General features: G+C 35.6%; 3 protein-coding genes across 5 annotated transcripts; 1 reads left to right on the plus strand and 2 right to left on the minus strand.

The window, feature by feature from the left end:
- Positions 1-2808: 2808 nt before the first annotated feature.
- LOC137944639 (protein transport protein SEC23 D-like) lies at positions 2809-79879 on the minus strand. The gene is made up of 5 exons (XM_068790342.1): positions 79349-79879; positions 79085-79239; positions 4781-4904; positions 3873-3957; positions 2809-3199 (listed from the first exon to the last, which is right to left on the minus strand). Exons 1-5 carry the CDS (start codon positions 79724-79726, stop codon positions 2988-2990), a joined length of 954 nt encoding a protein of 317 aa, XP_068646443.1. The 5' UTR covers positions 79727-79879; the 3' UTR covers positions 2809-2987.
- A 35084-nt stretch (positions 79880-114963) lies between these two features.
- Positions 114964-124463, minus strand: LOC137944640 (protein transport protein SEC23 D-like). 3 transcript variants are annotated; one of them, XM_068790345.1, is made up of 6 exons: positions 117606-117686; positions 116878-117009; positions 116315-116357; positions 116160-116232; positions 115400-115459; positions 114964-115180 (listed from the first exon to the last, which is right to left on the minus strand). In XM_068790345.1, the coding sequence occupies exons 1-6, from the start codon at positions 117643-117645 to the stop codon at positions 115112-115114; spliced, it is 417 nt and encodes a 138-aa protein (XP_068646446.1). In that variant the 5' UTR covers positions 117646-117686; the 3' UTR covers positions 114964-115111. The 3 variants fall into 3 exon arrangements, with proteins under 3 accessions (XP_068646446.1, XP_068646444.1, XP_068646445.1); XM_068790343.1 differs by lacking the exons at positions 114964-115180; positions 115400-115459; positions 116160-116232; positions 116315-116357 and adding exons at positions 118589-118712; positions 122167-122262; positions 122352-122467; positions 122570-124462 and having other exon boundaries at positions 116364-117009; positions 117676-117764; XM_068790344.1 differs by lacking the exons at positions 114964-115180; positions 115400-115459; positions 116160-116232; positions 116315-116357; positions 117606-117686 and adding exons at positions 118589-118712; positions 122167-122262; positions 122352-122467; positions 122570-124463 and having other exon boundaries at positions 116364-117009.
- A 7853-nt stretch (positions 124464-132316) lies between these two features.
- Positions 132317-132805, plus strand: LOC137943633 (probable DEAD-box ATP-dependent RNA helicase 48; the record flags this gene model as incomplete). Its single annotated transcript, XM_068789085.1, has 1 exon — positions 132317-132805. A coding segment is annotated over one exon (489 nt), but the record flags the coding sequence as incomplete, so codon positions are not given.
- Positions 132806-144179: the final 11374 nt, after the last annotated feature.

Raw genomic sequence — 144179 nt, forward strand, 5'->3', positions numbered from 1 at the left:
CACACAGGTTCTCGACATTGCATCTACAAGGTCAAGTAATATAAGAAGAAAAGTTTAAATATAAACGTACAACAAATCAATATGCTTGGACAAGATGCAGAACACCAATCAGTAAAATGCAGCTCAACTAATTTGTGGCAAAAAACACAAAAACCAAGGCACAACAAGAATTATTTTTCAATGACAACAAGAAAAAAGAAAGAATTTATTAAGAAATACATGGAACAGCCAGACTATTTGATAGGAGAAAAATGAAAGCAAATGTAGAAAAGGATTATCAAGAATAGATATGATAATATTATGCTTCATTAACATATTCTTGATATAGAATCTTATATGATATAGATCGCGATATAAGATATCACCAAGCACTACGTCAGTACAACAACTCCAAATGACTGGCAACCACAACGGAAGTTCTGAAATTTAAATTTTTTCATCCAATAGCATCACCACCAAAGTTCCTGATAAGTTACTTTAAATAGACCATGTCAGACATTTGGTATTCCACACTACAAAAGAGAGCAGCCTACTTCCAACTACATGATTCTTTAAATTTTTGGTAATAGAAAAATCAATTGAAATTGCACCTATCATGATGGAGATGTCCACTGGTAAGCATGATTATGTTTGGCCCATGTGACAATCAGTATAATCACAGTACCAAGATAAAGTAAGATTATAGATGAAATTGGATGAAATCGTGGATAACCAATGTGTTTAATTAGGGGTGGCATCGAGCCGAGCCGAGCCCGAATCTGCCTATGTTCGAGTCGAGTTTGATTTAAATATTTCGAGCCAAGCTTCGAGCCGAGAGTCGAGCCGAACTCGAGCCTCAACATACATTTTAAAAATTTTCAAAAAATATATATCAAATAAATTATATATAAAATTATACATACATTTTACATAAAATTGGATATGACCTCTACAAAAAATTAGGCATAACCTATTTATATAATACATGTATAAGATTGAGGCATAACCTCTTCTTAAAATTGAGTATAATTTATGTATATAATACCTGTATAAAATTTGGCATAACCTCTCCTTAAAATTGGGCATAATCAATATACATAATACCTGTATAAACACTCCAAAAATACTCCATAAACACTCCATAAACACTCCATAAACATTTCATAAAATTATCTATACATTCCATAAACACTCCATAAAATAGTCTAAACACTTTATACACTGCATAATATTATAAACAATAATCAAACACAACAAAATTAAATGAAATATCACTATCACTTTACAATCACCCAAATAAAAACTATAAATCCATTATAAAATTACAAACTATAATTGTTTCTCTTAATGCTAGAAAATAATATACGTCCTTGCATGAGCAAAATCTCCACCTACGACAAAAACAAAAAAATAAATTTAGTTATTGTCAGATAAAAAAATACTCTTCCATTACTAGTTACTTAATGTCGTTAAAAATATTAAAATTACCATGATGAGAGAAATTTTCTGTCACTCGCCAAAAAGATAAGATAAAAGACAAAATATAAAAAGGCACAACTCAGAAAAATAAAGTGGACATGCATGAAGAAAATAACAGCAAAATAAATTACCTCATTGGAATAAATTCTCGCTTTAGATATAACCTCGTCCTTCAGCAAAGTCTTCAGCACCTGCAAGTATCATGTAAAGCATAAGTTCCAAATTCCCCTCATCACCATAAGAATAATAATAATGATAATAACAACATCAATAATAATAATAAACCACTTGTGGAATACGAGACCAAATTCGCACCACTGGGAAAGGGGACTACACAAAGTACCGGTTCTTCTTCAGTACAAGTTTTACTTTCCCATAATTAGAAGTTGAAGCATAAATGAAATCAATCATTTCTTTAGGGAGCTTAGTATTTGATAGCTTGTTCAAAACAGTAATTATTGTTTCAGTCTCGAACCCAACAGAAACAGCAGCATATAAGGAATGAGGCGTCAAGTTATACTCATGCATAGACTCTGGCCTGCACAACATTTTTCCAACAAAATGAAAATGAGCAACCACAGAGTTTTAAGTAGAAGAAAATAGAAGGACATCTTAAATACCGGCAAACGGGCTCAGCAATTGCAATGAGGAAATCATAGGCTTGCTTATACAACGGTGAGAATGTCTCAAGAAAGATCCGGCCATCAGCGCAAGCCCATAAAGGGCGGTTTGCATGATCAGGCTCTAATTCGAGTTTAGAAAAATCCCTCTTCGTCAGTTCGCTTTCATCTTCATAATCCATATTCTGTACCCATAAATACAATTCAAGCACCTAAAGTGAACTAAAAACAAAAAGCTAAAACAAAACGAAAAAACGAGCAAAAGTAATACCTTCACGACGATCCTCATCAAAATCTTCGGCATAATCAACATCATCATCAACAACATCAATTCGATAATCCTCCTGCCAAGAAAAAACAATCAGGGGAAGAACAGGAGAGCAACCAAATACATAACGAGAGTTGGGGTTTTCAAAATTATAAAACCTTAGTGGAAGTCCTGAGCTTCTTACTAGCCCGACCTTTTTCCCTTGCAAATGAAGAGACATGAAGACATTTCAGCTCGCAGAGAATTGAACCATAGGATTGAATAATTAGGAGAAAGAAAGAAAGTAGTACGATGTCCAGCCATATTTTATGAGTCCCACAGTTCGATGTAGTAACCGTCAAAATGAACGAGTTGCTTCTAAAAAGGGAAGAAATACTTTTCGGTTTCAGTATTCTTGATTCTAATTAGTTCTCTGTCGCTCACTCTAAGGGACACAGATGAGGGACCTATTTTTTTCTTCACTCGAAAGTGATTATAGGGGTGGACGACTCGTTCGTCGCCCCTTCTGACTACCGCCTCTGAAAAGAGCAGAAACTAAAAGACGAGGAAGCAAAATACCAATGCGATATCAAAGGCTGCTCCATGGGTTTTGACACAAAGCATGATTTGGTACTGCAAGAACATTTATCTAGCTAACTCATTTATGCAAGATACTCCGCCACCCGCTGAGTCACTTCATCCAAGAAGGATACAAAGCCTACCACACTTGTTAAACCATTACCATCAACATCCTGCTCTTCTATGAGATAGTTTTCGAACACTGTGGCATCGTCCTGTCCCCCTTGAATAAATGTGAGCTTTGGAGTGATACTTTTGTCTTGTTTCAGTTTGTTAATTGTTGTTCGCAAGAGGCCTGCACCAAATAACATTAGTATTAGTAGGTGAAGCAAAACAATCTAAACACTGTTATTGAAATCGTTAACTAAAAAAGGTCTAGAACCCAAAGGAGAGAGTAGGGTCCATCTGGCTGGTCATTCCAAAAAGATTATGCATATAATCCAAGAAAAATGAGCAATCAGATGATCCTTGATTTCCACTCGGTGGCCCCATCATGTCAGGATTACTTTCCTGTAACCCTGCAGCATTTGAGCTAAATATTTCCAAACCCACCATTAGACTCAACAAACATAATCTATTTAACATGTGATTGCAAGAATATGACCCCAGTTAAGATCACATATCGATCTGTTTCTACACAAGGATGTCACACAACATCCTTATGGGACTTGACAAACAGAATGACTGGATTCTAACCCCCAAATCTTATGTTTAAATTTTAGGGCCTTCTCCTGGTATGATTACTTGATGAACCACAAAAAGGAAACACATTTCTTGTGACAGTGTAGTTGGAATAACTTGGTTAAATATTTATGAGCTCACAATCAAACTTAACAACTAAAGGATTTTTTAAATCCTAACTACAGGCTACAGGTAGGAATCAAATTCCAAAACCTGGAATGTAAACCCAAATTTTATGCCTTCCTCCTAGCATCAGTATTTGAAGAACCAAAAAGGAAATAACTTACAGTCTTGTGGAGGAGGAAAGGGGAGTGCCGGATCTGCTGTTATGCCTCCCTCCCTAATTCCTTGCTCCAAAGAAGCTGAAATTACCTGAAAATTTGTGCCAAACAAGGGCAAATGAGCAGGAAGGATCAATATAAAGTAGATTGTGGTACTCAAGTCTCCAGTCAGGACTGACCTTAATGTTTTTGACTAGTTTAATTGACTCGAAAACACAACAGTTTTCCTTCTTTTTCCCTTCTCCACATGTGATGGAACTTTAAGAAGTATAGTAAACCAGAAGGCATATTTGGCACAGGAAATTTATGATTCAACATCAATGGCAGAGAAATCATGTTCACAAACCATATTACCACAATCAAGTCAAAAAAATACTGCAGATAGCTAAGCATTTGACAAATTCCCTTTTTTTTTTCTGAAATGGTCAATTCCATATTATTAAATGCATACAAAGAAAAAAATGCTAATGAGAAAACAAAACCAAATATATATATCTACACACACACACTCATCAACAGTGACAATTTACAGAATGTATCACACGGAAAAGGCACTAATGCATCAATCTCTAGCTTACCTAAAAGATGTAACACCCCTTTTACCTAGATAATGCTCATGTGTACTTGAGTTCATCCATAGCCCCTGGTCCAATTTTTTAATCCAACAACACTAACTGTTTTGGACCCAAAACGTTTAGATGAGCTTCAGGTATAGATTGTTGCCTTAAACCAAATTTCCTGCCAATGCTCAAAAAGCCATTCAGAATGGTGATGCATATTAGGCCTCTCAAATACAGAAGTGTCTTACTCAACCAAGATATTCCAAACTCTCAATAAAACTAGCTTGTTCTACACTAAGAAACAAATGAAATCTAATAATAAAATACAGCAAAAAAAATTTGATACGAAACAACCTTATGAACAAGGATTGACAACACAACTTCTGGATCAACGCTGTCGTAAAGTTCATTCATATTTGCAGCTGTAGCATATTGAAATGTCCTTATCCTTAAGTGCCGCTTAAGGGAGTATCTGGACCTAAAGAAAGTACATTGTTATGCCATAAAAAATGCAGTGAGAAGAATGTTGACAGTTAGGGGAAGACATTGACAACCACATTTCAACAATGAAAAAGGCCAAAACACTCCTCTTTATGAGTGAAACAATATACGAGAAAGTTTTTCACGGAGTAGTTACCAACAAACATCTTTGAATTAAAAAAAAAAAGAAACAGTTTCAAAATTTTCTTTCCTCGAGTAATTAAATACTAGTACCTATCAATCATCAGTCAAAAGAATCCAATTCCACAAAATATTGTTAACATCAATGTTCATATTTTTTTCTTTCTAAAAGGCAAATAAGATTTTCTTAACAACTGTGGACAGGTGTTTCTTATAATTCAGGGGCATTCCTGTTATTGTGGTTTATGCTTAGAGCATGCTTTTTAAGTTAATGGTAGTTCAGTCCCTCAACTTATTCTGAGTGACAGGTAGGCTTTTACTCACAGGTATTTTAGTCTCATCTTGTAAAAACTCATTAGACAAATTTATTAAGGGATGAAGGTTCGATATATATCCTAATCTCAGATTAACGCAAAGAGAGAATTCCTGTAGTTGGCTATTCTTTACTCCAAAACTTCATCTTTCCTAATTCTGATTATTTTAATGGTATCAAAGCCACATTGTTGTAGTTGTCACTGGGTTTTTATGAAACATTCTCTCCTGATGTCAAATTAAATTTCATCCAATTCTATTACTGTTAATAAAGGGTAGGACATTAAAAATGTCTTTTTGTTATGAAGAGTTTGGTTTGATAAATTCAGTCAAACGATGATAGGCTTGGGGTCTAAAAAGAGCCATTCATACCACTTTATCTTTGTTCTCCAGAGGGACAAAAGTATTGTTATCTTAATAGTCTATGTAGATGACTACACAACAAGAAAGTGAGAATATCAAACAACATTTTCAAACCAAGGATTTAAGACACCTGAATTACTTCCTCAATATTGATGTTGCATGAAACAAGGAGAGAATTATACGAACACAAAGGAAATATACAACTGATATGTAGACTAAGATAAGCTGAGAGAGGTTTATTTGGAGCAAAGTCAACAGAGAGTGATGCAAACAAATGCAAATTTGCATGATGAACAAAACCCAATGTTTAAAGATAAGACCCAGTATAGACAACTTGTTAGCAAACTGAATAACGATCCAATGATTCAACCTAACATTTCCTATGTTGATAATGTCAGACTCCAATACCTAAAGATAAGACCCAATACTACAAGACTTGTTGGTAAGCTGATTTAAGACTCAACCTAATATTTCCTATGTTGATGGTGTTGTCAGTCACTTTATGGAAAACCTGAGGAGTTGAAGTTGTGAAACAGATATTATGGTATTTAAAATGTGGACAGGGATTGTTTCATAAACCACACCATAATCTAGAAATAATGAGGTTTTCAAAATGTTGACAATGTAAAGTCTAAAATCAGTAGAACCTCAGTGAGTGCTAATTGCACATTTATGAACAGTAACCTTGTGACCTAGAAAAAGTACCAAAACAAACTATACTAGCAAGGTCAAGCATATGCCGCTTGTGAAATAATGTGGATTAAGTCTTTAGCGATAGAGTTTGGGTTCTCAATTGAAAACTTATGGCAATATTTTGTGACAATCAGGCTGTTAGTTTTATTGTTAACAATCCAATATTTCATGAGAGAACTAAATACATTGAAGCAAATTGTCATTTCATTCACGATGCAATTATGAGTGGCAAGATTATAACATGGTATGTTTGCTCTGCACATCAACTCGATGACATCTTTATATAGGGGTTGATCAATGTTGACGCAAAGTGAGACTTCCCAGAATTGGCTATTCTTCACTCCAAAACTTCATCTTTCTCATATCTGATTATTTTACAATAACAATGACCAAGATCTTTTTTGTGACTTTAACAAGAGCATTGACCAAAGCAAAGAGTAATTATCAAATGCTGCAGCTGCTGTTTGAGGCTGGCAAAACTCATTTCTTTGCCAACAAAACCCCCTAGAAGATGCTTGAAGAAAGTCAAACAATCCCCTAAAAAAAAGTTTGCATGAATAAGAGAAACAAAGTAATGATGAAAATGGCAGCAAATTTCCAGCATAACAGTGTTGTTTATTGCTCTATGAGGGCTAGAGTTGAATTAGTTGCCAAGATAGTCTTCATCTCAGTATAAGATGTTAGGTCCGGTCAGAGAGAGAAGAATAAGTCCCGATAAGTTTAGCCTTGAAAACAGTAAGGTCTACAGGTTGAGGAGTGGACCTCCCAAATTGACTAATCAACTAAGATTTAGAACTACATAAAATTTTGGTCCAATGAAATTCCTTACCTTTTTCCTCTCCTTGGATCCATTCAGAGAGAAACAGAAAGCTGATTGCCTCACATTTGACTGCTAAGAATGGAGACAATCAAGGAGTAGACACCACCATAGAACAGGTGGTAAAAGCACAATTTTGATCTCAGAGCAATCCTAGCCTAGCTGGTGGATGCAGTGTGACCCATTGAGGTAGAGTTTTTGATCCTCCTCATAGGCCTTAAGAGTGTTTACCAAATCTTTTTTCTAATCCTGCCATCATTGAGGTGATTTGGCTGTTGTTTCCAGCAGGATGTTCAGGGAAGTCCTCACCTTGATGCTTAATTCTGATTTTTGAGAAAATTATCGACCTTTATAGGCATTTGATGGAAGAGTTGGATGCCACTCTATGGGGATGTGAATCATCTAACTGATTTCTTGGAACAACAACTCATTGTGGGAGATTCCCTTCCCATTGCTTAACATTGTAATAGATTGGTTGTGCTATTGTATTTGTTTTCTTTAATGTCCTCTAATAACTGTTCAGTTGTATGCTTTTTAAGTTTGCTTTTAACATCTTGTACCTCTCTCTACTAATAAATTACTATCTCGCTTTTATACAAAAAAAGAAAAAAGAGATAGAGAACAGCTAATAACTATTCAGTTGTATGCTTTTTAAGTTTGCTTTTAACATCTTGTACCTCTCTCTACTAATAAATTACTATCTCGCTTTTATACAAAAAAAGAAAAAAGAGATAGAGAACAGCTTATTACTCCTCTTCCCAAGAAACTCTAATATTAGACCAATTTCTGATCTCTATACACTGCTTCTATAATACTAATTACAATATAATATGAAAAACCAGAGAAATCCTTGTGATGACATAGTACAAGAAACCTAAAATACATATGATTCTGGGTTAAAAAAACTTTGATGTTTACACAACTTTAACTGTAGGTAAGAGCAATTATAAATTTTAGAGTTGATTAAAACACAGAATGACCACAAATGAAAAGACAAGGACTTCCTAGCACATGGCAGCTGGTTATACGTACTTGTTTTCAGCACTTGATCCTGAAACTGAAGATTCCTCAGGTGGCACAATGACAGTATACTGGAAAGCAATTTGTACCACAGGAGGCTCTGTTTGTCTGTACATGATTTAAGACATATTGTTTCATATTTCTAAAATAAAGACCCATCCTTCTCAGTATATGACATCAAGACAGGATCTGAATACCTCGAGAATCCCACAGAATTAGAAAAATCAAAGTCATAACCATAAGTGGCATAAGAGTCGCAACATATAATGTGCTGAACGTTCTCATACTGAGGATCTGCAAAGAAATGACCATACTATAGAAGAAAAAAGTAAATCAGACCACATAAGAGCAGCTCTTAGTTAGATATGAATCAGAAGCAAAACTTAAATGTTTTTGAAGATCTCCAAGACCATACCGAGCGTCCTGGCTGGAAATCAGAGGATGTTCTCAATCTTAGTATGCATCGAAAGGCATATGAACAGCTAAGCATCCGGTATCTGAAACATCAATTATATTTTCAAAAATGAACTTAGATTAAGCTACCCATGAAACTGTCAAAATATAGACAGTAGTGGACTATAGCTTATCCTTGCCCATTATGAGTCATATACTTGTGTTGAGTCATACATGTAATATCGGAATAAAGCTTCACCCTCTTTCAATTAATAAAACAGTCAAACAAACCAGTTTGAGGGTAATCTAGCACTCACTACCAATCAGCTTACTCATAGATGTTTTATTTAAGAATAAAGATAACGCAAAATTTTCATGTAATCAATGGAGAAGGTAGTGACCACACAATCAAAATGTCCATGAAAGCACAGAGCCTCTTTACCATTGTGGCAGGCAGCAAAGGCGGCAAGCCCTTTTTTACATTTTTTGGCACTCCAGACACTAATCTGTTAATTTCCCCTCCTCCCTTCCTCTCCCATAAATTTTTTATGTAATATTAAAGAAATTCAATAGAAAAAACAACAACATAATCTGCCTTTATGTCTTCCACTATGAGAAATCAAGGGCAAAGAGCGGATGCATGCAAAGGCTAAGCAGCTTTCAGCTTCGTACCACCTGCATCCAAGCTCCAAATCACAACCACAAATAACATCATAAGGGTGAAACAAAGACCAATACACCAATTTGGTGCACAAACAGAGCTTCTAAGCCCCTTCCCAAGAAACATTTATAAGAGAACCAACAAAATCTAATGACTGCATCTTCCCCATCACTGCACAGCACTTCCTTTTCCTTCTCTCTGTCATTTTTATTTTTAGATAGTACAGAATAGATACATGAGCTGGCTACTAAAAACATTAGATGACTGCAAGGAGCCCATCATCGCCAGTCCATCTATACGAGGGGAATGCAATCACCCATGATAGGATTGACTGCTGTAGCCACTCCCAACGAAAGAAATATCATGGAGAATTGCTGAGCAAAGGGTGCATACCCAAGAAACAGCAAGAGAACTTTTTTAAAAAAAAACTTGTCATCGATCTCCTTAAACATATGTGAGAGCTTCCAAAATGGAGGGATCTAGCCTATGCCCACTAGGTGACATTTGAAGAGCCTCCTTCAAGTCTAAGCAAGATGAAAAAGCAATCTCTAGACAGCCTCAAACCATGAAGCAGAGGCCACAATGCTTGAACAGTCTCATGGTTTCCTCCACATCCCCTCCCTCACTCTGCATTTAGTGCTATGAAATCCATCTGCAAGCTCGCTCAGTTTTTTTAGTGGATTACGAATTGATGTCCAGAAAGATAACTTCACCAGATGTTTGCTTGATCCTGGGTCAGAGGTCTACATGCATATGCCAAACACACTCAAATTAAGGTCCAAAATTCCCTTCATCACAGTGGTACATTTTGTCCTTGAGACCTTAATGAGAGGCGTGCTTTGACCAACACTGGGATGGATGAGGCAAGAAACCTTCTTAACCACCTTGAGAACAGATACATTCTTAGGACAGGTTGTTGACCTCATGGTTTGGAAAGACAGCACATAGGGTCATTAACTGTCTACTCTCCGACAATAATCATCTGGTTGGCTGACAAGCACGAGCATCTCTCTCTCTCTCTCCACTCTTAATCCTATGGGTCAAATCAGGAGACAAAACAATTTTACCAATTTAAATCTCAAAACAATTGGCCAACAGCTAATTCGTATTGAAGATTTTTTGGATAAAGGTAAAATCCAGAGAAATATTGTCAAAATCCTTATAACTTATCTTCTCGAAAATTACCTTTGTTGATGAACAATAAACCGCTCATCAAACCACCCGTTCCTATTAGGAACCTTAAATGGGATAATAATTCTGAAGTTGTTGATGATTTATTATCTCAGCTTGGAAGATTGAATCTTTCTGAAGATCAACTAAAACAAGCCAAAGAAGCAAACGCTGCGAAGATTCTGAAAAGTATTCAAACATTAGAATCTCACGAAGATCTAAATGAAGATTTTTCATCTCAAAATTCTGAGGATTTAACTCCTTCAGCATATTCTGATTCTGATATTGGTCAAAACTCTAATCTCAAAGATTTAGGTTTAACCAATGTCAATCAGACTGAAGAAATTCTTCAAGACATGATACAAGATCCGCGTATACAAAAATTGGATTATGAGAAAAACTCTACTCGGAAATGGGATCTACCTAACAAACTCTAATACCATAGGCCTACACCTCAAGACCTATTGTATGAAGAGAATGTTTATTTAGATAAAAAATCTTATGATGGCAAATCCATTTATGAATGGAATATAGATGGATTATCTGAATATCAGATATTAGAACATTGTCACCGAATGCTTATGTATTGTATAATCTGTCGGCAACATAAGAATTTCGATCAAGGAATTGCAGAAATGCTTACTGCAGGGTTTTCTGGAACTCTCAAAGGTTGGTGGGATAATATCCTCACCCCTAAACAACATCAGGAAATTTATAATTCAAAGAAGGTTATCAAAACTGAATCTGGCCAAGCCTAACTAGGTGAGGACGCTGCAGTTTATACCTTGATTTCCTGTATTGTTCATCATTTCATTGGAAATCTGACTTCCCAATCAGATAACGGAAGAGAGGTTTTGCAAAATCTTAGGTGTCGAACACTTAGCCAGTTTTGCTGGTATAAAGATGTTTTCCTCACTAAGGTTACGCAAAGACCAGATGCCAATAATGAATATTGGAAAGCAAAATTTATTGATGGTTTACCAACTCTTTTTGCCAGCAAGGTAAGAAAAAGGTTAGGTAATGAGGTAGGAATTATAAACTACCATCAATATACATATGGTCTCGTTACCAGTGCTATCATCCAAGAAGGGCTGACCTTATGTAATGATTTAAAGCTTCAAGCTCAGCTTAAGAAACAAAATCTTACTGGAAAGCGTGAGCTTGGTGAATTCTGTGAACAATTTGCTTGTGACACAGGTCCATCACCTTCCAATCAAAGGAAGGGAAAAGGTAAAGTCTCTCACTCTAAGAGACATGAACCCTATTCACACCAGAGTAGGAGATATCCAAAAAGACAGTCTCATCAAAAGACTCGTCATGAATCTAGGAGACCTCCTCCTCGTCAGAGACCACCTCCTAGAAGAAATCCTCCAGACAAAAAGAAAATTGTCTGTTACAAATGTGGTAAATTAGGCCACTATTCAAATAGATGCAAAACTAAAGAGAAACTTAACAAACTTCAGATTGATGAAGGATTAAGAATTCAGTTGGCCAAAATTCTCTTAAACTCTGATTCTGGGGATGATATTGATTATGCCTCATCCAGCCAATCAGAAGAAGACCAAGATTGTAGCTGTTCTCATCTACAATCTATGGCACAAATGCATAAAATTAATGTTCTTACGAATGAACAACAACTTGTGCTTAAGAACATTGATCAAGAGGAAGATCCTCAAACCCAAAGATATTTAATCAAAGAATATCTCTGTCTGTTTAGATCTGTACCTTCCTCCTCTAACCCGGGGTTAATCCCAAGCACAGAGTAAAAGCATTGCGGTATTCCTTTGATGCTTCACGGTCCATGCGTCCCTTGTTTCTGCCCGTTTATACCCAAGGAGGTTTCAGGGCTTTGTTTTCTTGGGACTAAATGTTGGAGCCCGTGGCAGAAGCTTAATGCTAGGAAATTGCACACCTCTCTGTGTCTTGCGTTTCCCATACCTGAAGGAGTAAGCATAAAGATCTAAACAACTTTGATCTAAAGATAAACCCCTCGAGAATTACACTTCTTACTTATTTTTCGTAATCATCTCCATGCTTGTGCTTTTTATAACTTGAGGTATTGTTCTTATCTGTTTAATCTTCACTGCTTTTATTGTCTGCTAAGTTTTATAGATTGTGTGGCTTGGTGTTTGTTTTTGTGTTTATACATAAGGGTATATTAGGCTGGAAACTGTTGGGTGAGGGCTGACAAATGCCTCTGCCTCTTCGAAGCCAAGCGTTGCTCCCAGAAGCCACAACGCTGCTATACTTTTATGTTTATTTGGTTAGTTAATAAAATATTAAGACAGTTTTTTAGAATAATCTTACCCATATTACCTATATACTATATATATCTAACTCTTTTTTACAACTCCATATATTACGGTAGAAGATTTAAAATATAGGAACTTATACTAGTATCCTGTTTTTATTTATATAGTGGTTGAATTATTTAATTACTTTGTTTCCCTGCCAGAACAATTAGAAAACCTTTTAGTTTCTTACATATTTTTAATTGCTAATATTATAGGTAGAATATTAGATACATGATCTTTGTTTTTATAGTATTAACAATAGTTATTTGTAATCTTTTCATATTTAGTATTATCTGTCTTATATTATCCTTTATTCCTACAGAAGAGTAGTAGAAACCCCTAGGCAAATATTTATACCTAGAAGGCAAGTAATAAGAAAATCTTATAATAATTCACCTTTAAATACTCCAGACTAGATTAAATTAAATTAGTACCCCCTTTAAATTGGTATCAGAATCAACATCTTGTCCCTGTAAACTTCCAGGAAGCTGTAAACAACCCAATAATTCTACAATTCTTGCCCTTGAACAATAGATAGACAACTCCATAGTCAAATTAGATAATAAATTGTTATGCTACGAAGAAATAGATGAAGCCCTAACAGAAGTTCCTATCCAACACTCCCAGACTTTGCCTGAAGCAGTAGTACATACAGGCTTAGTTCAAGTTTCCGTCCAAACAGAACCTTACATCTAGAAAACCTCTTAGTCTCCTATATATTTTTATTTATATTAGTTGTGGAGTTATTTAACTATTTTGTTTTCATACCAGAACAACTAGAAAACCTCTTAGTCTCCTATATATTTTTAATTGCTAATATTATAGGAAGAATCCTAGATACATGATCTTTGTTTTTATAGCATTAACAATAGTTATTTGTAACTTTTTCATATTTAATATTATCTGTTTCACTTTATCCCTCTATTCCTATAGGAGAATAGTAGAAACCCCTAGGCAAGTTTTTATTCCCAAAAGGCAAGTAATAAGAAGATCTCCTAATAATTCTCCTTTAAATACTCCAGACTAAATTAAATTAGTACCCCCTAAATTTGGTATCAGAGCCTTAAGACCTGGAACCTTTTAAAAAAGTAGATTATTTAGACTTAAGAATTTCATCAAGATTTGATATAAAATACATAGGACCTAATTGTCTTAGATGTCATTTTAATAGTGAAGAACACATATTACACGGAAATAATTCACAATTAAATAGTATCGCAGATCTTATTATAAGTTTAGGCAATAATCTACAAAGCAAAGTAATAGAAATAGAATTTACTTTGAACAAACTACAAGACGAATTAAGAACCTTAAGAGTAAAAACAAAAAAACTCTTTGAAAATTTAGATTATCTAAAAAATAGTAAAGGATCGCAACAAAATATTGATAAAGAGATAGATTTAATAACTCAGAAATTAAAAGCTGTCAAAATAGAACCTAGAACTTCATCATCAACAAAACCATGGCACTTTCACAGCGAGGTGAAGGATTTACCTCGGAAAAATTCTTCTAAAAATCTTAATATAATAGATAGAATAACAGGAAGAAGAAGTGTAGACCAAAGAGATATTCAGTTAGACGAAATAATCGACATAGACCAAGATATTACTTTCTTTAGTAATAATCAATTAAATCTCCTTAATCCTAGACAATTATATAGAACAGGACCTTTGAATTTTAATACTGGATTATTCAGACACTATAGGGAAATTCAAGTTAGTTGTGTCGGACAAGATTCCGTCAACATAAACTTAATAGCAGAACAAGCTTTCAAAGAAATTAAGAAATTATATACTTTAATTCATTTAGGTTTAATTGTCATAGGGGTAAAAGGATTAGGACGAAAAAACCGAGGAACCAAAACTCTGCTCAGCATCTATGATGATAGATGGGTCGATCCTAAAAAAGCTATGTTAGGAATCACCGAAGTAGATATGAATCAGAACGGAGGAATATTTTATTGCTCCCCTGATTTCCTCATAGGACTACAAGATTTCAGAAAATATATTAAAATAGGTATTCAGACAAAGGGATATGAATCCTTTGTAGGAAACAATCTTTTATTATGTATTGGATTTTTAGGAAGATGTACTTGCTCCAGTACTACTAGGTTTAAAGTTAAAATAGATGATGTAGTTAATTTAATAGGTAACAAGGGAATTAAATTAATTAAGCCTATCAAATATTCCCCAGATATCTTAGCTGGATTAGAATGGAACCTTAAATTCAGAGAAGAAAAAATAATTAGTCCTGAAGAAAGTATTATGTATACATATACAAAAGGTAATATAAATATTAGATTTAATAGTTATGAACAAAAGAATACAGAGGACACAGAATCAATTTCTAGCGAAAATTACGATTTAGTTCACATAGAAGGAGAATCAGAGACAGATGAAATAATATACCCTAAAGAACTAGAATTAAAATTAACAGAAAAAGAACTTTTTCATTTAGAAGAACACTTAATTAAAAATGGAAATCTCCAAGAGGAAGAAGATCTGTACTATGACCAAGAAACTAACATCAGAATAGGAAAAATGCCTCTAGAGCCAACAAAAGATGAAGAAACTATAAGTATCAAATAATACATGGATGAAGAAAGCTCTAATACTATTCCCCGAAATAGTTATACCACTTATCCACGAACTCCTCCTAGGGAAGTATATTATTCTGGTAATATGCCAAGGATTCCTTATAGTGACCCAGTAACTTTTGATCACAAGATACGTCCCAAAGGAAAAAGAAAAGAAATAGAAAGACCTATAAAGTTTCAAGAAATGGGCAAAGGAAATTTTTTTAATCTTTCAGCCCGTGATCCCCAAGAATGGACAACAGTATTAGACCTTTGGAAAAATCACGTAGTGTCTGACTATATTCAGAACTTTCAGTCTCAAGATGTAGAAGAAATGTACATATACTTGGAGACATTTTTAGGAGAAAGCGTAAAAGCTTTATGGGAAAGTTATGAAAGAGGGAATCCAGAAGAATTTGGCCATCTAATGAGCCTAGGATCCAATCCCTATAATTTTGTTAATAAAGTTTATCAATTAGTAACAGGAGATGACCCTAATCTAGGATTTGTAACATTACAAAAAGATGCAGTAGTTTATTTAGAGCAACTTAGTTTACATAATTATAAATATGTTAAGAAATTTCTCCAAGATTATTATTATACCTGTATTTCAGGAAATTCTTTCAACAAAGACTTAGGCACAAAGTTATTTAGGAAATTAGCAGGAGCACTAGGAAAAGAAATATATGATAAATGGCAAAACGTAGAAACAACAAATCCTACAGCAGTGTATTCAATAGGACAAAGAACCAAGTTTATTATGACCATCCTTCAAGAAAAATGTACAGACATTCAAATACAAAGACAACTTAAAGGAGATGATTATGGGATCTGTAAGCAGATATATACTACCCGAGCTTATGGTCTAAAAGACTCGGGACAGAAACTAAGAAAACATAAAAAATACTTCAAGAAAGGATACTTTATCTGTAGATTCAAAAGTAGGAAACCATATTTAAACAAAGATAGACATGTTAGAAGATTTAACCCAAAAAGAACCTATAAGAATAAACTTTCTTGCTATATTTGCGGCCAAACAGAACACTTAGCCAACACCTATCCCAAAAGACAAAACATTAACTCTAAGAGATCCACCCTTGTAGAAAATGTCCAACAAGATCTCATAGAAGTAGATGAATACATGTCAGATACGGAATCTATTTATAGCATAGTAAGTATCCAAAATGCACCTTTAGATTCTTCAGATCGTCTCCTTCATCAATCTGAACTTTGCAATAACCACTTCGCAAATCCAATTTGGAGAAAACTTGCGCCTCTTTCAACTAATCATAGAGATCTGCAATAAGAGGAAAAAGGTATTTATTCTTTATAGTTACCTTGTTGAGCGCCCTACAATCGATGCATAGTCTCATACTTCCATCCTTCTTAGTTTGAAACAGTATAGGGGCCCCATAAGGTGCTTTGCTTGACCTTATGAACCCAGCGTCCAACAACTCACTGAGTTGTCTTCGCAGTTCATCCAGCTCTCTGGGCGCCATTCGGTATGGTGCTTGTACTGGCTTTCTTGCTCCGGGCTCAAGCTCTATGCAATGGTCCACCCTTCTCCTAGGTGGTAACCTCGCTGGAAGTTGTTCAGGCATGACATCTCTATATTCATGCAGTACGACTTGTATCTCTTTAGGGGTAGGCATGACCTCTACCTGCTCTATAGCACAAATAGAAGCAATGTAAGTAGAGCGGCCCTGCTTAAGACCTTTCTTAAGCTGGAGGGCTGATAGCATTAAGTCCTTTTTTGTTACATCTTTGTTGTCAAGTTCAGAAATAGTACAAGGACTTTGCTCGTCCATAATCCCCACTACGCCAACATGCGGCATTACAAATGCCTTACAAACCGTGAAAAACTCCATTCCCAAAATCGCATTGAAATCATCCATGACAACAATAGTAAAATTCATAAATCCAACCCACTTGCCTATCTCCACCGGGACGTTCTTGGCAATGCCTTAGACTTCACGAGCAGCAGAATTTACAGCTTTCATTTTGCTCCCATCTTTCTCTCCTCGTATATTTAGGCGCCTAGCCTCCTCCGACGAAAGGAAGTTGTGGGTGGTGCCAGTATCCACCACTGCTCTAACAATATGTCCAGCAAGTGTTAGAGAGATAAAAAGATGTTCTCTTAAGGGTCTTACCAGAAGTGGAGCAGCCTTCTCCTCCTTTGAACGGACAACAGCATGGAAAAGTGTTAAGGAGCCCAACCTAGGCTCAATCCTTCCATTGTTCACCTCGATTTGAGCAGCATTGAGGAACCTCTTTCTAAGACAATCCCTCGCATATGAAACAATGGACCTTTTTTTGTTTGTCCCCTCGTTTCTTCTCTTCCAGCCTAGCCTTGGCGTCCTTTGCCCATGACTTCTTTTCCCCTTTCTCCTTCTTCTTAAAATTCGTTTTACCATTGTTATTTTCCTTAGGCACTTTGTTAGCCGAATAATTCTTTCTCTCATATTCGGTTAACTTTTCAGCAGTAGATAAAGCTGAAGCTAATGTCTTTACTTCCCGTCTTCTCAATTCTAGCTCAGCCCACGGGAAGAAAGACATTAGCTTCAGCTTTATCTAATGCTGAAAAGTTAACCGAATATGAGAGAAAGAATGATTCGGCTAACAAAGTGTCTAAGGAAAATAACAATGGTAAAACGAATTTTAAGAAAAAGGAGCAAATCAAGGGATTTGAATGGAGGATCAAATCAAGGAGATTTGATAAGGGAGGATCTCTGCTCTCATTGGACGGAAGCATGAGAGAAGGGAGGGGTTGAAGCCTATAAATACCAAGGCATTCAACCCTTGTAGATTCATTCAGCATAGACGAGAGGGAGAGTTTTTGTAGAGTGCTGGCCTTCCACCTTGGACGGTCACTCCTTGTAATCTTCTCTAGTATTAATACAAGGTTACTTTCTCTTCCTATTCCATTGTCTTTCTATCTTTTCATTGCTCGTGCTTCATTTGAGAGGAAGGAGTTTGCAACGTTGATCTAAGGGGTGAGAGGCTGTACTACCTTTGACGAATTGAAGGTAGGCCATCACGGGAGTTGGAGTTCCGCTAGCCCAAGTGAGTTTAGGCTCATCTGACCTCGTGACAAACTGGGTGGGGGGCCTTGTACCTACCTCGGCGGAGTCACGAAATAGCAGTGGAAGCGGATGCAGGCCCAAAAAGCCAAACAACTCCTAAAGGCCCGTCTTTGCCGTGAGTGCCAGATTTACGAAATGAGGTAGAGGGCGGAACTTAGAGCCGCAGTTTTTGAGCTTGAGCGACCGTGGGAGGTTGTTGAGCGAGCCCCAACTCTCTTTTCCATCAAAGCCGACGAGCAGTTGAAGGCTTTGGCTAACAGGTCTCAATTTTCTGGAGGCTACGATCTGTGGTCGGAGCGGGATGAGACTCAGCTTTTTCATAACCAGGACAGGCTCCCTTCCGCGAGGTTTTTCCCTAAAGGGGTTGTGCACAATGTCAAACCGTATGGTATTATTGACAGTGTTGGGCGCACCAGTTATTCAGAAATGACGGACGTTGAGGAAGATTTGCCCAAGAAGAGGAATGGGACTAAAAGATCGATTCTCTTGTTTCGATGCCCATGAAAAATAAGAGAGAAAAAAAAGAGAAATGTGGTTTCTCTTGTTTGGATGCACAAGGAAAATGGAAAAGAAAAGAAAAGAGAGCATGCATATTACCAACCACTAGTAATATGCATGCTCAGATTTTTAGGGAAGTTTCGTATTTCAGTCCATCCTCAACCTATTTCTGCCATGTTCCATCTTCAGCGCTTTCAATCTCTTCATCGCACAACCGCATTTAGGTATTGCTGACCTGGGCGTTGCAGACGAAAGTCATGGAATATATGTCAGCCACAGGTAAGCTCATTTCTCCCATTTGATTTCCTTCATCCTTATTCTCTCCATGCAATGTAGTACAGAATTTATGCAACACAAATTATTTTGAGATCCTTTATGAGTTATAGAGCTAGTCATATTTCGTTTCTTAATAACTCTGATATGCAAGATTATCTCTATTTGTTTTCCATACTTTTAGGATTCTTTGAACTTAATATTAAACATGTATTTTATGGAAAGTTTTAAATGTAGGTTAAAGTTCAAACCCGACTCGAGCTTGAGCTCAAATTTGGTTAAAATTCTTGGGCTTGAGCTCGATTCCAATTTTAGTCTCAAAGCTAAGCTTGAGCTCGAACTCAAGTTCAAAGTATTCAAATCAAGCAAAGCTCGAACATATACAGGTTCGAGTTTGGCTAGGCTCAAGAGAGTGGGAAATGTATATAAAAGTCACATTTTGTATATAGGTCATGTTTTTATATAAGTCACATTGGCATAATATTATGCAGTGTTTATAAACAATTTTATGCAAAGTTTATAGACAATTTTATGCAGAGTTTATGTACTAAGGTCATGCCCAATTTTAAGTAAAATTTATGCATAATTTTATGCACAGTTTATTTGACTTGTATTTTATGCAAAGTTTTAAATGTAAGTTGGAGCTTGAACCCTGCTCAAGCTCAATTCCAATTTTAAGCTTAAGGCTGGGCTCGGCTCTAGCTTGAGTTCGAAGTATTTAAATCAAACCCAGCTCGAACATATGTAGATTCAAACTCGGCTCGACTCGACTCGATGCCACCCCTAGGCACTGCACGTATAGGCAGGGCACATACGGACTAGTGCCTGAACACCAAGGCATGGAGGCATGTCAGATTAGTGGCAGCCAACTTTTTTTTTAATGATGATAAACTTATTTCAAAGAAAGGGAAGATACATCGAAGGAGACCTCCCCTAACAATAAGAGATTGAAGGGGGGACCTAGGCACACAAATCAGCAACCTAAATGGCTGATCTAAGTATATGAGACGAAGTACAAGAAATGGTGGATACAATATCCAAAATATCAAGAAAAATCTGCCAGTGACGCCACGGGGGGAAGGATGAGGTGGAGCACCATCCGATGACGACCTTCGAGTCTCCCTCCATGATAAGGAGACCACTAAAGCGATCCTTAAAAATACACAAGCTGTGAAGGAGATCAGATAACTCAGCAATGGTCGAGTCAGCAATTCCGAGAGGGCCATAGTAAGAGAGTATGGCAGTGCCGCCCAGATAAAAAATCACCCCGCCAAAACCATCCAAACCCGGGTTCCCAAAGGCGCTACCATCAAAATTCAGCTTATAATGGTTCCTAAACGGTTTCTAGTCACGTGGGCCATGGGGTGTTAGCTGGGGCGGTTGTACATGAGGAGGCATGCGCCAAGAAGCACATGACCATTCGAAGGGGCATGTGGCCAGCAATTCCCCAACAATATATAGGGGGGCTGGATGAGTGCCAATCAATCAGACATTGACATAGAGACTCAAAGGAGCGCTCGAATATCTTGTATGTAGACAAATTTTTGTATATGAGAAAAGATTTATTGTGTGCCAACTATTTGTATGCAAGGGAGGCTGACTAGTGTGGGTTATCCAAGGACGCAACTAGGCCGACACAGGGTTAGATAGTGGTCTCACCAAAATCGATTTAAAAAAATCCCTATTAAAAAATATATTTTCTGAGTAAATAAGAACCTTAAGAGTGGACACTACTTCAGAATGTGTACATACGTGGTCATGGAATACAGGGTTAGATAGTAATCCTTATTTTAAGTGTGCTTGGTATCCTAGCAAAAAACAAAGAGCTAAATGCAATCAGTGTTCCCCAGAAGCTTGCATCCCTTGTCTAAAAGCCCTAGGTATAGAACCTGCAGACCAGACTCTCTCTCTCTCTCTCTCTCTCTCTCTCTCTCTCTATATATATATATATATATATATATATATATATATATATAATTCTTTAGGGTATATTATCTCATCTGTTTCTAATTCTATATTGATTAGGTCATAATTTTCACTCGAGATTGATTCCGTATCTTCTATATTCTTTTGTTCATAGCTATTAAATCTAATATTTATGTTACCTTTAGTATCTGTGTACATGATACTTTCTTCAGGACTGATTATTTTTTCTTCTCTAAATTTAAGGTTCCATTCTAATCCTGCTAAAATGTCTGGAGAATATTTAATAGGCTTAATTAATTTTATTCCTTTGTTTCCTATTAAATTAACTACATCATCTATTTTAACCTTGAACCTAGTAGTACTAGAACAAGTACACCTTCCTAAGAATTCAATACACAATAAAAGATTGTTTCCTACAAAGGATTCATATCCTTTTGTCTGAATACCTATTTTGATATATTTTCTAAAATCTTGTATTCCAATAAGGAAGTCTGGGGAGCAATAAAATATTCCTCCATTTTGATTCATATCTACCTCAGTGATTCCTAACATTGCCTTTTTAGGGTCTGCCCATCTATCATCGTAGATACTAAGTAAGGTTTTAGTTCCTAGATGTTTTCGTCCTAATCCTTTTACCCCTATTACAATCAGACCTAAATGAATCCTTTTACCCCTATTTCTTTAAAGGCTTGTTCTGCTATTAAGTTAATGTTAACAGAATCTTGTCCTACACAACTAATCTGGATTTCTCGGTAATGTCTAAATAATCCGGTATTAAAGTTTAATGGTCCTGTTCTATATAATTGTCTGGGGTTAAGAAGGTTTAATTGATTCTTGCTAAATATAGTAATGTCTTGATCTATATCTATTATTTCGTCTAATTGTATATCTCTTTGGTCTACACTTCTCCTTCCTGTTATTCTGTCTATTATATTAAGGTTTCTAGAAGAACTTACTATTTCCGAGGTAAATCCTTCACCTTGCTGTAAAAGTGCCATGGTTTTTTAGCTAAGGAGGTTCTAGGTTCTATTGTGATACCTTTCAATTTCTGGGATATTAAATCTATTTCTTTATCAATATTTTGTTGCGATCCTTTACTACTTTTTAGATAGTCTAAATTCTCAGAGAGTTTTTCTGTTTTTATTTTTAAAGTCTTAATTTCGTCTTGTATCTTAGTTAAAGTGAATTCTTTTTCAGTTACTTTGTTTGAAGATTATTACCTAGACTTATAATAAGATCTGTGATAGTATTTAATTGGGGATTATTCCCGTGTAAAATATGTTCTTCACTGTTGAAATGACACCTAAGGGAATTAGGTCCTATATATTTTATCTCAAATCTTGATGGAAGTCTAAGGTCTAAATAATCTAATTTTTTGGAGGGTTCCAGGTCTTAGGGCTTTGATACCAATTTGGAGGGGGTACTGATTAATCTGGAGTATTTAAAGCTGAATGATTTGCAGGTCTCCTTACTATTTGTCTTCTAGGTATAAAGATTTGCCTAGGGGTTTCTACGAATCTTCTATAAGAATATAAAGACAAAGTAAAATAGATAAAACTAAAAATAACCAAATTACAGAAAACTATTACTAAGGCTATAAAGACAAAGATCATGTATCTACGATTCTAACTATAATATTAATAATTAAGAATATATAGGAACCTAAAAGATTCTCTATGCTTGTGCTTTTCATAACCTTAGGAATTGTTCTTATCGCTTTGGTACTTACTGCGTTTATTGTTTCCTAAGTTTTATAGATGGTGTGTGTTTAATACATAATACATAAAAGTATATTAGCAACGCTCTAACCCATGTCAAAGGTAAAGAATAAGATCCAGAAAAGCTAGAGCAGTTGGTAAAGAATTGGATCTTTCCTTCATCGAAATAGGTGGTATATGGGTTATAAGTACCATCTACTTGTTGGCTAAGAACTTGTTTAGTTGTTTTCTTGAAAAACTGAGGGGGAACGAGTCTTCTATGGATGATACATTTTGTACAGCCAGAGTCTACTAAGGCATCTAATATTAAGGATTGTTTATTAGGGAAAACAATCTTGGCCCTGACAAGTAAGCTAGAAAAAGATTTGTCTTGGTTGCAGACGTAGAAAGTTTCTGGTTCTTCTATGCCTACTGTAATCCCATCACAGGAGTCTTTTTCGATTGTATCTAATCTATGTTTGAGGAGAGTAATTCACAGTTTTCTATTTTTCTGGCCATAATTTCTAACTTAGTGTTATGTATCCTATTATGGATAGGCTGCTCTCTCTCTCTCTCTCTCTCCCTCCCTCCCTCTCTCTGTCTCTCCCTCTAGATACCAATTCGGAGGGGTACTACTTTAATCTGCTTTAATCTGGAGTATTTAGAGGTGAATTATTTGGGGTTCTTCTAATTACTTGTCTTCTAGGTATAAATATTTGCCGAAGAGTCTCTACAAATCTTCTGTATGAATATAAAGATAAGGTAAAACAGACAAAACTAAAGATAACTAAATTATAGAAGACTATTGTTAAAGCTATAAAGATAAAAATCATGTATCTAAGGTTCTATCTATGATTCTGGCTAAAATAATAACGAATAAGAATATATCAGAGGCTAAAAGATTATCAACTTGTTCTGGGAGAAATATAAAATATCCAAATAATTGTAAAGCTATTATTACCAAGAACAATATGTACCTATAAGTTCCTATGATATTGCACAATAATCTCTTAAGGTATTATATAATACTCCTAAGTATAAGTAATATATAGGTAATATTCGCAAAACAAATCTCAAAAACTGTTTTATTATCTTATTAATTAACCAAATATACATAAAAAGGTACAGCCGCGTTGTGACAACCGAGAGCAACGCTTGGCTCAACTGAGGCTGAGGCGTTTGTAAGGGCTTAGCCCTCACCCAGTAGTTTCCAGCCTTATATACCTTTCTATAATAACGTCTTAAAATAAAGTAGTAAATATGAACAAAAACGAAAATACTCAACACACAATAAAAGCAGTAAGTATTAAGGTAACAAGAACGATGCCTAGTATTATGAAAAGTATAAGCATGAAAGCAATCGTAAGAGAAGGAAAAGATAGTTGTAAAAACTTCCAGAAGGTAGTTCCTAAAACGCTTTTGTCTTTTAATTTTCTGTCAGAACACTTAGCCAGAAGGTAGTTCCTAAAACGCTTCTGTCTTTAATGTTCTGTTAGAACACTTAGCCTCCCTCCCTCCCTCCCTCTAGCTACCAATTCGGAGGGGTACTACTTTAATCTGGAGTATTAAGAGGTGAATTATTTGGGGTTCTTCTAATTACTTGTCTTCTAGGTATAATTATTTGCCTAGGAGTCTCTACAAATCTTCTGTACGAATATAAAGATAAGGTAAAACAGACAAAACTAAAGATAACTAAATTACAGAAGACTATTGTTAAAGCTATAAAGATAAAACTCATGTATCTAAGGTTCTATCTATGATTCTGGCTAAAATATTAAGGAATAAGAACATATCAGAGGCTAAAAGATTATCTACTTGTTCTGGCAGAAATATAAAATATATAAATAATTCTAATGCTATTATTACCAAGAACAATATGTAGCTATAAGTTCCTATGATATTGCACAATAATCTCTTAAGGTATTATATAATAATCCTAAGTATAAGTAATATATAGGTAATATTCGCAAAACAAATATCAAAAACTGTTTTATTATCTTATTAATTAACAAAATATACATAAAAAGGTACGGTGGCGTTGTGACAACCGAGAGCAACGCTTGGCTCAACTGAGGTAGAAGCGTTTGTCAGGGCTTAGCCCTCACCTAGTAGTTTCCAGCCTTATATACCTTTCTGCAATAACGTCTTAAAATAAAATAGCAAATATGAACAAAAACGAAAATACTCAACACACAATAAAAGCAGTAAGTATTAAGGTAACAAGAACGATGCCTAATATTATGAAAAGTATAAGCATGAAAGCAATCGTAAGAGAAGGAAGAGATAGTTGTAAAAACTTCCAGAAGGTAGTTCCTAAAACGCTTTTGTCTTTTAATTATCTGTCAGAACACTTAGCCAGAAGGTAGTTCCTAAAACGCTTCTGTCTTTAATGTGCTGTCAGAACACTTAGCCTCCCTCCCTCCCTCCCTCCCTCTAGATACCAATTCGGAGGGGTACTACATTAATCTGCTTTAATCTGGAGTATTTAGAGGTGAATTATTTGGGGTTCTTCTAATTACTTGTCTTCTAGGTATAAATATTTGCCTAGGAGTCTCTACAAATCTTCTGTATGAATATAAAGATAAGGTAAAACAGACAAAACTAAAGATAACTAAACTACAGTAGACTATTGTTAAGCAATAAAGATAAAAATCATGTATCTAAGGTTCTATCTATGATTCTGGCAAAAATATTAAGGAATAAGAATATATCAGAGGCTAAAAGATTATCTACTTGTTCTGGGAGAAATATAAAACATCCAAATAATTCTAATGCTTTTATTACCAAGAACAATATGTAGCTATAAGTTCCTATAATATTGCACAATAATCTCTTAAGGTATTATATAATAATCCTAAGTATAAGTAATATATAGGTAATATTCGCAAAACAAATCTCAAAAACTGTTTTATTATCTCATTAATTAACCAAATATACATAAAAAGGTACAACGTCGTTGTGACAACCGAGAGCAACGCTAGGCTCAACTGAGGCAGAGGCGTTTGTCAAGGCTTAGCCCTCACCCAGTAGTTTCCAGCCTTATAGACCTTTCTATAATAACGTCTTAAAATAAAGTAGTAAATATGAACAAAAACGAAAATACTCAACAAACAATAAAAGCAGTAAGTATTAACGTAACAAGAACGATACCTAATATTATGAAAAGTATAAGCATGAAAGCAATCATAAGAGAAGGAAAAGATAATTGTAAAAACTTCCAGAAGGTAGTTCCTAAAATGCTTCTGTCTTTTAATGTTCTTTCAGAACACTTAGCCAGAAGGTAGTTCCTAAAACGCTTCTGTCTTTAAATGTTCTGTCAGAACACTTAGCCTCCCTCCCTTCCCTCTAGATACCAATTCGGAGGGGTACTACTTTAATCTGCTTTAATCTGGAGTATTTAGAGGTGAATTATTTGGGGTTCTTCTAATTACTTGTCCTCTAGGTATAAATATTTGCCTAGGAGTCTCTACAAATCTTCTGTATGAATATAAAGATAAGGTAAAACAGACAAAACTAAAGATAACTAAATTACAGAAGACTATTGTTAAAGGTATAAAGATAAAAATCATGTATCTAAGGTTCTATCTATGATTCTGGCTAAAATATTCAGGAATAAGAATATATCAGAGGCTAAAAGATTATCTAAATGTTCTGGGTGAAATATAAAATATCCAAATAATTCTAATGCTATTATTACCAAGAACAATATGTAGCTATAAGTTCCTATGATATTGCACAATAATCTCTTAAGGTATTATATAATACTCCTAAGTATAAGTAATATATAGGTAATATTCGCAAAACAAATCTCAAAAACTGTTTTATTATCTTATTAATTAACCAAATATACATAAAAAGGTACAGCCGCGTTGTGACAACCGAGAGCAACGCTTGGCTCAACTGAGGCTGAGGCGTTTGTAAGGGCTTAGCCCTCACCCAGTAGTTTCCAGCCTTATATACCTTTCTATAATAACGTCTTAAAATAAAGTAGTAAATATGAACAAAAACGAAAATACTCAACACACAATAAAAGCAGTAAGTATTAAGGTAACAAGAACGATGCCTAGTATTATGAAAAGTATAAGCATGAAAGCAATCGTAAGAGAAGGAAAAGATAGTTGTAAAAACTTCCAGAAGGTAGTTCCTAAAACGCTTTTGTCTTTTAATTTTCTGTCAGAACACTTAGCCAGAAGGTAGTTCCTAAAACGCTTCTGTCTTTAATGTTCTGTTAGAACACTTAGCCTCCCTCCCTCCCTCCCTCTAGCTACCAATTCGGAGGGGTACTACTTTAATCTGGAGTATTAAGAGGTGAATTATTTGGGGTTCTTCTAATTACTTGTCTTCTAGGTATAATTATTTGCCTAGGAGTCTCTACAAATCTTCTGTACGAATATAAAGATAAGGTAAAACAGACAAAACTAAAGATAACTAAATTACAGAAGACTGTTGTTAAAGCTATAAAGATAAAACTCATGTATCTAAGGTTCTATCTATGATTCTGGCTAAAATATTAAGGAATAAGAACATATCAGAGGCTAAAAGATTATCTACTTGTTCTGGCAGAAATATAAAATATATAAATAATTCTAATGCTATTATTACCAAGAACAATATGTAGCTATAAGTTCCTATGATATTGCACAATAATCTCTTAAGGTATTATATAATAATCCTAAGTATAAGTAATATATAGGTAATATTCGCAAAACAAATATCAAAAACTGTTTTATTATCTTATTAATTAACAAAATATACATAAAAAGGTACGGTGGCGTTGTGACAACCGAGAGCAACGCTTGGCTCAACTGAGGTAGAAGCGTTTGTCAGGGCTTAGCCCTCACCTAGTAGTTTCCAGCCTTATATACCTTTCTGCAATAACGTCTTAAAATAAAATAGCAAATATGAACAAAAACGAAAATACTCAACACACAATAAAAGCAGTAAGTATTAAGGTAACAAGAACGATGCCTAATATTATGAAAAGTATAAGCATGAAAGCAATCGTAAGAGAAGGAAGAGATAGTTGTAAAAACTTCCAGAAGGTAGTTCCTAAAACGCTTTTGTCTTTTAATTATCTGTCAGAACACTTAGCCAGAAGGTAGTTCCTAAAACGCTTCTGTCTTTAATGTGCTGTCAGAACACTTAGCCTCCCTCCCTCCCTCCCTCCCTCTAGATACCAATTCGGAGGGGTACTACATTAATCTGCTTTAATCTGGAGTATTTAGAGGTGAATTATTTGGGGTTCTTCTAATTACTTGTCTTCTAGGTATAAATATTTGCCTAGGAGTCTCTACAAATCTTCTGTATGAATATAAAGATAAGGTAAAACAGACAAAACTAAAGATAACTAAACTACAGTAGACTATTGTTAAGCAATAAAGATAAAAATCATGTATCTAAGGTTCTATCTATGATTCTGGCAAAAATATTAAGGAATAAGAATATATCAGAGGCTAAAAGATTATCTACTTGTTCTGGGAGAAATATAAAACATCCAAATAATTCTAATGCTTTTATTACCAAGAACAATATGTAGCTATAAGTTCCTATAATATTGCACAATAATCTCTTAAGGTATTATATAATAATCCTAAGTATAAGTAATATATAGGTAATATTCGCAAAACAAATCTCAAAAACTGTTTTATTATCTCATTAATTAACCAAATATACATAAAAAGGTACAACGTCGTTGTGACAACCGAGAGCAACGCTAGGCTCAACTGAGGCAGAGGCGTTTGTCAAGGCTTAGCCCTCACCCAGTAGTTTCCAGCCTTATAGACCTTTCTATAATAACGTCTTAAAATAAAGTAGTAAATATGAACAAAAACGAAAATACTCAACAAACAATAAAAGCAGTAAGTATTAACGTAACAAGAACGATACCTAATATTATGAAAAGTATAAGCATGAAAGCAATCATAAGAGAAGGAAAAGATAATTGTAAAAACTTCCAGAAGGTAGTTCCTAAAATGCTTCTGTCTTTTAATGTTCTTTCAGAACACTTAGCCAGAAGGTAGTTCCTAAAACGCTTCTGTCTTTAAATGTTCTGTCAGAACACTTAGCCTCCCTCCCTTCCCTCTAGATACCAATTCGGAGGGGTACTACTTTAATCTGCTTTAATCTGGAGTATTTAGAGGTGAATTATTTGGGGTTCTTCTAATTACTTGTCCTCTAGGTATAAATATTTGCCTAGGAGTCTCTACAAATCTTCTGTATGAATATAAAGATAAGGTAAAACAGACAAAACTAAAGATAACTAAATTACAGAAGACTATTGTTAAAGGTATAAAGATAAAAATCATGTATCTAAGGTTCTATCTATGATTCTGGCTAAAATATTCAGGAATAAGAATATATCAGAGGCTAAAAGATTATCTAAATGTTCTGGGTGAAATATAAAATATCCAAATAATTCTAATGCTATTATTACCAAGAACAATATGTAGCTATAAGTTCCTATGATATTGCACAATAATCTCTTAAGGTATTATATAATACTCCTAAGTATAAGTAATATATAGGTAATATTCGCAAAACAAATCTCAAAAACTGTTTTATTATCTTATTAATTAACCAAATATACATAAAAAGGTACAGCCGCGTTGTGACAACCGAGAGCAACGCTTGGCTCAACTGAGGCTGAGGCGTTTGTAAGGGCTTAGCCCTCACCCAGTAGTTTCCAGCCTTATATACCTTTCTATAATAACGTCTTAAAATAAAGTAGTAAATATGAACAAAAACGAAAATACTCAACACACAATAAAAGCAGTAAGTATTAAGGTAACAAGAACGATGCCTAGTATTATGAAAAGTATAAGCATGAAAGCAATCGTAAGAGAAGGAAAAGATAGTTGTAAAAACTTCCAGAAGGTAGTTCCTAAAACGCTTTTGTCTTTTAATTTTCTGTCAGAACACTTAGCCAGAAGGTAGTTCCTAAAACGCTTCTGTCTTTAATGTTCTGTTAGAACACTTAGCCTCCCTCCCTCCCTCCCTCTAGCTACCAATTCGGAGGGGTACTACTTTAATCTGGAGTATTAAGAGGTGAATTATTTGGGGTTCTTCTAATTACTTGTCTTCTAGGTATAATTATTTGCCTAGGAGTCTCTACAAATCTTCTGTACGAATATAAAGATAAGGTAAAACAGACAAAACTAAAGATAACTAAATTACAGAAGACTGTTGTTAAAGCTATAAAGATAAAACTCATGTATCTAAGGTTCTATCTATGATTCTGGCTAAAATATTAAGGAATAAGAACATATCAGAGGCTAAAAGATTATCTACTTGTTCTGGCAGAAATATAAAATATATAAATAATTCTAATGCTATTATTACCAAGAACAATATGTAGCTATAAGTTCCTATGATATTGCACAATAATCTCTTAAGGTATTATATAATAATCCTAAGTATAAGTAATATATAGGTAATATTCGCAAAACAAATATCAAAAACTGTTTTATTATCTTATTAATTAACAAAATATACATAAAAAGGTACGGTGGCGTTGTGACAACCGAGAGCAACGCTTGGCTCAACTGAGGTAGAAGCGTTTGTCAGGACTTAGCCCTCACCTAGTAGTTTCCAGCCTTATATACCTTTCTGCAATAACGTCTTAAAATAAAATAGCAAATATGAACAAAAACGAAAATACTCAACACACAATAAAAGCAGTAAGTATTAAGGTAACAAGAACGATGCCTAATATTATGAAAAGTATAAGCATGAAAGCAATCGTAAGAGAAGGAAGAGATAGTTGTAAAAACTTCCAGAAGGTAGTTCCTAAAACGCTTTTGTCTTTTAATTATCTGTCAGAACACTTAGCCAGAAGGTAGTTCCTAAAACGCTTCTGTCTTTAATGTGCTGTCAGAACACTTAGCCTCCCTCCCTCCCTCCCTCCCTCCCTCTAGATACCAATTCGGAGGGGTACTACATTAATCTGCTTTAATCTGGAGTATTTAGAGGTGAATTATTTGGGGTTCTTCTAATTACTTGTCTTCTAGGTATAAATATTTGCCTAGGAGTCTCTACAAATCTTCTGTATGAATATAAAGATAAGGTAAAACAGACAAAACTAAAGATAACTAAACTACAGTAGACTATTGTTAAGCAATAAAGATAAAAATCATGTATCTAAGGTTCTATCTATGATTCTGGCAAAAATATTAAGGAATAAGAATATATCAGAGGCTAAAAGATTATCTACTTGTTCTGGGAGAAATATAAAACATCCAAATAATTCTAATGCTTTTATTACCAAGAACAATATGTAGCTATAAGTTCCTATAATATTGCACAATAATCTCTTAAGGTATTATATAATAATCCTAAGTATAAGTAATATATAGGTAATATTCGCAAAACAAATCTCAAAAACTGTTTTATTATCTCATTAATTAACCAAATATACATAAAAAGGTACAACGTCGTTGTGACAACCGAGAGCAACGCTAGGCTCAACTGAGGCAGAGGCGTTTGTCAAGGCTTAGCCCTCACCCAGTAGTTTCCAGCCTTATAGACCTTTCTATAATAACGTCTTAAAATAAAGTAGTAAATATGAACAAAAACGAAAATACTCAACAAACAATAAAAGCAGTAAGTATTAACGTAACAAGAACGATACCTAATATTATGAAAAGTATAAGCATGAAAGCAATCATAAGAGAAGGAAAAGATAATTGTAAAAACTTCCAGAAGGTAGTTCCTAAAATGCTTCTGTCTTTTAATGTTCTTTCAGAACACTTAGCCAGAAGGTAGTTCCTAAAACGCTTCTGTCTTTAAATGTTCTGTCAGAACACTTAGCCTCCCTCCCTTCCCTCTAGATACCAATTCGGAGGGGTACTACTTTAATCTGCTTTAATCTGGAGTATTTAGAGGTGAATTATTTGGGGTTCTTCTAATTACTTGTCCTCTAGGTATAAATATTTGCCTAGGAGTCTCTACAAATCTTCTGTATGAATATAAAGATAAGGTAAAACAGACAAAACTAAAGATAACTAAATTACAGAAGACTATTGTTAAAGGTATAAAGATAAAAATCATGTATCTAAGGTTCTATCTATGATTCTGGCTAAAATATTCAGGAATAAGAATATATCAGAGGCTAAAAGATTATCTAAATGTTCTGGGTGAAATATAAAATATCCAAATAATTCTAATGCTATTATTACCAAGAACAATATGTAGCTATAAGTTCCTATGATATTGCACAATAATCTCTTAAGGTATTATATAATAATCCTAAGTATAAGTAATATATAGGTAATATTCGCAAAACAAATCTCAAAAACCGTTTTATTATCTTATTAATTAACCAAAAATATATATAAAAAGGTACAGTAGCGTTGTGACAACCGAGAGCAACCCTTGGCTCAACTGAGGCAGAGGCGTTTGTCAGGGCTTAGCCCTCACCGAGTAGTTTCCAGCCTTATTTACCTTTCTATAATAACGTCTTAAAATAAAGTAGTAAATATGAAGAAAAACGAAAATACTCAACACACAATAAAAGCAGTAAGTATTAAGGTAACAAGAATGATGCCTAATATTATGAAAAGTATAAGCATGAAAGCAATCATAAGAGAAGGAAAAGATAGTTGTAAAAACGTCCAGAAGGTAGTTCCTAAAACGCTTCTATCTTTTAATGTTCTGTCAGAACACTTAGCCAGAAGGTAGTTCCTAAAACGCTTCTGTCTTTAATGTTCTGTCAGAACACTTAGCCTCCCTCCCTCCCTCCCTCTAGATACCAATTCGGAGGGGTACTACTTTAATCTGTTTTAATATTGAGTATTTAGAGGTGAATTATTTGGGGTTCTTCTAATTACTTGTCTTCTAGGTATAAATATTTGCCAAGGAGTCTCTACAAATGTTCTGTATGAATATAAAGATAAGGTAAAACAGACAAAACTAAAGATAACTAAATTACAGAAGACTATTGTTAAAGCTATAATGATAAACATCATGTACCTAAGGTTCGATCTATAATTTTGGCTAAAATATTAAGGAATAAAAATATATCAAAGGCTAAAAGATTATCTACTTGTTCTGGGAGAAATATAAAATACCCAAATAATTCTAATGCTATTATTACCAAGAACAATATGTAGCTATAAGTTCCTATGATATTGCACAATAATCTCTTAAGGTATTATATAATAATCCTAAGTATAAGTAATATATAGGTAATATTCGCAAAACAAAGCTCAAAAAATGTTTTATTATCTTATTAATTAACCAAATATACATAAAAAGGTACAGCGGCGTTGTGACAACCGAGAGCAACGCTTGGCTGAACTGAGGCAGAGGCGTTTGTCAGGGCTTAGCCCTCACCCAGTAGTTTCCAGCCCTATATACCTTTCTGTAATAACGTCTTAAAATAAAGTAGTAAATATGAAAAAAAACGAAAATACTCAACACACAATAAAAGCAGTAAGCATTAAGGTAACAAGAACGATGCCAAATATTATGAAAAGTATAAGCATGAAAGCAATCGTAAGAGAAGGAAAAGATAGTTGTAAAAACTTCTATCAGAACACTTAATGTTCTATCAGAACACTTAGCCAGAAGGTAGTTCCTAAAACGCTTCTGTCATTTAATGTTCTATCAGAACACATAGCCAGCACTTAGCCAGAAGGTAGTTCCTAAAACGCTTCTGTCTTTTAATGTTCTATTAGAACACTTAGCCAGAAGGTAGTTCCTAAAACGCTTCTGTCTTTTAATGTTCTGTCAGAACATTTAGCCTCCCTCCCTCCCTCCCTCTCTCCCTCCATCCCTCTAGATACCAATTCAGAGGGGTACTACTTTAATCTGGTTTACTCAAGAGTATTTAGAGGTGAATTATTTGGGGTTCTTCTAATTACTTGTCCTCTAGGTATAAATATTTGCCTAGGAGTCTCTACAAATCTTCTGTATGAAAATAAAGATAAGGTAAAACAGACAAAACTAAAGATAACTAAATTACAGAAGACTATTGTTTAAGCTATAAAGATAAAAATCATGTTGCTAAGGTTCAATCTATGATTCAGGCAAAAATATTAAGGAATAAGAATATATCAGAGGCTAAAAGATTATCTACTTGTTCTGGGAGAAATATAAAATATCCAAATAATTCTAATTCTATTATTACCAAGAACAATATGTAGCTATAAGTTCCTATGATATTGCACAATAATCTCTTAAGGTATTATATAATAATCCTAAGTATAAGTAATATAAAGGTAATATTCGCAAAACAAATCTCAAAAACTGTTTGATTATCTTATTAATTAACCAACTATACATAAAAAGGTACAGCGGCGTTGTGACAACCGAGAGCAACCCTTGGCTCAACTGAGGTAGAGGCGTTTGTCAGGGCTTAGCCCTCACCTAGTAGTTTCCAGCCTTATATACCTTTCTGTAATAATGTCTTAAAATAAAGTATTAAATATGAACAAAATCGAAAATACTCAACAGATAATAAAAGCAGTAAGTATTAAGGTAACAAGAACGATGCCTAATATTATGAAAACTATAAGCATGAAAGCAATCGTAAGAGAAGGAAAAGATAGTTGCAAAAACTTCCAGAAGGTAGTTCCTAAAACGCTTCTGTCTTTTAATGTTCCGTCACACAGAACACTTAGCTTCCCTCCCTCCCTCCAAGGGGTAGTACTTTAATCTGCTTTAATCTGGAGTATTTAGAGGTGAATTATTTGGGGTTCTTCTAATTACTTGTCTTCTAGGTATAAATATTTGCCTAGGAGTCTCTACAAATCTTTTGTATGAATATAAAAATAAGGTAAAACAGACAAAACTAAAGATAACTAAATTACAGAAGACTATTGTTAAAGCTATAAAGATAAAAATAGTGTATCTAAGGTTCTATGTATGATTCAGGCTAAAATATTAAGGAATAATAATATATCAGAGGCTAAAAGATGATCTAATTGTTCTGGGAGAATTATAAAATATCCAAATAATTCTAATGCTATTATTACCAAGAACAATATGTAGCTATAAGTTCCAATGATATTGCACAATAATCTCATAAGGTATTATATAATAATCCTAATTATAAGTAATATATAGGTAATATTCGCAAAACAAATCCCAAAAACTGTTTTATTATCTTATTAATTAACCAAATATACATAAAAAGGTACAGCGGCGTTGTGAAAACCGAGAGCAACGCTTGGCTCAACTGAGGCAGAGGCGTTTGTCAGGGCTTAGCCCTCATCCAGTAGTTTCCAGCCTTATATACCTTTCTGTAAAAACGTCTTAAAATAAGGTAGTAAATATGAACAAAAACGAAAATACTCAACACCCAATAAAGCAGTAAGTATTAGGGTAACAAGAACGATGCCTAATATTATGAAAACTATAAGCATGAAAGCAATCGTGAGAGAAGGAAAAGATAATTGTAAAAACTTCAAGAAGGTAGTTCCTTAAACGCTTTTGTCTTTTAATGTTCTGTCAGAACACTTAGCCAAAAGGTAGTTCCTAAAACGCTTCTGTCTTTAATGCTCTGTCAGAACACTTAGCCACCCTCCCTCTAGATACCAATTCGGAGGGGAACTACTTTAATCTGCTTTAATCTGGAGTATTTAGAGGTGAATTATTTGGGGTTCTTCTAATTACTTGTCTTCTAGGTATAAAGATTGGCCTAGGAGTCTCTACAAATCTTCTGTATGAATATAAAGAGAACGTAAAACAGACAAAACTAAAGATAACTAAATTACAGATGACTATTGTTAAAGCTTTAAAGATAAAAATCATGTATCTAAGGTTATATCTATGATTCTGGCAAAAATATTAAGGAATAAGAATATATCAGAGGCTAAAAGATTATCTACTTGTTCTGGGAGAAATATAAAATATCCAAATAATTCTAATGCTATTATTACCAAGAACAATATGTACCTATAAGTTCCTATGATATGGCACAATAATCTCTTAAGGTATTATATAATAATCCTAAGTATAAGTAATATATAGGTAATATTCGCAAAACAAATCTAAAAAACTGTTTTATTATCTTATTAATTAACCAAATATACGTAAAAAGGTAAAGCGGTGTTGTGACAACCGAGAGCAACGCTTGGCTCAACTGAGGCAGAAGCGTTTGTAAGGGCTTAGCCCTCACCCAGTAGTTTCCAGCCTGATATACCTTTCTGTAATAACGTCTTAAAATAAAGTAGTAAATATGAACAAAAACGAAAATACTCAACACACAATAAAAGCAGTAAGTATTAAGGTAACAAGAACGATGCCTAATATTATGAAAACTATAAGCATGAAAGCAATCGTAAGAGAAGGAAAAGATAGTTGTAAAAACTTCCAGAAGGTAGTTCCTAAAACGCTTTTGTCTTTTAATGTTCTGTCAGAACACTTAGCCAGAAGGTAGTTCCTAAAACGCTTCTGTCTTTAATGCTCTGTCAGAACACTTAGCCTCCCTCCCTCCCCCCCTCCCTCTAGATACCAATTCGGAGTGGTACTACTTTAATTTGCTTTAATCTGGAGTATTTAGAGGTGAATTATTTGGGGTTCTTCTAATTACTTGTCTTCTAGGTATAAATATTTGCCTAGGAGTCTCTACAAATCTTCTTTATGAATATAAAGATAAGGTAAAACAGACAAAACTAAAGATAACTAAATTACAGAAGGCTATTGTTAAAGCAATAAACATAAAAATCATGTATCTAAGGTTCTATTTATGATTCTGGCTAAAATATTAAGGAATAAGAATATATCAGAGGCTAAAAGATTATCTACTTGTTCTAGGAGAAATATAAAATATCCAAATAATTCTAATGCTATTATTACCAAGAGCAATATGTAGCTATAAGTTCCTATGATATTGCACAATAATCTCTTAAGGTATTATATAATAATCCTAAGTATAAGTAATATATAGGTAATATTCGCAAAACAAATCTCAAAAACTGTTTTATTATCTTATTAATTAACCAAATATACATAAAAAGGTACAGCGGCGTTGTTACAACCGAGAGCAACGCTTGGCTCAACTGAGGCAGAGGCGTTTGTCAGGGCTTAGCCCTCACCCAGTAGTTTTCAGCCTTATAAACCTTTTTTTAATAACGTCTTAAAATAAAGTAGTAAAGTTGGACAAAAAAGAGGATTTGCCAAACGGACTGGTTGGCTTAAGCCTATCTCGACTGATTCTGACCAGGACATTCCTCTATTACAATATGCTGATGATACTGTATTTTTTGGAGAAGGTTCACTTTCTCAAGTATCCCACTCGAAAGCTCTATTGAACCTCTTTGAGTTGTCTTCTGGGCAGAAGGTAAGTTGGTCTAAATCTTTCATTCTGGGTTTCAATATTGATCCTTTGGTTCTTAATTCCATGGCAAACTATTTGGGTTGTAAAGTTGCCTCCTCTCCGGGTACGTATTTGGGCCTCTCCCTTTCTCCTTTATTACCCAAAAAATCTTCTTGGCACCCAGTAATTGAACAGCTTGAAGGTAGGCTGGCTTCATGGAGAGGGAAGTTTTTGTCTAAAGCTGGTAAACTCACTCTGATTAAGTCATGTTTACATGGTATTCCATCTTATTTTTTATCATTGTACTGTTGCCCAGCCTCTGTAAGGAAGAGAATAGAGTTTTTAAAAAGAAGATTTTTATGGGGTGGGCAAAATGGTGAAAAAAAATATTGCCTTGTAAAATGGGTTGACATATGTAAACCTTTTGCTGAGGGTGGCCTTGGAATTCGCGACACTGCAACAACAAATTCGGCCCTGCTTTTGAAGTGGATCTGGAAATTCAACATGACCCCATCTTTAGTTTGGCGAAACATGGTGGCGAGTAAAGCAGATAAATTCTTGGGATGGTTGACTGAAGGAGAAAGGTATAACAAATTCTCCTATCTGGAAAAAAATTGCTAAGTTGTTGCCTGTCTTCAAAACCGTTGTCAAGTGTTATATTGGATCTGGAAGTACGACAAGGTTTTGGACGGATTGGTGGATAGGTCAGGCAAGTCTAAACTCTTGCTATGGTCAAATCTACTCTCTCGCCAGAAACAAGGAGGCTTATATTTCTACTGTTGGACAAAATTCTTGTGATTGGAACCTAAATCTCTGTAGAGGGCTCACAGAAGCAGAAACTATTGAAGCCGCCGAACTCATTACGAGTCTTTCTTCGGCCCGTGCCAAAAATGGCCCGGACACCTTGATATGGACACTTTGTCCCAAAGGTACGTTTTCTGTCTCATCTGCCTATAAAGCTCTTCTACCCCCCTCCCGTGCTCAATCCTGTCACCCATCAGCCATTGCGTGGTCCCTACATGTACCCCCGAGAGCAAAAAGTTTTATCTGGACTGCATGTCAAAACAAAATCCTAACATCGGATGTGCTAATTCGTCAGGGAACGCACGTTTTGGATCTTCTTTGCCCGTTCTGCATGTCCTCCACTGAAACTGCGGATCATGTACTTCTGCATTGTAATTATGCGCACTCGGTATGGACAAATCTCATCAACAAAATTGGCTTGCACTATTGCTCATCCCAAAATCCCGTTTCTACAATCCACACGATTACTAAGGTTAATCTCCCTAAAATTGGAAAGTTATTAATCTCCTGCAGCGTCGGTCACATTATCTGGGGCCTTTGGAAAGAACGAAATAACAGAAGGTTTAATAACAAATCCCTTCCTGACTACATTCTCTGTAATCAGATTGTGGGGCAAGTAATCTCTTGGATTCGGATGAGAAAAGAATTCAAAAGTTTTGGAGGGATCATTCTTCGTGAGAATTGGGATCTTATTGCAAAATTGTCCTTCCCCCCCCCCCCCCCCCCCCGCCCTCCGACTATGGAGACTTGGTCTCTTCCTCCAGCTGGAATTTTTAAACTAAACTTTGATGGAAGTACGTTAGGTTGTCTGGGGTTAGCTGAATATGGGGGGGTTATCCATGATGACCAAGGAAAATTACTCCACTCTTTTTGCGGCCCACTCGGCATATCAGACTCAACGACTGCCGAGTTATCTAGGTTGTTCAATTGCCTGAAGCTGTTTCATCAGAGAATGGACGGACCTTTATTTGTCGAAGGCGATTCACAAGTTGTTATCAGTTGGTGTAAGAAGACTTGCAAACCCCCATGGCGGCATTGGAATCTTTTTGATGATATATGCACTTTAATTTCCCAAATACAATGTAAGTGGAATTATATTCCTAGATCCGCAAATCACTTGGCGGATAGTTAGGCTAAAAAAGGTGTTTTTCTCCAACAGCTTGTTGTGGAGGAAGGTCCTGTTTAGTAAGGTTTGCATTATTCTGTCTTAGTAATATATTCACACTTTTTTCAAAAAAAAAAAGAACAAAAACGAAAATACTCAACACACAATAAAAGCAGTAAGTATTAAGGTAACAAGAACGATGCCTAATACTATGAAAAGTATAAGCATGAAAGCAATCGTAAGAGAAGGAAAAGATAGTGGTAAAAACTTCCAGAAGGTAGTTCCTAAAACGCTTCTGTCTTTTAATGTTTTGTCAGACAGAACATTAATTCTAAAGATAGTTGTAAAAAGGACATTGCAAACAAGGAGTAAAGAGAACCATTGTTATGAAGAATAAAATTAAGACCTAAAATAAAGTCTACGTTGAGTTTGAGATAAGATCCAGAAAAAGTTGAACAGTTGGTAAAGAACTGGATTTTGCCTTCATCAAAATAGGTTGTATATGGGTTATAGGTACCATCTACCTGTTGGCTAAACACTTGTTTATTGGTTTTCTTAAGGAACTGAGGAGGAACTAATCTTCTATGGATAATACATTTGGTACAGCCGGAATCTACTAAAGCATCTAACACGAGGGATTGTTTGTTAGGGAAAATAATCTTTGCTCTAACAAGGATACTAGAAAAAGATTTATCTTGGTTACATACGTAGGAAGTTTCTGGTTCTTCTAATCCTACAGTAATACCATCATAAGAATCTTTTTCTATTGTATCTAATCTATGTTTGAGAAGAGTTATTTCTGCCTCACAGTTTTCTATTTTTCTGGCCATAATTTCCAATTTAGTATTGTATACCTTATTATGATTAGGGGATTCTACATGTTCAATACCTAAGAGTTTTAAGCAAGGAATACAAGCTTCTAGGAAACATTGAGTGCATATTGCTCTTTGTTTCTTACTAGGATACCAGGAGCATTTAAAGCAAGGGTTACTGTCTAAACCAGTATTCCAGGACCAGGTATGGGTACATTCTATTACTGTATCCATAAGGTCAAGGTTTTCTTCAATATTAAGGTCTAGGACAAGATCTTCATCAGAGTCTGATGTATCTAAAGGAGCATTGGGTATGCTTACAATACTATAGATGGATTCTGTGTCTGACATATATTCATCTACTTCTATAAGATCTTGTTGTACGTTTTCTACAAGGGTGGATCTTCTAGAATTAATGTTCTGTCTTTTAGGGCAAGTGTTAGCTAAGTGTTCTGTCTGACCACAAATATAACATGATAATTTATTTTTATAAGTTCTTTTTGGGTTGTATCTTCTGACATGTCTATCTTTGTTCAGGTAAGGCTTCCTACTCTTAGATCTTCGGATAAAATATCCTTTCTTAAAATATCTTTTATTTCTAGGTTTTTGTCTTGAATCTTTTAGACCATAAGCTTGAGTAGTATATATCTGTTTGCAGAAGCCAAAGTCATTTCCCTTAAGCTGTCTTTGTATCTAGATATCTGTACATTTTTCTTGGAGAACTGTCATAATGAATTTTGTTCTCTGTCCGATGGAGTATACCGATGTAGGGTTTGCTGATTCTATGTTTTGCCATTGTCATAAATTTCTTTTCCTAAAGCTCCAGGTAGTTTTCTAAATAATTTGATTCCTAAGTCTTTGTTAAAGGCATTACCTGAAATGCAGGTATAATAAAAGTAGTCTTGTAGGAATTTTTTAACATATTTATAATTATGTAAACTAAGTTGTTCTAAGTAAACTACACCATCTTTCTGTAGTGTTATAGAACCTAAATTAGGGTGATCTCCTGTTACTAACTGGTAAACTTTGTTAACAAAATTATAAGGGTTGGATCCTAGGCCCATTAAATGGCCAAATTCTTCTGGATTACTTCTTTTGTAGCTTTCCCATAAAGCTTTAACACTTTCTCCTAGGAGTGTTTCTAAGTACCTATACATTTCTTCTACATCTTGGGATGAAAAGTTCTGGATATAATCTGATACTACTTGGTTTTTCCAAAGGTCTAATACAATTGTCCATTCTTGAGGATCATGGGCTGAAAGATTAAGAATTTTTCCTTTGCCCTTTTCCTGAAAAGTTACAGGTCTTTCTATTTCTTTTATGTTTTCCCTGTGGATGTATTTTTCTATCCAAATTTATGGGTTCACAATAAGGAATCCTAGGCATGTTGCCTGAATAATATACTTCTCTAGGTGGAGGTCTTGGATACGCAGTGTAACTACTTCCGGGAATATTAGTAGAACTTTCTTCATCCATATATTCTTTGATACTAAAGGTTTCATCTTCTTTTGGTTCTAAAGGCATTTTTCCTATTCTAATGTTCATTTCACTGTCGTAATACAAGTATTCTTCTTCTTTTATCCTCTTGTTTTTTATTAGGTCTTCTTCCAGGTGAACAAGTTCTCTTTCTACCAGTTTTAATTCTAGTTCCTTAGGATATATTATTTCATCTGTTTCTAATTCAATATTAACTAAATCATAGTTCTCACTGGAGGCTGATTCAGTGTCCTCTGTATTTTTCTGTTCGTAGCTATTAAATTTAATGTTTATGTTACCCTTTGTGTCTGTATACATGATACTTTCTTCGGGACTAATTATTCTTTTTTCTCTAAATTTAAGATTCCATTCTAGTCCTACCAAAATATCTGGAGAATATTTAATAGGTTTAAGTAATTTGATTCCTTTATTACCTATTACATTTACTACATCATCTACCTTAACTTTAAACCTGGTGGTACTAGAACTAGTCCGTCTTCCTAAGAATCCAATACATAATAATAGATTATTTCCTACAAAGGATTCATATCCTTTTGTTTGGAGACATCTGTATTTGCCTCAAACGGCTTGCTGAAATCAGCAAGGTGCAGCACTGGTTCAGCCACCATGGTGTCCTTTAGCCGTTGGAATGCTCTTTGGCATGAGTCCGTCCATTGCCACTTTTGGTCTTTCTTGAGAAGGTCGGTCAAGGGGGCTGCTATAGCTGAGAAGCCCTTGATAAACCTCCTGTAATAATTTGCAAGACCATGGAAACTCCTAAGCTCAATCACCTTGGAAGGGATCGACCAGTCATGCACAGCCTCCACCTTCTTGCTGTCCATCCATATCCGTCCTCCCCCTATCCAATGTCCAAGAAAGGACACCTCTTGCAACCCAAAGGAGCACTTCTCCTCCTTGACATACAGTTGATTATTTCTCAACGTTTCGAAGGTGTTTCTTGTGCTCGTCCATACTCTTGTTGTACACCACGATGTCATCCAAATAAACAACGACAAACTTGTCCAAGTATTCGAAAAATACCTCGCTCATGAGAGTGAAAAATGTTGCAGGTGCATTGGTTAGGCCAAAGGGCATAACCATGAATTCGTAAGCCCCATATCTGGTTACACAAGTAGTCTTCCCCTCGTCTCCTTCAGCAATCCGGACTTGGTAATAACCACTTCGAAAATCCAATTTGGAGAAAACTTGCGCCTCCTTCAACTGATCAAAGAGATCTACAATAAGAGGAATAGGGTACTTATTCTTTATAGTTACCTTGTTGAGCGCCCTACAATCGATGCACAGTCTCATACTTCCATCCTTCTTAGTATGAAACAGTATAGGGGCCCCATAAGGTGCTTTGCTTGGCCTTATGAACCCAGCATCCAGCAGCTCACTGAGTTGTCTTCGCAGTTCGTCCAGCTCTTTGGGCGCCATTCGGTATGGTGCTTGTGTTGGCTTTCTTGCTCCGAGCTCAAGCTCTATGCGATGGTCCACCCCTCTCCTAGGTGGTAACCTCGCTGGAAGTTGTTCAGGCATGATATCTCTATATTCATGCAGTACGCCTTGTATCTCTTTAGGGGTAGGCATGACCTCTACCAGCACAAATAAAAGCAATGTAAGTAGAGCGGCCCTGCTTAAGACCTTTCTTAAGCTGGAGGGCTGATAGCATTAAGTCCTTTTTTGTTACATCATTGTTGTCAAGTTCAGAAATAGTACAAGGACTTTGCTTGTCTATAATCCCCACTACCCCAACATGCGGCATTACAAATGTTTTACAAACCGTGAAAAACTCCATTCCTAAAATCACATTGAAATCATCCATGACAACAATAGCAAAATTCAGAAATCCAACCCACTTGCCTATCTCCACCGGGACGGTCTTGGCAATGCCTTGGATTTCACGAGCAGCAGAATTTACAGCTTTCATTTTGCTCCCATCTTTCTCTCCTCGTATATTTAGGCGCCTAGCCTCCACCGACGAAAGGAAGTTGTGGGTGGCGCCAGTGTCCACCACTACTCTAACAATACGTCCAGCAAGTGTTAGAGAGATAAAAAGAAGTTCTCTTAAGGGTCTTACCGGAAGTGTAGCAGCCTTCCTCCTTTGAACGGACAACAGCATGGAGAAGTGTTAAGGAGCCCAACCTAGGCTCAATCCCTCCATTGTTCACCTCAGTTTGACCAGCATTGAGGATCCTCTTCCTAAGACAATCCCACGCATATGAAACAACGGACCTTCTTTTTCTGTTTGTCCCCTCGTTTCTTCTCTTCTGGCCAAGCCTTGGCGTCCTTTGCCCATGACTTCTTCTCCTCTTTCTCCTTCTCCTTAAAATTCGTTATACCATGGTTATTTTCCTTAGGCACTTTGTTAGCCGAATAATTCTTTCTCTCATATTCGGTAAACTTCTAAGGAGTAGATAAAGCTGAAGCTAATGTCTTTACTTCCCGTCTTCTCAATTCTTGCTAAGCCCACGGGAAGTAAAGACATTAACTTCAGTTTTATCTACTGCTGAAAAGTTAACCGAATATGAGAGAAAGAATGATTCGGCTAACAAAGTGTCTAAGGAAAATAACAATGGTAAAACGAATTTTAAGAAAAAGGAGCAAATCAAGGGATTTGAATGGAGGATCAAATCAAGGAGATTTTATAAGGGAGGATCTCTGCTCTCATTGGACGGAAGCATGAGAGAAGGGAGGGGTTGAAGCCTATAAATACCAAGGCATTCAACCCTTGTAGATTCATTCAGCATAGACGAGAGGGAGAGTTTTTGTAGAGTGCTGGCCTTCCACCTTGGACAGTCACTCCTTGTAATCTTCTCTAGTATTAATACAAGGTTACTTTCTCTTCCTATTCCATTGTCTTTCTATCTTTTCATTGCTCGTGCTTCATTTGAGAGGAAGGAGTTTGCAACGTTGATCTAAGGGGTGAGAGGTTGTACTACCTTTGACGAATTGAAGGTAGGCCATCACGGGAGTTGGAGTTCCGCTAGCCCAAGTGAGTTTAGGCTCATCTGACCTCGTGACAAACTGGGTGGGGGGCCTTGTACCTACCTCGGCGGAGTCTCAAAATGGCAGTGGAAACGGATGCAGGCCAAAAAAGCCAAACAACTCCTAAAGGCCCGTCTTTGCCGTGAGTGCCAGATTTACGAAATGAGGCAGAGGGCGGAACTTAGAGCCGCAGTTTCTAAGCTTGAGCGACCGTGGGAGGTTGTTGAGCGAGCCCCAACTCTCTTTCCCATCAAAGCCGACGAGCAATTGAAGGCTTTGGCTAACAGGTCTTAATTTTCTGGAGGCTACGATCTGTGGTCGGAGAGGGATTAGACTCAGCTGTTTCATAACCAGGACTGGCTCCCTTCCGCGAGGTTTTTCCCTAAAGGGGTTGTGCACAATGTCAAACCGTATGGTATTATTGACAGTGTTGGGCGCACCAGTTATTCAAAAATGACGGACGTTGAGGAAGATTTACCCAAGAAGAGGAATGGGAGGAATGGGACTAAAAGATCGATTCTCTTGTTTCGATGCCCATGAAAAATAAGAGAGAAAAAAAAAACAAAAAAGTGGTTTCTCTTGTTTGGATGCACAAGGAAAATGGAAAAGAAAAGAAAAGAAAAGAGAGCATGCATATTACCAACCACTAGTAATATGCATGCTCAGATTTTTACGGAAGTTTCGTATTTCAGTCCTTCCTCAACCTATTTCCGCCATGTTCCATCTTCAGCGCTTTCAATCTCTTCATCGCACAACCGCATTTAGACATTGCTGACCTGGGCGTTACAGACAAAAGTCATGGAATATATGTCAGCCACAGGTAAGCTCATTTCTCCCATTTGATCTCCTTCATCCTTATTCTCTCCATGCAATGTAGTACAGAATTTATGCAATACAAATTATTTTGAGATCCTTTATGAGTTATAGATCTAGTCATATTTCGTTTCTTAGTAACTCTGATATGCAAGATTATCTCTATTTGTTTTCCATACTTTTAGGATTCTTTGAACTTAATATTAAACATGTATTTTATGGAAAGTTTTAAATGTAGGTTAAAGTTCAAACCCGACTCGAGCTTGAGCTCAAATTTGGTTAAAATTCTTGGGTTTGAGCTCGATTCCAATTTTAGTCTCAAAGCTAAGCTTGAGCTCGAACTCAAGTTCCAAGTATTCAAATCAAGCAAAACTCGAACATATACAGGTTCGAGTTTGGCTAGGCTCAAGAGAGTGGGAAATGTATATAAAAGTCAGATTTTGTATATAGGTCATGTTTTTATATAAGTCACATTGGCATAATATTATACAGTGTTTATAAACAATTTTATGCAGAGTTTATAGACAATTTTATGCAGAGTTTATGTACAAAGGTCATGCCCAATTTTATGTAAAATTTATGCACAGTTTATTTGACTTGTATTTTATGCAAAGTTTTAAATGTAGGTTGGAGCTTGAACCCTGCTCAAGCTCAATTCCAATTTTAAGCTTAAGGCTGGGCTCGGCTCTAGCTTGAGTTCGAAGTATTTAAATCAAGCCCAGCTTGAACATATGCAGATTCAAACTCGGCTCGACTCGACTCGATGCCACCCCTAGGCACTGCACGTATAGGCTGGGCACATACGGACTAGTGCCTGAACACCAAGGCATGGAGGCAAGTCAGATTAGTGGCAGCCAACTTTTTTTTTAATGATGATAAACTTATTTCAAAGAAAGGGAAGATACATCAAGGGAGACCTCCCCTAACAATAAGAGATTGAAGGGGGGACCTAGGCACACAAATCAGCAACCGAAATGGCTGATCTAAGTATATCAGACGAAGTGCAAGAAATGGTGGATACAATATCCAAAATATCAAGAAAAATCTGCCAGTGACGCCACGGGGTGGAGGATGAGGTGGAGCACCATCCGATGACGACCTTCGAGTCTCCCTCCATGATAAGGAGACCACTAAAGCGATCCTTAAAAATACAGAAGCCGTGAAGGAGACCAGAGAGCTCAGCAATGGTCGAGCCAGCAATTCCGAGGGGGCCTCAGTAAGAGAGTATGGCAGTGCCACCCGGATCAAAAATCACCCCGCCAAAATCATCCAAACCCGGGTTCCCAAAGGCGCTACCATCAAAATTCAGCTTTTAATGGTTCCTAAACGGTTTTTAGTCACGTGGGCCATGGGGTGTTAGCTGGGGCGGTTGTACATGAGGAGGCATGCGCCAAGAAGCACATGACCATTCGAAGGGGCATGTGGCCAACAATTTCCCCAACTACATATAGGGGGGCTGGATGAGTGCTAATCAATCAGACATTGACAAAGAGACTCAAAGGAGCGCTCGAATATCTTGTATGTAGACAGATTTGTGTATATGAGCAAAGGTTTATTGTGAGCCAACTATTTGTATGCAAGGGAGGCTGACTAGTGTGGGTTATCCCGAGGACGCAGACACAGGTAAAAGTAAATTCAACTTTCCACTGCATAACTGAACCCATGCAACACCTAAGCTCTAACATTACAAGCATGATCTTTTCACAGTATGGCACACCATGAATGAATGAGCAGGCCAAATCGTCTCGCCAAAATCGATTTAAAAAAAAATGATCCCTATTAAAAAAATATTTTCTGAGTAATTAAGAACCTTAAGAGTGGACACTACTTCAGAATGTGTACATGCGTGGTCATGGAATACAGGGTTAGATAGTAATCCTCATTTTAATGTGCTTGGTATCCTAGCAAAAAACAAAGAGCTAAAATGCAATCAGTGTTCCCTAGAAGCTTGCATCCCTTGTCTAAAAGCCCTAGGTATAGAAGCTGCAGACCAGACTCTCTCTCTCTCTCTCTCTCTCTCTCTCTCTCTCTCTCTCTCTCTCTCTCTCTCTCCCTCCCTCCCTCCCACCCTCCCTCCCGAGGGGTACTACTTTAATCTGGAGTATTTAGAGGTGAATTATTTGGGGTTCTTCTAATTACTTGTCTTCTAGGTATAAATATTTGCCTTGGAGTCTCTACAAATCTTCTGTATGAATATAAAGATAAGGTAAAACAGACAAAACTAAATATAATTAAATTACAGAAGACTATTGTTAAAGCTATAAAGATAAAAACCATGTATCTAAGAATCTATCTATGATTCTGGCTAAAATATTAAGGAATAAGAATATATAAGAGGCTAAAAGATTATCTACTTGTTCTGGGAGAAATATAAAATATCCAAATAATTCTAATGCTATTATTACCAAAAACAATATGTAGCTATAAGTTCCGATGATATTGCACAATAATCTCTTAAGGTATTATATAATAATCCTAAGTATAAGTAATATCTAGGTAATATTCGCAAAACAAATCTCGAAAACTGTTTTATTATCTTATTAATTAACCAAATATACATAAAAAGGTACAGCGGCGTTGTGACAACCTAGAGAAATGCTTGGCTCAACTGAGGTAGAAGCGTTTGTCAAAGCTTAGCCCTCACCCAGTAGTTTCCAGCCTTATATACCTTTCTGTAATAATGTTTTAAAATAAAGAAGTAAATATGAACAAAAACGAAAATACTCAGCACACAATAAAAGCAGTAAGTATTAAGGTAACAAGAACGATGCCTAATATTATGAAAAGTATAAGCATCAAAGCAATAGTAAGGGAAGGAAAAGATAGTTGTAAAAACATCCAGAAGGTAGTTCCTAAAACGCTTTTGTCTTTTAATGTTCTGTCAGACAGAACACTTAGCCTCCCTCCCGAGGGGCACTACTTTAATCTGCTTTAATCTGGAGTATTTAGAGGTGATTTATTTGGGGTTCTTCTAATTACTTGTCTTCTAGGTATAAATATTGGCCTAGGAGTCTCTACAAATCTTCTGTATGATATAAAGATAAGGTAAAACAACCAAAACTAAAGACAACTAAATTACGGAAGACTATTGTTAAAGCTATCAAGATAAAAATCATGTATCTAAGGATCTATCAATGATTCTGGCTAAAATATTAAGGAATAAGAATATATCAGAGGCTAAAAGATTATCTACTTGTTCTGAGAGAAATATAAAATATCCAAATAATTCTAATGCTATTATTACCAAAAACAATATGTAGCTATATGTTCCTATGATATTGCACAATAATGTATTATATAATAATCCTAAGTATAAGTACTATAAAGGAAATATTCGCAAAAAAAATCTCAAAAACTGTTTTATTATCTTATTAATTAACCAAATATACATAAAAAGGTACAGCGGCGTTGTGACAACCGAGAGCACGCTTGGCTCAACTGAGGCAGAGGCGTTTGTCAGGGCTTAGCCCTCACCCAGTAGTTTCCATCCTTATATACCTTTCTGTAATATCGTCTTAAAATAAAGTAGTAAATATGAACAAAAACGAAAATACTCAACTCACAATAAAAGCAGTAAGTATTAAGGTAACAAGAACGATGCCAAATATTATGAAAAGTATAAACATGAAAGCAATCATAAGAGAAGGAAAAGATAGTTGTAAAAACTTCCAAAAGGTAGTTCCTAAAACGCTTATGTCTTTTAATGTTCTATCAGAACACTTAGCCAGAAGGTAGTTCCTAAAACGCTTCTGTCTTTAATGTTCTGTCAGAACACTTAGCTTCCCTCCCACCCACCCTCTAGATACCAATTCGGAGGGGTACTACTTTAGTCTGCTTTAATCAGGGGTATTTAGAGGTGAATTATTTGGGGTTCTTCTAATTACTTGTCTTCTATGTATAAATATTGGCCTAGGAGTCTCTACAAATCATCTGTATGAATATAAAGATAAGGTAAAACAGCAAAAACTAAAGACAACTAAATTACAGAAGACTATTTTTAAAGCTATCAAAATAAAAATCATGTATCTAAGGATCTATCAATCATTCTGGCTAAAATATAAGGAATAAGAATATATCAGAGGCTAAAAGATTATCTACTTGTTCTGGGAGAAATATAAAATATCCAAATAATTCTAATGCTATTATTACCAAGAACAATATGTAGCTATAAGTTCCTATGATATTGCACAATAATCTCTTAAGGTATTATATGATACTCCTAAGTATAAGTAATATATAGGTAATATTCGCAAAACAAATCTCAAAAACTATTTTATTATCTTATTAATTAACCAAATATACATAAAAAGGTACAGCAGTGTTGTGACAACCGAGAGCAACGCTTGGCTCAACTGAGGTAGAGGTGTTTGTCAGGGCTTAGCCCTCACCCAGTAGTTTCCAGCCTTATATATTTTCTGTAAAAACGACTTAAAATAAAGTAGTAAATATGAAAAAAAACGAAAATACGCAACACACAATGAAAGCATTGAGTATTAGGGTAACAAAAAGATGCCTAATATTATGAAAAGTATAAGCAAGAAAGCAATCGTAAGAGAAGGAAAAGATAGTTGTAAAAACATCGAGAAGGTAGTTCCTAAAACGCTTCTGTCTTTTAATGTTCTGTCAGAACACTTAGCCAGAAGGAAGTTGCTAAAACGCTTCTATCTTTAATGTTCTGTCAGAACACTTAGCCTCCCTCCCTCCCTCTAGATACCAATTCGGAGGGGTACTACTTTAATTTGCTTTAATCTGGAGTATTTAGAGGTGAATTATTTGGGGTTCTTCTAATTACTTGTCTTCTAGGTATAAATATTTGCCAAGGAGTCTCTACAAATCTTCTGTACGAATATAAAGATAAGGTAAAACAGACAAAACTAAAGATAACTAAATTACAAAAAACAATTGTTAAAGCTATAAAGATAAAAATCATGTATCTAAGGTTCTATCTATGATTCTGGCTAAAATATTATGGAATAAGAATATATCAGAGGTTAAAAGATTATCTACTTGTTCTGGGAGAAATATAAAATATCCAAATAATTCTAATGTTATTATTACCAAAAACAATATGTAGCTATAAGTTCCTATGATATTGCACAATAATCTCTTAAGGTATTATATAATAATCCTAAGTATAAGTAATATAAAGGTAATATTCGCAAAACAAATCTCAAAAACTGTTTTATTATCTTATTAATTAACCAAATATACATAAAAAGGTACAGCGGCGTTGTGACAACCGAGAGCAACGCTTGTCTCAACTGAGGCACAGGCGTTTGTCAGGGCTTAGCCCTCACCCAGTAGTTTCCAACCTTATATACCTTTCTGTAATATCGTCTTAAAATAAAGTAGTAAATATGAACAAAAACGAAAATACTCAACACACAATAAAAGCAGTAAGTAATAAGGAAACAAGAACGATGCCTAATATTATGAAAAGTATAAACATGAAAGCAATCATAAGAGAAGGAAAAGATAGTTGTAAAAACTTCGAGAAGGTAGTTCCTAAAACGCTTCTGTCTTTTAATGTTCTGTCAGAACACTTAGCCAGAAGGTAGTACCTAAAACGCTTTTGTCTTTAATGTTCTGTCAGAACACTTAGCCGCCCTCCCTCCCTTTCTCTAGATACCAATTCAGAGGGGTACTACTTTAGTCTGTTTTAATCTGGAGTATTTAGAGGTGAATTATTTGGGGTTCTTCTAATTACTTGTCTTCTAGGTATAAACCCTAGGAGTCTCTACAAATCTTCTGTATGAATAAAAAGATAAGGTCAAACAGACAAAACTAAAGATAACTAAATTACAGAAGACTATTGTTAAAGGTTTAAAGATAAAAATGATGTATCTAAGGTTCTATCTATGATTCAAGCTAAAATATTAAGGAATAAGAATATATCAGAGGCTAAAAGATTATCTAATTGTTCTGGGAGAATTATAAAATATCCAAATAATTTTAATGCTATTATTACCAAGAACAATATCTAGCTATAAGTTCCTATGATATTGCACAATAATCTCTTAAGGTATTATATAATAATCCAAAGTATAAGTAATATATAGGTAATATTCGCAAACCAAATCTCACAAACTGTTTTATTATCTTATTAATTAACCAAATATACATAAAAAGGTATAGTGGCGTTGTGATAACCGAGAGCAACGCTTGGCTCAACTGAGGCAGAGGCGATTGTCAGGGCTTAGCCCTCACCCAGTAGTTTCCAACCTTATATACCTTTCTGTAATAACGACACGAAATAAAGTAGTAAATTTGAACAAAAACGAAAATACTCAACACACAATAAAACCAGTAAGTATTAAGGTAACAAGAACGATGCCTAATATTTTGAAAAGTATAAGCATGAAAGCCATCGTAAGAGAAGGAAAAGATAGTTGTAAAAACTTCGAGAAGGTAGTTCCTAAAACGCTTCTGTCTTTTAATGTTCTGTCAGAACAATTAGCCAGAAGGTAGTTCCTAAAACGCTTCTGACTTTTCATGTTCTGTCAGAACACTTAACCTCCCTCCCTCCCTCCCTCCCCTCCCTCCCTCTTGATACCAATTCGGAGGGGTACTACTTTAATCTACTTTAATCTAGAGTATTTAGAGGTGAATTATTTTGGGTTCTTCTAATTACTTGTCTTGTAGGTATAAATATTTGCCTAGGAGTCTCTACAAATCTTCTGTATGAATATAAAGATAAGGTAAAACAGACAAAACTAAAGATAACTAAATTACAGAAGACTATTGTTAAAGCTATAAAGATAAAAATCATGTATCTATGGTTCTATCTATGATTCTGGCTAAAATATTAAGGAATAAGAATATATCAGAGGCTAAAAGATTATCTACTTGTTCTGGGAGAAATATAAAATATCCAAATAATTCTAATGCTATTATTACCAAGAACAATATGTACCTATAAGTTCCTATGATATTGCACAATAATCTCTTAAGGTATGATATAATAATCCTAAGTATAAGTAATATATTGGTAATATTCGCAAAACAAATCTCAAAAACAGTTTTATTATCTTATTAATTAACCAAATATACATAAAAAGGTACAGCGGCGTTGTGACAACCGAGAGCAACGCTTGGCTCAACTGAGGCAAAGGCGATTGTCAGGGCTTAGCCCTCACCCAGTAGTTTCCAGCCTTATATACCTTTCTGTAATAACGTCTCAAAATAAAGCAGTAAGTATTAAGGTAACAAGAACGATGCCTAATATTATGAAAAGTATAAGCATGAAAGCAATCGTAAGAGAAGGAAAATATAGTTGTAAAACCTTCCAGAAGGTAGTTCCTAAAACGCTTCTGTCTTTTAATGTTCTGTCAGAACACTTAGCCTCCCTCCCTCCCTCCCTCCCTCTAGCTACCAATTCGGAAGGGTACTACTTTAATCTGCTTTAATATGGAATATTTAGGGGTGAATTATTTGGGGTTCTTCTAATTACTTGTCTTCTAGGTATAAATATTTGCCTAGGAGTCTCTACAAATCTTTTGTATGAATATTAAGATAAGGTAAAACAGACAAAACTAAAGATAACTAAATTACAAAAGACTATTGTTAAAGTTATAAACATAAAAATCATGTATCTAAGGTTCTATCTATGATTCTGGCTAAAATATTAAGGATTAAGAATATATCAGAGGCTAAAAGATTATCTACTTGTTCTAGGAGAAATATAAAATATCCAAATAATTCTAATGCTATTATTACCAAGAACAATATGTAGCTATAAGTTCCTATGATATTGCACAATAATCTCTTAAGGTATTATATAATAATCCTAAGTATAAGTAATATATAGGTAATATTCGCAAAAGAAATCTTAAAAACTGTTTTATTAACTTATTAATTAACCAAATATGCATAAAAAGGTACAGCAGTGTTGTTAAAACCGAGAGCAACGCTTGGCTCAACTGAGGCAGAGGCGTTTGTCAGGGCTTAGCCCTCACCCAATAGTTTCCAACCTTATATACCTTTCTGTAATAACCCCTTAAAATAAAGTAGTAAATATGAACAAAAACGAAAATACTCAACTCACAATAAAAGCAGTAAGTATTAAGGTAACAAGAACGATGCCTAATATTATGAAAAGTATAAGCACGAAAGCAATCGGAAGAGAAGGAAAAGATAGTTGTAAAAACTTCCAGAAGGTAGTTCCTAAAACGCTTCTGTCTTTTAATGTTCTGTCAGAACACTTAGCCAGAAGGTAGTTCCTAAAACGCTTCTGTCGTTTAAATGTTCTGTCAGAACACTTAGCCTCCCTCCCTCCCTCCTTGTAGATACTAATTCGGAGGGGTACTACTATAATCTATCTTTTAATGTTCTGTCAGACAGAACACTTGCCCTAAAAGACAGAACATTAATTCTAAAGAGAGTTGTAAAAAGGAAATTGCAAACAAGGAGTAAAGAGAACCTTTGTCATCATAATAGGTTGTTTATGGGTTATAGGTACCATCTACCTGTTGGCTAAACACTTGTTTATTGGTTTTCTTAAGGAACTGAGGAGGAACTAATCTTCTATGGATAATACATTTGGTACAGCCGGAATCTACTAAAGCATCTAACACGAGGGATTGTTTGTTAGGGAAAATAATCTTTGCTCTAACAAGGATACTGGAAAAAGATTTATCTTGGTTACATACGTAGGAAGTTTCTGGTTCTTCTAATCCTACAGTGACACCATCATAAGAATCTTTTTCTATTGTATCTAATCTAGGTTTGAGAAGAGTTATTTCTGCCTCACAGTTTTCTATTTTTCTAGCCTTAATTTCCAATTTAGTATTGTATACCTTATTATGATTAGGGGATTCTACATGTTCAATACCTAAGAGTTTTAAGCAAGGAATACAAGCTTCTAGGAAACATTGAGTGCATATTGCTCTTTGTTTCTTACTAGGATACCAGGAGCATTTAAAGCAGGGGTTACTGTCTAAACCAGTATTCCAGGACCAGGTATGGGTACATTCTATTACTGTATCCATAAGGTCAAGGTTTTCTTCAATATTAAGGTCTAGGACAAGATCTTCATCAAAGTCTGATGTATCTAAAGGAGCATTGGGTATGCTTACAATACTATAGATGGATTCTGTGTCTGACATATATTCATCTACTTCTATAAGATCTTGTTGTACGTTTTCTACAAGGGTGGATCTTCTAGAATTAATGTTCTGTCTTTTAGGGCAAGTGTTGGCTAAGTGTTCTGTCTGACCACAAATATAACATGATAATTTATTTTTATAAGTTCTTTTTGGGTTGTATCTTCTGACATGTCTATCTTTGTTCAGGTAAGGCTTTCTACTCTTAGATCTTCGGATAAAATATCCTTTCTTAAAATATCTTTTATTTCTAGGATTTTGTCTTGAATCTTTTAGACCATAAGCTTGAGTAGTATATATCTGTTTGCAAAAGCCAAAGTCATTTCCCATAAGTTGTCTTTGTATCTAGATATTTGTACATTTTTCTTGGAGAACAGTCATAATGAATTTTGTTCTCTGTCCGATGGAGTATACCGATGTAGGGTTTGCTGATTCTATGTTTTGCCATTGTCATAAATTTCTTTTCCTAAAGCTCCAGGTAGTTTTCTAAATAATTTGATTCCTAAGTCTTTGTTAAAGGCATTACCTGAAATGCAGGTATAATAAAAGTAGTCTTGTAGGAATTTTTTAACATATTTATAATTATGTAAACTAAGTTGTTCTAAGTAAACTACAGCATCTTTCTGTAGTGTTATAGAACCTAAATTAGGGTCATCTTCTGTTACTAACTGGTAAACGTTTTTAACAAAATTATAAGGGTTGGATCCTAGGCCCATTAAATGACCAAATTCTTCTGGATTACTTCTTTTGTAGCTTTCCCATAAAGCTTTAACGCTTTCCCCTAGGAGTGTTTCTAAGTACCTATACATTTCTTCTACATCTTGGGATGAAAAATTCTGTATATAATCTGATACTACTTGGTTTTTCCAAAGGTCTAATACAGTTGTCCATTCTTGAGGATCATGGGCTGAAAGATTAAGAATTTTTCCTTTGCCCATTTCCTGAAAAGTTATAGGTCTTTCTATTTCTTTTATGTTTTCCCTTTGGATGTATTTTTCTATCCAAATTTATGGGTTCACTATAAGGAATCCTAGGCATGTTGCCTGAATAATATACTTCTCTAGGTGGAGGTCTTGGATACGTAGTGTAACTACTTCCGGGAATATTAGTAGAACTTTCTTCATCCATATATTCTTTGATACTAAAGGTTTCATCTTCTTTTGGTTCTAAACGCAATTTTCCTATTCTAATGTTTCATTTCACTGTCGTAATACAAGTATTCTTCTACTTTTATCCTCTTGTTTTTTATCAGATCTTTTTCCAGGTGAAGAAGTTCTCTTTCTACCAGTTTTAATTCTAGTTCCTTAGGATATATTATTTCATCTGTTTCTAATTCAATATTAACTAAATCATAGTTCTCACAGGAGGCTGATTCAGTGTCCTCTGTATTTTTCTGTTCGTAGCTATTAAATCTAATGTTTATGTTACCCTTTGTGTCTGTATACATGATACTTTCTTCGGGACTAATTATTTTTTTTTCTCTAAATTTAAGATTCCATTCTAGTCCTACCAAAATATCTGGAGAATACTTAATAGGTTTAAGTAATTTGATTCCTTTATTACCTATTACATTTACTACATCATCTACCTTAACTTTAAACCTGGTGGTACTAGAACTAGTCCATCTTCCTAAGAATCCAAGACATAATAATAGAGTATTTCCTACAAAGGATTCATATCCTTTTGTTTGGAGGCATCTGTATTTACCACAAACGGCTCGCTGAAATCAGCAAGGTGCAGCACAGGTTCAGCCACCATGGTGTCCTTTAGCCGTTGGAGCTCTTTGGCATGAGTCCGTCCATTGCCACTTTTGGTCTTTCTTGAGAAGGTCGGTCAAGGGGGCTGCTATAGCTGAGAAGCCCTTGATAAACCTCCTGTAATAATTTGCAAGACCATGGAAACTCCTAAGCTCAATCACCTTGGAAGGGATCGACCAGTCATGCACAGCCTCCACCTTCTTGCTGTCCATCCATATCCGTCCTCCCCCTATCCAATGTCCAAGAAAGGACACCTCTTGCAACCCAAAGGAGCACTTCTCCTCCTTGACATACAGCTGATTATTTCTCAACATTTCGCAGGTGTTTCTTGTGCTTGTCCATACTCTTGTTATATACCACGATGTCATCCAAATAAACAACGACAAACTTGTCCAAGTATTCGGAAAATACCTCGCTCATGAGAGTGAAAAATGTTGCAGGTGCATTGGTTAGGCCAAAGGGCATAACCATGAATTCGTAAGCCCCATATCTGGTTACACAAGTAGTCTTCCCCTCGTCTCCTTCAGCAATCCGGACTTGGTAATAACCACTTTGAAAATCCAATTTGGAGAAAACTTGCGCTTCTTTCAACTGATCAAAGAGATTTGCAATGAGAGAAATAGGGTACTTATTCTTTATAGTTACCTTGTTGAGCGCCCTACAATCGATGCACAGTCTCATACTTCCATCCTTCTTAGTCTGAAACAGTATAGGGGCCCCATAAGGTGCTTTGCTTTGCCTTATGAACCCAGCGTCCAGCAGCTCACTGAGTTGTCTTCGCAGTTCGTCCAGCTCTTTGGGCGCCATTTGGTATGGTGCTTGTGCTGGCTTTCTTGCTCCGAGCTCAAGCTCTATGCGATGGTCTACCCCTCTCCTAGGTGGTAACCTCGCTGGAAGTTGTTCAGGCATGACATCTCTATATTCATGCAGTACGCCTTGTATCTCTTTAGGGGTAGGCATGACCTTTACCAGCACAAATAAAAGCAATGTAAGTAGAGCGGCCCTGCTTAAGACCTTTCTTAAGCTGGAGGGCTGATAGCATTAAGTCCTTTTTTGTTACATCATTGTTGTCAAGTTCAGAAATAGTACAAAGACTTTTCTCGTCCATAATCCCCACTACCCCAACATGCGGCATTACAAATGCCTTACAAACCGTGAAAAACTTCATTCCCAAAATCACATTGAAATCATTCATGACAACAATAGTAAAATTCAGAAATCCAACCCACTTGCCTATCTCCACCGGGACGTTCTTGGGAATGCCTTGGACTTCACGAGCAGCAGAATTTACAGCTTTCATTTTGCTCCCATCTTTCTCTCCTCGTATATTTAGGCGCCTAGCCTCCACCGACGAAAGGAAGTTGTGGGTGGCGCCAATGTCTACCACTACTCTAACAGTACGTCCAGCAAGTGTTAGAGAGATAAAAAGAAGTTCTCTTAAGGGTCTTACCGGAAGTGGAGTAGCCTTCTTCCTTTGAACAGACAACAGCATGGAGAAGTGTAAAGGAGCCCAACCTAGGCTCAATCCCTCCATTGTTCACCTCAGTTTGAGCAGCATTGAGGAACCTCTTTCTAAGACAATCCCTCGCATATGAAACAACGGACCTTCTTTTTCTGTTTGTCCCCTCGTTTCTTCTCTTCCGGCTTAGCCTTGGCGTCCTTTGCCCATGACTTCTTCTCCCCTTTCTCCTTCTTCTTAAAATTCGTTATACCATTGTTATTTTCCTTAGGCACTTTGTTAGCCGAATAATTCTTTCTCTCATATTCGGTTAACTTTTCAACAGTAGATAAAGCTGAAGCTAATGTCTTTACTTCATGTCTTCTCAATTCTTGCTAAGCCCACGGGAAGTAAAAACATTAGCTTCAGCTTTATCTACTGCTGAAAAGTTAACCGAATATGAGAGAAAAAATGATTCGGCTAACAAAGTGTCTAAGGAAAATAACAATGGTAAAACGAATTTTAAGAAAAAGGAGCAAATCAAGGGATTTGAATGGAGGATCAAATCAAGGAGATTTGATAAGGGAGGATCTCTGCTCTCATTGGACGGAAGCATGAGAGAAGGGAGGGGTTGAAGCCTATAAATACCAAGGCATTCAACCCTTGTAGATTCATTCAGCATAGACGAGAGGGAGAGTTTTTGTAGAGTGCTGGCCTTCCACCTTGGACGGTCACTCCTTGTAATCTTCTCTAGTATTAATACAAGGTTACTTTCTCTTCCTATTCCATTGTCTTTCTATCTTTCATTGCTCGTACTTCATTTGAGAGGAAGGAGTTTGCAACGTTGATCTAAGGGGTGAGAGGCTGTACTACCTTTGATGAATTGAAGGAAGGCCATCACGGGAGTTGGAGTTCCGCTAGCCCAAGTGAGTTTAGGCTCATCTGACCTCGTGACAAACGGGGTGGGGGGCCTTGTACCTACCTCGGCGGAGTCTCGAAATGGCAGTGGAAACGGATGCAGGCCAAAAAAACAAACAGCTCCTAAAGGCCCGTCTTTGCCGTGAGTGCCAGATTTACGAAATGCGGCAGAGGGTGGAACTTAGAGCCGCAGTTTCTGAGCTTGAGCGACCGTGGGAGGTTGTTGAGCGAACCCCAACTCTCTTTTCCATCAAAGCCGACGAGCAATTGAAGGCTTTGGCTAACAGGTCTTAATTTTCTGGAGGCTACGATCTGTGGTCGGAGAGGGATGAGACTCAGCTGTTTCATAACCAGGACTGGCTCCCTTCCGCGATGTTTTTCACTAGAGGGGTTGTGCACAATGTCAAACCGTATGGTATTATTGACAGTGTTGGGACGTTGAGGAAGATTTACCCAAGAAGAGGAATGGGACTAAAAGATCGATTATCTTGTTTCGATGCCCATGAAATGTGGTTTCTCTTGTTTGGATGCACAAGGAAAATGGAAAAGAAAAGAAAAGAGAGCATGCATATTACCAACCACTAGTAATATGCATGCTCAGATTTTTACGGAAGTTTCGTATTTCAGTCCTTCCTCAACCTATTTCCGCCATGTTCCATCTTCAGCGCTTTCAATCTCTTCATCGCACAACCGCATTTAGACATTGCTGACCTGGGCGTTGCAGACGAAAGTCACGGAATATATGTGAGCCACAGGTAAGCTCATTTCTCCCATTTGATCTCCTTCATCCTTATTCTCTCCATGCAATGTAGTACAGAATTTATGCAATACAAATTATTTTTAGATCCTTTATGAGTTATAGATCTAGTCATATTTCGTTTCTTAATAACTCTGATATGCAAGATTATCTCTATTTGTTTTCCATACTTTTTAGGATTCTTTGAACTTAATATTAAACATGTATTTTATGGAAAGTTTTAAATGTAGGTTAAAGTTCAAACCCGACTCGAGCTTGAGCTCAAATTTGGTTAAAATTCTTGGGCTTGAGCTCGATTCCAATTTTAGTCTCAAAGCTAAGCTTGAGCTCGAACTCAAGTTCAAAGTATTCAAATCAAGCAAAGCTCGAACATATACAGGTTCGAGTTTGGCTAGGCTCAAGAGAGTGGGAAATGTATATAAAAGTCACATTTTGTATATAGGTCATGTTTTTATATAAGTCACATTGGGATAATATTATGCAGTGTTTATAAACAATTTTATGCAGAGTTTATAGACAATTTTATGCAAAGTTTATGTACAAAGGTCATGCCCAATTTTATGTAAAATTTATGCATAATTTTATGCACAATTTATTTGACTTGTATTTTATGCAAAGTTTTAAATGTAGGTTGGAGCTTGAACCCTGCTCAAGCTCAATTCCAATTTTAAGCTTAAGGCTGGGCTCGGCTCTAGCTTGAGTTCGACGTATTTAAATCAAGCCCAACTTGAACATATGCAGATTCAAACTCGGCTCGACTCGACTTGATGCCACCCCTAGGCACTGCACGTATAGGCAGGGCACATACGGACTAGTGCCTGAACACCAAGGCATGGAGGCAAGTCAGATTAGTGGCAGCCAACTTTTTTTTTAATGACGATAAACTTATTTCAAAGAAAGGGAAGATACATCAAGGGAGACCTCCCCTAACAATAAGAGATTGAAGGGGGGACCTAGGCACACAAATCAGCAACCGAAATGGCTGATCTAAGTATACGAGACGAAGTACAAGAAATGGTGGATATAATATCCAAAATATCAAGAAAAATCTGCCAGTGACGCCACGGGGGGAAGGATGAGGTGGAGCACCATCCGATGACGACCTTGGAGTCTCCCTCCATGATAAGGAGACCACTAAAGCGATCCTTAAAAGTACACAAGCCGTGAAGGAGACCAAAGAGCTCAGCAGTGGTCGAGTCAACAATTCCGAGGGGGCCACAGTAAGAGAGTATGGCAGTGCCACCCGGATCAAAAGTCACCCCACCAAAATAATCCAAACCCCGGGTTCCCAAAGGCGCTACCATCAAAATTCAGCTTATAATGGTTCCTAAACGGTTTCTAGTCACGTGGGTCATGGGGTGTTAGCTGGGGCAGTTGTACATGAGGAGGCATGCGCCAAGAAGCACATGACCATTCGAAGGGGCATGTGGCCAGCAATTTCCCCAACTACATATAGGGGGGCTGGATGAGTGCTAATCAATCAGACATTGACAAAGAGACTCAAAGGAGCGCTCGAATATCTTGTATGTAGACAGATTTGTGTATATGAGAAAAGGTTTATTGTGTGCCAACTATTTGTATGCAAGGGAGGCTGACTAGTGTGGGTTATCCCGAGGACGCAGACACAGGTAAAAGTAAATTCAACTTTCCACTGCATAACTGAACCCATGCAACACCTAAGCTCTAACATTACAAGCATGATCTTTTCACAGTATGGCACCCCATGAATGAATGAGCATGCCAAATCGTCTCATAAAAATCGATTTAAAAAAAAAATGATCCCTATTAAAAAAATATTTTCTGAGTAATTAAGAACCTTAAGAGTGGACACTACTTCAGAATGTGTACATGCGTGGTCATGGAATACAGGGTTAGATAGTAATCCTCTTTTTAATGTGCTTGGTATCCTAGCAAAAAACAAAGAGCTAAAATGCAATCAGTGTTCCCTAGAAGCTTGCATCCCTTGTCTAAAAGCCCTAGGTATAGAAGCTGCAGACCAGACTCTCTCTCTCTCTCTCTCTCTCTCTCTCTCTCTATATATATATATATATATATATATATGTATATATAATTCTTTAGGGTATATTATCTCATCTGTTTCTAATTCTATATTGACTAGGTCATAATTTTCACTAGAGATTGATTATGTATCTTCTATATTCTTTTGTTCATAGCTATTAAATCTAATATTTCTGTTACCTTTAGTATCTGTGTACATGATACTTTCTTCAGGACTGATTATTTTTTCTTCTCTAAATTTAAGGTTCCATTCTAATCCTGCTAAAATGTCTGGAGAATATTTAATAGGCTTAATTAATTTTATTCCATTGTTTCCTATTAAATTAACTACATCATCTATTTTAACCTTGAACCTAGTAGTGCTAGAACAAGTACACCTTCCTTAGAATTCAATACACAATAAAAGATTGTTTCCTACAAAGGATTCATATCCTTTTGTCTGAATACCTATTTTGATATATTTTCTAAAATCTTGTAGTCCAATAAGGAAGTCTGGGGAGCAATAAAATATTCCTCCATTTTGATTCATATCTACCTCAGTGATTCCTAACATTGCCTTTTTAGGGTCTGCCCATCTATCATCGTGGATACTAAGTAAGGTTTTAGTTCCTAGATGTTTTCGTTCTAATCCTTTTACCCCTATTACAATCAGACCTAAATGAATCCTTTTACCCCTATTTCTTTAAAGGCTTGTTCTGCTATTAAGTTAATGTTAACAGAATCTTGTCCTACACAACTAATCTGGATTTCTCGGTAATGTCTAAATCCGGTATTAAAGTTTAATGGTCTTGTTCTATATAATTGTCTGGGGTTAAGAAGGTTTAATTGATTCTTGCTAAATATAGCAATGTCTTGATCTATATCTATTTGTCTAATTGTATATCTCTTTGGTCTACACTTCTCCTTCCTGTTATTTTGTCTACTATATTAAGATTTCTAGAAGAACTACCTATTTCCGAGGTAAATCCTTCACCTTGTATCTAATCCTATTTCTGTAATAACGTCTTAAAATAAAGCAGAAATATGAACAAAAACGAAAAATTCTCAACACACAACAAAAGCAGTAAGTATTAAGGTAACAAAAACGATGCCTAATATTATGAAAAGTATAAGCATGAAAGCAATCGTAATAGAAGGAAAAGATAGTTGTAAAAATTTCCAGAAGGTAGTTCCTAAAACGCTTCTGTCTTTTAATGTTCTGTCAGAACACTTAGCCAGAAGGTAGTTCCTAAAACGCTTCTGTCTTTAATATTCTGTCAGAACACTTAGCCTCCCTCCCTCCCTCCCTCTACATACCAATTCGGAGAGGTACTACTTTAATCTACTTTAATATGGAGTATTTAGAGGTTAATTATTTGGGGTTCTTCTAATTACTTGTCTTCTAGGTATAAATATTTGCCTAGGAGTCTCTACAAATTTTCTGTATGAATATAAAGATAAGGTAAAACAGACAAAACTAAAGATAACTAAATTACAGAAGACTATTGTTAAAGCTATAAAGATAAAAATCATGTATCTAAGGATCTATCTATGATTCTGGCTAAAATATTAAGGAATAAGAATATATCAAAGGCTAAAAGATTATCTACTTGTTCTGGGAGAAATATAAAATATCCAAATAATTCTAATGCTATTAATACCAAGAACAATATGTAGCTATAAGTTACTATGATATTGCACAATAATCTCTTAAGGTATTATATAATAATCCTAACTATAAGTAATATATAGGTAATATTCGCAAACCAAATCTCAAAAACTGTTTTATTATCTTATTAATTAACCAAATATAGATAAAAAGGTACAGCGGCGTTGTGACAACTGAGAGCAATGCTTGGCTCAACTGAGGCAAAGGCGTTTGTCAGGGCTTAGCCCTCACCCAGTAGTTTCCAGCCTTATATACCATTCTTTAATAACGACTTAAAATAAAGTAGTAAATATGAACAAAAACGAAAATACTCAACACAAAATAAAAGCAGTAAGTATTAAGGTAACAAGAACGATGCCTAATATTATCAAAAGTATAACCACGAAAGCAATCGTAAGAGAAGGAAAAGATAGTTGTAAAAACTTCAAGAAGGTAGTTCCTAAAACGCTTCTGTCTTTTAATGTTCTGTCAGACAGAACACTTAGCCTCCCTCCCTTCCTCCCTCCCCAGGTGTACTACTTTAATCTGCTTTAATCTGGAGTATTTAGAGGTGAATTATTTGGGGTTCTTCTAATTACTTGTCTTCTAGGTATAAATATTTGCATTGGAGTCTCTACAAATCTTCTGTATGAATATAAAGATAAGGTAAAACAGACAAAACTAAATATAACTAAATTACAGAAGACTATTGTTAAAGCTATAAAGATAAAAATCATGTATCTAAGGTTCTATCTATGATTCAGGCTAAAATATTAAGGAATAAGAATATATCAGAGGCTAAAAGATTATCTAATTGTTCTGGGAGAAATATAAAATATCCAAATAATTCTAATGCTATTATTACCAAGAACAATATGTAGCTATAAGTTCCTATGATATTGCACAATAATCTCTTAAGGTATTATATAATAATCCTACGTATAAGTAATATATAGGTAATATTCGAAAAATAAATATCAAAAACTGTTTTATTATCTTATTAATTAACCAAATATACATAAAAAGGTACAGCGGCATTGTGACAACCGAGAGCAACGCTTGGCTCAACTGAGGCAGAGGCGTTTGTCAGGGCTTAGCCCTCACCCAGTAGTTTCCAGCCTTATATACCTTTCTGTAATAACGTCTTAAAATAAAGTAGTAAATATGAACAAAAACAAAAATACTCAACACACAATAAAAGCAGTAAGTATTAAGGTAACAAGAACGATGTCTAATATTATGAAAAGTATAAGCATGAAAGCAATCGGAAGAGAAGGAAAAGATAGTTGTAAAAACATCCAGAAGGTAGTTCCTAAAACACTTCTGTCTTTTAACGTTCTGTCAGAACACTTAACCAGAAGGTAGTTCCTAAAAAGCTTCTGTCTTTTAATGTTCTGTCAGAACACTTAGCCTCCCTCCCTCCCTCTAGATACCAATTCGGAGGGGTACTACTTTAATCTGCTTTAATCTGGAGTATTTCGAGGTGAATTATTCGGGGTTCTTCTAATTACTTGTCCTCTAGGTATAAATATTTGCCTTGGAATCTCTACAAATCTTCTGTATGAATATATAAAGATAAGGTAAAACAGACAAAACTAAATATAACTAAATTACAGCAGACTATTGTTAAAGCTATAAAGATAAATATCATGTATCTAAGGTTCTATCTATGATTCTGGCAAAAATATTAAGGAAAAAGAATATATCAGAGGCTAAAAGATTATCTATTTGTTCTGGGAGAAATATAAAATATCGAAATAATTCTAATGCTATTATAACCAAGAACAATATGTAGCTATAAGTTCCTTTGATATTGCACAATAATCTCTTAAGGTATTATATAATAATCTTAAGTATAAGTAATATATAGGTAATATTCGCAAAACACATATCAAAAACTGTTTTATTATCTTAGTAATTAACCAAATATACATAAAATGGTACAGCGGTGTTGTGACAACCGACAGCAACGCTTGGCTCAACTGAGGCAGAGGCGTTTGTCAGGGCTTAGCCCTCACCCAGTAGTACCCAGCCTTATATACCTTTTTGTAATAACGTCTTAAAATAAAGTAGTAAATATGAACAAAAACGAAAATACTCAACACACAATAAAAGCAGTAAGTATTAAGGTAACAAGAACGATGCGTAATATTATGAAAAGTATAAGCATGAAAGCAATCGGAAGAGAAGGAAAAGATAGTTGTAAAAACTTCCTGAAGGTAGTTCCTAAAATGCTTTTGTCTTTTAATGTTCTATCAGAACACTTAGCAAGAAGGTAGTTCCTAAAACGCTTCAGTGTTTTAATGTTCTGTCAGAACACATAGCCTCCCTCCCTCCCTCCTTGTAGATACCAATTCGGAGGGGTACTACTATAATCTGCTTTAATCTGGAGTATTTAGAGGTGAATTATTTGGGGTTCTTCTAATTACTTGTCTTCTAGGTATAAATATTTGCTTAGGAGTCTCTACAAAACTTCTGTATGGATATAAAGATAAGGTAAAACAGACAAAACTAAAGATAACTAAATTACTAAAGACTATTGTTAAAGCTATAAAGATAAAAATCATGTATCTAAGGTACTATCTATGATTCTAGTTAAAATATTAAGGAATAAGAATATATCAGAGGCTAAAAGATTATCTAATTGTTATGGGATAAATATAAAATATCCAAATAATTCTAATGCTACTATTACCAAGAACAATATGTAGCTATAAGTTCCTATGATATTGCACAATAATCTCTTAAGGTATTATATAATAATCCTAAGTATAAGTAATATAAAGGTAATATTCGCAAAACAAATCTCAAAAACTGTTATATTATCTTATTAATTAACAAAATATACATAAAAAGGTACAGCGGCGTTGGGACAACCGAGAGCAATGCTTGGCTCAACTGAGGCAGAGGCATTTGTCAGGGTTTAGCCCTCACCCAGTAGTTTCCAGCCTTATATACCTTTCTGTAATAACGTCTGAAAATAAAGTATTAAATATGAACAAAAACGAAAATACTCAACACACAATAAAAGCAGTAAGTATTAAGGTAACAAGAACGATGCCTAATATTATGAATAGTATAAGCATGAAAGCAATCGTAAGAGAAAGAAAAGATAGTTGTAAAAACTTCCAGAAGGTAGTTCCTAAAACGCTTCTGTCTTTTAATGTTCTGTCCGAACTCTTAGCCAGAAGGTAGTTCCTAAAACGCTTTTGTCTTTAATGTTCTGTCAGAACACTTAGCCTCCCTCCCTCCCTTCCTGTAGATACCAATTTGGAGGGGTACTACAATAATCTGCTTTAATCTGGAGTATTTAGAGGTGAATTATTTGGGGTTCTTCTAATTACTTGTCTTCTTGGTATAAATATTTGCCTAGGAGTCTCTACAAATCTTCTATATGGATATAAAGATAAGGTAAAACAGACAAACCTAAAGATAACTAAATTGCAAAAGACTATTGTTAAAGCCATAAAAATAAAAATCATGTATCTAAGGTTCTATCTATGATTCTGGCTAAAATATTAAGGAATAAGAATATATCAGAGGCTAAAAGATTATCTAATTGTTCAGGGAGAAATATAAAATATCCAAATAATTCTATTGCTATTATTACCAAGAATAATATGTAGCTATAAGTTCCTATGATATTGCACAATAATCTCTTAAGTTATTATATAAATTCCTAGGTATAAGTAATATATAGGTAATATTCGCAAAACAAATCTCAAAAACTGTTTTATTATCTTATTAATTAACAAAATATACATAAAAAGGTACAGCGGTCTTGTGACAACCGAGAGCAACGCTTGGCTCAACTGAGGCAGAGGCATTTGTCAGGGCTTAGCCCTCACCCAGTAGTTTCCAGCCTTATATACCTTTCTGTAATAACGTCTTAAAATAAAGTAGTAAATATGAACAAAAATGAAAATACTCAACATACAATAAAAGCAGTAAGTATTAAGGTAACAAGAACAATGCCTAATATTATGAAAAGTATAAGCATGAAAGCAATCGTAAGAGAAGGAAAAGATAGTTGTAAAAACTTCCAGAAGTTAGTTCCTAAAACGCTTCTGTCTTTTAATGTTCTGTCAAACAGAACACTTAGCCAACACTTGCCCTAAAAGACAGAACATTAATTCTAAAGATAGTTGTTAAAAGGACATTGCAAACAAGGAGTAAAGAGAACCATTGTTATGAAGAATAAAATTAAGACCTAAAATAAAGTCTACTTTGAGTTTGAGATCTCTAACCCATGTTAAAGGTCAAGGATAAGATCCAGAAAAAGTTGAACAGTTGGTCAAGAACTAGATTTTGCCTTCATCAAAATAGGTTGTATATGGGTTATAGGTTCCTTCTACCTGTTGGTTAAACACTTATTTATTGGTTTTTTTAAGGAACTGAGGAGGAACTAATCTTCTATGGATAATACATTTGGTACAGCCGGAATCTACTAAAGCATCTAACACGAGGGATTGTTTGTTAGGGAAAATAATCTTTGCTCTAACAAGGATACTGGAAAAAGATTTATCTTGGTTACATACGTAGGAAGTTTCTGGTTCTTCTAATCCTACAGTGATACCATCATAAGAATCTTTTTCTATTTTATCTAATCTATGTTTGAGAAGAGTTATTTCTGCCTCACAGTTTTCTATTTTTCTGGCCATAATTTCCAATTTAGTATTGTATACCTCTTTCTAAGACAATCCCTCGCATATGAAACAATGGACCTTCTTTTTCTGTTTGTCCCCTCGTTTCTTCTCTTCCGGCCAAGCCTTGGCGTCCTTTGCCCATGACTTCTTCTCCCCTTTCTCCTTCTTCTTAAAATTCGTTATACCATTGTTATTTTTCTTTGGCACTTTGTTAGCCGAATAATTCTTTCTCTCATATTCGGTTAACTTTTCAGCAGTAGATAAAGCTGAAGCTAATGTCTTTACTTCCCGTGGGCTGAGCAAGAATTGAGAAGACGGGAAGTAAAGACATTAGCTTCAGTTTTATCTACTGCTGAAAAGTTAACCGAATATGAGAGAAAAAATGATTCGGCTAACAAAGTGTCTAAGGAAAATAACAATGGTAAAACAAATTTTAAGAAAAAGGAGCAAATCAAAGGATTTGAATGGAGGATCAAATCAAGGAGATTTGATAAGGGAGTATCTCTGCTCTCATAAGACGGAAGCATGAGAGAAGGGAGGGGTTGAAGCCTATAAATACCAAGGCATTCAACCCTTGTAGATTCATTCAACATAGACGAGAGGGAGAGATTTTGTAGAGTGCTGGCCTTCCACCTTGGACGGCCACTCCTTGTAATCTTCTCTAGTATTAATACAAGGTTACTTTCTCTTCCTATTCCATTGTCTTTCTATCTTTTCATTGCTCGTGCTTCATTTGAGAGGAAGGAGTTTGCAACGTTGATCTAAGGGGTGAGAGGTTGTACTACCTTTGACGAATTGAAGGTAGGCCATCACGGGAGTTGGAGTTTCGCTAGCCTAAATGAGTTTAGGCTCATCTGACCTCGTGACAAACTGGGTGGGGGGCCTTGTACCTACCTCGGTGGAGTCTCGAAATGACAGTGGAAGCGGATGCAGGCCACAAAAGCCAAACAACTCCTAAAGGCCCGTCTTTGCCGTGAGTGCCAGATTTACGAAATGAGGCAGAGGGCGGAACTTAGAGCCGCAGTTTCTGAGCTTGAGCGAGCCCCAACTCTCTTTTCCATCAAAGCCGACGAGCAGTTGAAGGCTTTGGCTAACAGGTCTCAGTTTTCTGGAGGCTACGATCTGTGGTCGGAGCGGGATGAGACTCAGCTTTTTCATAACCAGGACTGGCTCCCTTCTGCAAGGTTTTTCCCTAAAGGGGTTGTGCACAATGTCAAACCGTATGGTATTATTGACAGTGTTGGGCGCACCAGTTATTCAAAAATGACGTTGAGGAAAATTTACCCAAGAAGAGGAATGGCACTAAAAGATCGATTCTCTTGTTTGGATGCCCATGAAAAATAAGAGAGAAAAAAAAACAAAAAAGTGGTTTCTCTTGTTTGGATGCACAAGGAAAATGGAAAAGAAAAGAAAAGAGAGCATGCATATTACCAACCACTAGTAATATGCATGCTCAGATTTTTACGGAAGTTTCGTATTTCAGTCCTTCCTCAACCTATTTCCGCCATGTTCCATCTTCAGCGCTTTCAATCTCTTCATCGCACAACCGCATTTAGACATTGCTGACCTGGGCATTACAGACAAAAGTCACGGAATATATGTCAGCCACAGGTAAGCTCATTTCTCCCATTTGATCTCCTTCATCCTTATTCTCTCCATGCAATGTAGTACAGAATTTATGCAATACAAATTATTTTGAGATCCTTTATGAGTTATAGATCTAGTCATATTTCGTTTCTTAATAACTCTGATATGCAAGATTATCTCTATTTGTTTTCCATACTTTTAGGATTCTTTGAACTTAATATTAAATATGTATTTTATGGAAAGTTTTAAATGTAGATTAAAGTTCAAACCCGACTCGAGCTTGAGCTCAAATTTGGTTAAAATTCTTGGGATTGAGCTCGATTCCAATTTTAGTCTCAAAGCTAAGCTTGAGCTCGAACTCAAGTTCAAAGTATTCAAATCAAGCAAAGCACGAAAAATAAAGTAGTAAATATGAACAAAAACGAAAAATTCTCAACACACAATAAAAGCAGTAAGTATTATGGTAACAAAAACGATGCCTAATATTATGAAAAGTATAAGCATGAAAGCATTCGTAAGAGAAGGAAAAGATAGTTGTAAAAACTTCCAGAAGGTAGTTCCTAAAACGCTTCTGTCTTTTAATGTTCTGTCAGAACACTTAGCCAGAAGGTAGTTCCTAAAACGCTACTGTCTTTTAATGTTCAGTCAGAACACTTAGCCTCCCTCCCTCCCTCCCTCCCTCCCTCTAGATACCAATTCGGAGGGGTACAACTTTAATCTGCTTTAATATGGAGTATTTAGAGGTGAATTATTTGGGGTTCTTCTAATTACTTGTCTTCTAGGTATAAATATTTCCCTAGGAGTCTCTACAAATCTTCTGTATGAATATAAAGATAAGATAAAACAGACAAAACTAAAGATAACTAAATTACAGAAGACTATTGTTAAAGCTATAAAGATAAAAATCATGTATCTAAGGAACTATCTATGATTCTGGCTAAAATATTAAGGAATAAGAATATATCAGATGCTAAAAGATTATCTACTTGTTCTGGGAGAAATATAAAATATCCAAATAATTCTAATGCTATTATTACCAAGAACAATATGTACCTATAAGTTCCTATGATATTACACAATAATCTCTTAAGGTATTATATAATAATCCTAAGTATAAGTAATATATAGGTAATATTCGAAAAACAAATCGCAAAAACTGTTTTATTATCTAATTAATTAACCAAATATACATAAAAAGGTACAGCGGCGTTGTGACAACCGAGAGCAACGCTTGGCTCAAGTGAGGTAGAGGCGTTTGCCAGGGCTTAGCCCTCACCTGAAAGTTTCCAGCCATATATACCTTTTTGTAATAACGTTTTAAAATAAAGTAGTAAATATGAACAAAAACGAAAATAATCAACACAAAATAAAAGCAGTAAGTATCAAGGTAACAAGAACGATGCCTAATATTATTAAAAGTATAAGCATGAAAGCAATCGTAAGAGAAGGAAAAGATAGTTGTAAAAACTTCCGGAAGGTAGTTCCTAAAACGCTTCTGTCTTTTAATGTTCTGTCCCTAATATTATGAAAAGTATAAGCATGAAAGCAATCGTAAGAGAAGGAAAAGATAGTTGTAAAAACTTCTAGAAGGTAGTTCCTAAAACGCTTCTGTCTTTTAATGTTCTGTCAAACAGAACACTTAGCCTCCCTCCCTCCCTCCCTCCCAAGGGTACTACTTTAATCTGCTTTAATCTGAAGTATTTAGAGGTGAATTATTTGGGGTTCTTCTAATTACTTGTCCTCTAGGTATAAATATTTGCCTTGGAGTCTCTACAAATCTTCTGTATGAATATAAAGATAAGGTAAAACAGACAAAACTAAAGATAACAAAACTACAGAAGACTATTGTTAAAGCTATAAAGATAAAAATTATGTATCTAAGGTTCTATCTATGATTTTGGCTAAAATATTAAGGAATAAGAATATATCAGAGGCTAAAAGATTATCTAATTGTTCTGGGAGAAATATAAAATACCCAAATACTTCTAATGCTATTATTACCAAGAACAATATGTAGCTATAAGTTCCTATGATATTGCACAATAATCTCTTAAGGTATTATATAATAATCCTACGTATAAGTAATATATACGTAATATTCGCAAAACAAATATCAAAAACTGTTTTATTATCTTATTAATTAACCAAATATACATAAAAAGGTACAGCGGCGTTGTGACAACCGAGAGCAACGCTTGGCTCAACTGAAGCAGAGGCGTTTGTCAAGGTTTAGCCCTCACCCAGTAGCTTTCAGCCTTATATACCTTTCTGTAATAACGTCTTAAAATAAAGTAGTAAATATGAACAAAAACGAAAAATTCTCAACACACAATAAAAGCAGTAAGTATTAAGGTAACAAGAACGATGCCTAATATTATGAAAAGTATAAGCATGAAAGCAATCGGAAGAGAAGGAAAAGATAGTTGTAAAAACTTAGCCAGAAGGTAGTTCCTAAAACGCTTCTGTCTTTTAATGTTCTGTCAGAACACTTAGCCTCCCTCCCTCCCTCTAGATACCAATTCGGAGGGTACTACTTTAATCTTCTTTAATCTGGAGTATTTAAAGGTGAATTATTTGGGGTTCTACTAATTACTTGTCCTCTAGGTATATATATTTGCCTTGGAGTCTCTACAAATCTTCTGTATGAATATATAAAGATAAGGTAAAACAGACAAAACTAAAGATAACTAAATTACAAAAGACTATTGTTAAAGCTATAAAGATAAATATCATGTATCTAAGGTTCTATCTATGATTCTGGCTAAAATATTAAGGAATATATATATCAGAGGCTAAAAGATTATCTAATTGTCCTGGGAGAAATATAAAATATCCAAATAATTCTATTGCTATTATTACCAAGAATAATATGTAGCTATAAGTTCCTATGATATTGCACAATAATCTCTTAAGGTATTATATAATGATCCTAAGTATAAGTAATATATAGGTAATATTCGCAAAACAAATCTCAAAAACTGTTTTATTATCTTATTAATTAACCAAATATACATAAAAAGGTACAGCGGCGTTGTGACAACCGAGAGTAACGCTTGGCTCAACTGAGGCAGAGGCGTTTGTGAGGGCTTAGCCCTCACCCAGTAGTTTCCTGCCTTATATACCTTTCTGTAATAACATCTTAAAATAAAGTAGTAAATATGAACAAAAACGAAAAATACTCCACACACAATAAAAGCAGTAAGTATTAAGGTAAGAAGAACGATGTCTAATATTATGAAAAGTATAAGCAAGAAAGCAATCGTAAGAGAAAGAAAAGATAGTTGTAAAAACTTCCAAAAGGTAGTTCCTAAAACGCTTTTGTCTTTTTTAATGTTCTGTCAGACAGAACACTTAGCCTCCCTTCCTCCCTCCCTCCCGCGGGGTACTACTTTAATCGGCTTTAATCTGGAGTATTTAGAGGTGATTTATTTGGGGCTCTTCTAATTAGATGTCTTCTAGGTATAAATATTTGCCTAGGAGTCTTTACAAATCTTCTGTATGAATATAAAGATAAGGTAAAACAGATAAAACTAAAGATAACTAAATTACAAAAGACTACTGTTAAAGCTATAATGATAAAAATCATGTATCTAAGGTTCTATCTATGATTCAGGCCAAAATATTAAGGAATAAAAATATATCAGAGGCTAAAAGATTATCTACTTGTTCTGGGAGAAATATAAAATATCCAAATAATTCTAATGCTATTATTACCAAGAACAATATGTAGCTATAAGTTCCTATGATATTGCACAATAATCTCTTGAGGTATTATATAATAATCCTAAGTATAAGTAATATATAGGTAATATTCGCAAAACAAATCTCAAAAACTGTTTTATTATCTTATTAATTAACAAAATATACATAAAAAGGTACAGCAGCGTTGTGACAACCGAGAGCAACGCTTGGCTCAACTGAGGCAGAGGCATTTGTCAGGGATTAGCCCTCACCCAGTAGTTTCCAGCCTTATATACCTTTCTGAAATAACGTCTTAAAATAAAGTAGTAAATATGAACAAAAACGAAAATACTCAACACACAATAAAAGCAATAAGTATTAAGGTAACAAGAACGATGCGTAATATTATGAAAAGTATAAGCATGAAAGCAATCAGAAGAGAAGGAAAAGATAGTTGTAAAAACTCCAGAAGGTAGTTCCTAAAACACTTCTGTCTTTTAAAGTTCCGTCAGAACACTTAGCCAGAAGGTAGTTCCTAAAACGCTTCTGTCTTTTAATGTTCTGTCAAAACACTTAGCCTCCCTCCCTCCCTCCTTGTAGATACCAATTCGGAGGGGTACTACTATAATCTGCTTTAATCTGGAGTATTTTGAGGTGAATTATTTGGGGTTCTTCTAATTACTTGTCTTCTAGGTATAAATATTGGCCTAGGAGTCTCTAAAAATCTTCTGTATGAATATAAAGATAAGGTAAAACAGACAAAACTAAAGATAACTAAATTACAAAAGACTATTGTTAAAGCTATAAAGATAAAAATCATGTATCTAAGGTATTATCTATGATTCTGGCTAAAATATTAAGGAATAAGAATATATCAGAGGCTAAAAGATTATCTACTTGTTCTGGGAGAAATATAAAATATCCAAATAATTCTAATGCTATTATTACCAAGAACAATATGTAGCTATAAGTTCCTATGATATTGCACAACAATCTCTTGAGGTATTATATAATAATCCTAAGTATAAGTAATATATAGGTAATATTCGCAAAACAAATCTCAAAAACTGTTTTATTATCTTATTAATTAACAAAATATACATAAAAAGGTACAGCGGCGTTGTGACAACCGAGAGCAACGCTTGGCTCAACTGAGGCAGAGGCATTTGTTAGTTTCCAGCCTTATATCCCTTTCTGTAATAACGTCTGAATATAAAGTATTAAATATGAACAAAAACGAAAATACTCAACACACAATAAAAGCAGTAAGTATTAAGGTAACAAGAACGATACCTAATATTATGAATAGTATAAGCATGAAAGCAATCGTAAGAGAAAGAAAAGATAGTTGTAAAAACTTCAAGAAGGTAGTTCCTAAAACGCTTTTGTCTTTTAATGTTCTGTCAGAACACTTAGCCAGAAGGTAGTTCCTAAAACGCTTTTGTCTTTAATGTTCTGTCAAAACACTTAGCCTCCCTCCCTCCCATCCTATAGATACCAATTCGGAGGGGTACTACTATAATCTGCTTTAATTTGGAGTATTTAGAGGTGAATTATTTGGGGTTCTTCTAATTACTTGTCTTCTAGGTATAAATATTTGCCTAGGAGTCTCTACAAATCTTCTGTATGAATATAAAAATAAGGTAAATCAGACAAAACTAAAGATAACTAAATTACAAAAGACTATTGTTAAAGCTACAAAGATAAAAATCATGTATCTAAGGTACTATCTATGATTCTGGCTAAAATATTAAGGAATAAGAATATATCAGAGGCTAAAAGATTATCTACTTGTTATGGGAGAAATATAAAATATCCAAATAATTCTAATGCTATTATTACCAAGAACAATATGTTGCTATAAGTTCCTATGATATTGCACAATAATCTCTTAAGGTATTATATAATAATCCTAAGTATAAGTAATATATAGGTAATATTCGCAAAACAAATCTCAAAAACTGTTTTATTATCTTATTAATTAACCAAATATACATAAAAAGGTACAGCGGTGTTGTGACAACCGAGAGCAACGCTTGGCTCAACTGAGACAGAGGCGTTTGTCAGGGCTTAGCCCTCACCCAGTAGTTTCCAGCCTTATATACCTTTCTGTAATGACGTCTTAAAATAAAGTAGTAAATATGAACAAAAACAAAAATACTCAACACACAATAAAAGCAGTAAGTATTAAGGTAACAAGAACAATGCGTAATATTATGAAAAGTATAAGCATGAAAGCAATCGTAAGAGAAGGAAAAGATAGTTGTAAAAACTTCCAGAAAGAAGTTCCAAAAACACTTCTATCTTTTAATGTTCTGTCAGACAGAACACTTAGCCAACACTTGCCCTAAAAGACAGAACATTAATTATAAAGATAGTTGTAAAAAGGACATTGCAAACAAGGAGTAAAGAGAACCATTGTTATGAAGAATAAAATTAAGACCTAAAATAAAGTCTACTTTGAGTTTGAGATCTCTAACCCATGTTAAAGGTCAAGGATAAGATCCAGAAAAAGTTGAACAGTTGGTAAAGAACTGGATTTTGCCTTCATCAAAATAGGTTGTATATGGGTTATAGATACCTTCTACCTATTGGTTAAACACTTATTTATTGGTTTTCTTAAGGAACTGAGGAGGAACTAATCTTCTATGGATAATACATTTGGTACAGCCGGAATCTACTAAAGCATCTAACACGAGGGATTGTTTGTTCGGGAAAATAATCTTTGCTCTAACAAGGATACTAGAAAAAAATTTATCTTGGTTACATACGTAGGAAGTTTCTGGTTCTTCTAATCCTACAGTGATACCATCATAAGAATCTTTTTCTATTGTATCTAATCTATGTTTGAGAAGAGTTATTCCTGCCTCACAGTTTTCTATTTTTCTGGCCATAATTTCCAATTTAGTATTGTATACCTCTTTCTAAGACAATCCCTCGCATATGAAACAATGGACCTTCTTTTTCTGTTTGTCCCCTCGTTTCTTCTCTTCCGGCCTAGCCTTGGCGTCCTTTGCCCATGACTTCTTCTCCCCTTTCTCCTTCTTCTTAAAATTCGTTATACCATTGTTATTTTTCTTAGGCACTTTGTTAGCCAAATAATTCTTTCTCTCATATTCGGTTAACTTTTCAGCAGTAGATAAAGCTGAAGCTAATGTCTTTACTTCTCGTGGGCTGAGCAAGAATTGAGAAGACGGGAAGTAAAGACATTAGCTTCAGTTTTATCTACTGCTGAAAAGTTAACCGAATATGAGAGAAAGAATGATTCGGCTAACAAAGTGTCTAAGGAAAATAACAATGGTAAAACGAATTTTAAGAAAAAGGAGCAAATCAAGGATTTGAATGGAGGATCAAATCAAGGAGATTTGATAAGGGAGGATCTCTGCTCTCATTGGACGGAAGCATGAGAGAAGGGAGGGGTTGAAGCCTATAAATACCAAGGCATTCAACCCTTGTAGATTCATTCAGCATAGACGAGAGGGAGAGTTTTTGTAGAGTGCTGGCCTTCCACCTTGGACGGCCACTCCTTGTAATCTTCCCTAGTATTAATACAAGGTTACTTTCTCTTCCTATTCCATTGTCTTTCTATCTTTTCATTGCTCGTGTTTCATTTGAGAGGAAGGAGTTTGCAACGTTGATCTAAGGGGTGAGAGGTTGTACTACCATTGACGAATTGAAGGTAGGCCATCACGGGAGTTGGAGTTCCACTAGCCTAAGTGAGTTTAGGCTCATCTGACCTCGTGACAAACTGGGTGGGGGGCCTTGTACCTACCTCGGCGGAGTCTCGAAATGACAGTGGAAGCGGATGCAGGCCACAAAAGCCAAACAACTCCTAAAGGCCCGTCTTTGCCGTGAGTGCCAGATTTACGAAATGAGGCAGAGGGCAGAACTTAGAGCCGCAGTTTCTGAGCTTTAGCGAGCCCCAACTCTCTTTTCCATCAAAGCCGACGAGCAATTGAAGGCTTTGGCTAACAGGTCTCAATTTTCTGGAGGCAACGATCTGTGGTCGGAGCGGGATGAGACTCAGCTTTTTCATAACCAAGACTGGCTCCCTTCCGCGAGGTTTTTCCCTAAAGGGGCTGTGCACAATGTCAAACCGTATGGTATTATTGACAGTGTTGGGCGCACCAGTTATTCAAAAATGACGGACGTTGAGGAAGATTTACCCAAGAAGAGGAATGGGACTAAAAGATCGATTCTCTTGTTTGGATGCCCATGAAAAATAAGAGAGAAAAAAAAGAAAAATGTGGTTTCTCTTGTTTGGATGCACAAGGAAAATGGAAAAGAAAAGAAAAGAGAGCATGCATATTACCAACCACTAGTAATATGCATGCTCAGATTTTTACGGAAGTTTCGTATTTCAGTCCTTCCTCAACCTATTTCCGCCATGTTCCATCTGCAGCGCTATCAATCTCTTCATCGCACAACCGCATTTAGACATTGCTGACCTGGGCGTTGCAGACGAAAGTCACAGAATATATGTCAGCCACAGGTAAGCTCATTTCTCCCATTTGATCTCCTTCATCCTTATTCTCCATGCAATGTAGTACAGAATTTATGCAATACAAATTATTTTGAGATCCTTTATGAGTTATAGATCTAGTCATATTTTGTTTCTTAATAACTCTGATATGCAAGATTATCTCTATTTGTTTTCCATACTTTTAGGATTCTTTGAACTTAATATTAAATATGTATTTTATGGAAAGTTTTAAATGTAGGTTAAAGTTCAAACCCGACTCGAGCTTGAGCTCAAATTTGGTTAAAATTCTTGGGCTTGAGCTCGATTCCAATTTTAGTCTCAAAGCTAAGCTTGAGCTCGAACTCAAGTTCAAAGTATTCAAATCAAGCAAAGCTCGAACATATACAGGTTCGAGTTTGGCTAGGCTCAAGAGAGTGGGAAATGTATATGAAAGTCACATTTTGTATATAGGTCATGTTTTTATATTAGTCACATTGGCATAATATTATGCAGTGTTTATAAACAATTTTATGCAAAATTTATAGACAATTTTATGCAGAGTTTATGTACAAAGGTCATGCCCAATTTTAAGTAAAATTTATGCATAATTTTATGCACAGTTTATTTGACTTGTATTTTATGCAAAGTTTTAAATGTAGGTTGGAGCTTGAACCCTGCTCAAGCTCAATTCCAATTTTAAGCTTAAGGCTGGGCTCGGCTCTAGCTTGAGTTCGAAGTATTTAAATCAAGCCCAACTTGAACATATGCAGATTCAAACTCGGCTCGACTCGACTCGATGCCACCCCTAGGCACTGCACGTATAGGCTGGGCACATACGGACTAGTGCCTGAACACCAAGGCATGGAGGCAAGTCAGATTAGTGGCAGCCAACTTTTTTTTTAATGATGATAAACTTATTTCAAAGAAAGGGAAGATACATCAAGGGAGACCTCCCCTAACAATAAGATATTAAAGGGGGGACCTAGGCACACAAATCAGCAACCGAAATGGCTGATCTAAGTATATGAGACAAAGTACAAGAAATGGTGGATACAATATCCAAAATATCAAAAAAAATCTGCCAGTGACGCCACGGGGGAAGGATGAGGTGGAGCACCATCCGATGACGACCTTGGAGTCTCCCTCCATGATAAGGAGACCACTAAAGCGATCCTTAAAAATACACAAGCCGTGAAGGAGACCAGAGAGCTCAGCAATGGTCGAGTCAGCAATTCCGAGAGGGCCACAGTAAGAGAGTATGGCAGTGCCGCCCCGGATCAAAAATCACCCCACCAAAATCATCCAAACCCGGGTTCCCAAAGGCGCTACCATCAAAATTCAGCTTATAATGGTTCCTAAACGGTTTCTAGTCACGTGGGTCATGGGGTGTTAGCTGGGGCAGTTGTACATGAGGAGGCATGCGCCAAGAAGCACATGACCATTCGAAGGGGCATGTGGCCAGCAATTTCCCCAACTACATATAGGGGGGCTGGATGAGTGCTAATCAATCAGACATTGACAAAGAGACTCAAAGGAGCACTCGAATATCTTGTATGTAGACAGATTTGTGTATATGAGAAAAGGTTTATCGTGTGCCAACTATTTGTATGCAAGGGAGGCTGACTAGTGTGGGTTATCCCGAGGACGCAACTAGGCCGACACAGGTAAAAGTAAATTCAACTTTCCACTGCATAACTGAACCCATGCAACACCTACGCTCTAACATTACAAGCATGATCTTTTCACAGTATGGCACCCCATGAATGAATGAGCAGGCCAAATCGTCTCACCAAAATCGATTTAAAAAAAAATGATCCCTATTAAAAAAATATTTTCTGAGTAATTAAGAGTGAATTTTACTCTTCAATGCAGATGAACAGTTAATGTCATTCTACATCATTTCAAAAAAAATGTCATTCTTCAATCATTCAAAAAAAGTGATTCCACGTTCATTCACAACAAAAAAAAAAAAGTATGATTTCTCAAAATGATGGATATAAGCAAATCAACTTACATGTCCTGAGGAAGTGTAGAGTCATCAGTATTAGAGTACAGAAACAGTGAGCCGCCACTCTCGATGCTAAGGAATTTTAATGAAGCTAAGTCTGTATATTCATTGGTAACAGCAAATATGTCCACACAAACCCCCGATTGAACAGCAACAGCTGCCTGTGCAAAGTCATCATGGGTTATTTTTCCAAAGGTCTGTAGATTCTACAAAACTCAACCATTTCAGCACTTGGTTGTATATAGAGGCATAAGGCATAAGGCAATTTACCAGTTCTTTGTAGAAGGGTGTCTGCTCAGGAAGCAGTGCACAGTCTGCATCCTCTCCTTTACTGGCATATTGCTCACCATAACGCCTTGTATCTAATTGACTGGCTCCATAATCAGGAGGACCAGACAAAAATGTAAAAACCCTAGCTGCAATCAATTTTTGACCCACATAAATATCTAATAAACAAATGCTGATAATCACTAATGCAGTCGATTTTGGAGCCACATAACCAATAAACGAATGTTTATAAATACTAATACAATTAGTACAGTCAATTTTAAGAAAACAAAATTCAGAAAGGTAAATTGAGACAAGATATTCTTCCAGGCCCCTATTGTCGCCCTTGAGAGGAAACACTTCACCCAAGGAAAAGAACATGTTATTACCTGGTAAGAGGAAGTATCCAAAAAAATTGTGACCAGTGCTTTTCCAGGAAACTGATAATCAACCATTGAAAAACCAATTCTTTCAATTGGCAACATTTAGCTCATTTCCAGCCATTATGGTTTCACAAGACATAATTAATAGAATTAACATATACTTTTCATAGTGAGGGATAAAGACAATCCTAGATTCAAAGCAGAAATCTTCAAAAATACGAATAGAAAAACAAGGAATGACTCTCCAGATTTATCCCTCACAATAAGTTGCATGCATATGACTAATGAACATCAATGGGAAAAGAACAATGAAAACACTCAACTTTTTTAAAGAGAGAGCATCCAGCAATAAGGGGTACAGGCCATTTTTTCAATAATGAAAAAGATTTTATTAGAAAAAAGTTAATGATAGATTTTAGTTGAAAGAATAAGTCTACCCATAAGGAAAACAGAACCAGATATATCTTGTGCATGGAAAAGAGGAAGACATCAAACATGGATGACACACTTTGGTGGCAGTAACTGCAAGAATGTTTGATGATCTAAATCTGGTGCCACTAGATGTCAATAAGTTGAAAGATTAACCGAAATTTCCTCATAGCACTGCTCCATCCTCAATGGGAATCAGAAGCCTTTTCTCATCCGAGGATGGAGGCTTTGCAATTCAAGACCACTTCCTAAGAAACAAAATGTCATTCTGTAAATCCATTTACAGGTAATATGCATTTACTTGATTTTCAACAAACATCACTAAATAGTTAGAACAAAGATGACTATAAAAGAAACATATGTTAATTTATTTTGGTCCATGATAATGTAAAAGAAGCACAGGGAAGTAAGAATTGGACTTTACCATACCCAGTGCAAATGTATTTCCGTATTCTGATCCAAGGTAGTTAATTAGAGCCTCCATTGCAGCTCCAAAACCTCTGCCACCTAATAATATACCATCAAGTCCTTGTCCAGCAGCTATAGTTCTTTCCCATGAAGTTGTAGGTTTCAGTGTTTCCAAGGCTGCAGCTATTCGGTCTTTGGAAGTATCTACCTGTTGGAGAATGAACCAAACCTTCGCTAAAATCCATTTTCCAATTGATTGTAGTGTTGGTAGAGATTCTTTTTTTTTAACAATTTGAAGTCAAGGGTATGTTGACATTGTCCATCATAAACATACAGGAGCCAAGAAAGAAAACAATGGCATGGCATCTTCAAGCTCAAAGGGCAATGAAGCATCTGTAACTGGGGGGAATAAAGACATTTTTGACAACTGGTATGGGTCCTTGCACATCGTATAAGCCTATCTTATGACTGAATGTAACAAGCCCAAACAGAGAACCCGGCCCAAGTGCTGCAAATGTAAAAGGTAATTGGTATTAAAACATTATCATAACAAGAATAATAATTACCAATGCAACCACAAATGTGTGAAAAGCTGAGGGTGATCTTCTAAAATATTGATCACCTTATGAAGGCCAATACTGAGATAAACAATTGCCCACCTTCTAAAGCAGCCAGTAGCGCACTTTTGATCAACTCCAAAAACTCCTCAGATGCTGCATTTATGTTAAGAAGTACAACAAAAAACTAGGAAGAGCACAAGTCCAAGCCCATTGTTCAAGCTCGCAGTAGGAATTGAAATACGCCCAGCAATTATCGCAGCGAGGAACAAGGTTACCGTTGGACCCGGAAACAGGGGGGTTACCAAGCTCGTCAACTGGAGAAAATGGGGAAACGGTGACTCCCCAAGGAAGGCCGGAGGCTTCCTGTGCATCGGGATCGGTCGGGAAACGAGATACTGTCGCCCTAATCGCAGCGAGGAACAAGGTTACCGTTGGACCCGGAAATAGGGGGGTTACCAAGCTCGTCAACTGGAGAAAATGGGGAAACGGTGACTCCCCAAGGAAGGCAGGAGGCTTCCTGTGCATCGGGATCGGTCGGGAAACGAGATACTGTCGCCCTAATCGCAGCTAGGAACAAGGTTACCGTTGGACCCGGAAACAGGGGGGTTACCAAGCTCGTCAACTGGAGAAAATGGGGAAACGGTGACTCCCCAAGGAAGGCCGGAGGCTTCCTGTGCATCGGGATCGGTCGGGAAACGAGATACTGTCGCCCTAACCGCCATCGACGAGAAGACAGCAGCAGAGTTGCAGAGTCGCGAGGTCGATAAAAACCCAAATAATGAGGGAGAAAAAAAACACACAGACTTCGTACCCTGCTTGCCTCGATTCGTATAAACCAGCGATATAATAAACGCCGTTTGAGCTAGTCCGGCCAAAGAAAAAACGGGTTAATTCAGAGGCGAAAGCATGGGTCGGGTTTTGAGAACCCGAACCCCAACTCAGAAACCCGAACGGTTTAGAAATCAAACATTATCCATTGTCTCATTCCCAAATCAACCTAGTAATTCTCCAATTAAAATATTTTTTAAATATAAAAATAGTTAAAGAATACAATGCATAAAATTATTATACAATGTCAAAATATAAATAATAAAAAATAAAAAAATAGATAAGTTTTATATATATGTTATTTTAATTTTAAAAAAATATCAATAAGGTATTTCCATCAAGTTTAGGCCAAATTTGGGAAAACCCAAGCCTACCTCCAACTTCGGTTTCTTTCCCTCCATCCCTTCTCCTCCCAACGGAGTGAATTTAAGTTTTTTTTTTTTTTTGCCCACTCCTAACTTTGATTATGTGTTGGACCTCGAGTCCCAAACTTGACCTGAACTTAGGGTTTTCTCCTTCTATCCCTTCTCCACCCAACGGAGTGAATTTAAGTTTTTTTTTTTTCGCACACTCCTAGTTTTGATTATGTGTTGGACCTGAGTCTTTGATGAGGACAATGTAACCTCAGGTTTGTGGAGGTCATGAGAAACATGATTGAAAAATAACAAGGTATACCCTAGCTAGCACATATTTTACTTATGTTATGGAGATTACATGTAACGAGTCATAAAAAATTTAAGGGTGTGTATATGCCGATAGAACATTATAAGAAAAATAAATAGAGGAATTTTTTTTTGAATTTTTTTCTAATATTTGCACTATTTAATGAATAGAAAAAGTTTTCTTTTTGATCTTCTTGTCTTTTAAAAAAATAACTATGTTTCTTATTGTTTAATCTGATATCATGGGAAAAGTAAGCCAAGAAGATTTTTGTTGATTGCTCATTTTCTATATTTAATTTCTTATTTTGTTCCAATTGTAAACACTACAGCCACATAATTATTATTTTATTTTATTTTCAATGGCATCACAAATGCAAGAAAATTTTCTAAGAGAATTTGTCAATAAAAACATCATCCAATGAGAAAATTAGTAAAAGAAAAAATAATTTTCTCACCGTTTGATTTTCCTAAGTCGACACAAATGATCGTTAAGCGTTGATGTTAATGTCTTATGCAACTATCAAAACTAACTAAATCATCTCTTACAACAGCTGAATTGCCATCAATTGTGCATTAAATAGGAAATTGAAGTGAAGAAAAGTATTGATGTTGTTAGATACATACCCTTTATTACACACTCTAGTGGTCTATGGTATGAGTTGGAGTGAGAAAATAGAAGATTTAAGTTGTTGAGTCAATACCCCAAAGGAAAAATTGAAAGAAAACTATTATGAAGATGGCAAGTAAAGTGGAAGACCTTAAAGATCGTAAAAGTCAAATTTTATATAAAGTTATAAAACGTAGTTCATATGGATTAAACCATGGAATTTAATAATAATTCAAGTCCATCCAAGAAAAAAAATGTATTATTGATCCATTCAGTGTTTTTCATGGGTTACCCTAGATTTGAGAAAGGGTATATAGATGTTATGACCCTCAAAGTAGAACTTGGTATGTTTCGACATATGTTTCCTTCTTTTAAGATAATCCTTAACTACCGGCCCAACATGTTCAAATATCATTCTCATGGGGAAATACTTATTGTCCTACCAATGAATGCATTGGAAGATACAGATAATGGCAGAGTTGAGAATTGTGATGCGCCTCTTCAAGGCTCCCTGTAGTCATTTCTTCCGAAGGAGAGTCCTCCTCTTCCTTATTTCCTAATTTGCATTTGCTTGTTGTTATTAGGAAGGGAGTTAGACAATGTACTTGATTTCCCATCTCAAAGTTTTTGTCATCATTTGATTGATTCTCTTCTTGCTATAAGGTTTGTTTTGTCTACTCTTGATGTTTCATGTGTTCCCATTAGTTGTGTCGAAGCTTTTTAGAGTCCTCATTGAAAATCTAGAATTGAAGAGGAAAGTGTTCCTCTTGTGTCTTAGAGTACTTGGTATCTCTTTATATTCCTCCCCTAAATGCCAAAAATGTAGATTGCATATGGGTCTTTACCATTCAAGTCAAAGCTCAATTGGTAACTAAATCACATACAAACTTACGGCATTGACTATCGTGTGAGATTTTTCCTAGTTGCTAAATTAAATTCAAACCAATTTGATATCTATGGTTGTGAAAAAGGGATGCTCACTTCAACAATTGGATGACATTTTTTATACAGTGATCTCAATGCAAAAGTCTATATAGAACAACCACCTAGTTTTGTTGCTTAGGGAGAGTTAAGTAAAGCATGCAAATTGCATAAAGCCATTTATGGGTTGAAACAAACCCTTCGATCATAGTTTGAGCAATTCAATCGTGTTGTTCTAGGGTTTCAATTTCATAGAAGTAACTATGATCAATCTATATTTATTTTGGAAAGAGTAACAAGTTGTGTGATATTGATAGTACTTTATGTAGATGATAAAATTTTGTCTGGAGATGACAAAGGTGGACTTGTTAAGATTAATGCCTATCTTCAAAAGCATTTTCAAATTAAAGACTTTGGGATTCTTAAATACTTTTTTTGGAAATAGATGTGGCAAGAAACAAATCATGTATTATTTTGTCTCAAAGGAAATCTATAATTTATCTTCTAAGTGAAATTGGATTATTGGGAGCTAAACTAGTTGATACACCACTAGAACCTAATCATGATTTATTTTATGCTAGTTCTCCTCCTTTAAAAGATCTAACTTCTTATATATGCTTAGTTGGAAAGCTCATGTATGTTATTGGTGATGAGGCCGATATATTGTATGTTGTGGGACTAGTTAGTAGGTTTATGGAAAAACATAGAAAAGTTCATGCAAAGGCTGTTCAATGAATACTTTAGCATCTAAAAGGAGGACTAGGGAGAAAATATTTTGTAAGTATTAGCATCAGATAAAAGTGATGGACTACTATGCTAGAGACTATGTTGGATAAAAGGTGACATGAAGTCAAGCACTGGTTATTGTACCTTTGTTGGGAACATTTGGAGCATTGAAAAGTAAATGAACAAGAAGTAATAGCAAGATCAAGTACAGAGGCTGAATGCAAATCTATGGCACCTATCACTTGTGAAATGATCCAGATACAATCTCTTTTGTCAAAATTTGGTGTGGAGGTAAATTTGATTGATAGTTATCAAGTGATGATCAGACCTTTATCTTTATAGCCAATAATTTGTTTTTTATGAACCAACGAAGTTCATCAAATTATATGGTCATTTCACCAAAGATTAAGTGTACTAAGTGGAAGAATCATAACCCCTCATATGAGAATTGAACATCAATTGACAAATATATTTACTAAGGCATTGCATGGAGCATAGTGTGATACCTCGTGCTCCAAACTGGTATTATTTGATGCATATTTCTTAGCTTGAGGAGGAGTGTTAAAAGTTAATTAAAATATGTACGAGTGTAGTTTATTAAGAACCTTGGGGGTAATTTTGCAATCATGTAATCACTCTTATACTTAAGTAAATGCAATGCATGAGTGAGGTGTAGTCGAATTTTTCAAGTTTGCCCTCTTTAAATGTTTCTCTTTTCTTTCTTCTTCTTCCTTCGTCTTCTACTACTTTACTTCTTTCTTTTTCCTTATCTTCATCTCTCTTACTTCATTTTTTTTATGTTCTTAATTAACAAAAGATCATAACTTTATTTTGTCAGCTGAATTTTTCCAAATATAATGTCCATTAACAAGCCATGCCTCAATTAGCCCAGTGTCAGCAAAATTAACAGCAGAAAACCAATTAAAAAAAAATCTTTCCAAGAATAGAGCCTTTTAAGTTAGTACCACATGAGATTCACCTCCTTGGGACCCTCAGGTGCCTCGAACAGCCCCTCCTACCCACATTAGAAAGTCCAATCTCTTGCAATGATTGGGTTCTCCTCACTGACATTTTAACTTGCATGAATTTAAAACAAATATAGTCAGGAAAAAGAGAGAGAGAGAGAGAGAAAATGTCTCCTTCTCCAAACCCCAAAAGCTCAAAATTTGATAAAAATGTCCTACTATTTGGCTTTCATATCTACTGGTTGAACTCCAAAAACACATTTAAATAAGGCCCCGAGTTTGTTCACACTTCAAATTGAGTAAGGGCATCCTGAGAGCACATGCTAACATTCCTTACTCCCATCAGGGCTTTTAAAATAAAATTCAGGAGAATCCCATTGAAGAAACTCCAGAATAGCTATTGTTTCTAAAAGCTTAGAAACCCTCAAAATTCTCACAGAGAGTAAAAAAACTCTCCAGCTTTAACTTACCTCGTTCTCATTATATGCTTTGCTTGAGATTCTTCTTATACTGTCCTTGAGCTCCATGCGTTTTAGATATCAAGAAATCCTGTCTTCCTTGACCATTCTTGTTTTGGCTTTTTATCTCGACTTGATACAGATGCCAATCTCTACAGTGTGAATAACCCACGTTAGAAAACAACATCTCTGTCCTTTGTCGTCCTCCTTGACTTGGATCTTCATGGAAAGAACTGTAAACCCTCCTTTTTTTCATCAGACAGATCATTTGGGTCTCCCAGTAATTTTGTTGGGACCACTCTCTCTCTGAACAGCTGTTTGATAGTGGAAGACAGTCTCACATGTGAATTTTGTTGAGCAGCCACTCAAAAGAAGGAAAATGTAATCTCCATGGAAATGGAATCAAGACCCCTTTTTTTCTCTTTCTTGTAATGGTGAAATGCCAACAGAGGTGTCTATGTACCTACTGCAGCAGAGCAAGGAACGATGCTGTTTCAGGCATCCATTGTAAGAACTGGTCAAGAATGGAATAGTAGCAATAACTCTACTGCCTACAAATGGAGGTAGAGGGGAACTGAAAATAGCTGGAAACAACCCCATCGTGAAAGCAGAATCGTCGACATGGACATGGCATGCCAGAACCGAACCCCTCACGGGAGTCGGAGCTAGCAATGCATCTGGGTTTGTTGATCAGTATATGCTGCTTCTGCATGTGTTTGTTATATTGACTACGTCAATTCCCATGGTTTACCATATCCATGCAGACATAGATGTACCCACTGAGAGCTCAAATATGGATTTACTGAACTTAAAACAACTGAAGATGGAGTGTCTAATTCGTTCTAAGTGCAGCTGAAACGAAGAACTGTGAGAAGACATGGACATGCCCTTTGGCGCACACATGGCCAGGCATGCAAGCACTGGTTGGCGATGGTGGCTGATATCGACAAGAAGATGTCAGTCTGGGCCCAGGACTCAGTCGCAGATGATATCGAAGATGACGATGATGATGGGAATGATGATCTGAGGATCAAAGCATGGAAATCGAAACTAGGGTTTTTGTGTTTGGTGGGGGGTGGGGGAGGGACTGAGTAGTCTATTATGAACCTGGAACAAAAGGGATCCTACATAGAGATGGCCAACAGTTCCTTTTTCTATCTGGTGCAGATTCTCATTGTGAGACTCCTAACTTTGGGGTTGGGATTTTAATAGATGTGAAATTTAGAAAAAAAACTGAGTTGGAGATAAAAGGCCACAATATGTTATATGCTCTCACATGCTTTGTATATATTAGGCATAGTTTGTAAGGTTGGCAAGGAACAAATTTAGAAGGGTGGTGAATAAGTTTGTTAACTTTTGCTTTTAATTTTAAATGGTTTTGCTTAATTCCTATGTATGTATTTGTTTCTTCAATTAATCCAATGTGTAAAACTAAATATATAGTTTAAAACCAATTTCACAGTTTACATTTATGCATAGTGATCAACGGCAACGGCGCCAAAAACTTGATGTAGAATTTAGTTACATCGGCTTTAATACCTCGCAAGCGTACGAATCGTTCATGTAATTTAGCGGGAACCGAGGGTCATATCCACAGGGAGGACTGAATTTTGTGTATTCTTCAGTCAACTAGCCTAACCAAATATGATGAATTAATATTAACTAAACACTAATTATATCCTAAATTATCAAACAATCATCTGGTTAACTACTTGCACAACAGGAAACGTCAACTCTGGATTTTACGGTGATTCGTGCCTCTCTCGAGCGCCACGTAACCACGGATCCGATTTCTCAATCCTTGCGTCTAGCCCCTCTCGGGCGCATAGAGTGAAAGACAGAAATTGGATTAAAATACCAAAATCCAACCTCAATTATAATCCTACCCTAATTAGCTAATTTAATCAAATATCTGGAAAACAAATATTCAATAAGCATTAATTATCAAATCAGATTCAATAAACATTCAAAACCTAAGTTCAAACTATATAAAAAATTAAATTAAAAAATGACAAATTACTCCCCTTCTCCTTCCTCTCGCTCGGGCAGCAACTCGTTCTCACGGGTGCTGCAATTTCCCAAAATTGATGGCTTCGGGTAGCAAGAGTGAGTGGCCGGAGGTAGAGACGACGCCGACGACGAAGGATAGAAGCCGACGGACGGAGTTGACGTCCGGCGAAGAACGAAACAGAGCTGAAGTCCTCTAACCGGCTCTCTCGAGTCTCGGTCGGAGTCGGAATAGCTCCGGGAATGGTCGGAAATATGTAATAGACGTCGGAGGATGGTCAGAATGCGGAATTGGCACCGGAGAAGCCCTCTCGGATCACCTCTCGGCCTGGCGAGCGAAAACTAGCATTGTCGAACTCACCTCGACGGAGACTCTCTCGAGCTCTCCTCGGGTTTGTTCTCGGTTGCTGGACGGCGGTGGACGGCGGTGGACGACGGTGGCGCGGCGAAAGACAGTGGCGCGGCGAACGACGGTGGGAAACTCCTCTCGGGTCTTCCCTTGTTTCCGGTCCAAGGTCCTCTGTTTTGGTCGATGCCCCCTGTTTTCTCTTGACGCTCTCCTCTCGCCTTCGACGCTCCTCTTTTCCTTTAATACCATCTTATTTTTTTTAAAACGATTTGCCCTAGAAATCACCTCCATTTCACTAAGGGCATTTTGGTAAATATCTCCTTCTCCACCAAAATTCTCCTGAAATTTCATAATTGAATCTATAAAAAGCATTTCAGGAAGAAATAAACCTTAAAAACAATGAAATATAATTCAGGAGAGAAAAATATGCAATATCGACAGTGATTAATGCCAAATTCAATAAATACTCATTTCATTTGAAAACCGATAAATAACCACCTATAACACAATTATAAAGGTTATTCTATTATAATTAACCTAGTTCTCATGTCAGAATATGACATCTATCAGGTGGTGAATAAGTTTGTTAACTTTTGCTTTTAATTTTAAATGGTTTTGCTTAATTCCAATGTGTAAAACTAAATATATAGTTTAAAACCAATTTCACAGTTTACATTTATGCATAGTGATCAAGGTACAAGCCGGAGTAATCACATAGAAAGTACACATATACAATATTTTTAGGTGGTTCATAATTCTTTCACAAATTGCTAGTCCCCCTCCCAAGATGTTTTGGCACCTTGAAACTCCGTTAAGTTGGGGTTGGCCTATGATATTTACAATAAATTGTCTTTAAGGCCAATTATAATACTAGCCATGCAAGGACTTACAACAATTCACTAAGCTCACTAGCCTAACCGGCAAAACGTTTTTCCAATAGCTAACTAGGGTGGTCTAGCCTAGACTTTTCCACAAATTTGCAACAACTCACTAGGCACATCAACTTAAACCTACAAAAAGATTTTCAACACCGCCTACCTACAAGGTCTTATGCCTCACACAACAACAAACACAACTTTCCAACTTCTATTCTCAACCACGATAATTTTTCTCAAATAATTTTGGAATTAGGACGATTTTACCTATTCAAAGTTTGACCCAATTGCAAATGATTACTTGCTTAGAATATAGTCCAATGTAAATTACATGTTAATAGATAGATTTAACAATCTAAACACAAGCAAATAAGTACACCAACTCTAAGTACTTACCCATGTAATTAGCAACTTAAAATATCCATTAATGACAGATTTAAAAATATAATCAAGTCAATATAATCTTCAATGACTTGATTAAAAAGTGTAGTCTTCATGTAAATTCGAGATTGGTTTTAATTGCAAACTGGGTAATGCACATACAACTACTTAATGTAATGATTGAAATATCTCAAAGTATATGCATGTCAAATACTTAGATTTGATCCACATTTTAATACTTAAGAAAGGCCCTTTCAAATACCCCACTAAAACAACATACAAACATGTATTGATATTATTGATGCTCCAAAATTGATTTCAAATGGTTGTCAACCGCACAGCTATTCACAATGTTATGATTGATTCAAATATGAACTTAAAATTACTTGGCACACATTTAAAAGGCTGAAATATAAGCATTCGATAAGGATTTAAATGATCAAGTAAAAAAATACATAGGTCAATGAAAAAAATTATCGAGTTTGGCTTCCTTTCAAGCTTTAGAGGAGGTAAAAAACTCCTTGAATCATGCGGGAGGGCTTAGGAGGTTTGGTTTTCACTGTGATGAGAGAGAAAGTTTGTTCGGGGTGTGTTTGGGTTAAATAGCACGAGTTCCAACATTTAAAAAATTAGTTATTATGGCTAGAAAATGACTTTTTTTGTATTTTAGAAATAATGGGTTAACAAAGGTTAAGTCCTACCTCCTTCTCTATTTCATGTAAGTCCTACATGTGGTCTTGATTGTTTCAATATCAATTATTTATGCACAAAGTTGATTTTTTACAACATGACATTTTAAGAGGGTTGAATTGTATATTTAGATAAATAAATTTCATCTACATATGATTAGTCAATAATAAAAATTGAATCAAGCTAGGGGAGGCTGATTTCTCTATTGATACCTAAACGAGCTTAAAGATGGAAGACTCCAAAATGGTGGAATAAACTCCATCCAGCCCCAAAAGCGGCGGAACCCTAAGAGTCTTAAAAGTAATTACAAATGATTTGCTCATGATATGGCCTGGCCCGTGAGCTAAACAGACTTCCAATCCCCTTCTTCCCTTTCATTACAAGACAAAATCCAACACCCATGTCAGGATAATTGCAAGGCCGGCCACCTCACTTGCCACCAAAACCAGAAACAAAACCAGACTCCTCCTCTGTAATCTTCTGCAGTCTCTTCAATCCTATATCTTCCCCTCTTCTGCAGCCTCTCCGTCCTATATCTTCTCCTCTTCTCCTTGTTTTTTTTTTCTTCTTCTTCTTCTTCGGCCGAGAGGGTGAGAACAAGAGCGAGAGGAGACTTTGATGGATTATCTGTTACCCGCCCCCTGCTCTGAGAGTTAAAATCTTCTGCAACTGAAAAGTTGAGACGACTCTGGGCTTTACTTCGCATAATTTGACTGGAGAGTGAGTTTTTGGGATGTGGGTTTTATTTTTGGTTTTCATCGGAAGAACTAAAAATCCCTAAAAGCTGAATTGTCGATTTTCTTGATCCAGTTGCAGAATTCACCCGAAATATGCAGAGCTAGCTTCTGTGATGGCTCTTTTCCCTAGGCTTTCAGTGATGGGGGACTTGTCTCTTTCTTCTTCTACCCCACCTCTACCGTCTGCTCCCTTTTGAAATTCCTTTCTTTCTCTCTCTCTCTCTCTCTCTCTCTCTTTCTCTCTCATAGCATACTCAGTAAGTGCAAAAAGATTATCAGCAAACACAATGATCTTATCACCGCGCTGTTGTTCATGAAACCGGATAAGAAACTCACATGCCCTGAATTTATTTGGGTTCATTATATATAAAGCCTGAAAGAATAAAGACCGTTGCAAAGAAATAAATAAGACCACAATTTTATTCAAAAAATAAAATATAAGAACAGTTAAGTAGGAAAGAAGAGTAACTAATAGAAATACTCTTTGGGTGAAGCAGACTGTTAACATCCTAAAAATAAGAGCATGATGACATAAACACAGTATCAATGTATTTTTTAATAACAATCCAATTAGTTTATGACGGTGCATTTCCATGATTTCAGTGTGAAATTCCCCAGTACAAGAAATAAAACTGCAAAGATTGTACTTGTTCAATACCAAAATCATGGCATACTCATCTGAAGGGTGAACTTCTACATATGCTGACTCCTACCAAAAGAGAGATCTAAGTTGGTTGAAGTCAAAATCAAGTTACTTCAACACTATGGGCAATTCATTAACGAAGTCAGCTTCATGCAGATTAAATTAATAAACCCATCCACTTGAAAAAATAAAGTACATTTAGATAGTCTTTTTAAAATGTAAATTCACTTAAATTAGTCTAGGAACAGGACTATTAACACCTCGAAATTGTTGGAAAATTGTAATGTCACTAAAAATTGCATTGTCAATTGATATACACTTAAAGGTGTAAAATTACTATATGCTAAAAGGCACAAGCTCTCACAATGCATAACAGCTGTCAATAAGAAATATAGGACATAACATATTTCATATTTAAGGCAATCAAAATCAGAAACTGTTTTTTTACATAACCAAATTTATGAATAATCTAGAAAGGTGAAAATACAAACGAGTGCAGAGAGCATATGTAACTAACCTATTTTTTTTTAGAATTTTCTTTCTTCAAATATTCTAAAAAAAACTCTTTTGTCATTGGACACCATACTTCAGCACACTAGACATTTGCAATGAACCCTCCTTTTACAAGATCCAGCCAGTTTGATTCATATAATTTAGGGCCAATAAGGAAGTTCAAATCTGTGATACGTTCATCCTCTCTCACGAGGGCTGTGGTATGAAGTTCGAAAGTCAGTTCCTAGCAAATATGAAGAGTGAAGACAACATTCTTTAAGAAGGGCAGATCCAAAATCCATCAAATACCAATACTGACCAGTTAGCCCAAGTTTACAATGAGATTTAGTGATACTAATGACCTTCTGAAACATATGTGCAGGGACAACATGCACCTGAAAACACCGTTTGAAACCCAAATAAAAGGAAACAGTAAGAAAAATTCAATTAGAAAGCACAGGAAGCAGGTAGATAATCTCCGAAGTAAAAAATGTGTAAATCAACAGTGTGAAAGAGTTTAAATTTAGTGAAATCTTTATTTAAGAGCACCAAGATCATATATCCATGTCAGGAACTGCTTAACCTCACAAGGCTAGTGTGCAATCCACATCCAATAGTGACAACACACAATTCGCTAACCAAAATGATCAAGAAATGATGCTGCATAAATGCACTTTGTATATACAACAAACAACTTAGCTACGCTGAAGCAGTTGCTCCGAAAATCATCCACTTAAGAACCTATACTCAGCAAGAGGGTCTAGGTCATAGTTCAAAATAGTTTTCCCTCATGGTCTAACAACTAAAATTATCTAATAGGTGAGAGTTTTGGATCGTAGCCCATACTCTATTTCATATTTTATGTCGCTTTTTGCCATTGACATCAATTTTTCCTTTCTTCCATTAAACACCTACTATAAGTCCAAAGCATACACACATAACTAAAATATAGCTTTACACAAGAAATGTACCTCATCCATGAGAAGCAAACCCCATTCTCGATTTCTTATCTCCTCAATTATCTTCTCAGACTCTTCAGACCTTTTCTCGCCAAAAGCAACCATGTTATAAGTTGTACAACCACACCAGCATTACCATGAAATCTCTCATTACTATCAAAAGTGAAACGACATATCTGATCATCTCGAATAGTAGACCACAACTTGAATTGGAAGGCCCACTGGTCTACAGAAACAACATTTGTTGCTAAACAGAGGCAACTCTTTCGTATTCGACAGGCTGCAGAGACACCAACAAGAGACTTCCCGGCCCCACAAGGAAGAACTATAATTCCTGATCTTGCTCTTCCTACAATTTACTACAAGTTCACCCTCATGCTGAAAAATCTATAATCGAAACAGAAAAGACCAAGCTACACAGAGAAGTAAACAAAATAATCAAATCTCAACTTTAAGACACAAATGTTTAAAGAAAGGTGTGAACCTAGCATCGTATTTAAGAGATCATTTCTTAAATGAAAGCCTCTGGGTATACACATCCAAGGTGGTCTTCTTCAAAACCAACATTATTTCTAACAAGTGACTGACAATCGACAGCTTGCACCCACCAATTGAGGGCTCATACCATGAAGAGGCTCGCTCATGTTAGAGCAAATTGACAGCCTCATCATTGCCACATTATTCAATCCTCTACATAGGACAAACTCCTACATAACTCAGCAGCATGATGTCTTTGCAAGTGCAAGCATGTGGTAGCATTGACCAACCAACTCTAGGCCACCTCTTGGGTGGTACATCCAAAGCTGGCACCCTCAAAATAGCAAATAATCGAACACAAGTTCTCGACATTACATCTACAAGGTCAAGTAATATAAGAAGAAAAGTTCAAATATAAACGTACAACAAATCAATATGCTTGGACAAGATGCAGAACACCAATCAGTAAAATGTAGTTCAACTAATTTGTGGCAGAAAACACAAAAACCAAGGCACAACAAGAATTTTTTTTCAACGACAACAAGTAAAAAGAAAGAATTTATTAAGAAATATATGGAACAGCCAGACTATTTGATAGGAGAAAATGAAAGCAAATGTAGAAAAGGATTATCAAGAATGGATATGATAATATTATGCTTCATTAACATATTCTTGATATAGAATCTTATATGATATAGATCGCGATATAAGATATCACAAGGCACTATGTCAGTACAACAACTCCAAATGACTGGCAACCACAACGGAAGTTCTGAAATTTAAATGTTTTCATCCAATAGCATCACCACCAAAGTTCCTGATAAGTTACTTTAAATAGACCATGTCAGACATTTGGTATTCCACACTACAAAAGAGAGCAGCCTACTTCCAACTGCATGATTCTTTAAATTTTTGGTAATAGAAAAATCAGTTGAAATTGCACCTATCATGATGGAGATGTCCACTGGTAAGCATGATTATGTTTGGCCTATGTGACAATCAGTACCGAGATGAAGTAAGATTATACATGAAATTGGAAGAAATCATGGATAACCAATGTGTGTAATATCCAGTTCTAGTGCACTAGCCAATGTAGCCTCTCTGAGAATTCTACACAATGTCTTCAACAGTCTCAACTATTTTGCTGGAGAGTTATATTGACATGAAAAATATTGTCTTACAATAGGCCTCACCATTTCCAAACATTTTACTGAGACTCTTTTCCTGGTATGGGCGTGGCTAAGCCTGAGGCTTCAATTACATGTTTAAGTCAGGGTTCACCTGCAGTTAGCAACATCAAGTCAACAACATACCCATGATGTGTGACAAGGAACAAAACTGGCAGAACATCAAGCATTTGTGAGAAATAAAGCTTACTGTATCATTTTTGAAGTCATACTCCTGCAACATGGGATAATTTAATGCATTTGGTAAGCACCTTTGCTTGACACTTTCAACCTGTAAATGTTTAAGTTAGGTCAAAAAAATTATAACCACTAATCACTTAAATATACATCATCATTCATAGACCACCCTACCTGAGCAGGATCTATTTCAAAAGAATGGGTTTCTTTCTCTTCAGCTACTGCTGCCACATCAGCTCCAGTGAACAACTTCTGATGACCACCACCATCCATTTCACTAAAAGCTTTGCTAACTGTAAATACATCACTTCCTTGTGAACCCTAAACAGTAGATCAAGAGTTTGCATCACCATCAGAATTGTGTCAAAGTTCTCATGATCTATCATAGAAATTCAACCATTTATCTGAAGGTTTAGCCATAGTGACAAATAATCTATCCATGCTGCAGTGTGATAGTGGCTTTGGAGATGATAGTTTTGATTCACTATGCAGACAAAAAATGATTAAATTATTTAACAACACAATTTTTTTTTTTTTCAAAAGAGATGTTCAAACTCCACTTCCCTTCTATGAAAAAGAACAAGAGCAGAAGTTATTTTCTTCCACTGTAACAAGCAAACAACTTCATGATGTAAATGGTAAATTCAACCATTTTGAATAATAGTAAAATACGTAAAGAATAGGCATATAGATGAATCCATAGAAACTCCTATGTAAATTTTACGTCACTCGCCAAAAAGATAAGAGAAAAGACTAAAAATAAAAAGGCACAACTCAGAATAACACCTCAGAAAAATATAGTGGACATGCATGAAGAAAATAATAGCAAACTAAATTACCTCATTGGAATAAATTCTCTCTTTAGATATAACCTCGTCCTTCAGCAAAGTCTTCAGCACCTGCAAGTATCATTTAAAGCATAAGTTCCAAATTCCCCTCATCACCATAAGAATAATAATAATGATAATAACAACATCAATAATAATAATAAACCACTTGTGCTAGAATACGAGACCAAATTCGCACCTCCGGGAAAGGGGACTCCATAAAGTACCGGTTCTTCTTAAGTACAAGTTTTACTTTCCCATAATTAGAAGTTGAAGCATAAATGAAATCAATCATTTCTTTAGGGAGCTTAGTCTTTGATAGCTTGTTCAAAACAGTAATTATAGTTTCAGTCTCGAGCCCAACAGAAACAGCACCATACAAGGAATGAGGCGCCAAGTTATACTCATGCATAGACTCTGGCCTGCACAACATTTTTCCAACAAAATGAAAATGAGCAACCACACAGAGTTTTATGTAGAAGAAAATAGAAGGACATCTTAAATACTGGCAAACGAGCTTAGCAATTGCAATGAGGAAATCATTGGCTTGCTTATACAACGGTGATCCGGCCATCAGCGCAAGCCCATAAAGGGCGGTTTGCATGATCAGGCTTTAATTCAAGTTTAGAACATCCCCTCTTCGTCAGTTCGCTTTCATCTTCATAATCCATATTCCGTACCCATAAACACAATTCAAGCACCTAAAGTAAACTAAAAACAAAAAGCTAAAACAAAACAAAAAAATGAATAAAAGTAATACCTTCACGACGATCCTCATCAAAATCTTCGGCATAATCAACATCATCATCAACAACAGCAATTCGATAATCCTCCTGCCAAGAAAAAACAATCAGGGGAAGAGCAGGAGAGCAACCAAATACAGAACGAGAGTTGGGGTTTTCAAAATTATAAAACCTTAGAGGAAGTCCTGAGCTTCTTACTAGGCTGACCTTTTTCCCCTGCAAATGAAGAGACATGAAGACATTTTAGCTCGCAGAGAATTGAACCATAGGATTGAATAATTAGGAGAAAGAAAGAACTACATAAAAATTAAAACTTTTCTTTTTCTAAGAAAAATATTCTGAAAGCCCATTTATGCTGGCTAAGAAATACTTCTGATCTTTTGGAATTCTTTGATAAGAAAGCCATAAATTGTCTAGTAAACATTGTTCTTCTTTTGTTACCGAAATGCTTGGTAAAGTTTTAAAAGTAATATTAGATTTAGGAAAAACTACTAATTTCTGGCTACCAAAATTAAGAAATTCTTGACCATAATTATTAAATCTAGATGAAGTTGGTCTGGAGGATGGTCTGGAAAATCCATCTGTTCAATTAACCATAATTTTTTAGTCAAAAAATCTCCTACTAAGAGTATCAGCGAGACTATTATTCTTACCCTTAATGTGTTCAAATTCAATCTTATACCCATTTCCTGTAATAATATCTACTAGATTTAGCCATCTTCTTCTGCTTATTTTATTTCCTTTACTTCTTTGAAAATATTTAACTATAGCTTCGCAATCTGTTCTTAAAGTGAATTCTTGTTTGTTAATAATAAATAATCTAAATGATTCTAAAGAATAAATTATTGCTAGGATTTCTGAGTCTATGCTACTCATATTTCCTTTCTCTTTAAATTTCCAGCTAGCATAACTACAATTTTTTGTTTGCTCTTTCTCGCTATACTTATGGGGTTTAGCTATAAGAACACCACCCCATCCTAAATTACTTCCGTCAGTTTCTATTATAAGGTAATCGGAGTCTAAAGACATTTGTAATTTGGACAACTTTTGGATTTTTTCTTTAACCTTTTTGACCAAAATTTTATCTTCTTGATGAAAGAATTTTTGGCCTGTTGGAGAGGTTTTTCCATACAAAGGGCCAATGATTTTTCCTATGTCTTTAATAAAGGGTCTAGCATAATTGACATCTCCTAAAAATCTTCGAAGTTGTTTTGTATCTGATAGATCATCTGGCATTTCTAAAATTTTCTTGGAAATATGTTCTTGTAATTCTATCTGTCTTTGTCCTATATTTACTCCTAAGAATTTTATATATTCTTTAAATAATTCAATTTTTGTTTTGCTAATAATGATTCTTTCTTGCATAAAAGTGGCTAATACTAATTGTAAATGACCTATATGTTCTTCAATAGTTTTGCTAAAAACTAGAATGTCTTCTATGTAAACTAGAACAAAAGTGTCATATTTTTTAAATATATTATCCATCTTTCTTTGGAAAATTGCAGGTGCATTCTTTAAACCAAAAGGCATTACTAACCATTCAAAATGTCCTTCTGGACATGTGAATGCCATCCATTCTATACTATCAGGGTGCATTTTTACCTGCCAAAACCCTGACTTGCAGTCAAACTTACCAAATATATTTTTATCTTGAATTTTATTAATTAGTTGAGACTTATCTGGTATGTTATAGCTATCTGTAACAGTGTTATCGTTTAATCTTTTATAGTTAATAACCATTCTAGATTTTCCGCTTTTCTGTTCACTGTGTTTTCTTACTATACAGGCTGCGGATCTATGGGGGCTAATAGATTTTCTAATGGTTCCTAAATTTAGTAGTTCTGTGATATGAAGTTTAAAATCTTCCCTATCTAGGTTAGTAGCTTCTATATTGGTTGTTTTAACTATATAATTGGGATTTAATAATTCTAATCTACACTGTATATGATTATTATCCCAATGTTTTAGGGGATTCTCTCCAAAATATTCTAATTGGTCTAATTTGTCTATGATCTGTTGTAAGTGATGTTTATCTTTATGATGAACGTTAATTATTTCTAAATATAGTTTTTCTGTGTCTAAGAAAGTATAATCTAAATCTATCAATCTTTCTATCCAATCATCCATATCTTCATCTTCACCCATTACCTCTTCTGGATAATCTTGAGGACTTGGTAATTGTTGGATGTAGGTCTCGGGTTGAACTGACACTGGGACTAAGCCTGTATGAACTACGGCTTCAGGAAAAGTCTGAAATTGTTGAATAAGGACTTCGGTTAAAGCTTCATCTATTTCTTCATAACATAATATTTTATTTTATTTTTAAAAAAAGGTGTGAATATATTACTAAGAGAGAAAAAATACAAACCATACTAAACAGGACCTTCCTCCACAACAAGCTGTTGGAAAAAAACACCCGTTTTAGCCCGACTATCCGCCAAGTGATTTGCGGATCTAGGAATATAATTCCACTTGCTCATAACATAATAGTTTATTATCTAATTTAACTATATTGTTGTCTATTTGTTGTTCTAATGCGAGAATAGTAGGGTTATTGAGTTGTTTACAACTACCTGGAATTTGACATTGACAACTAGTTTTTAATTTGGATTCTGATTCTTTTAATTCTCTAGTTTTTAATTCGGATTTTGATTCTGAATCTAGGGGACCACCACGCTCCGTGGAAGAGGTGGTTCGGATAGTATGTGGTTCGGACAGGAATTGTACTGGTGTCCGTATGGAATTGAAGATAATCTCTGGAAATAGTAAGGGAGCCATTATTATGAAAGATAAAATTAAGGCCTAAAATAAAGTCGACTTTTAGTTTAAGGTCTCTAACCCATGTTAATGGTAAAGGATAAGATCCAGAAAAGGTGGAGCAATTTGTATAAAATTGGATCTTGTCTTCATCAAAGTAAGTGGTGTATGGGTTATATGTGCCATTGACTTGTTGACTAAAGACTTGTTTAGTAGTTTTCTTAAGAAATTGGAGAGGAACTAGTCTCCTATGGATAATACATTTAGTACATCCAGAGTCTACTAAGGCATCTAAAGTTAAAGATTGTTTATTGGGGAAAATAATCTTGGCTCTAACTAAGATACTAGAAACGGTTTTGTCTTGGTTACAAACAGAAGAGGTTTCTAGTTCATCTAATCCTACAATAATCCCACCATAGGAATCTTTTTCTAATGTATCTAGTCTGTGTTTTAGGATACTGATTTCTGCTTCACAATTTTCTATTTTTCTAGCCAAGATATCTAGCTTAGTGTTATGTAATCTGTTGTGGATAATATTGTCTACAGGTTCTATACCAAGTATTTTGAGACAAGGGATGCATGCTTCTAAGAAGCACTGATTACATTTAGCTCTTTGTTTCTTACTGGGATACCAAGCACATTTAAAACAAGGATTGCTGTCCAGCCCAGTATACCAAGACCATATATGTGTACATTCGGAAGTTGTGTCCATTAGGTCAAGGTTTTCTTCGGTATCTACGACTAAGTCTTCATCTGATTCTGAAGAGTCTAGAGGAGCATTTGGTATACTAATTATGCTATAAATGGATTCTGTATCTGACATCATCTACTTCTATAAGATCTTGTTGGACATTTTCTAATAGAATAGATCTTCTAGAGTTAATGTTTTGTCTTTTGGGACAGGTATTGGCTAAACGTTCTATTTGCCCACAAATATAAAAAGAGAGTTTATACTTATAAGTTATTTTTGGGTTAAATCTTTTGACATGTCTATCTTTGTTTAGATAAGGTTTTCTACTTTTTGACCTACGGATAAAGTATCCTTTTTTGAAATATTTCTTATGTCTCCTAGGTTTATGTCCTGAGTCTTTTAAACCGTAAGCTTGAGTAGTGTATATCTGTTTGCAAAACCCAAAGTCATCTCCTTTGAGTTGTCTTTGTATTTGGATGTCAGTACATTTTTCTTGAAGAATGGTCATAATGAATTTAGTTCTTTGCCCTATAGAGTAAACTGCTGTTGGGTTTGCTGTTTCTAGATTTTGCCATTTATCATAAATTTCTTTTCCTAAGGCTCCTGGTAATTTCCTGAATAACTTTGTACCTAAATCTTTATTAAATGCATTCCTTGATATGCATGCATAATAAAAGTAATCTTGGAGGAATTTCTTAACATATTTGTAATTATGGAGACTAAGTTGTTCTAAGTAAACTACTGCATCTTTTTGTAATGTAATGAATCCTAAGTTGGGATCATCTCTTGTTACTAACTGATAAACTTTATTAACAAAATTCTATGGATTGGATCCAAGACTCATTAAATGACCAAATTCTTCTAGATTTCCTCTTTTGTAGCTTTCCCATAAGTCTTTTACACTTTCTCCTAAAAATGTTTCTAAGTATCTATACTTTTCTTCTAAATCTTGGGATTGAAAGTTTTGGATATAGTCTGAGACTACTTGGTTTTTCCAAAGATCTAATATTGTTGTCCATTCTTGAGGATCATGGGCTGAAAGATTAAGAATTTTTCCTTTGTCCATTTCTTGAAACTTTATAGGTCTTTCTGTCTCCTTTCTTTTTCCTTTAGGACATATCCTATGATCGAAGTTTACTGGATCACTATAAGGAATCCTTGGCATATTTCTTGAGTAATATACTTCTCTAGGAGGAGTTCTTGGGTAAGTGGTATAGCTATTACGACGAATAGAATTAGAGCTTTCTTCATCCATATATTCTTTGATACTTAAGAGTTTCTTCTGTTTCTATTTTTTCATCTTCTTTAGGTTCCAATGGCATTTTTCCTATTCTGATGTTGGCTTCTTGGTCATAATAGAGATATTCTTCTTCTTGGATTTTTCCATTTTTTATTAAGTCTTCTTCTAGATGAAGAAATTCTCTTTCTGTCAGTTTTAATTCAAATTCTTTAGGGTATATTATTTCATATGTTTCTAATTCTATATCAACTAAGTCATAATTTTCACTAGAAATTGACTTTGTATCTTCTGTACTCTTTTGTTCATAACTATTAAGTCTAATATTTATATTACCTTTTGTATCAGTGTACATAATACTTTTTTCAGGACTAATTATTTTTTCTTCTCTAAATTTCAGATTCCATTCTAATCCTGCTAAGACATCTGGGGAATATTTGATGGACTTAATTAGTTTAATTCCCTTGCCTATTAGATTTACTACATCGTCTATCTTGACTTTAAACCTAGTAGTACTAGAACAAGTGCATCTCCCTAAAAATCCAATGCATAATAAAAGATTGTTTCCTATAAAGGATTCATATCCTTTTGTCTGAATACCTATTTTAATATATTTCCTAAAATCTTGTAATCCTATAAGAAAATCAGGGGAGCAATAAAATATTCCTCCGTTCTGGTTCATGTCTACTTCGGTAATCCCTAACATAGCCTTTTTAGGATCTGCCCATCTATCATCATAGATGCTAAAAAGAGTTTTAGTTCCTAAATGTTTTCTCCCTAATCCTTTAACTCCTATGACCATTAAACCTAAATGAATCAAAGTATATAATTTCTTAATTTCTTTGAAGTCTTGTTCTACTATTAAATTTATGTTTACTGAATCTTTTCCTACACAGCTAATTTGAATTTCTCTATAATGTCTAAATAATCCAGTGTTGAAATTTAAAGGTCCTGTTCTATATAGTTGTCTAGGATTAAGAAGGTTAACTTGATTGTTACTGAATAAAGTAATATCTTGATGTATATCTATTATTTCATCTAATTGTATGTCTCGTTGATCTACACTTCCTCTTCCTGTTATCTTATCTATTATATTAAGGTTTCTAGAGGAACTTCCTATTTTTGAGGTGATTCCTTCACCTCGCTGTGAAAGTGCCATGATTTTGTAGTTGCTGATATTCTAGGTTCTATTTTGACAACTTTTAATTTTTGGGTAATTAAATCTATTTCTTTATCTATGTTTTGTTGGGATCCTTTACTCGTTTTAAGATAATCTAGGTTTTCTGCTAATTTGTCTGTTCTTATTCTTACGTTTCTTGTTTATTCTTGTATTTTGTTTAAATTGTACTTTGTAGATTATTTCCTAGACTTATAATAAGGTCTATGATGCTATTGAGCTGAGGGTTATTTCCGTGTAGAATATGTTCTTCACTATTAAAATGACACCTAAGAGTATTAGGTCCTATATATTTTGTATCAAATCTTGTAGGAAGTCTAAGGTCTAAATAATCTATTTTTCTGAAAGGTTCCAGGTCTTATAGACTCTGATACCAAATTGAAGGGGGTACTCTATTTAAATTAATCAGGAGTATTTAAATCTGGAGTATTTGAAGGTCTTTGTCTTTGAAGTCTTTGTCTTCTGGGTGTAAAAACTTGTCTAGGGGTTTCTACGAACCTTCTATAGGAATATAAAGATAAAGTAAAACAGATACAATTAAAAATGAAAAGATTACAGATAACTATCACTAAAGCTATTAGAACAAATATCATGCGTCTAAAATTCTGACTATAATATTAGCAATTAAAAATATATAAGATTCTAGAATATTTTCTAATTTTTCTGGCAGAAAGACAAAATATCCAAATAACTCTATTACTATGATTCCTAAGAACAGGATGCTAGAATAAGTTCCTATAGTTTAAATCTTTTACCGTAATGTAAAGCTTTGTAAAACAGGGCTAAGTATAAGTAAAAGATACATAGGAAGAGTAAAATTATTCTAGAAAACTGTTTGATTAAATTATAAACTAGCCAAAAAAAGATAAACGGTACGACGACGTTGTGACTTCTGAGAGCGACGCTTGGCTCAAAAGAGGCAGAGGCGTCTGTCACGGCGTAGCCCTCACCCAGTAGTTTTCAGCCTAATATACCTTTTATGTATAGACACACAATATATATAGATATTCTTAACAGACAATAAAAGCAGTATGGATTAAACATGTAAGAACAATTCCTAGGATAATCAAAAGCACAAGCATAGAAAGGATTTTTGAAATCAAATAGGATGTGTAATTCCCGAGAGGCATACTTTAGATCAAAGCTGTTTAAATCTTTATTCTCACTCCTTCAGGTATAGGGAACCCAAGACACTGAGAGGTGTGCAATTTCCTAGCACTGTAATGCTTCTGCCACGGGCTCCAGCATTTAGTCCCAAGATAAACAAAGCCCTCAAACCTCCTTGGGTATAAACGCATGGACCGTGAAACATCAGAGGAATACAACAATATTTTTACTCTGTGCTTGGGATTGACCCTGGATTAGAGGAGAGAGGTACAGACTTAAACAGACAAAGATGTAAAGTTTCCCCTTAGGGAAGTTCTGAAGGCTGAAAGAAAATAATTGGGATGCACACTTACTTTGGAAGCAGGAGTTGGTCGTAGGTGAACTCAGAAAGAAAAGAAAAGGAAGCTCATGGGTGGAAGATCAAGGAGGAAACAAACTGCACTCTTTCATTCATATCTTGTGAAACATACATAAGGCTATTTATAGCCAAGGGTTGCTGACACTTGGAGACAAAAGGAATCACCCAGGTGCTCATTGGGCCCCATCGTCAGTGAGTTTTCTCTTACTGCTTTCCAGGTGTGCGGTTACAAAAAATAAACTGTACAAAAAGTACACAAAGTCAAAAGGTACAATAATGGAATCTCTCTGTCTCTCTCTCTCTCTCTCTCTTTTACTAAATATCTTCTTATCTTGAATCCTATTAATTAACTGTGATTTGTCTGGTATGTTATAACTGTCAGTAATAGTATTATCATTTAATCTTTATAATTTATAACCATTCTAGAATTGCCTCTTTTTTCTTCACTATGTTTTTTTACTATAAAAGCAGCAGATCTATGAGGGCATTTACATGCCCTGAAGGACATTTTGAATGGTTAATCATACCATTTTATTTAAAGAATGCACCTGCTATTTTCCAAAGGAAAATGGATGACATATTTAGTAAATATGATACTTTTGTTTTAGTTTATATAGACAACATTTTAGTCTTCAAAAAAACCATTGAAGAACATATAGGACACTTACAATTAGTACTAGCCACATTCATGCAAGAAGGAATCATTATTAGTAAAACAAAAATAGAATTATTTAAAAATTTGAATGCACCTTTGTAAGCTCCATCTATATAAGGAGCATTGTTTTACTGTAGAAGGCATCACCTGGAAAATAATCTTCTCTGTCTCCCAGGTTGCTTAGCAATGTGTTTGTGTTTTACAGTTTAAATTATAAGTTTGATTTCCTTCTTTTCTTGTTGTTTTTAAAGTTGAATTTCCTTCGCTTTTCGTGTATGATATCAGAGTCATGATTGGCTAAATAAGAATGTTTCTATATGACTCTATGATGTTCTAGGTTTCTTATATCATAATTAGTAATGTGTTTATTCAAGCTTGTTGCTTAAACATCGTTTCTTCTGCTCACCATCTTCCTGAGAAAGTATGGGATGTCACCCAAGTCGAGTTGAGTTAGGCTGTGTTGCCAGAAAGGCGTTGAAAGCCGTGCATACTCTTAAATCATTGATAGACATGTACTGTATAATGAACAGTAGAATAGAAGTTTAATTTGCTATGCTTTGATTAACACACTTCCTCTTATTTTATAATTTTCATAAAACATCAATAGTCATATAGAACATTCATTTCAATTTAGTTCCAATGGCTTCTAGTAGTAGAAGATCTGTGAAGAATTCACAATTAGTTGAATATCGAATTCAACAAAAAATGAATACACAGAAAGCGAAGGAAATTCAACTTTAAAAACAACAAGAAAAGAAGGAAAACAAACTTACAATTTAAACTGCAAAAAACAAGCACACTGCTAAGCAACCTTGGAGACAGAGAAAATTATTTTCCAAGTGATACCTTCTACAATAAAACAACGCTCCTTATATAGATGGAGCTTGCAAAGGTGGATACAACTTTTTTACAAGTCCACCAATAAAAATGTAACATGATGCCTCCATTATTGAGGCGGCCGAAGTATGCCTCCATTATTGAGGTTGTAGGTTCTCTAAGTGGGCCTTGCCATTATTATATATCTAGCTGTCTTTGGTACTGCTGGAGGGCCAATTGCTTTGAACCAGCTGTCTTCCATTATTATGGCGGCAAGCGGCCAAATCTCATGTGTTGTTGGAAATATAAAAAGATTTTCCAAATAGAGTGATAGTGACATTCTTTTGTCGACATACATGTCAACTGCCTCTCTATAAAAGCCAACACGGGTTCCCTTACCCCCGCATTTCAAAATGATTAAGATGAAGTTCGGGAGGCAGCAGGTACTATGGATCCACTGACTCCCAATCGGGTTGCCAAACTGGGTCTTGCAGGTGTTGCCGGTAGGTCGTGATGTGCCTCGAGATGGCCGTCTCCTGTCCCACTGCCGGTGGGGAATCCGCTCCCGGGTCGTCGCTCTGCTGCATCTGGCCCGTCCTCTAGGCACCTTTGGAAAGCAGGGAGTGTGACAACTACCACACTTCCTCGGTCCTTCTCATCGCGCCTCTTCATGTTCTGATGCTACTGCACCACCCGTGAAGCAAGTGCCGCTTGCTGCGGTATGTGGGGTTGCAGCCGCTCGAAAGCAAGGTGCCGCACGCGTTTCCTCCTTAGTCGCGCACACGCATGTTGCTCCAGTTTGCTGCACCGTGTGCGTCTGTGCCCTTGCCAGCGGCTGCTGCACCCTTTTCATTTGCACCTGGTTGCCGCGCAAGTTGGAAGGGTTGCTGCGTGCGCCAAGACTGCACTTGCTGGTGCTAGTTGCACCTTGTGCGCCAAGCTCAGGCTAGTCTCTTCCTCGTAAGAGTTAGGTGCGTCCACCATCCTGCTCAGTGCGTCTGTAGCACCATTGGCCTTCCCTGCTTTATACATCATCTGAAAGTCAAACTCGGCCAAGAAATCTTGCCACCGAGCCTGTTTTGGATTGAGCTTTTTCTGCGTAAGAAAGTAGCTAGATACGACGTTGTCAGTTTTTACAGTAAATTTGGAGCCTAAAAGATAGTGCCTCCAAAGACGTAAACAATGTACTACAGTCGTCATCTCTCTCTCTCTTGTACAATACAGCGTTGCTCAGTTTCATTCAGCTTCCTACTCTCATAAGCGATTGGGTGTCTGTCTTGTTCTAGTACACATCCAATGGCAAAGTTCGAGGCATCTGTATTTACCTCAAACGGCTTGCTGAAATCAGCAAGGTGCAGCACTGGTTCAGCCACCATGGTGTCCTTTAGCCGTTGGAATGCTCTTCGGCATGAGTCCGTCCATCGTCACTTTTGGTCTTTCTTGAAAAGGTCAGTCAAGGGGGCTGCTATAGCTGAGAAGCCCTTGATAACCTCCTATAATAATTTGCAAGACCAAGGAAACTCCTAAGCTCACGCACCTTGGAAGGGATCGACCAGTCATGCACAACCTCCACCTTCTTGCTGTCCATCCATATCCATCCTCTCCCTATCCAATGTCCAAGAAAGGATACCTCTTGCAACCCATAGGAGCACTTCTCCTCCTTGACATATAGCTGATTATTTCTCAACGTTTCGAACACCTTTCGAAGGTGTTTCTTGTGCTCGTCTATATTCTTGTTGTACACCACGATGTCATCCAAATAAACAACGACAAACTTGTCCAAGTATTCGAAAAAATGGGAGAGTGAGTTTTGGATCTGAAAAAAAATTGAACATCCAAAATGGAAATGCACAAATGCTAAGAGAGATAATTCCAAAAAGTATCTGTGATTTTTATGGATAGGCAAAAAGTGGGTTGTTTGGCTCTGGTAAATATCCAACCACTTGAGAATTTGATTTTTTCTACTCCTTGAAATTTTTGGATCATTAGGTCACTTGCATCCTCAACACGTTTCTGGCATGCATGTCCACAACATTTAAAGCATGTTAGGATCAGTTAGAAGTCCCTTTCCTATAAAATTCCACAAAGCTTATTATTAGGGGTTGTACTAGTAGAATTTCCCAAACATGGATAACAAAATATTGGAGTTCATTTTTAGTACGTTCACTTACATTTATTATAGTTTTCAAATTTTTTTTCACACATGAACTCTTAAATTTTCATTTTGTTATGCCTCATATCTTTTTTGTTTACGAGAAAATGGGAGAGTGAGTTTTGGATCTGAAAAAAAATTTGAACATCCAAAATGGAAATGCACAAATGCTGAGAGAGATAATCCCAAAATGTATCTGTGATTTTTAAGGATAGGCAAAAAGTGGGTTGTTTGGCTCTGGTAAATATCCAACCACTTGAGAATTTGATTTTTTCTACTCCTTGAAATTTTTGGATCATTAGGTCAGTTGCATCCTCAACATGTTTCTGGCATGCATGTCCACCACATTTAAAGCATGTTTGGATCGGTTAGAGGTCCTTTCCTATAAAATTCCACCAAGCTTATTATTAGGGGTTGTACTTGTCGAATTTCCCAAACATGGATAACAAAACCTTGGAGTTCATTTTTAGTGCGTTCTCTTACATTTATTATAATTTTCAGATTTTTTTGCATAAAATTTTCATTTTGTTATGCCTCATATCTTTTTTGTTTACGAGAAAAATAGGAGAGTGAGTTTTGGATGTGAAAAAAAATTTGAACATCCAAAATGAAAATGCACTAATGCTGAGAAAGATAATTCCAAAAAGTATTTGTGATTTTTAAGGATAGGCAAAAAGTGGGTTGTTTAGCTCTGGTGAATATCCAACCACTTGAGAATTTGAGTTTTTCTACTTGAAATTTTTGGATCATTAGGTCATTTGCATCCGCAACATGTTTCTGGCATGCATGTCCACCACATTTAAAGCATGTTAGGATCAGTTAGAAGTCCATTTCCTATAAATCTTGCCACCGAGCCTACTTTGGATTGAACTTTTTCTGCGTAAGAAAGTAGCTAGATGCGACATTGTCAGTTTTTACAGTAAATTTGGAGCCTAAAAGATAGTGCCTCCAAAGACGTAAACAATGTACTATAGTCGTCATCTCTCTCTCTTGTACAATACAGCGTTGCTCAGTTTCATTCAGCTTCCTACTCTCATAAGCGATTGGGTGTCTGTCTTGTTCTAGTACACCTCCAATGGCATAGTTCGAGGCATCTATATTTACCTCAAACGGCTTGCTGAAATCAGCAAGGTGGAGCACTGGTTCAGCCACCATGGTGTCCTTTAGCCGTTGGAATGCTCTTCGGCATGAGTCCGTCCATCGTCACTTTTGGTCTTTCTTGAAAAGGTCAGTAAAAGGGGCTGCTATAGCTGAGAAGCCCTTGATAAACCTCCTGTAATAATTTGCAAGACCAAGGAAACTCCTAAGCTCACGCACCTTGGAAGGGATCGACCAGTCACGCACAACCTCCACCTTCTTGCTGTCCATCCATATCCGTCATCCCCCTATCCAATGTCCAAGAAAGGACATCTCTTGCAACCCATAGTAGCACTTCTCCTCTTGACATACAGTTGATTATTTCTCAACGTTTTGAACACCTTTCGAAGGAGTTTCTTGTGCTCGTCCATACTCTTGTTGTACACCACGATGTCATCCAAATAAACAATGACAAACTTGTCCAAGTATTCGGAAAATACCTCGCTCATGAGAGTGCAAAATATTGCAGGTGCATTGGTTAGGCCAAAGGGCATAACCATGAATTCGTAAGCCCCATATCTGGTTACACAAGTAGTCTTCCCCTCGTTTCCTTCAGCAATCCGGACTTGGTAATAACCACTTCGCAAATCCAATTTGGAGAAAACTTGCGCCTCTTTCAACTGATCAAAGAGATCTGCAATAAGAGGAATAGGGTACTTATTCTTTATAGTTACCTAGTTGAGCACCCTACAATCGGTGCACAGTCTCATACTTCCATCCTTCTTAGTCTGAAACAGTATAGGGGCCCCATAAGGTGCTTTGCTTGGCCTTATGAACCCAGCGTCCAACAGCTCACTGAGTTGTCTTCGCAGTTCGTCCAACTCATTGGGTGCCATTCGGTATGGTGTTTGTGCTGGCTTTCTTGCTCCGGGCTCAAGCTCTATGCGATGGTCCACCCCTCTCCTAGGTGGTAACCGCGCTGGAAGTTGTTCAGGCATGACATCTCTATATTCATGCAGTATGGCTTGTATCTCTTTAGGGGTAGGCATGACCTCTACCTGCTCTATAGCACAAATAGAAGTAATGTAAGTAGAGCGGCCCTGCTTAAGACCTTTCTTAAGCTGGAGGGTTGATAACATTAAGTCCTTTTTTGTTACATCTTTGTTGTCAAGTTCAGAAATAGTACAAGGACTTTACTCGTCCATAATCCCCACTACCCCAACATGCGGCATTACAAATGCCTTACAAACCGTGAAAAACTCCATTCCCAAAATCACATTGAAATCATCCATGACAATAATAGTAAAATTCAGAAATCCAACCCACTTGCCTATCTCCACCGGGACGTTCTTGGCAATGCCTTGGACTTCACGAGCAGCAGAATTTACAGCTTTCATTTTGCTCCCATCTTTCTCTCCTCGTATATTTAGGCGCTTAGCCTCCTCCTCCGAAAGGAAGTTGTGGGTGGCGCCAGTGTCCACCACTGCTCTAACAGTACGTCCAGCAAGTGTTAGAGAGATAAAAAGAAGTTCTCTTAAGGGTCTTACCGAAAGTGGAGCAACCTTCTCCTCCTTTGAACGAACAATAGCATGGAGAAGTGTTAAGGAGCCCAACCTAGGCTCAATCCCTCCATTGTTCACCTCAGTTTGAGCAGCATTGAGGAACCTCTTTCTAAGACAATCCCTCGCATATGAAACAATGGACCTTCTTTTTCTGTTTGTCCCCTCGTTTCTTCTCTTCCGACCTAGCCTTGGCGTCCTTTGCCCATGACTTCTTCTCCCCTTTCTCCTTCTTAAAATTCGTTTTACCATTGTTATTTTTCTTAGACACTTTATTAGCCGAATAATTCTTTCTCTCATATTCGGTTAACTTTTCAGCAGTAGATAAAGCTGAAGCTAATATCTTTACTTTCCGTGGGCTAAGTAAGAATTGAGAAGAAATCCAAGCCCATTGTTCAAGCTCGCAGTAGGAATTGAAATAAGCCCAGCAATTATCGCAGCGAGGAACAAGGTTACCATCGGACCCGGAAACAGGGGGGTTACCAAGCTCGTCAACTGGAGAAAATGGGGTAACGGTGACTCCCCAAGGAAGGCCGGAGGCTTCCAGTGCATTGGGATCGGTCGGGAAATGAGATATTGTCGGCCTAACTGCCATCGACGAGAAGACAACAGCAGAGTTGCAAAGTCGCGAGGTTGATAAAAACCCAAATAATGAGGAAGCAAAAAAAACACAAACTTCTTTCCCTGCTCGGCTTGATTAGTCTAAACCAGCGATCTTGTAAACGCCGTTTGAGGTGGTTCGGCCAAAGAAAAAGTGGGTTAATTCAGAGGCGAAAGCATGGGTTTGTTTTGAGAACCCGAACCCCAACTCGGAAACCCGAACGGTTTAGAAATCAAACATTATCCATTGTCTCATTCCCAAGTCAACCTAGTAATTCTTCGATTAAAATATTTTTTAAATATAAAAATAATTAAAGAATACAATGCATAAAATTATTATACAATGTCAAAATATAAATAATAAAAAATAAAAAATAGATAAGTTTTATTTATATGTTATTTTAATTTTTAAAAAATATCAATAAGGTATTTCCATCAAGTTTAGGCCAAATTTGGGAAAACCCAAGCCTATCTCCAACTTAGGGTTCTTTCCCTCCATCCCTTCTCCTACCAACGGAGTGAATTTAAGTTTTTTATTTTCGCCCACTCCTAACTTTGATTATGTGTTGGACCTCGAGTCCCAAACTTGACCTGAACTTAGGGTTATTTCCTTCTATCCCTTCTCTACCCAACGGAGTGAATTTAAGTTTTTTTTTTTTTCTCACACTCCTAGTTTTGATTATGTGTTTGACCTGAGTCTTTGATGAGGACAATGCAACCTTAGGTTTGTGGAGGTCATGAGAAACATGATTGAAAAGTAACAAGGTATACCCTAGCTAGCACATATTTTACTTATGTAATGGAGATTACATGTAACGAGTCATAAAAAATTTAAGGGTGTGTATATGCCGATAGAACATTATAAGAAAAATATATAGAGGAATTTTTTTTTTAATTTTCTTCTAATATTTGCACTATTTAATGAATAGAAAAAGTTTTCTTTTTTATCTTCTTGTCCTTAAAAAAAAATAAGTATGTTTCTTATTGCTGAATCTGATATCATGGGAAAAGTAAGCCAAGAAGATTTATGTTGATTGCTCATTTTCTATATTTAATTTCTTATTTTGTTCCAATTGTAAACACTACAACTACGTAATTATTATTTTATTTTATTTTCAATGGCATCACAAATGCAAGAAAATTTTCTAAGAGAATTTGTCAATAAAAACATCATCCAATGAGAAAATTAGTAAAAAAAATAATAATTTTCTCACCGTTTTATTTTCCTAAGTCGACACAAATGATCCTTAAGCGTTGATGTTAATGTCTTATGCAACTATCAAAATTAACTAAATCATCTCTTACAACAGCTGAATTGCCATCAATTGTGCATTAAATTGGAAATTGAAGTGAAGAAAAGTATTGATGTTGTTAGATACATACCTTTTATTACACACTCTAGTGGTCTATGGTATGAGTTGGAGTGAGAAAATAGAAGATTGTAAAAGTCAAATTTTATATAAAAGTTATAAAACCTAGTTCATATGGATTAAACCATGGAATTTAACAATAATTCAAGTCCATCCAAGAAAAGAAATGTATTATTGATCCATTCAGTGTTTTTCATGGGTTACCCTAGATTTGAGAAAGGGTATATAGATGTTATGACCCTCAAAGTAGAACTTGGTATGTTTCGACATATGTTTCCTTCTTTTAAGATAATCCTTAACTACCGGCCCAACATGTTCAAATATCATTCTCATGGGGAAGTACTTATTGTCCTACCAATGAATGCATTGGAAGATACAGATAATGGCAGAGTTGAGAATTGTGATGCTCCTCTTCAAGGCTCCCTGTAGTCATTTCTTCCGAAGGAGAGTCCTGTTCCTTATTTCCTAATCTGCATTTGCTTCTTGTTATTAGGAAGGGAGTTAGACAATGAACGAACGAGTTGCTTCTAAAAAGGGAAGAAATACTTTTCGGTTTCAGTATTCTCGATTCTAATTAGTTCTCTGTCGCTCACTGTAAGGGACACAGAAGAGGGACCTATTTCTTTCTTCACTCGAAAGTGATTACAGGGGTGGACGACTCGTTCGTCGCCCCTTCTGACCACCGCCTCTGGAAAGAGCAGAAACTAAAAGACGAGGAAGCAGAATACCAATGCGATATCAAAGGTTGCTGCTCCATGGGTTTTGACACAAAGCATGATTTGGTACTGCAAGAATATTTATCTATCTATCTATCTATCTATCAAGCCATAATTGATGCTTTGTTTTACCCTTAATAGAGAAGAACTGATCATCATTAAGCACATATCCAAAGAGGGTTTTTTTCTTTTAAAATAGAAGAAAATAAATATTTATTTGATAAATACCAATATAATATTTAAAAAAATCATATATATGGTTGTCATTGTAGAAAACTGACTTTTAACATGGACTCATACATCTTATGTAGGTGTGAACCTAGCATCTTATTTAAAGATCATTTCTTAAATGAAATCCTCAAGGTATACACATCCAAGGTGGTCTTCTTCAAAACCAACATTATTTCTAACAAGTGACTGACAATCGACAGCTTGCACCCACCAATGGAGGGCTCATACCATGAAGAGGCTCGCTCATGTTAGAGCAAATTGACAGCTTCATCATTGCCACATTATTCAATCCTCTACATAGGACAAACTCCTACATAACTCAGTAGCATGATGTCTTTGCAAGTGCAAACATGTGGTAGCATTGACCAACCAACTCTAGGCCACCTCTCGGGTGGTACATCCAAAACTGGCACCCTCAAAATAGCAAATAATCGAGCCACACAGGTTCTCGACATTGCATCTACAAGGTCAAGTAATATAAGAAGAAAAATTCAAATATAAACATACAACAAATCAATATGCTTGGACAAGATGCAGAACACCAATCAGTAAAATGCAGCTCAACTAATTTGTGGCAGAAAACACAAAAACCAAGGCACAACAAGAATTTTTTTTCAATGACAACAAGAAAAAAGAAAGAATTTATTAAGAAATACATGGAACAGCCAGACTATTTGATAGGAGAAAAATGAAAGCAAATGTAGAAAAGGATTATCAAGAATAGATATGATAATATTATGCTTCATTAACATATTCTTGATATAGAATCTTATATGATATAGATCGCGATATAAGATATCACCAAGCACTACGTGAGTACAACTCCTCCAAATGACTGGCAACCACAACGGAAGTTCTGAAATTTAAATTTTTTCATCCAATAGCATCACCACCAAAGTTCCTGATAAGTTACTTTAAATAGACCATGTCAGACATTTGGTATTCCACACTACAAAAGAGAGCAGCCTACTTCCAACTACATGATTCTTTAAATTTTTGGTAATAGAAAAATCAGTTGAAATTGCACCTATCATGATGGAGATGTCCACTGGTAAGCATGATTATGTTTGGCCCATGTGACAATCAGTATAATCACAGTACCAAGATGAAGTAAGATTATAGATGAAATTGGATGAAATCGTGGATAACCAATGTGTGTAATTAGGGGTGGCATCGAGCCGAGCCGAGCCGAGCCCGAACCTGCCTATGTTCGAGTCGAGCTTGATTTAAATATTTCGAGCCAAGCTTCGAGCCGAGCCTAAAATTGTTATCGAGCTCGAGCCCAAAAATTTTAACCGAGCTCGAGCCGAACTCGAGCCTCAACATACATTTAAAAATTTTCAAAAAATATATATCAAATAAATTATATATAAAATTATACATACATTTTACATAAATTGGATATGACCTCTACAAAAAATTAGGCATAACCTATTTATATAATACATGTATAAGATTGAGGCATAACCTCTTCTTAAAATTGAATATAATTTATGTATATAATACCTGTATAAAATTCGGCATGACCTCTACTTAAAATTGGGCATAATTAATATACATAATACCTGTATAAACACTCCAAAAATACTCCATAAACACTCCATAAACACTTCATAAAATTATCTATACATTCCATAAACACTCCATAAAATAGTCTAAACACTTTATACACTGCATAATATTATAAACAATAATCAAACACAACAAAATTAAATGAAATATCACTATCACTTTACAATCACCCAAATAAAAACTATAAATCCATTATAAAATTACAAACTATAATTGTTTCTCTTAATGCTAGAAAATAATATACGTCCTTGCATGAGCAAAATCTCCACCTACGACAAAAACAAAAAAATAAAATTAGTTATTGTCAGATAAAAAAATACTCTTCCATTACTAGTTACTTGATGTCGTTAAAAATATTAAAATTACCATGATGAGAGAAATTTTCTATTACTCGCCAAAAAGATAAGATAAAAGACAAAATATAAAAAGGCACAACTCAGAAAAATAAAGTGGACATGCATGAAGAAAATAACAGCAAAATAAATTACCTCATTGGAATAAATTCTCGCTTTAGATATAACCTCGTCCTTCAGCAAAGTCTTCAGCACCTGCAAGTATCATGTAAAGCATAAGTTCCAAATTCCCCTCATCACCATAAGAATAATAATAATGATAATAACAACATCAATAATAATAATAAACCACTTGTGGAATACGAGACCAAATTCGCACCACTGGGAAAGGGGACTACACAAAGTACCGGTTCTTCTTTAGTACAAGTTTTACTTTCCCATAATTAGAAGTTGAAGCATAAATGAAATCAATCATTTCTTTAGGGAGCTTAGTATTTGATAGCTTGTTCAAAACAGAAATTATTGTTTCAGTCTCGAACCCAACAGAAACAGCAGCATATAAGGAATGAGGCGTCAAGTTATACTCATGCATAGACTCTGGCCTGCACAACATTTTTCCAACAAAATGATAATGAGCAACCACAGAGTTTTAAGTAGAAGAAAATAGAAGGACATCTTAAATACCGGCAAACGGGCTCAGCAATTGCAATGAGGAAATCATAGGCTTGCTTATACAACGGTGAGAATGTCTCAAGAAAGATCCGGCCATCAGCGCAAGCCCATAAAGGGCGGTTTGCATGATCAGGCTCTAACTCGAGTTTAGAAAAATCCCTCTTCGTCAGTTCGCTTTCATCTTCATAATCCATATTCCGTACCCATAAATACAATTGAAGCACCTAAAGTGAACTAAAAACAAAAAGCTAAAACAAAACGAAAAAACGAGCAAAAGTAATACCTTCACGATGATCCTCATCAAAATCTTCGGCATAATCAACATCATCATCAACAACATCAATTCGATAAACCTCCTGCCAAGAAAAAACAATCAAGGGAAGAACAGGAGAGCAACCAAATACATAACGAGAGTTGGGGTTTTCAAAATTATAAAACCTTAGTGGAAGTCCTGAGCTTCTTACTAGGCCGACCTTTTTCCCTTGCAAATGAAGAGACATGAAGACATTTCAGCTCGCAGAGAATTGAACCATAGGATTGAATAATTAGGAGAAAGAAAGAAAGTAGTACGATGTCCAGCCATATTTTATGAGTCCCACAGTTCGATGTAGTAACCGTCAAAATGAACGAGTTGCTTCTAAAAAGGGAAGAAATACTTTTCGGTTTCAGTATTCTCGATTCTAATTAGTTCTCTGTCGCTCACTCTAAGGGACACAGATGAGGGACCTATTTCTTTCTTCACTCGAAAGTGATTATAGGGGTGGACGACTCGTTCGTCGCCCCTTCTGACTACCGCCTCTGAAAAGAGCAGAAACTAAAAGACGAGGAAGCAAAATACCAATGCGATATCAAAGGCTGCTCCATGGGTTTTGACACAAAGCATGATTTGGTACTGCAAGAACATTTATCTAGCTAACTCATTTATGCAAGATACTCCGCCACCCGCTGAGTCACTTCATCCAAGAAGGATACAAAGCCTACCACACTTGTTAAACCATTACCATCAACATCCTGCTCTTCTATGAGATAGTTTTCGAACACAGTGGCATCGTCCTGTCCCCCTTGAATAAATGTGAGCTTTGGAGTGATACTTCTGTCTTGTTTCAGTTTGTTAATTGTTGTTCGCAAGAGGCCTGCACCAAATAACATTAGTATTAGTAGGTGAAGCAAAACAATCTAAATACTGTTATTGAAATCGTTAACTAAAAAAGGTCTAGAACCCAAAGGAGAGAGTAGGGTCCATCTGGCTGGTCATTCCAAAAAGATTATGCATATAATCCAAGAAAAATGAGCAATCAGATGATCCTTGATTTCCACTCGGTGGCCCCATCATGTCAGGATTACTTTCCTGTAACCCTGCAGCATTTGAGCTAAATATTTCCAAACCCACCATTAGACTCAACAAACATAATCTATTTAACATGTGATTGCAAGAATATGACCCCAGTTAAGATCACATATCGATCTGTTTCTGCACAAGGATGTCACATAACATCCTTATGGGACTTGACAAACAGAATGACTGGATTCTAACCCCCAAATCTTATGTTTAAATTTTAGGGCCTTCTGGTATGATTACTTGATGAACCACAAAAAGGAAACACATTTCTTGTGACAGTGCAGTTGGAATAACTTGGTTAAATATTTATGAGCTCACAATCAAACTTAACAACTAAAGGATTTTTTAAATCCTAACTACAGGCTACAGGTAGGAATCAAATTCCAAAACCTGGAATGTAAACCCAAATTTTATGCCTTCCTCCTAGCATCAGTATTTGAAGAACCAAAAAGGAAATAACTTAGAGTCTTGTGGAGGAGGAAAGGGGAGTGCCGGATCTGCTGTTATGCCTCCCTCCCTAATTCCTTGCTCCAAAGAAGCTGAAATTACCTGAAAATTTGTGCCAAACAAGGGCAAATGAGCAGGAAGGATCAATATAAAGTAGATTGTGGTACTCAAGTCTCCAGTCAGGACTGACCTTAATGTTTTTGACTAGTTTAATTGACTCGAAAACACAACAGTTTTCCTTCTTTTTCCCTTCTCCACATGTGATGGAACTTTAAGTAGTATAGTAAACCAGAAGGCATATTTGGCACAGGAAATTTATGATTCAACATCAATGGCAGAGAAATCATGTTCACAAACCATATTACCACAATCAAGTCAAAAAAATACTGCAGATAGCTAAGCATTTGACAAATTCCCCTTTTTTTTTTCTGAAATGGTCAATTCCATATTATTAAATGCATACAAAGAAAAAAATGCTAATGAGAAAACAAAACCAAATATATATATCTACACACACACACTCATCAACAGTGACAATTTACAGAATGTATCACACGGAAAAGGCACTAATGCATCAATCTCTAGCTTACCTAAAAGATGTAACACCCCTTTTACCTAGATAATGCTCATGTGTACTTGAGTTCATCCATAGCCCCTGGTCCAATTTTTTAATCCAACAACACTAACTGTTTTGGACCCAAAACGTTTAGATGAGCTTCAGGTATAGATTGTTGCCTTAAACCAAATTTCCCGCCAATGCTCAAAAAGCCATTCAGAATGGTGATGCATATTAGGCCTCTCAAATACAGAAGTGTCTTACTCAACCAAGATATTCCAAACTCTCAATAAAACTAGCTTGTTCTACACTAAGAAACAAATGAAATCTAATAATAAAATACAGCAAAAAAAATTTGATACGAAACAACCTTATGAACAAGGATTGACAACACAACTTCAGGATCAACGCTGTCGTAAAGTTCATTCATATTTGCAGCTGTAGCATATTGAAATGTCCTTATCCTTAAGTGCCGCTTAAGGGAGTATCTGGACCTAAAGAAAGTACATTGTTATGCCATAAAAAATGCAGTGAGAAGAATGTTGACAGTTAGGGGAAGACATTGACAACCACATTTCAACAATGAAAAAGGCCAAAACAGAAACAATATACGAGAAAGTTTTTCACGGAGTAGTTACCAACAAACATCTTTGAATTAAAAAAAAAAAGAAACAGTTTCAAAATTTTCTTTCCTCGAGTAATTAAATACTAGTACCTATCAATCATCAGTCAAAAGAATCCAATTCCACAAAATATTGTTAACATCAATGTTCATATTTTTTTCTTTCTAAAAGGCAAATAAGATTTTCTTAACAACTGTGGACAGGTGTTTCTTATAATTCAGGGGCATTCCTGTTATTGTGGTTTATGCTTAGAGCTTGCTTTTTAAGTTAATGGTAGTTCAGTCCCTCAACTTATTCTGAGTGACAGGTAGGCTTTTACTCACAGGTATTTTAGTCTCATCTTGTAAAAACTCATTAGACAAATTTATTAAGGGATGAAGGTTCGATATATATCCTAATCTCAGATTAACGCAAAGAGAGAATTCCTGTAGTTGGCTATTCTTTACTCCAAAACTTCATCTTTCCTAATTCTGATTATTTTAATGGTATCAGAGCCACATTGTTGTAGTTGTCACTGGGTTTTTATGAAACATTTTCTCCTGATGTCAAATTAAATTTCATCCAATTCTATTACTGTTAATAAAGGGTAGGACATTAAAAATGTCTTTTTGTTATGAAGATATTATTGTAAAGGCCTATATCAAGCAATATCCTAGATATGTTGCTCAAGGGGAGAAATATAGGGCTCGTAGATTGGAAAGGCAATATATGGTCTAAAACCGAGCCAAGAGTTTGGTTTGATAAATTCAGTCAAACGATGATAGGCTTGGGGTCTAAAAAGAGCCATTCATACCACTTTATCTTTGTTCTCCAGAGGGACAAAAGTATTGTTATCTTAATAGTCTATGTAGATGACTACACAACAAGAAAGTGAGAATATCAAACAACATTTTCAAACCAAGGATTTAAGACACCTGAATTACTTCCTCAATATTGATGTTGCATGAAACAAGGAGAGAATTATACGAACACAAAGGAAATATACAACTGATATGTAGACTAAGATAAGCTGAGAGAGGTTTATTTGGAGCAAAGTCAACAGAGAGTGATGCAAACAAATGCAAATTTGCATGATGAACAAAACCCAATGTTTAAAGATAAGACCCAATATAGACAACTTGTTAGCAAACTGAATAACGATCCAATGATTCAACCTAACATTTCCTATGTTGATAATGTCAGACTCCAATACCTAAAGATAAGACCCAATACTACAAGACTTGTTGGTAAGCTGATTTAAGACTCAACCTAATATTTCCTATGTTGATGGTGTTGTCAGTCAGTTTATGGAAAACCTGAGGAGTTGAAGTTGTGAAACAGATATTATGGTATTTAAAATGTGGACAGGGATTGTTTCATAAACCACACCATAATCTAGAAATAATGAGGTTTTCAAAATGTTGACAATGTAAAGTCTAAAATCAGTAGAACCTCAGTGAGTGCTTATTGCACATTTATGAGCAGTAACCTTGTGACCTAGAAAAAGTACCAAAACAAACTATACTAGCAAGGTCAAGCGTATGCCGCTTGTGAAATAATGTGGATTAAGTCTTTAGCGATAGAGTTTGGGTTCTCAATTGAAAACTTATGGCAATATTTTGTGACAATCAGGCTGTTAGTTTTATTGTTAACAATCCAATATTTCACGAGAGAACTAAATACATTGAAGCAAATTGTCATTTCATTCACGATGCAATTATGAGTGGCAAGATTATAACATGGTATGTTTGCTCTGCACATCAACTCGATGACATCTTTATATAGGGGTTGATCAATGTTGACGCAAAGTGAGACTTCCCAGAATTGGCTATTCTTCACTCCAAAACTTCATCTTTCTCATATCTGATTATTTTACAATAACAATGACCAAGATCTTTTTTGTGACATTAACAAGAGCATTGACCAAAGCAAAGAGTAATTATCAAATGCTGCAGCTGCTGTTTGAGGCTGGCAAAACTCATTTCTTTGCCAACAAAACCCCCTAGAAGATGCTTGAAGAAAGTCAAACAATCCCCTAAAAAAAAGTTTGCATGAATAAGAGAAACAAAGTAATGATGAAAATGGCAGCAAATTTCCAGCATAACAGTGTTGTTTATTGCTCTATGAGGGCTAGAGTTGAATAAGTTGCCAAGATAGTCTTCATCTCAGTATAAGATGTTAGGTCCGGTCAGAGAGAGAAGAATAAGTCCCGATAAGTTTAGCCTTGAAAACAGTAAGGTCTACAGGTTGAGGAGTGGACCTCCCAAATTGACTAATCAACTAAGATTTAGAACTACATAAAATTTTGGTCCAATGAAATTCCTTACCTTTTTCCTCTCCTTGGATCCATTCAGAGAGAAACAGAAAGCTGATTGCCTCACATTTGACTGCTAGAATGGAGACAATCAAGGAGTAGACACCACCATAGAACAGGTGGTAAAAGCACAATTTTGATCTCAGAGCAATCCTAGCCTAGCTGGTGGATGCAGTGTGACCCATTGAGGTAGAGTTTTTGATCCTCCTCATAGGCCTTAAGAGTGTTTACCAAATCTTTTTTCTAATCCTGTCATCATTGAGGTGATTTGGCTGTTGTTTCCAGCAGGATGTTCAGGGAAGTCCTCACCTTGATGCTTAATTCTGATTTTTGAGAAAATTATCGACCTTTATAGGCATTTGATGGAAGAGTTGGATGCCACTCTATGGGGATGTGAATCATCTAACTGATTTCTTGGAACAACAACTCATTGTGGGAGATTCCCTTCCCATTGCTTAACATTGTAATAGATTGGTTGTGCTATTGTATTTGTTTTCTTTAATGTCCTCTAATAACTATTCAGTTGTATGCTTTTTAAGTTTGCTTTTAACATCTTGTACCTCTCTCTACTAATAAATTACTATCTCGCTTTTATACAAAAAAAGAAAAAAGAGATAGAGAACAGCTAATAACTATTCAGTTGTATGCTTTTTAAGTTTGCTTTTAACATCTTGTACCTCTCTCTACTAATAAATTACTATCTCGCTTTTATACAAAAAAAGAAAAAAGAGATAGAGAACAGCTTATTACTCCTCTTCCCAAGAAACTCTAATATTAGACCAATTTCTGATCTCCATACACTGCTTCTATAATACTAATTACAATATAATATGAAAAACCAGAGAAATCCTTGTGATGACATAGTACAAGAAACCTAAAATACATATGATTCTGGGTTAAAAAAACTTTGATGTTTACACAACTTTAACTGTAGGTAAGAGCAATTATAAATTTTAGAGTTGATTAAAACACAGAATGACCACAAATGAAAAGACAAGGACTTCCTAGCACATGGCAGCTGGTTATACGTACTTGTTTTCAGCACTTGATCCTGAAACTGAAGATTCCTCAGGTGGCACAATGACAGTATACTGGAAAGCAATTTGTACCACAGGAGGCTCTGTCTGTCTGTACATGATTTAAGACATATTGTTTCATATTTCTAAAATAAAGACCCATCCTTCTCAGTATATGACATCAAGACAGGATCTGAATACCTCGAGAATCCCACAGAATTAGAAAAATCAAAGTCATAACCATAAGTGGCATAAGAGTCGCAACATATAATGTGCTGAACGTTCTCATACTGAGGATCTGCAAAGAAATGACCATACTATAGAAGAAAAAAGTAAATCAGACCACATAAGAGCAGCTCTTAGTTAGATATGAATCAGAAGCAAAACTTAAATGTTTTTGAAGATCTCCAAGACCATACCGAGCGTCCTGGCTGGAAATCAGAGGATGTTCTCAATCTTAGTATGCATCGAAAGGCATATGAACGGCTAAGCATCCGGTATCTGAAACATCAATTATATTTTCAAAAATGAACTTAGATTAAGCTACCCATGAAACTGTCAAAATATAGACAGTAGTGGACTATAGCTTATCCTTGCCCATTATGAGTCATATACTTGTGTTGAGTCATACATGTAATATCGGAATAAAGCTTCACCCTCTTTCAATTAATAAAACAGTCAAACAAACCAGTTTGAGGGTAATCTAGCACTCACTACCAATCAGCTTACTCATAGATGTTTTATTTAAGAATAAAGATAACGCAAAATTTTCATGTAATCAATGGAGAAGGTAGTGACCACACAATCAAAATGTCCATGAAAGCACAGAGCCTCATTACCATTGTGGCAGGCAGCAAAGACGGCAAGCCCTTTTTTACATTTTTTGGCACTCCAGACACTAATCTGTTAATTTCCCCTCCTCCCTTCCTCTCCCATAAATTTTTTTATGTAATATTAAAGAAATTCAATAGAAAAAACAACAACATAATCTGCCTTTATGTCTTCCACTATGAGAAATCAAGGGCAAAGAGCGGATGCATGCAAAGGCTAAGCAGCTTTCAGCTTCGTACCACCTGCATCCAAGCTCCAAATCACAACCACAAATAACATCATAAGGGTGAAACAAAGACCAATACACCAATTTGGTGCACAAACAGAGCTTCTAAGCCCCTTCCCAAGAAACATTTATAAGAGAACCAACAAAATCTAATGACTGCATCTTCCCCATCACTGCACAGCACTTCCTTTTCCTTCTCTCTGTCATTTTTATTTTTAGATAGTACAGAATAGATACATGAGCTGGCTACTAAAAACATTAGATGACTGCAAGGAGCCCATCATCGCCAGTCCATCTATACGAGGGGAATGCAATCACCCATGATAGGATTGACTGCTGTAGCCACTCCCAACGAAAGAAATATCATGGAGAATTGCTGAGCAAAGGGTGCATACCCAAGAAACAGCAAGAGAACTTTTTAAAAAAAAAACTTGTCATCGATCTCCTTAAACATATGTGAGAGCTTCCAAAATGGAGGGATCTAGCCTAAGCCCACTAGGTGACATTTGAAGAGGCTCCTTCAAGTCTAAGCAAGATGAAAAAGCAATCTCTAGACAGCCTCAAACCATGAAGCAGAGGCCACAATGCTTGAACAGTCTCATGGTTTCCTCCACATCCCCTCCCTCACTCTGCATTTAGTGCTATGAAATCCATCTGCAAGCTCACTCAGTTTTTTTAGTGGATTACGAATTGATGTCCAGAAAGATAACTTCACCAGATGTTTGCTTGATCCTGGGTCAGAGGTCTACATGCATATGCCAAACACACTCAAATTAAGGTCCAAAATTCCCTTCATCACAGTGGTACATTTTGTCCTTGAGACCTTAATCAGAGGCGTGCTTTGACCAACACTGGGATGGATGAGGCAAGAAACCTTCTTAACCACCTTGAGAACAGATACATTCTTAGGACAGGTTGTTGACCTCATGGTTTGGAAAGACAGCACATAGGGTCATTAACTGTCTACTCTCCGACAATAATCATCTGGTTGGCTGACAAGCACGAGCATCTCTCTCTCTCTCTCCACTCTTAATCCTATGGGTCAAATCAGGAGACAAAACAATTTTACCAATTTAAATCTCAAAACAATTGGCCAACAGCTAATTCGTATTGAAGATTTTTTGGATAAAGGTAAAATCCAGAGAAATATTGTCAGAATCCTTATAACTTATCTTCTCGAAAATTACCTTTGTTGATGAACAATAAACCGCTCATCAAACCACCCGCTCCTATTAGGAACTTTAAATGGGATAATAATTCTGAAGTTGTTGATGAATTATTATCTCAGCTTGGAAGATTGAATCTTTCTGAAGATCAACTAAAACAAGCCAAAGAAGCAAAAGCTGCGAAGATTCTGAAAAGTATTCAAACATTAGAATCTCACTAAATGAAGGTTTTTCATCTCAAAATTCTGAGGATTTAACTCCTTCAGCATATTCTGATTCTGATATTGGTCAAAACTCTAATCTCAAAGATTTAGGTTTAACCAATGTCAATCAGACTGAAGAAATTCTTCAAGACATGATACAAGATCCGCGTATCCAAAAATTGGATTATGAGAAAAACTCTACTCGGAAATGGGATCTACCTAACAAACTCTATTACCATAGGCCTACACCTCAAGACCTATTGTATGAGGAGAATGTTTATTTAGATAAAAAATCTTATGATGGCAAATCCATTTATGAATGGAATATAGATGGATTATCTGAATATCAGATATTAGAACATTGTCACCGAATGCTTATGTATTGTACAATCTGTCGGCAACATAAGAATTTCGATCAAGGAATTGCAGAAATGCTTACTGCAGGGGTGGGATAATATCCTCACCCCTAAACAACATCAGGAAATTTATAATTCAAAGAAGGTTATCAAAACTGAATCTGGCCAAGCCTAACTAGGTGAGGACGATGCAGTTTATACCTTGATTTCCTGTATTGTTCATCATTTCATTGGAAATCTGACTTCCCAATCAGATAAGGGAAGAGAGGTTTTGCAAAATCTTAGGTGTCGAACACTTAGCCAGTTTTGCTGGTATAAAGATGTTTTCCTCACTAAGGTTACACAAAGACCAGATGCCAATAATGAATATTGGAAAGCAAAATTTATTGATGGTTTACCAACTCTTTTTGCCAGCAAGGTAAGAAAAAGGTTAGGTAATGAGGTAGGAATTATAAACTACCATCAATATACATATGGTCTCCTTACCAGTGCTATCATCCAAGAAGGGCTGACCTTATGTAATGATTTAAAGCTTCAAGCTCAGCTTAAGAAACAAAATCTTACTGGAAAGCGTGAGCTTGGTGAATTCTGTGAACAATTTGCTTGTGACACAGGTCCATCACCTTCCAATCAAAGGAAGGGAAAAGGTAAAGTCTCTCACTCTAAGAGACATGAACCCTATTCACACCAGAGTAGGAGATATCCAAAAAGACAGTCTCATCAAAAGACTCGTCATGAATCTAGGAGACCTCCTCCTCGTCAGAGACCACCTCCTAGAAGAAATCCTCCAGACAAAAAGAAAATTGTCTGTTACAAATGCGGTAAATTAGGCCACTATTCAAATAGATGCAAAACTAAAGAGAAACTTAACAAACTTCAGATTGATGAAGGATTAAGAATTCAGTTGGCCAAAATTCTCTTAAACTCTGATTCTGGGGATGATATTGATTATGCCTCATCCAGCCAATCAGAAGAAGACCAAGATTGTAGCTGTTCTCATCTACAATCTATGGCACAAATGCATAAAATTAATGTTCTTACGAATGAACAACAACTTGTGCTTAAGAACATTGATCAAGAGGAAGATCCTCAAACCCAAAGATATTTAATCAAAGAATATCTCTGTCTGTTTAGATCTGTACCTTCCTCCTCTAACCCGGGGTTAATCCCAAGCACAGAGTAAAAGCATTGCGGTATTCCTTTGATGCTTCACGGTCCATGCGTCCCTTGTTTCTGCCCGTTTATACCCAAGGAGGTTTCAGGGCTTTGTTTTCTTGGGACTAAATGTTGGAGCCCGTGGCAGAAGCTTAATGCTAGGAAATTGCACACCTCTCTGTGTCTTGCGTTTCCCATACCTGAAGGAGTAACCATAAAGATCTAAACAGCTTTGATCTAAAGATAAACCCCTCGAGAATTACACTTCTTACTTATTTTTCGTAATCATCTCCATGCTTGTGCTTTTTATAACTTTAGGTATTGTTCTTATCTGTTTAATCTTCACTGCTTTTATTGTCTGCTAAGTTTTATAGATTGTGTGGCTTGGTGTTTGTTTTTGTGTTTATACATAAGGGTATATTAGGCTGGAAACTGCTGGGTGAGGGCTGACAAACGCCTCTACCTCTTCGAAGCCAAGCGTTGCTCCCAGAAGCCACAACGCTGCTATACTTTTATGTTTATTTGGTTAGTTAATAAAATATTAAGACAGTTTTTTAGAATAATCTTACCCATATTACCTATATACTATATATATCTAACTCTTTTTTACAACTCCATATATTACGGTAGAAGATTTAAAATATAGGAACTTATACTAGTATCCTGTTTTTATTTATATAGTGGTTGAATTATTTAATTACTTTGTTTCCCTGCCAGAACAATTAGAAAACCTTTTAGTTTCTTACATATTTTTAATTGCTAATATTATAGGTAGAATATTAGATACATGATCTTTGTTTTTATAGCATTAACAATAGTTATTTGTAATCTTTTCATATTTAGTATTATCTGTCTTATATTATCCTTTATTCCTACAGAAGAGTAGTAGAAACCCCTAGGCAAATATTTATACCTAGAAGGCAAGTAATAAGAAAATCTCATAATAATTCACCTTTAAATACTCCAGACTAGATTAAATTAAATTAGTACCCCCTTTAAATTGGTATCAGAATCAACATCTTGTCCCTGTAAACTTCCAGGAAGCTGTAAACAACCCAATAATTCTACAATTCTTGCCCTTGAACAATAGATAGACAACTCCATAGTCAAATTAGATAATAAATTGTTATGCTACGAAGAAATAGATGAAGCCCTAACAAAAGTTCCTATCCAACACTCCCAGACTTTGCCTGAAGCAGTAGTACATACAGGCTTAGTTCAAGTTTCCGTCCAAACAGAACCTTACATCTAGAAAACCTCTTAGTCTCCTATATATTTTTATTTATATTAGTTGTGGAGTTATTTAACTATTTTGTTTTCATACCAGAACAACTAGAAAACCTCTTAGTCTCCTATATATTTTTAATTGCTAATATTATAGGAAGAATCCTAGATACATGATCTTTGTTTTTATAGCATTAACAATAGTTATTTGTAACTTTTTCATATTTAGTATTATCTGTTTCACTTTATCCCTCTATTCCTATAGGAGAATAGTAGAAACCCCTAGGCAAGTTTTTATTCCCAAAAGGCAAGTAATAAGAAGATCTCCTAATAATTCTCCTTTAAATACTCCAGACTAAATTAAATTAGTACCCCCTAAATTTGGTATCAGAGCCTTAAGACCTGGAACCTTTTAAAAAAGTAGATTATTTAGACTTAAGAATTTCATCAAGATTTGATATAAAATACATAGGACCTAATTGTCTTAGATGTCATTTTAATAGTGAAGAACACATATTACACGGAAATAATTCACAATTAAATAGTATCGCAGATCTTATTATAAGTTTAGGCAATAATCTACAAAGCAAAGTAATAGAAATAGAATTTACTTTGAACAAACTACAAGACGAATTAAGAACCTTAAGAGTAAAAACAGAAAAACTCTTTGAAAATTTAGATTATCTAAAAACTAGTAAAGGATCGCAACAAAATATTGATAAAGAGATAGATTTAATAACTCAGAAATTAAAAGCTGTCAAAATAGAACCTAGAACTTCATCATCAACAAAACCATGGCACTTTCACAGCGAGGTGAAGGATTTACCTCGGAAAAATTCTTCTAGAAATCTTAACATAATAGATAGAATAACAGGAAGAAGAAGTGTAGACCAAAGAGATATTCAGTTAGACGAAATAATCGACATAGACCAAGATATTACTTTCTTTAGTAATAATCAATTAAATCTCCTTAATCCTAGACAGTTATATAGAACAGGACCTTTGAATTTTAATACTGGATTATTCAGACATTATAGGGAAATTCAAGTTAGTTGTGTAGGACAGGATTCCGTCAACATAAACTTAATAGCAGAACAAGCTTTCAAAGAAATTAAGAAATTATATACTTTAATTCATTTTGGTTTAATTGTCATAGGGGTAAAAGGATTAGGACGAAAAAACCTAGGAACCAAAACTCTGCTCAGCATCTATGATGATAGATGGGTCGATCCTAAAAAAGCTATGTTAGGAATCACCGAAGTAGATATGAATCAGAACGGAGGAATATTTTATTGCTCCCCTGATTTCCTCCTAGGACTACAAGATTTCAGAAAATATATTAAAATAGGTATTCAGACAAAAGGATATGAATCCTTTGTAGGAAACAATCTTTTATTATGTATTGGATTTTTAGGAAGATGTACTTGCTCCAGTACTACTAGGTTTAAAGTTAAAATAGATAATGTACTTAATTTAATAGGTAACAAGGGAATTAAATTAATTAAGCCTATCAAATATTCCCCAGATATCTTAGCTGGATTAGAATGGAACCTTAAATTCAGAGAAGAAAAAAAAATTAGTCCTGAAGAAAGTATTATGTATACATATACAAAAGGTAATATAAATATTAGATTTAATAGTTATGAACAAAAGAATACAGAGGACACAGAATCAATTTCTAGCGAAAATTACGATTTAGTTCACATAGAAGGAGAATCAGAGACAGATGAAATAATATACCCTAAAGAACTAGAATTAAAATTAACAGAAAAAAAACTTTTTCATTTAGAAGAACACTTAATTAAAAATGGAAATCTCCAAGAGGAAGAAGATCTGTACTATGACCAAGAAACTAACATCAGAATAGGAAAAATGCCTCTAGAGCCAACAAAAGATGAAGAAACTATAAGTATCAAATAATACATGGATGAAGAAAGCTCTAATACTATTCCCCGAAATAGTTATACCACTTATCCACGAACTCCTCCTAGGGAAGTATATTATTCTGGTAATATGCCAAGGATTCCTTATAGTGACCCAGTAACTTTTGATCACAAGATACGTCCCAAAGGAAAAAGAAAAGAAATAGAAAGACCTATAAAGTTTCAAGAAATGGGCAAAGGAAATTTTTTTAATCTTTCAGCCCATGATCCCCAAGAATGGACAACAGTATTAGACCTTTGGAAAAATCAGGTAGTGTCAGACTATATTCAGAACTTTCAGTCTCAAGATGTAGAAGAAATGTACATATACTTGGAGACATTTTTAGGAGAAAGCGTAAAAGCTTTATGGGAAAGTTATGAAAGAGGGAATCCATAAGAATTTGGCCATCTAATGAGCCTAGGATCCAATCCCTATAATTTTGTTAATAAAGTTTATCAATTAGTAACAGGAGATGACCCTAATCTAGGATTTGTAACATTACAAAAAGATGCAGTAGTTTATTTAGAGCAACTTAGTTTACATAATTATAAATATGATAAGAAATTTCTCCAAGATTATTATTATACCTGTATTTCAGGAAATTCTTTCAACAAAGACTTAGGCACAAAGTTATTTAGGAAATTAGCAGGAGCACTAGGAAAAGAAATATATGATAAATGGCAAAACGTAGAAACAACAAATCCTACAGCAGTGTATTCAATAGGACAAAGAACCAAGTTTATTATGACCATCCTTCAAGAAAAATGTACAGACATTCAAATACAAAGACAACTTAAAGGAGATGATTATGGGATCTGTAAGCAGATATATACTACCCAAGCTTATGGTCTAAAAGACTCGGGACAGAAACTAAGAAAACATAAAAAATACTTCAAGAAAGGATACTTTATCCGTAGATTCAAAAGTAGGAAACCATATTTAAACAAAGATAGACATGTTAGAAGATTTAACCCAAAAAGAACCTATAAGAATAAACTTTCTTGCTATATTTGCGGCCAAACAGAACACTTAGCCAACACCTATCCCAAAAGACAAAACATTAACCCTAAGAGATCCACCCTTGTAGAAAATGTCCAACAAGATCTCATAGAAGTAGATGAATACATGTCAGATACGGAATCTATTTATAGCATAGTAAGTATCCAAAATGCACCTTTAGATTCTTCAGATCGTCTCCTTCAGCAATCTGAACTTTGCAATAACCACTTCGCAAATCCAATTTGGAGAAAACTTGCGCCTCTTTCAACTAATCATAGAGATCTGCAATAAGAGGAAAAAGGTACTTATTCTTTATAGTTACCTTGTTGAGCGCCCTATAATCGATGCATAGTCTCATACTTCCATCCTTCTTAGTCTGAAACAGTATAGGGGCCCCATAAGGTGCTTTGCTTGACCTTATGAACCCAGTGTCCAACAACTCACTGAGTTGTCTTCGCAGTTCATCCAGCTCTTTGGGCGCCATTCGGTATGGTGCTTGTACTGGCTTTCTTGCTCCGGGCTCAAGCTCTATGCAATGGTCCACCCTTCTCCTAGGTGGTAACCTCGCTGGAAGTTGTTCAGGCATGACATCTCTATATGCATGCAGTACGACTTGTATCTCTTTAGGGGTAGGCATGACCTCTACCTGCTCTATAGCACAAATAGAAGCAATGTAAGTAGAGCGGCCCTGCTTAAGACCTTTCTTAAGCTGGAGGGCTGATAGCATTAAGTCCTTTTTTGTTACATCTTTGTTGTCAAGTTCAGAAATAGTACAAGGACTTTGCTCGTCCATAATCCCCACTACGCCAACATGCGGCATTACAAATGCCTTACAAACCGTGAAAAACTCCATTCCCAAAATCGCATTGAAATCATCCATGACAACAATAGTAAAATTCAGAAATCCAACCCACTTGCCTATCTCCACCGGGACGTTCTTGGCAATGCCTTAGACTTCACGAGCAGCAGAATTTACAGCTTTCATTTTGCTCCCATCTTTCTCTCCTCGTATATTTAGGCGCCTAGCCTCCTCCGACGAAAGGAAGTTGTGGGTGGCGCCAGTATCCACCACTGCTCTAACAATACGTCCAGCAAGTGTTAGAGAGATAAAAAGATGTTCTCTTAAGGGTCTTACCAGAAGTGGAGCAGCCTTCTCCTCCTTTGAACGGACAACAGCATGGAAAAGTGTTAAGGAGCCCAACCTAGGCTCAATCCTTCCATTGTTCACCTCGATTTGAGCAGCATTGAGGAACCTCTTTCTAAGACAATCCCTCGCATATGAAACAATGGACCTTTTTTTGTTTGTCCCCTCGTTTCTTCTCTTCCAGCCTAGCCTTGGCGTCCTTTGCCCATGACTTCTTTTCCCCTTTCTCCTTCTTCTTAAAATTCGTTTTACCATTGTTATTTTCCTTAGGCACTTTGTTAGCCGAATAATTCTTTCTCTCATATTCGGTTAACTTTTCAGCAGTAGATAAAGCTGAAGCTAATGTCTTTACTTCCCGTCTTCTCAATTCTTGCTCAGCCCACGGGAAGAAAGACATTAGCTTCAGCTTTATCTAATGCTGAAAAGTTAACCGAATATGAGAGAAAGAATGATTCGGCTAACAAAGTGTCTAAGGAAAATAACAATGGTAAAACGAATTTTAAGAAAAAGGAGCAAATCAAGGGATTTGAATGGAGGATCAAATCAAGGAGATTTGATAAGGGAGGATCTCTGCTCTCATTGGACGGAAGCATGAGAGAAGGGAGGGGTTGAAGCCTATAAATACCAAGGCATTCAACCCTTGTAGATTCATTCAGCATAGACGAGAGGGAGAGTTTTTGTAGAGTGCTGGCCTTCCACCTTGGACGGTCACTCCTTGTAATCTTCTCTAGTATTAATACAAGGTTACTTTCTCTTCCTATTCCATTGTCTTTCTATCTTTTCATTGCTCGTGCTTCATTTGAGAGGAAGGAGTTTGCAACGTTGATCTAAGGGGTGAGAGGCTGTACTACCTTTGACGAATTGAAGGTAGGCCATCACGGGAGTTGGAGTTCCGCTAGCCCAAGTGAGTTTAGGCTCATCTGACCTCGTGACAAACTGGGTGGGGGGCCTTGTACCTACCTCGGCGGAGTCTCGAAATGGCAGTGGAAGCGGATGCAGGCCCAAAAAGCCAAACAGCTCCTAAAGGCCCGTCTTTGCCGTGAGTGCCAGATTTACGAAATGAGGCAGAGGGCGGAACTTAGAGCCGCAGTTTTTGAGCTTGAGCGACCGTGGGAGGTTGTTGAGCGAGCCCCAACTCTCTTTTCCATCAAAGCCGACGAGCAGTTGAAGGCTTTGGCTAACAGGTCTCAATTTTCTGGAGGCTACGATCTGTGGTCGGAGCGGGATGAGACTCAGCTTTTTCATAACCAGGACAGGCTCCCTTCCGCGAGGTTTTTCCCTAAAGGGGTTGTGCACAATGTCAAACCGTATGGTATTATTGACAGTGTTGGGCGCACTAGTTATTCAGAAATGACGTACGTTGAGGAAGATTTACCCAAGAAGAGGAATGGGACTAAAAGATCGATTCTCTTGTTTCGATGCCCATGAAAAATAAGAAAGAAAAAAAAGAGAAATGTGGTTTCTCTTGTTTGGATGCACAAGGAAAATGGAAAAGAAAAGAAAAGAGAGCATGCATATTACCAACCACTAGTAATATGCATGGTCAGATTTTTAGGGAAGTTTCGTATTTCAGTCCTTCCTCAACCTATTTCTGCCATGTTCCATCTTCAGCGCTTTCAATCTCTTGATTGCACAACCGCATTTAGGTATTGCTGACCTGGGCGTTGCAGACGAAAGTCATGGAATATATGTCAGCCACAGGTAAGCTCATTTCTCCCATTTGATTTCCTTCATCCTTATTCTCTCCATGCAATGTAGTACAGAATTTATGCAACACAAATTATTTTGAGATCCTTTATGAGTTATAGAGCTAGTCATATTTCGTTTCTTAATAACTCTGATATGCAAGATTATCTCTATTTGTTTTCCATACTTTTAGGATTCTTTGAACTTAATATTAAACATGTATTTTATGGAAAGTTTTAAATGTAGGTTAAAGTTCAAACCCGACTCGAGCTTGAGCTCAAATTTGGTTAAAATTCTTGGGCTTGAGCTCGATTCCAATTTTAGTCTCAAAGCTAAGCTTGAGCTCGAACTCAAGTTCAAAGTATTCAAATCAAGCAAAGCTCGAACATATACAGGTTCGAGTTTGGCTAGGCTCAAGAGAGTGGGAAATGTATATAAAAGTCACATTTTGTATATAGGTCATGTTTTTATATAAGTCACATTGGCATAATATTATGCAGTGTTTATAAACAATTTTATGCAAAGTTTATAGACAATTTTATGCAGAGTTTATGTACTAAGGTCATGCCCAATTTTAAGTAAAATTTATGCATAATTTTATGCACAGTTTATTTGACTTGTATTTTATGCAAAGTTTTAAATGTAAGTTGGAGCTTGAACCCTGCTCAAGCTCAATTCCAATTTTAAGCTTAAGGCTGGGCTCGGCTCTAGCTTGAGTTTGAAGTATTTAAATCAAACCCAGCTCGAACATATGCAGATTCAAACTCGGCTCGACTCGACTCGATGCCACCCCTAGGCACTGCACGTATAGGCAGGGCACATACGGACTAGTGCCTGAACACCAAGGCATGGAGGCATGGAGGCATGTTAGATTAGTGGCAGCCAACTTTTTTTTTAATGATGATAAACTTATTTCAAATAAAGGGAAGATGCATCGAAGGAGACCTCCCCTAACAATAAGAGATTGAAGGGGGGACCTAGGCACACAAATCAGCAACCTAAATGGCTGATCCAAGTATATGAGACGAAGTACAAGAAATGGTGGATACAATATCCAAAATACCAAGAAAAATCTGCCAGTGACGCCACGGGGGGAAGGATGAGGTGGAGCACCATCCGATGACGACCTTGGAGTCTCCCTCCATGATAAGGATACCACTAAAGCGATCCTTAAAAATACACAAGCTGTGAAGGAGATCAGATAACTCAGCAATGGTTGAGTCAGCAATTCCGAGAGGGCCATAGTAAGAGAGTATGGCAGTGCCGCCCAGATAAAAAATCACCCCGCCAAAACCATCCAAACCCGGGTTCCCAAAGGCGCTACCATCAAAATTCAGCTTATAATTGTTCCTAAACGGTTTCTAGTCACGTGGGCCATGGGGTGTTAGCTGGGGCGGTTGTACATGAGGAGGCATGCGCCAAGAAGCACATGACCATTCGAAGGGGCATGTGGCCAGCAATTCCCCAACAATATATAGGGGGGCTGGATGAGTGCCAATCAATCAGACATTGACATAGAGACTCAAAGGAGCGCTCGAATATCTTGTATGTAGACAAATTTGTGTATATGAGAAAAGATTTATTGTGTGCCAACTATTTGTATGCAAGGGAGGCTGACTAGTGTGGGTTATCCAAGGACGCAACTAGGCCGACACAGGGTTAGATAGTGGTCTCACCAAAATCGATTTAAAAAAAAATGATCCCTATTAAAAAATATATTTTCTGAGTAAATAAGAACCTTAAGAGTGGACACTACTTCAGAATGTGTACATACGTGGTCATGGAATACAGGGTTAGATAGTAATCCTTATTTTAAGTGTGCTTGGTATCCTAGCAAAAAACAAAGAGCTAAATGCAATCAGTGTTCCCCAGAAGCTTGCATCCCTTGTCTAAAAGCCCTAGGTATAGAACCTGCAGACCAGACTCTCTCTCTCTCTCTCTCTCTCTCTCTCTCTCTCTCTCTCTCTCTCTCTCTCTCTCTCTATATATATATATATATATATATATATATATATATATATATATAATTCTTTAGGGTATATTATCTCATCTGTTTCTAATTCTATATTGATTAGGTCATAATTTTCACTAGAGATTGATTCCGTATCTTCTATATTCTTTTGTTCATAGCTATTAAATCTAATATTTATGTTACCTTTAGTATCTGTGTACATGATACTTTCTTCAGGACTGATTATTTTTTCTTCTCTAAATTTAAGGTTCCATTCTAATCCTGCTAAAATGTCTGGAGAATATTTAATAGGCTTAATTAATTTTATTCCTTTGTTTCCTATTAAATTAACTACATCATCTATTTTAACCTTGAACCTAGTAGTGCTAGAACAAGTACACCTTCCTAAGAATTCAATACACAATAAAAGATTGTTTCCTACAAAGGATTCATATCCTTTTGTCTGAATACCTATTTTGATATATTTTCTAAAATCTTGTATTCCAATAAGGAAGTCTGGGGAGCAATAAAATATTCCTCCATTTTGATTCATATCTACCTCAGTGATTCCTAACATTGCCTTTTTAGGGTCTGCCCATCTATCATCGTAGATACTAAGTAAGGTTTTAGTTCCTAGATGTTTTCGTCCTAATCCTTTTACCCCTATTACAATCAGACCTAAATGAATCCTTTTACCCCTATTTCTTTAAAGGCTTGTTCTGCTATTAAGTTAATGTTAACAGAATCTTGTCCTACACAACTAATCTGGATTTCTCGGTAATGTCTAAATAATCCGGTATTAAAGTTTAATGGTCCTGTTCTATATAATTGTCTGGGGTTAAGAAGGTTTAATTGATTCTTGCTAAATATAGTAATGTCTTGATCTATATCTATTATTTCGTCTAATTGTATATCTCTTTGGTCTACACTTCTCCTTCCTGTTATTCTGTCTATTATATTAAGGTTTCTAGAAGAACTTACTATTTCCGAGGTAAATCCTTCACCTTGCTGTAAAAGTGCCATGGTTTTTTAGCTAAGGAGGTTCTAGGTTCTATTGTGATACCTTTCAATTTCTGGGATATTAAATCTATTTCTTTATCAATATTTTGTTGCGATTCTTTACTACTTTTTAGATAGTCTAAATTCTCAGAGAGTTTTTCTGTTTTTATTTTTAAAGTCTTAATTTCGTCTTGTATCTTAGTTAAAGTGAATTCTTTTTCAGTTACTTTGTTTGAAGATTATTACCTAGACTTATAATAAGATCTGTGATAGTATTTAATTGGGGATTATTCCCGTGTAAAATATGTTCTTCACTGTTGAAATGACACCTAAGGGAATTAGGTCCTATATATTTTATCTCAAATCTTGATGGAAGTCTAAGGTCTAAATAATCTAATTTTTTGGAGGGTTCCAGGTCTTAGGGCTTTGATACCAATTTGGAGGGGGTACTGATTAATCTGGAGTATTTAAAGCTAAATGATTTGCAGGTCTCCTTACTATTTGTCTTCTAGGTATAAAGATTTGCCTAGGGGTTTCTACGAATCTTCTATAAGAATATAAAGACAAAGTAAAATAGATAAAACTAAAAATAACCAAATTACAGAAAACTATTACTAAGGCTATAAAGACAAAGATCATGTATCTACGATTCTAACTATAATATTAATAATTAAGAATATATAGGAACCTAAAAGATTCTCTATGCTTGTGCTTTTCATAACCTTAGGAATTGTTCTTATCGCTTTGGTACTTACTGCGTTTATTGTTTCCTAAGTTTTATAGATGGTGTGTGTTTAATACATAATACATAAAAGTATATTAGCAACGCTCTAACCCATGTCAAAGGTAAAGAATAAGATCCAGAAAAGCTAGAGCAGTTGGTAAAGAATTGGATCTTTCCTTCATCGAAATAGGTGGTATATGGGTTATAAGTACCATCTACTTGTTGGCTAAAAACTTGTTTAGTTGTTTTCTTGAAAAACTGAGGGGGAACGAGTCTTCTATGGATGATACATTTTGTACAGCCAGAGTCTACTAAGGCATCTAATATTAAGGATTGTTTATTAGGGAAAACAATCTTGGCCCTGACAAGTAAGCTAGAAAAAGATTTGTCTTGGTTGCAGACGTAGAAAGTTTCTGGTTCTTCTATGCCTACTGTAATCCCATCACAGGAGTCTTTTTCGATTGTATCTAATCTATGTTTGAGGAGAGTAATTCACAGTTTTCTATTTTTCTGGCCATAATTTCTAACTTAGTGTTATGTATCCTATTATGGATAGGCTGCTCTCTCTCTCTCTCTCTCTCCATCTCTCTCTCTCCCTCCCTCCCTCCCTCCCTCTCTCTGTCTCTCCCTCTAGATACCAATTCGGAGGGGTACTACTTTAATCTGCTTTAATCTGGAGTATTTAGAGGTGAATTATTTGGGGTTCTTCTAATTACTTGTCTTCTAGGTATAAATATTTGCCGAAGAGTCTCTACAAATCTTCTGTATGAATATAAAGATAAGGTAAAACAGACAAAACTAAAGATAACTAAATTATAGAAGACTATTGTTAAAGCTATAAAGATAAAAATCATGTATCTAAGGTTCTATCTATGATTCTGGCTAAAATATTAACGAATAAGAATATATCAGAGGCTAAAAGATTATCAACTTGTTCTGGGAGAAATATAAAATATCCAAATAATTGTAAAGCTATTATTACCAAGAACAATATGTACCTATAAGTTCCTATGATATTGCACAATAATCTCTTAAGGTATTATATAATACTCCTAAGTATAAGTAATATATAGGTAATATTCGCAAAACAAATCTCAAAAACTGTTTTATTATCTTATTAATTAACCAAATATACATAAAAAGGTACAGCCGCGTTGTGACAACCGAGAGCAACGCTTGGCTCAACTGAGGCTGAGGCGTTTGTAAGGGCTTAGCCCTCACCCAGTAGTTTCCAGCCTTATATACCTTTCTATAATAACGTCTTAAAATAAAGTAGTAAATATGAACAAAAACGAAAATACTCAACACACAATAAAAGCAGTAAGTATTAAGGTAACAAGAACGATGCCTAGTATTATGAAAAGTATAAGCATGAAAGCAATCGTAAGAGAAGGAAAAGATAGTTGTAAAAACTTCCAGAAGGTAGTTCCTAAAACGCTTTTGTCTTTTAATTTTCTGTCAGAACACTTAGCCAGAAGGTAGTTCCTAAAACGCTTCTGTCTTTAATGTTCTGTCAGAACACTTAGCCTCCCTCCCTCCCTCCCTCCCTCTAGCTACCAATTCGGAGGGGTACTACTTTAATCTGCTTTAATCTGGAGTATTAAGAGGTGAATTATTTGGGGTTCTTCTAATTACTTGTCTTCTAGGTATAATTATTTGCCTAGGAGTCTCTACAAATCTTCTGTACGAATATAAAGATAAGGTAAAACAGACAAAACTAAAGATAACTATATTACAGAAGACTATTGTTAAAGCCATAAAGATAAAACTCATGTATCTAAGGTTCTATCTATGATTCTGGCTAAAATATTAACGAATAAGAACATATCAGAGGCTAAAAGATTATCTACTTGTTCTGGCAGAAATATAAAATATATAAATAATTCTAATGCTATTATTACCAAGAACAATATGTAGCTATAAGTTCCTATGATATTGCACAATAATCTCTTAAGGTATTATATAATAATCCTAAGTATAAGTAATATATAGGTAATATTCGCAAAACAAATATCAAAAACTGTTTTATTATCTTATTAATTAACAAAATATACATAAAAAAGTACAGTGGCGTTGTGACAACCGAGAGCAACGCTTGGCTCAACTGAGGCAGAAGCGTTTGTCAGGGCTTAGCCCTCACCCAGTAGTTTCCAGCCTTATATACCTTTCTGCAATAACGTCTTAAAATAAAATAGCAAATATGAACAAAAACGAAAATACTCAACACACAATAAAAGCAGTAAGTATTAAGGTAACAAGAACGATGCCTAATATTATGAAAAGTATAAGCATGAAAGCAATCGTAAGAGAAGGAAGAGATAGTTGTAAAAACTTCCAGAAGGTAGTTCCTAAAACGCTTCTGTCTTTTAATCATCTATCAGAACACTTAGCCAGAAGGTAGTTCCTAAAACGCTTCTGTCTTTAATGTGCTGTCAGAACACTTAGCCTCCCTCCCTCCCTCCCTCCCTCCCTCTAGATACCAATTCGGAGGGTACTACATTAATCTGCTTTAATCTGGAGTATTTAGAGGTGAATTATTTGGGGTTCTTCTAATTACTTGTCTTCTAGGTATAAATATTTGCCTAGGAGTCTCTACAAATCTTCTGTATGAATATAAAGATAAGGTAAAACAGACAAAACTAAAGATAACTAAACTACAGTAGACTATTGTTAAGCAATAAAGATAAAAATCATGTATCTAAGGTTCTATCTATGATTCTGGCAAAAATATTAAGGAATAAGAATATATCAGAGGCTAAAAGATTATCTACTTGTTCTGGGAGAAATATAAAACATCCAAATAATTCTAATGCTTTTATTACCAAGAACAATACGTAGCTATAAGTTCCTATAATATTGCACAATAATCTCTTAAGGTATTATATAATAATCCTAAGTATAAGTAATATATAGGTAATATTCGCAAAACAAATCTCAAAAACTGTTTTATTATCTTATTAATTAACCAAATATACATAAAAAGGTACAACGTCGTTGTGACAACCGAGAGCAACGCTAGGCTCAACTGAGGTAGAGGCGTTTGTCAAGGCTTAGCCCTCACCCAGTAGTTTCCAGCCTTATAGACCTTTCTATAATAACGTCTTAAAATAAAGTAGTAAATATGAACAAAAACGAAAATACTCAACAAACAATAAAAGCAGTAAGTATTAACGTAACAAGAACGATACCTAATATTATGAAAAGTATAAGCATGAAAGCAATCATAAGAGAAGGAAAAGATAATTGTAAAAACTTCCAGAAGGTAGTTCCTAAAACGCTTCTATCTTTTAATGTTCTGTCAGAACACTTAGCCAGAAGGTAGTTCCTAAAACGCTTCTGTCTTTTAATGTTCTGTCAGAACACTTAGCCTCCCTCCCTTCCCTCTAGATACCAATTCGGAGGGGTACTACTTTAATCTGCTTTAATCTGGAGTATTTAGAGGTGAATTATTTGGGGGTTCTTCTAATTACTTGTCCTCTAGGTATAAATATTTGCCTAGGAGTCTCTACAAATCTTCTGTATGAATATAAAGATAAGGTAAAACAGACAAAACTAAAGATAACTAAATTACAGAAGACTATTGTTAAAGGTATAAAGATAAAAATCATGTATCTAAGGTTCTATCTATGATTCTGGCTAAAATATTAAGGAATAAGAATATATCAGAGGCTAAAAGATTATCTAAATGTTCTGGGTGAAATATAAAATATCCAAATAATTCTAATGCTATTATTACCAAGAACAATATGTAGCTATAAGTTCCTATGATATTGCACAATAATCTCTTAAGGTATTATATAATAATCCTAAGTATAAGTAATATATAGGTAATATTCGCAAAACAAATCTCAAAAACCGTTTTATTATCTTATTAATTAACCAAAAATATATATAAAAAGGTACAGTGGCGTTGTGACAACCGAGAGCAACCCTTGGCTCAACTGAGGCAGAGGCGTTTGTCAGGGCTTAGCCCTCACCCAGTAGTTTCCAGCCTTATTTACCTTTCTATAATAACGTCTTAAAATAAAGTAGTAAATATGAAGAAAAACGAAAATACTCAACACACAATAAAAGCAGTAAGTATTAAGGTAACAAGAATGATGCCTAATATTATGAAAAGTATAAGCATGAAAGCAATCATAAGAGAAGGAAAAGATAGTTGTAAAAACGTCCAGAAGGTAGTTCCTAAAACGCTTCTATCTTTTAATGTTCTGTCAGAACACTTAGCCAGAAGGTAGTTCCTAAAACGCTTCTGTCTTTAATGTTCTGTCAGAACACTTAGCCTCCCTCCCTCCCTCCCTCCCTCTAGATACCAATTCGGAGGGGTACTACTTTAATCTGTTTTAATATTGAGTATTTAGAGGTGAATTATTTGGGGTTCTTCTAATTACTTGTCTTCTAGGTATAAATATTTGCCAAGGAGTCTCTACAAATCTTCTGTATGAATATAAAGATAAGGTAAAACAGACAAAACTAAAGATAACTAAATTACAGAAGACTATTGTTAAAGCTATAATGATAAACATCATGTACCTAAGGTTCGATCATAATTTTGGCTAAAATATTAAGGAATAAAAATATATCAAAGGCTAAAAGATTATCTACTTGTTCTGGGAGAAATATAAAATACCCAAATAATTCTAATGCTATTATTACCAAGAACAATATGTAGCTATAAGTTCCTATGATATTGCACAATAATCTCTTAAGGTATTATATAATAATCCTAAGTATAAGTAATATATAGGTAATATTCACAAAACAAATCTCAAAAACTGTTTTATTATCTTATTAATTAACCAAATATACATAAAAAGGTACAGCGGCGTTGTGACAACCGAGAGCAACGCTTGGCTCAACTGAGGCAGAGGCGTTTGTCAGGGCTTAGCCCTCACCCAGTAGTTTCCAGCCCTATATACCTTTCTGTAATAACGTCTTAAAATAAAGTAGTAAATATGAAAAAAAACGAAAATACTCAACACACAATAAAAGCAGTAAGTATTAAGGTAACAAGAACGATGCCAAATATTATGAAAAGTATAAGCATGAAAGCAATCGTAAGAGAAGGAAAAGATAGTTGTAAAAACTTCTATCAGAACACTTAATGTTCTATCAGAACACTTAATGTTCTATCAGAACACTTAATGTTCTATCAGAACACTTAGCCAGAAGGTAGTTCCTAAAACGCTTCTGTCTTTTAATGTTCTGTCAGAACACTTAGCCTCCCTCCCTCCCTCCCTCTCTCCCTCCATCCCTCTAGATACCAATTCAGAGGGGTACTACTTTAATCTGGTTTACTCAGGAGTATTTAGAGGTGAATTATTTGGGGTTCTTCTAATTACTTGTCCTCTAGGTATAAATATTTGCCTAGGAGTCTCTACAAATCTTCTGTATGAAAATAAAGATAAGGTAAAACAGACAAAACTAAAGATAACTAAATTACAGAAGACTATTGTTTAAGCTATAAAGATAAAAATCATGTAGCTAAGGTTCAATCTATGATTCAGGCAAAAATATTAAGGAATAAGAATATATCAGAGGCTAAAAGATTATCTACTTGTTCTGGGAGAAATATAAAATATCCAAATAATTCTAATTCTATTATTACCAAGAACAATATGTAGCTATAAGTTCCTATGATATTGCACAATAATCTCTTAAGGTATTATATAATAATCCTAAGTATAAGTAATATAAAGGTAATATTCGCAAAACAAATCTCAAAAACTGTTTGATTATCTTATTAATTAACCAACTATACATAAAAAGGTACATCGGCGTTGTGACAACCGAGAGCAACCCTTGGCTCAACTGAGGTAGAGGCGTTTGTCAGGGCATAGCCCTCACCCAGTAGTTTCCAGCCCTATATACCTTTCTGTAATAACGTCTTAAAATAAAGTAGTAAATATGAAAAAAAACGAAAATACTCAACACACAATAAAAGCAGTAAGTATTAAGGTAACAAGAACGATGCCAAATATTATGAAAAGTATAAGCATGAAAGCAATCGTAAGAGAAGGAAAAGATAGTTGTAAAAACTTCTATCAGAACACTTAATGTTCTATCAGAACACTTAATGTTCTATCAGAACACTTAATGTTCTATCAGAACACTTAGCCAGAAGGTAGTTCCTAAAACGCTTCTGTCTTTTAATGTTCTGTCAGAACACTTAGCCTCCCTCCCTCCCTCCCTCTCTCCCTCCATCCCTCTAGATACCAATTCAGAGGGGTACTACTTTAATCTGGTTTACTCAGGAGTATTTAGAGGTGAATTATTTGGGGTTCTTCTAATTACTTGTCCTCTAGGTATAAATATTTGCCTAGGAGTCTCTACAAATCTTCTGTATGAAAATAAAGATAAGGTAAAACAGACAAAACTAAAGATAACTAAATTACAGAAGACTATTGTTTAAGCTATAAAGATAAAAATCATGTAGCTAAGGTTCAATCTATGATTCAGGCAAAAATATTAAGGAATAAGAATATATCAGAGGCTAAAAGATTATCTACTTGTTCTGGGAGAAATATAAAATATCCAAATAATTCTAATTCTATTATTACCAAGAACAATATGTAGCTATAAGTTCCTATGATATTGCACAATAATCTCTTAAGGTATTATATAATAATCCTAAGTATAAGTAATATAAAGGTAATATTCGCAAAACAAATCTCAAAAACTGTTTGATTATCTTATTAATTAACCAACTATACATAAAAAGGTACATCGGCGTTGTGACAACCGAGAGCAACCCTTGGCTCAACTGAGGTAGAGGCGTTTGTCAGGGCATAGCCCTCACCCAGTAGTTTCCAGCCTTATATACCTTTCTGTATTAATGTCTTAAAATAAAGTATTAAATATGAACAAAATCGAAAATACTCAACAGATAATAAAAGCAGTAAGTATTAAGGTAACAAGAACGATGCCTAATATTATGAAAACTATAAGCATGAAAGCAATCGTAAGAGAAGGAAAAGATAGTTGCAAAAACTTCCAGAAGGTAGTTCCTAAAACGCTTCTATCTTTTAATGTTCCGTCACACAGAACACTTAGCTTCCCCCCCTCCCTGCCTCCCTCCCTCCCTCCCAAGGGGTAGTACTTTAATCTGCTTTAATCTGGAGTATTTAGAGGTGAATTATTTGGGGTTCTTCTAATTACTTGTCTTTTAGGTATAAATATTTGCCTAGGAGTCTCTACAAATCTTTTGTATGAATATAAAAATAAGGTAAAACAGACAAAACTAAAGATAACTAAATTACAGAAGACTATTGTTAAAGCTATAAAGATAAAAATCGTGTATCTAAGGTTCTATCTATGATTCAGGCTAAAATATTAAGGAATAATAATATATCAGAGGCTAAAAGATGATCTAATTGTTCTGGGAGAATTATAAAATATCCAAATAATTCTAATGCTATTATTACCAAGAACAATATGTAGCT

Source organism: Aristolochia californica, unplaced genomic scaffold, assembly GCF_029961685.1.
Source record: "Aristolochia californica isolate CCGP_79_NKW_82.1479 unplaced genomic scaffold, dmAriCali1.0.hap1 SCAF_11, whole genome shotgun sequence".
In the NCBI taxonomy this organism is placed as follows: domain Eukaryota; kingdom Viridiplantae; phylum Streptophyta; class Magnoliopsida; order Piperales; family Aristolochiaceae; genus Aristolochia; species Aristolochia californica.

Coding starts and splice junctions, on each gene's coding strand:
- LOC137944639 (XM_068790342.1), bottom strand. CDS start 79,726: ATGTTCTTTTCCTTGGGTGAAGTGTTTCCTCTCAAGGGCGACAATAGG. Junction 79,240..79,348: donor CACCCTTCTACAAAGAACTG/GTAAATTGCCTT, acceptor GACTTTGCACAG/GCAGCTGTTGCTGTTCAATC. Junction 3,200..3,872: donor CTTTCCTCCTCCACAAGACT/GTAAGTTATTTC, acceptor TATTTGGTGCAG/GCCTCTTGCGAACAACAATT.
- LOC137944640 (XM_068790343.1), bottom strand. CDS start 122,644: ATGCTTAGCCGTTCATATGCCTTTCGATGCATACTAAGATTGAGAACA. Junction 122,468..122,569: donor ATTTCCAGCCAGGACGCTCG/GTATGGTCTTGG, acceptor TTTCTTCTATAG/TATGGTCATTTCTTTGCAGA. Junction 122,263..122,351: donor AATTCTGTGGGATTCTCGAG/GTATTCAGATCC, acceptor AATCATGTACAG/ACAGACAGAGCCTCCTGTGG.